At 39.2% G+C, this 107,863-nt stretch overlaps 4 protein-coding genes across 11 annotated transcripts; 2 read left to right on the top strand and 2 right to left on the bottom strand.

Annotated features, from left to right (window-relative positions):
• Positions 1 to 14,797: 14,797 nt before the first annotated feature.
• HSPA13 (heat shock protein family A (Hsp70) member 13) lies at positions 14,798 to 23,550 on the top strand. The gene is made up of 5 exons (XM_087756804.1): positions 14,798 to 14,963; positions 16,145 to 16,485; positions 17,429 to 17,642; positions 18,248 to 18,415; positions 19,983 to 23,550. Exons 1-5 carry the CDS (start codon positions 14,939 to 14,941, stop codon positions 20,651 to 20,653), a joined length of 1,419 nt encoding a protein of 472 aa, XP_087612930.1. The 5' UTR covers positions 14,798 to 14,938; the 3' UTR covers positions 20,654 to 23,550.
• A 1,947-nt stretch (positions 23,551 to 25,497) lies between these two features.
• LOC104023339 (multidrug resistance-associated protein 1) lies at positions 25,498 to 64,317 on the bottom strand. Of its 3 annotated transcripts, XM_087756801.1 has the most exons (29): positions 63,441 to 64,317; positions 61,901 to 61,962; positions 59,029 to 59,170; positions 57,480 to 57,637; positions 56,249 to 56,426; positions 54,408 to 54,662; positions 52,850 to 52,915; positions 52,102 to 52,239; positions 48,963 to 49,109; positions 47,641 to 47,725; positions 47,459 to 47,525; positions 46,534 to 46,611; positions 45,732 to 45,858; positions 44,160 to 44,336; positions 43,467 to 43,634; positions 42,199 to 42,385; positions 40,520 to 40,589; positions 39,511 to 39,571; positions 38,094 to 38,313; positions 37,415 to 37,569; positions 36,160 to 36,315; positions 34,972 to 35,171; positions 34,029 to 34,155; positions 32,498 to 32,599; positions 31,549 to 31,692; positions 30,734 to 30,892; positions 28,151 to 28,317; positions 26,937 to 27,131; positions 25,498 to 26,441 (listed from the first exon to the last, which is right to left on the bottom strand). In XM_087756801.1, the coding sequence occupies exons 1-29, from the start codon at positions 63,501 to 63,503 to the stop codon at positions 26,330 to 26,332; spliced, it is 3,966 nt and encodes a 1,321-aa protein (XP_087612927.1). In that variant the 5' UTR covers positions 63,504 to 64,317; the 3' UTR covers positions 25,498 to 26,329. The 3 variants fall into 3 exon arrangements, with proteins under 3 accessions (XP_087612927.1, XP_087612928.1, XP_087612929.1); XM_087756802.1 differs by lacking the exon at positions 46,534 to 46,611 and having other exon boundaries at positions 25,502 to 26,441; XM_087756803.1 differs by lacking the exons at positions 57,480 to 57,637; positions 61,901 to 61,962; positions 63,441 to 64,317 and having other exon boundaries at positions 25,502 to 26,441; positions 59,029 to 59,162.
• Positions 64,318 to 65,553: 1,236 nt separating this feature from the next.
• RBM11 (RNA binding motif protein 11) lies at positions 65,554 to 75,429 on the bottom strand. Of its 6 annotated transcripts, none has more exons than XM_087758892.1 (6): positions 75,266 to 75,403; positions 72,898 to 73,318; positions 71,059 to 71,221; positions 70,054 to 70,132; positions 69,217 to 69,313; positions 65,554 to 67,362 (listed from the first exon to the last, which is right to left on the bottom strand). In XM_087758892.1, exons 2-6 carry the CDS (start codon positions 72,898 to 72,900, stop codon positions 67,030 to 67,032), a joined length of 675 nt encoding a protein of 224 aa, XP_087615018.1. In that variant the 5' UTR covers positions 72,901 to 73,318; positions 75,266 to 75,403; the 3' UTR covers positions 65,554 to 67,029. The 6 variants fall into 6 exon arrangements, with proteins under 6 accessions (XP_087615018.1, XP_087615017.1, XP_087615019.1 ...); XM_087758891.1 differs by having other exon boundaries at positions 72,898 to 74,506; positions 75,266 to 75,400; XM_087758893.1 differs by having other exon boundaries at positions 72,898 to 74,222; positions 75,266 to 75,372.
• Positions 75,430 to 79,037: 3,608 nt separating this feature from the next.
• LIPI (lipase I) lies at positions 79,038 to 99,031 on the top strand. Its single transcript, XM_009477145.2, has 10 exons — positions 79,038 to 79,247; positions 82,385 to 82,761; positions 84,476 to 84,584; positions 87,134 to 87,235; positions 88,691 to 88,780; positions 89,933 to 90,100; positions 91,675 to 91,767; positions 94,228 to 94,339; positions 94,716 to 94,889; positions 98,725 to 99,031. Exons 1-10 carry the CDS (start codon positions 79,199 to 79,201, stop codon positions 98,810 to 98,812), a joined length of 1,362 nt encoding a protein of 453 aa, XP_009475420.1. The 5' UTR covers positions 79,038 to 79,198; the 3' UTR covers positions 98,813 to 99,031.
• Positions 99,032 to 107,863: the final 8,832 nt, after the last annotated feature.

The following is a 107,863-nucleotide window of genomic DNA, read 5'->3' as shown; positions in this document are numbered from 1 at the left end:
CTGTCTACAAATATGCAAAGGGCTGTTACGGAGAGGACGTAGACCAATTATTCTCATTAGAGAACAAGGACAGAACAAGAAGTAATGGGTTTAAGATGCAGCAAGGGGGAATTTAGATTTAATATTAAGCAAATGTTATAACTATTGGAAAAGTTAGGCAATGGAACAAGCTTACAGGGAAGATTGCGTACTTGCCATTACCAGAGAAATATGTGGCTGAGATTAGAGACTTGCCTGTCAGGGGTAGGCTAAGGCTAATGAAACTCAGAACCCTTCTCTGGTGCATGGGGGGATGTTCCTGAGCCCCTCACGGGCTTACGACGAGGACTCGCAATAAACAGAAAGCTATCAATTCAGATAAAACTCAAAATGAGAGGTTTGTGTATACGCACATGCACAATGAAAGAAATGGTCTTGGTATTCACAGCCCTTATTGTTACTCCATGTTTTGTCCCAAGGTGCCATGCCTCCACATCAGTCTTCCTCCAGCACTATGGTAGCCATGACTGGGACATCAGTAAAACTGTATATACATTTTTGGGTCCCAATCCTGCAGTCAGTTTCCCACAGGATGATGATGATGGTAGGAAACTCACAGAAATTGATTTACAAACAACAGAACACACAACATAGAAGTTACCAGGCTACTGCCATGGATGCTACTGCAACAGCTCCATCATTCTCACCCCTATGCCTAGTTCAGATACAACTGCACAACTAAAACCAGGTTCTTCCTACTCAGTGATTACATTAACTGCAAGCCAGAAATCATCAAAGGTGCAAGCGAGGAACCACAGAAGTTAATGGAAGCACTGAGTCACTCCTACTACCACCGGCAGTGTTTGAACACTGTAGAGTCGGCACTGATAAATACCACTTTCCTGCTATGAAAACAGAGTGCAGACAAATAGCAGTATCTGAAACGCAAACTTTCTCTTATATTTAGATGATCACTACCACTTCTGTGAAGTTCTAAATGCTTTGAAAATCAACATAAGCAACCGTTGTGCTTTAGAAGTTTAATAGCTATCAATACGTTCGGTGAATTTTTTCTAAAACATGGATTTCACCTTTTGTCATTAAAAGAACATCCAGCCCAAACCAAAAAGGCTCATACACTTGGCCCGCTCTCAATCTTTAAAGGCTATTCTGATAATTTGAAATTTTGGACTAAATAATACAATTAATTGCAGGCAGGCAGTTTACATACCACTTAGCCTAGAGTGAGGTTTTATGCTGAAGTTATAAATTCATTTGAAACAGAAAAAAAAATACAGGATGGAGCTATCATAAACAAAGTGTCAGCCCGACTGTGAAACACTGAAAAGGGTGACAGTGTATTCAAGTGCCAGCATGAACTACTTATTTGCTAATATACTGTAGTCATGTGGAAACGCTCCTCTCCTTCTTGTAGGTCAGTGCTCTGCAGAGGTTATCACCACTGACCAAGCTCTTTGTAACATTTTTGAGGCTATCGTAAAGGCAAGCAAGAAGCATGTGTTGATAAAGAACTGATTTGAAATGTCAGCCTTATGGGAGAAGGTGCCAGCAGAGCTAGCTGGCTTTTTTTTTTTTTTTTTTTTTTTTTTAACAAGTACAAGAGAATTAAAACCTTCCTGGTCAGGAAGCAAACCCTGAGGAAAAGAAGCCAAAAGTCTGACAGGGCTGTGAACCTCATAGCCATAGCAATAATTTCACAAATGACTAATAATAAGGAGTCGATAATCCAAAGGATGATCTCTGAAGTGAAGAGCACCAAATTACTTCAGGGAGAAAATCAATTATCTTCAATGCAGTTTTGTGGCTGCACAACCTATAATATGCAAATGCAGAGAAGTTACCATAGCCACAGAAACCTGAATATCAAACTTAAAAGAAAAAAAAAAACCAAGGAATTTTACAAGAATCCCTAAAAAAATATCCTCCTCATGAATGGATGCATATCTGCTTTATTGACGCAGCTACAATGTTATTCTAATATTCTTCATCACAAAGGCTGACAGCCGTCTAGAGATGTCAGCATCTATGAAAGAGATGCTGCACTGTGGTGAAAGCAGAAGGGGGTGACTGGGTCTGGGAGGCAGTACAGAAATCAAATTATCATCAAATACTGTGGGCAGATTTTTAACATCTTTTCTCTTGCTGAGTGGCGTCTCACTCCATAACTGGGTCACTGAAATTAATGGAACTACTTACAAGTAAAACAGTACTCAACGTGCCTTAGAGCGTCAGAGTCTGACCCACAGTACATATTCAAATGTCACCTTGTATTTTAATGTATCCCAGACTTAAGGGGTTTTTAAAATTATTATTAATATAGAAGTAGATTCCTTATTGGGATCAGGCTCTTTTTTTCACTAGAAGCAAAAATGTCTTTAGAGGAGATGTCTGAACCATTTGGCCACTTGTTACTAAAAATCCCATTTCCATGCGTGTATAATCCACATTCCCTGAAGATTTTGAGAGCAAGGAGCTTATTGCTGATGAAAAGGGAGAAGCGCAGCCTAAGGGCTGCTTGGGAACTCCAGATGGATGGAGGCCTCCAAGGGGAGGGTGCATTCCTCGAGCATCTGCTGGTGAGCCAGGAGAAGGACTGTATGGGACAGACCTCATTTACATTGCAGTTAAGCATTGGGTTTGGGCACTTTGGTTAAAACGCATTTAACCTTTGGATTTAAGGATAATAAAATACTATTATCCCTGTCAGGGGATAATTGGCAAAAGGACTGTATCAATTGTGCTTGGAATGAAGAGTTTCCCTGATTACAAGCACCGCCTTTACGACCACACAAGGGAAACCTCTGAAAAGGCTGGGAAAGAAATGAGACAAGAAAAGTTCCTTTCAGAACAGCTTATTTAGGAGCAAGGATTTTTCTCAGCCTCGGTGTATCACTGGTATTTTCTAAAAATGGGAACAGAACGGTGTCACTTCTGAGATGCTGAAAAGAGCTAGAAGTACTTGGACTCAAGCCATGGAGAGAGAGCAACCTGAGGGACATGGATAAGGACCTCCTGGCCTTATTACATGATCTGAGACAAGGGACAGACACTTCTCTCGGGGTTTTTAAAAAAAAAAAAAAAAGCCATGAGAGATCTTTGGGCCCCACAGGTGAATTTCCCCAATTCTGGACAATACATTTTTAGACATAATAGAGAAGATGGAAAAAGTACTTGCGAATTGCCTCAGTACTTATGGCTGTGAGAGACGGACTGGGGTTAAGACTTCACTTGGAGAAGGAAGTCTCACCTAATACCATTTCACTGTTTCTCAAGCTTATTCAGTGACCCCTTTTATACCTGCCGATAATGGGCTCTTCAGAGACACTCACTGCCAGTGAATATGTGGGGCTGAATAACACCTTCAGAGATAACTTCATTTAGTGTCCCAAGCTGCTGGGATAGGGCACTAAGCTGAAGTTATTTAAATATTCTTTTTTTAAAAAAAAGTAACTACTGAAAATTTGAATATGGACCTTAATATTACCTGCAGTACTTTGCTGAAAGCATGGTGAGTTATAACAAGCTGCAAACTTGCCCAGTCCAAGATCCACTCAAGAATATGTACTCCCCAGGCCAAAGATTGCCTCCAAGGATGGTTTAGGTCAGCCCATAAAGTTCTGGGCTTTCAGACACCCTCCCCGCTGGGGTGTTGTTGCTGAGTTAATTTTCAGTCCTGAATTAAACAGACACTGCACCAGCATAAGCATGAGCACTAAACCCCCACTGAAGGAACTCTTCTTTTTTCATTGGGTATAAAGTACAGCTGAGTGATCCTCAAAATAAACATTTATAGCAAAAAAAACAGTCAGTCGTGCCCAAGACAGCTGGACCAGAACTACTGTGTAAATGGTGGCTCAACTACACTCTTCACTCTTTTGGAGTGCACATTTGCTTGCTATAGTATATGACGTGTTCTAATATTGAAAATATGGATACAGAAATAAATATTAACAGCAAGATGTAGAGACTACATACCATACTCCATGCCTCTGGGCATTCCCTTGCTTAGGCTCATTAGTAACAAGAATTACCATACTAGAGAAATACATTGGTCTGCCTAACACAGCAAGCAAAAAGAGCTGTCTCAGAAGGAGGCACTATGAAATACTTGCATATATGAATTCTGTGAAGGCGCTTATGGCATTCACAGGCCTTGGAGAAGTTTTGTCCTAACACCTATTTCGTGCAAGTTGGCCAATACTCTGCAGCTTAAAAATCACTATCCTTTCTATCAGCTTCTGTTCTTACTCTAATTGTCAACTCGAAAGTCCAGTCTGAGGCACCCACAACATTTAGCCTTTTATAAGACAGATCTCATCAAGAATTCAGTTCACCAAATCTTGACAAGAACTTTTTTTTTTCCCGAGTAGCATAGGGAGTATGTGTATATATATATATCTGTCTATCTCTCTAAAGATAACATGGGAGCTGGTTGCCTTAGTAACAGGATATTTCAGCCATTGTGTTTAGTATTTACTCAGCACTGGAAACGTACACTGTACTGAGAAGAAATGTGGTATTTTTCTTAGTCTACCCCTATGTATATGCCCATCAGCAGCAAATGCATGCTGTGTAGTTTGACTTTCCATTTCTGAGCTATGTGAAACCTCTGAGAAGAGAGCATGCAGAAATGAAACCAGGGCACCTGGTGCAATGTATTTTTGTTACAAGTATTTTAGGAGAAAAAATTGTTGCGAGAGTTTAAAGCACTGCACTAAAGATATTCCTTGTCTCACAACTGTATCTCCAGCAGCAGAAGAGAGTAAAAGCATTTCTATTCCATGCTTTCATATTCTGATGAAAAAATCTACAGAAAAGAGTTATGAAAGAAGGTATTTCTGCAGTGCCAGTTTCCACAACTGTATTAATGTGCAGTACCAATTTAACAAGCACCGTTAAATACTGTTTTACCTGACGTTTGTGGGGAGGAGTGAGGGAACAGACATTTAAAGGGCCGTTTCAAAGCCTGCTTCAGTCTGGGAGAAGCAAGGCATCAATTACAGCTGCATCAATTAAAATGCAGGAGAAATTAGATAGAACAGACCCGTTTCATTTTGGGTCCAGCCAGCATACCAAAAGGTTTATATCCCTTCTTCTGCAAACATGCCGCGGGATTTTTCATCCTCTCAGCAAGACACCAGAGTTGCCTTTGGATGCTAAGGAAAAATCTACCACCTCCAGCCACCCAGGCCCTGCGGGGGTGCGGGGCCGAGCGGGGACAGAGTGCCACCTACCGCGACACCGAGCCTTGTCCTTCCCTCCAGGGCTGTGCAGAGCCTGCGATCAGCCTGCTCCGAAACCACAGCTAAAACTCCCCTTGGCTTTGACAGATTTTGGCTCAAGCCCCAAGGACTCCATCAGCCCCTACCCGCTTGGCTACCGAGAGCGGACGGGATCACAGCATGCTGCCGGTGGTGCGGGAGCCTGTCGCTCGGGACCTCACACTCCCAAACGCACAGGGCTGATGTCGGAGAAGACTCAACTGCACGAACTAACCCAGCGGCCTGTTTCTTGTAGTAGTCTGGGCATTACCTCTTGCTCCTGGGGTAGCCCGGCGATTGCACCAACAAGAAATCCACTCCTGGGCTGCTCTCTCTCATTATAATTTCAGATAGCGTAAAACAGTTCTGTATTACATCAACTTAATATCTGATATGGCCTCTGTCACGGTATTATATCACACCCTTACAGGATGATGGACTCCAGTCTAATACGGCTTTTCCTTCTCTAACTACTGCAATCCTCTACCCCTTTTGCCATTCAGATGGAACAGAGCCTGCTCAGATAGAAAAGCAGAATGTTATAGTCACATAGAATAAGTTAAATGTAATTGCAGACAGAACATTTATTCTATGTTAAAAAAAAAAGAGCTGGAAAATAGATGTGGAAAGGCGCAATGGTGGTGAGAGCAGGTTGAACCAGACAGTTCGGGTGGTTAAAGCACTATCCAACAAATGCAGCCTTTTTCTTTCATCATGAACAGTTTTCTCCCCGATCCTCACTTTCTCAATTTCATTTAGCTCTAAATATTGTTGCATAGATGGGTTCGCAACGGACTTTTTGGTTAACTACTGAAAATGAGCGAAGGAGACTACATTACCAGGCGGCATTATCGGACTGCGCGCTCCCCCCAGAGGGGCAGGCACGTGATTTCACCACGTTCGGTGCGCAGGGCCCTCCCGATGCTCCGTGAGCTGGAAAAGCCGGCGGTGCCACACAGCGCGGGTGCAAGGGAGGTTGCAAAGCACCCAGCTGGATGGAGATCAGCAGCAGGAGAAGCAGGGATGTGGATCAGTTTCCAGCACCTATCACTTCCTCCAAGTCGTTTAAAATGTTTGTGTTTAAAAATAAAACTGTTTTTTTTTCTCCGTTTCTTTTGCCATTCTTTAGTACTGGATAAAGAAAGCGTCATGTTTCTATCAAAAGAGGAGGAAAAGAAGATGGATAATATACGTTGTTTAAAAATGGCATAGATGTGGTAAGCTGATGTTCCTGACAGGCCCTCCGTGAATTATCTCATTATCGTAGGCTGCAAACTAAACCGCATTTTTCTTAGGACCGCCTTTTACAGCAAGAGCTCTGCTCCTAACTGTTTATCACACATTTGAGCTAAAATCTATCAATCTGCACTAAAAAAATTAGAGTTCTTCTGAGATCCAGGGAAAGGTTTAAGCTAGTAAGGCCTTTTGTCTAATGAACTTTACAGAAAAAATAAATAGGCTTTGCTTGTCCTCATCAGATTTCAGGGCCACACAATTCAAACCTAAAATATATAAACCAGTCACACAGAAACAGGCTTATCCATAGCATTCTTACCCACACACAGAAATCAGAATGAAGAAACAGAATGGCAACGAATTACTAGCCCTCAGTGATTGCAGGTAACCGTCAAATCAGTGCTATTTTATGGGAGATCTGCTGTACGAAATCAAATTACCAAAGAGGTTTAACTATTTGGCTCCCAATCACATACCCTTTGGAACAATCCGGACATGCCATATTTTCCCTATATTGAGCCAGAATGTGTAACCCAGCTTCAAAAAGCTGCATGTTACTGTGTCCCTACACAGCACGATATACAACTATTGTTTTGCGTTAAATGAATGTAATAGCAACAAGGATGCAGACACCGATCTTTCAGTTCAGATTACTTATTTCCACTGAAATTGCATTTCTTTACCATTTATTTTTGTTTTATTTTGCCGATAGACAAATATTGCAGGTATTGTAGATACGTAGCAGTTGCCTAACTGTATTCTTTTTGAGTAGCACATCATTATACATCTGTATCTATCCTACAGTTCTGTCATCCCTAACTGCTGCTGAAATTACAGCATGGAAGATGGTTACCGTAGCATACGACAGACAGAGAAGGATAGGTAGCACATGGTATTGTTCCTTGGATCCTTTTCAGCAAAGTGAGGGTAAGGTATTGATGCTGCATGATGTGAACTGAATCTACGTCTCCTTGTGAGAGAGAGGACAGCTACGGTGGGAGTAAACAGGTATGGAAAAAAAAAAAGGAGTAAGTCTGTTGTTCTGCAGCTGAAGCTGTCAAGGTCCTTAGGAAAGGGAAAATCTGAAAGAATCGACATCTGTCAGCTCTGCTCACTTTAGGACTGACTGACAGCAAGAAAAGAGCTATTATACCGAGATGGGAAACATTTGGGGCTTCTCCAGAACATATGAAGAGATGCATTCTCTGTCCCAACAATTCAGCAGAAATTAATGTACTTCTATTACATCTTTCTGAGATTGCAAAATCCCTCCCTCACACCGCTCTTTAACTGTAATTATTGCTACTGTGGGAGCACCTCAGCATGCCGACAGCCCCAGCCCCCTTGGTGCTATGTGCTAAGAGCAGCAAAAAAAAAAAAAAGCAGTCCTACCCAATGAGACTGTTTGCACAGAGTCAGAAATGTTTCTTAGAACCACAACATAAACATACTGTTGCATTTTTATCAGTATTTTGTATTCGGTAAAAATACGCTGAAGCTTAAGGGCTCAGTGCCCACAAATATGCTGGCACGCAGATTTCACATATCTTGTAAAGTCTACTACTGTACTGGTGTGTGCATATGCAATAGCTGATTTTTCAAATAGGCAAAAGCATGCACTTGCATATCTGAGTAGCAGGACTAAGCCAAAAGCATGGCAATGAATTATTGGCTGCAAGAAGGTATTGATGCAGTCCAGCAGACCTATACACAGCACAATCATTCAAGAAGGAGAGAGAAAGCTGGCATGGGACTTTTATTTTATTGTGATTGCAGAGAAAGACTCATTTCTGCTTCTGTGGATGGATCATTTTCTGTAGCAGTGCACACTTCTTCTAGAATGGCTCTAACTTCACAGTATCTGCTTCCAACAAACTTCTCTCCAGGCTAAACAGACACTTGCTACGCACATGACAGTGCATGGGGGAGTGATGCTGAGAAAAGAAGACACGCTGTGGCTAACATCTTTGCTTGTCTTGTAAGAGTAATCTGACTAATGTCGGAATGATTCCATCAAGATTGTCAGAAATAGGTTTAAGAGCCCTCCAGGTACGTTGCAAGCCTTGGCACAGGCAACAACTAATGCGAAGTGGATGCCAACTGACCAGAGGTTCTGGGAAGGTACGAAGCAACACTAAGGACCTTGACTTAGGCTGATGACACTGAGTTTTCTTCTTCTGTGTTATCAACATTTCTTTCCCTGTTTCAGATGGACTAGTGTATGGCAGAGGCACTGTGGGATATGCTGTCAAGTGCTATTGGTTTCACGTATCGTACTCGGAAATAAAACCAAACTGACTTTGTATAACGCTGGATGAGCTTGCTCACATCTTAGCTGTATTTGAACTACGCATCCATTAAACTGAAGTATGCTGGATATTTATACAATAACAACTTTGGTTCCTGCAGGAGAGACACGTACTATGAAGATCATTAGGAAATGCCACTACCGCTTTGCCCAAACACCAATTATAAATGAGGACTCTTCTCTCCCATCAGATCTTAGCTGACCCTCCTTAATACAGATTCCTTTCCTTAAAAGAATGGAAGAAGGCTGATGTTGTCGTGAGCTGTCTGGAATGGCGTTTGAGACATCTTGCTTCAAACTGTATCTGCCCTACAGGCTTCTTCTCTGTTCTTGAGTCGCTGAGTCACTGAATTTCTGTATTCCTCCACTTCACACTGTGTAAAGAGGAATACATGCTCTTACCTATTATTTTGCCTGTATACTTGGATTAGAAATAATTTGGGCCAGGCACTAGCTCTTCTATGAAAATAAGCGTAGCATAGTTGCTCCTGGAGTACCATAACACTACTTATAAGTGATAACTGAAACAGATCTTCTGTGCCAGTGGAAAGATTCACCATAAAGGCCCCAAAGTTCGTATCCAGTTTACAAACCCACTGAGGTACTGTAGGTGATACCTTCAGGAAAAGAACAAGTGTAAAACAGATATTCTGATACTAACGCCTCAGTACCCAACAAAAAGAAAAGCAGGACTTTTCTCTATCCACACACATTGCAAAACCTCTTCTCCTTTGCCTGGGGAGCTCACTGTTAAGGTAGCTATATTTGAGTGCATTCCTCTGTTTATCCTTTTGTTGTCATTTATAATACACAAAATTGACAAGCCTGACCGACATCTGTATGGATTTCATATACACAGCAACAACATGAATGAGAAAATGGCCTCCTGGGAGACTGCTGGGACTCTTGTTCATTATCATTATCACTATCATGATTCATGCAGATGATGAGACTCCCAGCCATATCCTTCTCCTTGTGCTCTACGCTGCACTTTGCAGCACCTTGCTGTCACCAAACGGTTGTACAAGCAATCAGTTTTCCTGTCACCCCCGGAGTTACCGTGGTGTCATTCTCCCTGCTTCCACACAGGACACCCGAGCTGAGCAGAAGGTGGATGATGTGCTCCAGACATCAGCACGAATCTAAGCCAAGACACGATTCGGCCCCACTAACCCAGGCTGCCGGTGGCTGGGGAGAACTCAGCCAATCTCACAGCTGCCATTCAGCTGTTGGCCTTGCAACACCTACCCAAAATGGCACTTTGGTGAAGCAGGAAGGGAAACTCTCAGTTACCAGACCACTAAGTGCCAAACCTGCTTTGTCTCTTCAATAAAAGGTCTCTGGTTTGTTTGTTTTTTTTTTCCACACCACAGCAAGCTGTATCAGCATGCAGACCAACTGAAATTCAAGTAGAGAAGTGGGAGAGACACCTGTGAAAATCTCATTTCTCTTCCAGACTATTTTTCCTGGACATCTACTGGGTTATGTTATACTGGTATCACTGCAACTGTATTCGTAAAAGGGGAAATAATAATTTCATTGTTAACCTTAAAATGATTTCACGAGGGTTCAGTGAAATGGGTACGTTAAGGCGATTCAATAAACTGTAATGAAAAATGAGGCCTCGTTTTCATGACTTACGCCTTTACAAGAATTTGGATGGCAACTGCAAAAGGTTAATACGCTTTATATGAATCTGCAGGTATCTGTCAAACACTGAAAGCGGTCTGGGGAAGCAACGCTGCATGGCAGAGACATCTGCTGGGAGCTTCTCGCACTTGTCTCACGCCTCGTGGTTCAGCTCTCTGGGGCTGTGAATCCTCCGAGCAGCCCCAAGCTGCTCCTGATGCCTCCAGCTGGGGAGCGGGTTTCTGGCAAATGAAGAATTCAGTGCACTCCTGCCTGGCAATGGCCAGTCAGCCACTCAATGGGAGCCAGATATCTTTAAGCTATACACTGGAATTTAAATGAAAACTTTTGCATCTAAATTGAAGGTGATACTTCTCTTCCAGCTGCCTGACATTGAACTGTCTGTCAGAGGAAGACTGGGCACTGGTGAAATTCTTCCCTTTCCCAACTGTATACAGCAGGAGAAGATCAATGTTTTCATTAGGGAAAGGAACTATCGGTGAAGTTCTCTGTAATTTTGACGATGTGATTGCACTAAGGCTAAGAACCTACTTTTACCTACATTAAAAACTGAAAATGAGGGTTCAGATTTTAGCATCTAAATAAATTGCCTCCCCTCTCACAGAGACATCGACTACACTTTCCACCTAAGAAATGGATCCAAATCCCTCTCCCCCTTCCTCCTTCACAGTGGGAAAACACAGTTTGATCATACTGGGTTGCTGAGATCAAACCATGTTTTGACTACACCCTGGCCCCCTGTGTTTTGCTTTCGGACACTGGCTTGAAAATTATTAAGACAGTGTGGAAACCCTAGAAAGAGGAAGCTCTGTTTTGTACGACAGCAGAAAAGAATATGCTTTGCAAACTCAATTCCCTTTTCTCCAACTGCGGGGATACAGCTGATGCAAAGTACCCTACAAATGAAAACAAGCTGCATTTGATTCCACACACACTGAATGCTTGAACTGTGTTTAGCACATCACAGGTCTACAGTTTAAGCGATACTCCCCAGTGTAGCAGGTTTTTTTCCTGCAGACACCAGTTCACATCTGATGGGAGACCATTTTAAAACCAGCCTCTGCTCTTACATTGTAAGCACAACTCTCTCCCTCAAGCTACTTGCAGACAAAAACATGTTTACCTCCACCTATCAAAGCACCAGGGGAAAACAACAGCCCCTTGAAGGAAATTAATTCCCGAAAACCTTTTGAAATGTTCTAAACAGCTTACTACCAGAGTGAACAGATGCACTAATAAGGATAAACAAGCACTTGGCCCAGACCCTTGGAGGGAGTTAGCTGCCTGCCCACCTTCCACTCAAGCCAGCCGCAGGCGAGTGTTGAGGGCCCGGTGGGTGGTCGCCAAGGGCCGGCTGAAGCTGCACAGCCAGCACAGCCTGGGTATCCAAACCAGCAGATACCAGAAGCTGTTCAGTCCTAGTAGCCCATGTCACCGCAGCACCTCGCTTACCCTAATTCAGCTACATCCAGTGAAGCTTTATCACAGTGATGGGCTTTTTAAAAGGAATTGTACGAGTCTGAACTTGCATTCCCCACCCTCAGGTGGCAGTACGCGCTTTGCCTGCCATTACAGGGAAGTGGCTAAAGCACGTTGTTTCAGGAAAAAAAAGGCCTGCCTTCCAGTGTCAGCCCCTAATCACGTTTCTGTATTCCCCACAAAGCAGTCGATGGGGCAGGGGCTACCCACAGCTTTCCCCTCCTAGCCAAACGAGCCTCTCCTTCTATTGACCAACGAATATTTAATTATTCTGTGCAAAATCAAGCAATTTTCTCCAGAAACACTGAATGTTCACTTCTGCTCCCGAACAACCTGCTCCTGGGTATAGCACCCCCTCAGATAAAGGAAGAAAATGGAAACAGGTCTCACCCTCCTGGACGAGAGCTCTGCAAGGGCAGGTAAAAGAAGCTGATCCAGAAGACACTCTGGTAATGCCGGAAAAAAAAAAAAAAGGCAAGCTCACTAGGATTAGTTCTGCCAGTTTTGCAGATGCAAAAGAAGTCAGGCATCTCTGTGCAGAGCCCAGGAGTATCCATGAGCAGGTCCGGATAGGTCATGGAGAAGATGTAGGAAAAAAAATTAGGCACTTCTGGACTTCATCTGAGCATGGGTGCTAAAGATCAAGCGTTGCCTTCAAGGGACTACAGAGTACGTAGGGTGGATCCAGCCTTCAAACTACACAAAAGCCAAAAACAGCTACAGGGAGGAAGGTGGCTTCTGAAGGAGTTTCTGACATGACAGACCTTTGCTGCGGGGCAGAATGCCTGCCTAGATGCTCTCCTCGATTTGACTCCCAGGCAGGTGTCCCATGCTGTGTAATTCTGCAGGGAACAGCCAGGCCTCCAGGGAGTCAGAATCAGGTGGGGAGGCCTTGACTGATACGCTGAATTCATTAAGCAGCTTTGTTTTGAAGAAACAGAATGGAAGCTGTATAGGAAAGGGCATTTGAATTCTGTCCTTCAGCAGGTACATTATCAAGTGATCCCAGTGTCTTTCACAGTTTTAACCTCCAGGATGAAGAGCAGAGCCTGGCCGATGCTTTAGAAAAGGATGAAATCTCTGAAATGAGGTTTTGTATCGCTATTTTTAAGAAACATCTGTACGTACCTGCATTCCGCAGCATGACATTTCAGATGGTCCCTATGTATTAAAGCACCTGGTTGCTATCAAATATCAAAATTACAAACAAAACCCAGTTTAAACATATGCCCTGTTTTCACTAGATCTTTTTTCTCCTGCTCACCATCCACTGACAGTTGCATAAAATACCAAGTGCCTGTGCTTGAGTTACACAAGTGAAGAAATACTGTAAACAATAATTAGAAGTTTTCCCCCACTTAAATAACTGAAGAATAACCGCAATTACAATGGTGCCACTTCAAGAAACACGGTTAAGTACTGAACTCTGATGTATGGAAAAGAAATTAGTTAGATATGTAATTAGAAAACAGTCAGATCATGAGTCATTAAGAAGGCTGAATGGCTTAACCTTCTCTTCCCTTACCAAGGAGTTTCCACCTTCTCATGCAGAGAACAAACCACATCGCTATGTTAACAGTAAGTGGAGGATGCATACATTTTTTACAATTAAGTTAAAGTGGTGCTGCTTTTTGCATAGAGAAGCAGCTTATAAGAAGTAAGCTCCTGCGAACTGCTTTTGGGTTATGTGTCCTTCCATCATGATGGAAAAATAGAGGTGCTAGAGATGGTAACTGCAATAGAACTTAGCCAAACTTTTCTTCCACTATGCTATTTGTCACTAGCTCTTCATTTATGAATATTTTCTATTAAAAAACATCCAACTTAAACTGCATTAAGGAAACATCAGATTCTCACAATTAATTTCTGCCTGAAATGGAAACCTGATCTGCAAGAACCTGAAAATCCATTACTCCTTAGGAGAGCAGAGCTTAGCGGAGGGACAGCTGACAAAAAGCAAACACACACTGGACTTCACGTTGCATTTCTTGGATTAATTACTACTTCTGCTCCTCCAGGATGCACCCGAGGGGCAGGTTTCATCTGCAGAATTCTCCTTACTTGCCCAAATGCCAGATGGGCAAGAAGGAAACCTCCCCCCACCATTGATATGAAGAGGTAAAAGCTGCCATGGCTGTCTCACTGTTGAACCATTACATTCAAAGAACACGGTAAAGTTACAAAAATGCGTCAGAGCACTTAAACATATTTTAAACCTCAGCGCAGGAGACCCCGGTACCCTCTCCAGAGAGAGCATGAGAGCGCGTATGAAAGGCCAGTGCCCTGCCTCGGCTTGACGCCTGGGACCAACACCCCTCCCCAGCCCCCGGGCGGCCTCGCTCTGCCGCCGGGACAGGCTCCGGCACTAAACGCCAGGCCCCTGAGCCCGGGGCTGACACTTCACCACCGGACCCGCGGTCTCTAACGCCTCACGCCGGCCGGAGGGGGCTCGAAGGACGGCGACGGCAGCGGCGGCTGACCGGGCCGGGCCCCCGCGCCGCTTCCCTGCCCGGCACAGCGGCCTGCCGCCTGCCCGCGCCCCCGGGGAGGAGGACGGGCGAGAAGCCGGGCGTCGTTACCGCCCAGACACCAGGCCGCTGCCCCGGCGCCCAGCGCACCCTCACCCCGATGGCGGCCATGGCGCGGCCGCCGCGCCACCACCCACCGAACTACCGCTCCCAGCAGGCACCGCGGCCCGCCCGCCGGCCCTGCTGTGCGCATGCGCCGGGCGGGTGACGCGTGTCTTTGCTCTCTACCTGTTCCTCCCCTCTCCTGCCTCCCAGTGACTCCTCTCTCAGCCCATTGGCTGGTGTCCGCCGGAAATAGTCGCGCCCCTGTGCCTCCTGGGAGTTGTGGTTTTCTCGCCCCCCGTAGCAGACGAGCGTCGCTGGGGCGGGCGGGACGCGCGTACCACCAGTCCCGGCGTCCCGCGTGGCGAGGCCCGGCCCGGAAGGAGCAGTCAGCAGTCGGCGTTGGCGGGCGCTGCCGGAGCCGGCGGGCAGCGATGGCCGGGCAGATGGCGGTGCTGGGTGAGCGCGGGCGGGTGCCCCGGGGCCCGAGCCGCCCCTCGGGTCGCTGAGGGGACGGTGTCTGGGGGGCGGGCGGCGGTGGGGCCGGCGGAGCGCTGGGGAGCCCCCGCCCCGCCTGTGGCGGCCTCTGCCTGGCAGGGCCCAGGCGCGCCTCGTCACCCCGCCTCAGGCGGTGGGCCGCGACCGCGGCTGTGTGGCTTCGCTGGGGCTCTCGCAGGCTTTCTGCCAGCGGTATCGCCCCGGACCGGGTTTTCAGGATGGTGGGGTTGCTGTGGCGTGCTCGGCGTGTTCCTCTGTCTGCAAACCGCAGTGCTCAGCGGCGCATTGCTAAGAAATGCCGTGGGAGATTGGCGGCGAAAAGTAAACCTGCGCCTTCTCACTGGTTTGTTTGAGGCACAGCTGTGACCGCCCTGCCCTTCTGGGGAGAAGAGCTTATCTTATCCACTCTCTGTAATTTAAGCTATTTAGATTTTTTTCTTGAGACTTTGTTTGGTGGTGCTTTTTTTTCCTCCTCTGAGGCATTGCTTTATATTACATTTTTTGGGTTTTTTACTTTGTCTGTTGATTATATGTAAAATTAAAAAAACCTCAAACTACTCTGACCTTAAACTAGTCTACCCCTTGATTTCAAGGCATAGAAAAGGTTCAGAGGTGTGGGGAGATGCTCTTTGAGAGCTATGACTGAAATAAGAGTTAGCACGGTTTTGCATCTTCTTATTTTTAGATTTCTGGTGAAGTTGGAGGAGATGTTTGAATCGGGATGTTTTCATTTTGCTGTGATTTTGTGCGGCCTCATTAACTAGATGTCCCTTAGGGGTCATTCATAGGCAATTCCCCCCAAAATACTAATTAACCTATATTTTTGAAGTACCTTGCGGAGAGAAGAAGAATTATTACAGTGTGATGATATTTTTTGCTTTGCTCTCTTGTGCTTTTTTAACCAGCTTAGTATTTAATGCCTAAGATTTTTTGACTCTTCTAACCATTTTTTGTTGAATTAAGAGATGTGAACTTGCTGGCGACCTTTGAAGAAATTGAAGTCTAATTAGGTAGCTGAACAGGCTTCAGAGCGTGAATAAAACTGTATGAGGTGTAGTGTATAATGCTGTGTAATTTGCGTTGACTTCTAAGTTTTCAGCAGTAGATGCTCTAACCCTGGTTTTTAAAAATCTGTGTTTCAGGTTCGGCTATTCTGGCTCTCTTGTTAGCTGGCTATCTAGCACAGCAATACTTACCGATGCCTACACCGAAAGTAATTGGGATTGACCTTGGCACGACTTATTGCTCTGTTGGTGTCTTTCTCCCTGGAACAGGGCAGGTGAAGGTTATTGCAGATGAAAATGGGCACAACAGCATACCAAGTATAGTCTCTTTCACAGACCGAGATGTGTATGTAGGATACGATGGCCTAGAACTGGCAGATTCAAATCCTCAGAACACCATATATGATGCAAAAAGATTCATTGGGAAAATCTTCACTTCAGAAGAACTGAAAAGTGAAAGTAGCAGGTATCCTTTTAAGGTAAGTAGCCATCTCCTTCACTTGTCTCCAAGCAGTAAGCTAGAGGAAGCTTGAAACATGCAGCAGGTGACCAGCTTGTCTAACCTGGAGTCATTTGGCTAAATCTGATATGCCTGAAAACCTTAAGAGGTATCCAGAGAGGGGAGGAGGAAATGGTTGTGGAAGTTGCGTACCTCTGCGTGAGAGCTGATAGTAATTTTCCAGAGAACCCTGTCCTCTACTGTGAAATGTGTTTCTGGGCAACCTTCCAGGCCCTTCTCTTAAAGAATAAATTTCAACTTGAAATTGTAACTGTGCTTTGCTTTGTCACTTTTTCCCTGAGATTAAAAAGAAGTGTGAAAGTCACGTTTTCTCTGTCCCACTGCATTTTTTTCCCTATCACTTTTCTAGTGCTTACTTGACCAGCAGCAGATCTTAAAAGCTGCTTTTTTTTTAAAAAAAAAAAGTATTGCATTAGTTTAGCATGGTGCAGTATTTGCTGAAAATAGATAAATTTTCAGGTACTGCAAACAGTCTTTGAATTCTTTACTTGTTAAGAGAAGCTGTTCCAGTACCAACCTGTTTGCTTCCTTTCAGAAGGAAGAACGAACCTGTGGGAAGCTTTATCAGTAGGGCAAACCTAATGATTGAAAAGCATTGCTTTTATCTTTGAATGTGGTGTTGAAGTTGATTACGCAGTTGCTAGGTCTTAATTTCTTTTTAATTTGTCTTACCTGGGCACAGTGGGTGTCACTACTGTGAATATACTCCAACCCCTTAAGTTTCATGTTTTGCATAATACTCGTAGTCAAGGAATAAAAGTGATTCAGGAACTGACAAAAGCACGTTCATATTTTTCCAGAATAAACAGACTATATGAGAATAAAACACTTGGCAGGAGCAGGGTGGGAGAGCGTAAGAAAAAGACTTCTCACCTGAGGGTTGTGTTGCTTTTTCCTCCAAGATTTTCAACAACAACGGATCAGCTGAATTTTCTGTGACAACTAATGAAACTTTTCGCATCACTCCAGAGCATATTGGCTCTCAGCTGCTACTGAAATTGAAGAGAATGGCAGAAGACTATCTTGGCATGCCCATTTCGAAGGCAGTCATCTCTGTGCCAGCAGAGTTTGATGAAAGGCAACGGAATTTTACCGTTAAGGCAGCTAACCTTGCAGGTGATGTCTCTATGCCAGTGTTTTTCTATGAAGCCTTAAAATTATCTTTAGGTCTATTTCACTAACAGTAAAGTCTTTGGGGAGGGGAGGATATAGAAACAGTGAATCAGTGATAGAGAACCTCAGAATGGATTTTTTTTTTTTTACAGACCATTACCAATTGTGAGGAACAGCAGAGAACTTGGGTACCAACAGGTGCAGCTGGCTAATGCCGACATAGATAGCTAGAAGTCGTAAGTTTTACTTTAGGGAAAATAGTCTTTTTGGTAATCTCCAAATAGAGAGACTCTTCAGAGCACCTTTGGACAATGATTTAAACAGAGAGAGAACATGTGAAATAAATCTCCTTAGCAAGGTTTCTCTGGAAGGAATGTGTTTGGGCAAATCATGGTTCATGACTTCACCCTGACACTGAAGTAGTATTACATTAGGTTTAAATAAGGAAAAGAGTTCATTGAGTATTATTTCCTTTAGATCTGACATTTTACTTAAGGTAAGTTTGGTTCAAAAAAAAAAAAACACCCTAATGGTAAATGTCATTATGATGTGAGAACTGCAGTCTTCCGAAGTGTAGCTGACTGTTGCTTGGTATCTTCTCTTTGTAGGGCTAGAAATTTTGCGAGTAATCAATGAACCCACAGCTGCAGCTATGGCTTATGGACTCCACAAAGCTGATGTGTTTAATGTTTTGGTGGTGGATTTGGGTGGAGGAACTTTGGATGTGTCTCTGTTGAACAAGCAGGGAGGGATGTTCCTCACGCGAGCCATGGCAGGTAAGAAAAATCCTTTACTTTCTCAAGGAGTGAAGGGAAAGGAAAGGTGCACCTAAAGTCACCATTAGAGGGGGTTTTTGAGACATACCAGCCTTGTCATGGATTGTTCTCCGAAAGTGTTCTCGGCTGCCTTTCATGCAAAATGAAGTTTGTGACTGGTTTCAACAATTAAGATAAATTCGTAGGTTTTGGCTGACTCAAAGGAATAAGTTGTGGTTTCATTTTATCCATGGCTGTTAACTTTTGTGCCAGCTAGTAAAAGTGCTGGTGTGTATTACGATTACTTTGACTGGACTTCTGGGGGCTGGAGGTTTTACAAATCTTTCGATTACTTTTGCCCAGGCTGAAAATATTTGCCAAATCATAGACTAATGCTTTAGAGCATCCTTGCCTTGTGTTTGGCTCCAGCTCAGTTGGGCAAGGTTTGGGGACACACATGCTGTTAACCCAGAAGTAAGTTTTGTAATATATATACACCAAAGTGATTCATCACTCGGCAAAGAGTTCTGGGAGCAACGTTTGGTAAAACTGTAGTGAATACATAACTGCTTTTCAGATGACCTGGCTTCAGACAGGTCGGAGATGCAGTGCTGACCATCTGCGTTGCCTTGAATGAACAAGTTTTGATGTGAGCTGCTGCTCAGTCCAGTAAGAGTGGCACAGCAAGAAATATTCAGCAGCTTCATTCTGATTTATTTAGATGGAGGTCTACTAAGTGAATTCCTGTTTTCAGTCAAAATAAAATGGTGGAAACTTGGAGAGTATTGATCAACATAGAGGAAAATCTGCAGGCCATTTGTTAACTGTTGAACAGAAAGCATGAACAATTGTTTGAAAGGTTTTGGGAACATGGTGCAAGAATAATCTTTCAGAAGAAATTGGTTATATGTAATAATTTTTTTCCTCTCTCTCTCTCTCTGAAGGCTAATATAACGCATACCTGTTAACACAGCTTGAAGTTTACTGCTTGCATTTTATTACTTTCTTCTGCTTTTGGCAGGGTATATACATATACTTCAGTAGCATGTAATTTTTCATGTGGGTGTATAAAGACAATGAATAACTTGAAACTGTTAAAACAATAATCCCTATAAAGCTGTACTGTGGAATTGCTAAGAGAAGAATCCATTCTGGGCAGAGAAATTTGAAACTGGGAATTTTAGCTGGAAAAAAATTTTCTGTGAGAGATTTCACTTCAGTTACAGGGTTCCAGCTAGAAATTAATTGTTATGTATTTTCTTCTATAGAGAAGAGAATACCTGAGTTAACAACTGCTGCTTTTTTCTGTTACGGTGTAGAAGAGTAGTTCCAGGGGAAAAACATTGAGGGGGATAAATTCTAAAATAGTTGCTAAATAAAAACCTGGAAATTACTATTCATCATGCGTTCTTCAGTGGACGACAGTTATGTCTATTTTCCCAGCTCTGTGATCTCTTGCTCTGTGCTTATGGTCCTAGTATCACTGTTCTGGCCCTGGAGAACCATCTCCCGGTAAAAGAGAAGATGCGTGCTGCTTTTTGAAGCTTTGAAGGTGATGTGTCTGATGCCTTCTTTTCTGATGTTTCAGGTAACAACAAACTTGGAGGACAGGATTTTAATCAGAGGTTGATGCTGTATTTATATGATCAGCTCCATCAAATATATGGTGCTCTGCCAACAAGAAAAGAAGAAATACATCGCCTCAGACAGGCTGTGGAAGCAGTTAAATTAAATTTGACTGTTCACGAGGCAGCTACGCTAAGGGTGTCATTGACTATGCCAGAAAGGAAGCTTACAAAAGAACTTCCAGAAAGTGAGGTAAAAACAGACACTGTGCTAAAAGGCAAGCCTTCACAAAAAGCAAACGATCTGAAAAATCTTGGAGACGCTTCAGAAGCAGAGAACAACTTTGTCAAAGTTGTGTTTGAAACAGAAATCTCTAGGAAACTATTTGAGATGTTAAATGAGGACCTCTTTGAGAAGATTCTTGTGCCCATTGAACAGGTGTTGAAGGAAGGCCACCTACACAAAGCCGAAGTGGATGAAATTGTGTTAGTTGGAGGCTCCACCCGGATTCCTCAAATACGCAAAGTTATTCAGGATTTCTTTGGAAAGGAACCTAACACCTCTGTAGATCCCGATCTAGCAGTTGTAATGGGCGTAGCTATCCAAGCAGGAATTGTTGGTGGGTCCTGGCCTCTCCAAGTCAGCGCTATAGAAATTCCTAATAAGCATTTACGGAAGACTAATTTTAACTGAGTATAAACTCTTCCCTGTTGCATTCCATCTCTCCAAAAGCGTACTCTGATGGTGCATACTTATCTGACTGGCAGTGGAGCCTAATCTTAGCCATATTATATTCATTTTTTTAGTCTGTTCCAGTTAGGTGCTGCTGGATGCCTAACTGTGTTAAAGCTAGGTGTTACTTAAAGGTATGAGTGGTTTTTGAAGTTCTTAAGTGTCTGTTTCCTTGTAGATTGGATATTGGATGAAAATGCTAGTGATGACACACTCACATTTTCTTGCTAAATTTTATTAGCAAATCCTGAAGAGGTGTACGTTTAAAATATAAAGGGAGTGTGACCAAAGGTTAGAGGTAATGTGGTATGGTACTGTAGGTATTCCCAGGTCCAATATATTTACTTTGAAAGAATGTGAAGCAGTGTTAACGCACATAGCACTAGCAATGTTGAGCTTAAATTTATTTATTAAATGGAGTCATTTGAGCGTTTAAGCACCTTTCTAAAAGGCACGTTGCAGCTTGAATGAGACTTGGGCATTGACTTGATTCTTCTGATGTTCATAACAGCATAATGGTGTTGCGGAGGCTATATGGCAAATTGTCTCATGTTTCAGCCGAACTGTATTGAGAAACTTAGCCCTTGCAAAGGTAGAGTTACTTCGTGTGTCTGCAGGGGCTTACTTCCTGATCTGGTTTTGATGGTTAACATAGAGGTGCTGCTGTCATACCACGGACGTTCGCCACAGAGAACAAGGGTGGATCGCCAAATATTTATACCTCCCCCCACCTTATTTGAAAACTGCAATAATTTCATGTATCTTAAAGCTACACCTGTATATCTTCCCTTGAATTTGGCCAACATGAATTTAATTGTTGCGCAACTACAAGCGTGTGACTTCTTTCCCCTTGAGCACCCCAAGCCGTACTGTTTTCAGGGAGAAAGTGTGGGACAGAAGGGACTGCCTGGATGAAGCCTAGTTCCTGTAGTCCTAGTAAATGAAAATTCACCCAACCATTTTGTACTTTTTAGCTCGTATTTCTGGTTTATGTTTTGTTATATCCCCACTCTAAACTGAACATGTGTCAGAGGTTGTAGCTGTCCTTTTGGGAAGGAAGGAGTGTGTAACTCAGGATTTGAGGTAGCTCTTCTTAGGACTTTATTTTAGGCAAATAGATTGCTACCCAGCTATCTAGCAAATGCGTGAGGAGAAAAAAAAAATAATGATCTGGAAAAAGAAAATGGGTGACAGTTCTGCTCTCTTTGGAGGGTTAAATCAATACTTAAAGGACGGTTGAATTCTTTCATCTGTGTAGAACTTTCTGTATAATGAGAACACTTCATTCAGCTAAGACTGGCTTCAACAGCCATCAGCCCAGTCTTAGTCGGGTAAGCACTAGTAACAGCTGCTTCTAAGCATTTTCTTGTATGCTCCAGAATAATTTTGTTTGTATTAAGCTTGCCAAGATAAAGTGTGGGGCTTAGATTTATTGTTTAACCTATGACTGTACTAAAATAGGCTTATTATTCTCCTGGCAGTAGGCCTGATTTATGGCACTGCCATAAATCAATTGTGCTGATTCAGCTGTTTGCATAGCTATTGTCTAAACATATCTCTGAAGTAATCCAATTAAAATCCTCTTAAATTGAACCGTAGTTGCACACAACCATTCCATCAGCATTGTTTAACTTCACAGAATATTCCCAAAATATTGCTAACATCTGTTTAATGTCCCTGAGTTGAAAACCAAAGTGATTTCTTTTTTTATTTGAAGTTTTTTTTTTTTTTTTTCCCTTTGCACCTCTTTGAAAGAGACCCTGTCTCTAAGTCTGTATGGAACTTCCAGGAACATGTGATAATGTGTTCAAAAGAAAATGTTGCACAGTTTTAAAGAGTGAGCGTCAAGCCCTGCGGTAACTCCTGCGTTGAAAGAAGTGCCTCTTCAGTGAAATCATGGATGAATGCCAATATACAGTACAGTTCTCGTACGCAGTTGCTATTTGGGGCCTTTGCTTTGCTGATATAAATGTATGTATTTAATTCAACATATCTTCCAATGTCTTTGGAGTCATTGTGGCCTTTTCTTCCACCCTGCTGTAAATTCATCTCAAAGTCTGCTGGAGTTACAGCAGGTTTTAGTCTTCATTTTTTTTTAATGCACTGTGTAAAATGAGCAGACCTGTGTAAAAACAACATTGCAGTGAAGTTAAACTATTAAAAGCTTCTTGCAATTTTGGGACAAGTTAGGTAGGAGCGTGGGAGTAACATTAAACTGTTAAACTCTCAATGCAAATAAATGAAGTACGTTTTTCTTTTGCATACTCCTTCACTCTGGAGGAGTTAAATCTTCAGTGTTAATCTGGGAATTGTAAAGGAAGGGTGAGTTGTTTACTTGTTTTTTTTTTAAAAAAAAATTCACAAAAGGGTATTTATTCAGATTTCTATACAGATTTTTTTTTTTAGTAGAGAAGTTACTGTACATTGGATATCTCACAATGCATCCTTATTTATTAAATAACTGTTTTGTGAATTCTGCAATCAAGTTATTTATTTTATGTCTTCTGATTTTAGTACTGTATTTTGGCACAAACCATTGAATTTTAAAGATGAGTCCACTGTACTAAGTGGATATTTCCAGGTGTGCACATGTACTGCTTACCAAAAGTCTCTCTTTAAGCAAATTGATATTTTAAGGCTGAAATCTTTCTACAAACAATCCTTGAAATCAGAGTATGGTTGCCTGTGGTGTTAGCTGTGTAACAAAGTTATAGAGCTAAAGCTTGTTTTGTGAGTTGAAATTCTGAAGGTATAAGATGCCTCACCAACTGTACGTTCGTAAATTGTTTCTAAGTGCAGATGTTGAAATGCATTTTATAAATAACCTTTTCAAATGTTTTTAATAAAAGCAGTTTCTGTCCCTTGGACATGCCTTATTCCAGTTTCACAGTGAAATACCGTAACAGCGCTATTTCCCTGCCTTCCTTGAATCCCGCTGATGGTTAGAGGACGAGGTTGTAGTTCCTCAACTTGCCGAGGGGTTGCTGTACCCTGGCGTGGCAGGTCTTCTCGGGGAAGTGGCAGAGAGGAGTGTTAGGAACTGGGGTGGGAGGGGGAAAAACCCCTTTCTCCTCAAGCTGCTGTTTGGGGTGGAAGAATGGAACTGAAGACAAGTGCAGGTTGGCAGAAGGAAAAGCAAGGAATGACTGGGAGGAAGGAGGAAGCACTAACAGGGTGGGAAGCCCTGGTCCAAGGGTTTCTCTTGGACTCTTCTCAGGAGTCCCAGCAGATAGTGGCCCATATGAGGCAGAGCCTTTCACAGGCAGTGGGTGCCTATGAGTAGCCCCACAGGATGAGGCTGGGACCTGATCCCCAAATGCCCTGGAGGCACAGGAGAAGCACCGTTTGGCGGAAAAAGTGCAGGAGAGGCAAGGCGTGTGTGGAGCAGGTCTGCAGGGCTTTGCCTGCGCTGTCAAGGGAGCGAGCTGGTGACATTGTGTTTGGTGGGTTGGGTACTGCAAAGTCTGAGTTAATATTGAACTTCAGCCAGCCAAGTAGTTCCTCTTTGTTTCTTAGAGTGAGTCTCTCACTTCAGGCGTGTGAGGAGAGCAGAGGTTGCAGACTCTGGGTGATATTCCTACTGCAACATGGCCTTTTCCTGCCTACCCGAAGCCTATTAGATGGTTTACTCGGGTAAGCTGTGGCTGCATGAAAACACGCAGGAGCCTATCATGCTGCTTCTGTCCCCACTGCACCTCCTTTTTCAAAGTACAGCTATATGTGAGGGCTACAGCTTGCTGAAAGAGAAGGAATGGCTATTTGGCTTTTGCTGACACTAGTCCAACATTTTCTTTTCTCTCAGACTTTACAATTATTCAGGCTGCAGCTTTTTCTAACTGTGGTCTGAAGGTAGTCTGAAGCTGTAAGGCTATGTCAGCCCACCAGTAAGCACAGAAAACTCTCCTCTCCCCAAATAAAAAATAATAATAATAAAAAAAGTAAAAATTACCATGCACTGATGCCAGTCCTCAGATTATTTTCTCTGGACCTTGCAAAAGGGGTTGGTCTCTGAGGTACTGACGTCTACCTCCCCTAGCCTTACGCCTAAAACTTACTAATCAGTTTAGGAATGGCACTCACGTCAGTCCTTTTCAGTTCCTCCTGTGATACTTGCAGGTAAGGGTGGGTTTGGAGGGGAGCATGAAGGTGGGTAGGGGACGGGGACAAGGTTGGGGGAGCAGAGCCCCAGAAGAGCCTGCCTCTGGCACTCTGAATGTTGCGGGGAAGTTAAATGTTGGTATGAGACGGTTCTGCTCTGTTGGGAAGGTACCGCTGGCCTCGCTTGGGGGAAAGAAAAGATGAAAATCAGGAAGCTGTTCTCTCTCCTGAGAAACGTTCTGTCACACCCGTGTCTCCAGGACTTTCTAGAAGATAACAGTTACTTGGGCAGGGCTGTTCCTAGCCTAAAATCATTACATGCTTCTAATAGTTTTGTGCAAGTGATAGTATATTTAGTTGTGTTTTGTAGCCAGTTAAACTAGATAGTACTCTGCAATGCAGGAAGACAGGCTTGCTTTTTCACCTTCAAGAAAGGATAGAGAAGTCATTCGCTGTAGTAGAATCACATCTTTGAGGAGCTCCCTGCAGAGAGCCTCCATCACTTCTCACCACCTTTCTAAAACAGCAAATACGGTTTGCTTGCTATCAGGCAAGAAATTAAGATCCTACTTGGTATTAACCAGGTGTCAATGTTAAAGTAATATAACAAGGCTGTAGACTGAAACTTTGTTCATGTACTTCGATTTTTTTTTTTTTAAAGCAGTTGATGGGGATCTTCTCTTAGTTTTTGAAGACTCAGTTGGTATTGAATTTGAAGAGTTTTATGAACGGTAATAAAAATAAAAATTAATATTTATGTGGCCTACAGAAGCACAGGCATGGTTAACTGACACTTTCAGTAACTGTACATAACCTGTCCTGCTGCTGTAATTAGTACTGAGGTTTGCATTACAATCTACTAGCAAAGAGACAGACGCACCTGACTCCATTTTTCTGGGATTCTTTCACAATGTGATTTTGTAATGCTCAATTAGATACATAAGAAGTGGTTTTCAGTTATTTGAAATCATTTTTCAGTTATTCAGAAATCACAAGGTCAAAAGGAAAATTAACTTAATGTGGCAAGTTTATTGCCTCAAGAATTACCTAAGTATACACACAAATATGCATGTCCTAAAAATCAGCACCAAGTGACATCTGCCTGTATGTCCACACAATAAGCAGTTTGTGTTTCTAATGAATTCACAATCATAAGAATGTATTAACTAAAAGGGCATAATGTGAGAGCAACTTAATAAAGTACTATTTTTTTAATTAAAACCAGCATGTGAACAGCAAGATTTATTTTTTCAATCCGTCTTTACTAGTGCAACAGTTAAAATATGCCATGAAAATTATGGCTTCATTATGTTGTTCCAGTGTCAATATGATCAAAACAAGTGATTTGTATAAAATCAAAAACTTATTTTAAGAAACCTGATCAATATATACAGATTGTGATTGTAGCAAACAGCAGTGTTGCAAGGAGCTTTCGAGTAAGCTCGTCATTCTATAACATCAGGAATGCCACATATCCCTCAAGTGTTTACTGGAGTAATGAATTTTCATCTTCATTAAAAATTCATTCATTAGTTTTCTTTAACTTCTTATCCCAGCCTCTGCAACCATTTCGGAAAAGGCACCTTTTCGTTGTAACAAATTATGTGGTGTATCATATTCTAGAATCCTTCCTGCATCCAGAACAAGCACTCTACAATGCAAAAGCAGAAAGGTTACAGGAGAAGCAAAATCATCTCTTCAACCATATTTTCCAGTCCTAATACAGATATCTCTGGGTAACAGGAACTCTTATTTAGAAGAAATATCATTGCACTAGGTAATTCATTGGTTTCTAAGCTAGGAACTCCTATAATAAAAAAAAAAGCCTTTTGAAAATGGCATTTTTGCTTAATTGGTAACAATGCTACAGTATAGTCTATTTACTCTAGAGAATTAAGTGGTCTTAATAGTAGCTTATACCTGTACCTTAGCAGGAAAAATATTAAATTAATTCTGTAACTAGAAGGGGGAAACAGAACACAGGCTATCACTATTTAATTAATATTGATGCTCAAGTCTTTTGTGATACCTTGGATTGTACAAAGATACTAAGGTAAAAAGTGTTGGAGTGTAAATTTTAGTAAGTCTGAAAACTGATGCATTTAAAGGAAGCCATTTATTTTTAAAATGGCTTACTAAAACTTACCTCTCTGAATCCATGACTGTATGTAACCTGTGGGCTATAGTTAATACTGTGCAGTTGTGAAACTCTTTTTTGATGGTGGACTGTACCAAGTTATCTGTTTCCATGTCAACAGAAGCTGTCGCCTCATCTAGGACCAGGATTTTTGTCTTTCGTAGCAAAACACGGGCCAGACAGACCAGTTGTCTCTGCCCAACACTGTTAAAAATACATTTGAGAAGGTCAGGTCAGGCACACTGAGGAAGGGGAGAACAATATAAAGCTGAGATTACTGCAGAGCCTATCTATCTGTTCTGTCTTTCTTAACAGCACTTTATACTTCTAAAAAGACTAGTGAAATATGTTCACCTCATTTTGGAAGTTTTGATTTCTTCTTGCTCAGCGTACCAATAATAGTTAAGGTGTGACTTTTAAACACCTGTGGCTGAACTTTGTAGCGTAAACCTAGTCTTGCCTTCAGCTCTACGTTCACATTATAATGGCAACTCTGAATAAGCCAGACTGAATGCTAAACCACTTTTTAATAACGTTCAGTGTAAAAGTTTGGATACTCCTATACGTTAGTTGTGGTGTATGCCTTCTAGGAACTTCCTTGTGAAAATGATCTGTCAAAAAACCTCAAGTTGATATTCAGTACACTCCATTTAAGACCTGCCCTTTTGCTGCTGAAAGCTTCAGTGTTTGTCTCCTAGAGTCCTTTTATTTCAAGCATCACCTTCCTTACATAACTATGGGTTAATGTTTTACAAGGAAAAAAATGTGTTGCTTTGCGTAAGCAAATAAAGCAACGGCACAAGCTCTCTGCAGTTTTGCCTGCCTTCCAGGTTTGGTCGTTTTGTTTTGGTTCGTTGGTTGGTTTGTTTGTTTTGTTTTGTTTCATTTTTTAGATTTAAATAAATGAGCACTTTTCTATCCAAATCTAATTAGGGGTGTGTGAATTGCCCCTCCCCACACACACACTCCTTTACACCTACTCATATACTTGAGCTGAAAATAGTCTACTTCCTTGGCTTCCCATACAGCACAGGCCATAGGACTTCATACAGTTGTGACCAGCTGGCCACCTCACAGAAACTCATACTACCCGAATAATGCTACTTAGAATGATAGGAAAAGTGTCATTTTTATACTGATACTTTCTGAATTAGACTCTCTGGAAGGCACACAGTTTTACAGTACCAGAAAACAACCTCAATAGCACTTTTTTGTTTATATACCTGAGATTTTCACCACCTTCTGAAATCTCATGAAGGAGCTTCTTTGGGAGTGACTGGACAAAATCCTTTAAGTCACACAGTTCCAGTACCTCCCACAGTTCAAGATCAGAGTGTTTTCCAAGTGGATCCAAATTTGACTGCAGTGTCCCAGAAAACAAGACAGGCTCCTAAATAACAGCAGAACGTGAGTGCACAATTCCAACACAAACTTTAAAAAGCCTGCCATAAATCCTTACATTAACATAGGGAACTAGGACACATAATTTTGGAAATGAAGCTTTGCAAGGAAAATAGTAACATTTTGAAAATGGTGGATGAAAAGACAAGATCATATGGGGTCTCAGTGTGCTCAGTTCTTCATTAATGTCAAATGTAAGGAGCAAAAGGTTTCTTATGCATTCTCTGTGCTACCGGTTCTACGGCTGACTAAGACCTGCCCAGCATATGGCAACCGCAGCAACATATGAATTATTACTATTGTCAAGTTTGTGAAGCACTGGATACTACATTCATGAGCACTGTTAAGAAAAATTAGAAGGTTATGATTATAAGTCAAATTTTAATTTCCTACAGGAAAGGTGACATATTCAGCAATAAGAACAAAAGCACGTGTTGCATAAATGTTTGATTTATAAACAGAACTGATGTTTTTAAAGGCAGTGAAGAGACACCTTGACTAAGTGCAGTCACAGTGGTTGTGACCCAATAGGTAGACTGTAAAAGACCAACAACATTCACTAGCAAGTTACAGGCAAGTGGAAGAGTAATAATTTTGAGGGAGCTGGGTGACCAAAAAAGACTGTTAAAATGGTATGAGATCTTGTGCATATTCTTCATTTAAACTTCATGTTACTTGCATTAGAACATCATTAAAGTAATTTGCAAATCTGTACTTTATTATGATTGTTAAAAATTATTTGTATGAGATATATTTGACCAATCTGAAAAAGTGTGTGTGCACTGAAGGCTTTGCTATCTTGCCATGCCCTTTTTTTCTGTCCCATACTTTTATTTTCATCCAGTCCCATTCTCCCGACCTATGCAATTCAACACTCCAGAATCCACCTACTCTCCACAAGCTCCAGTCTCCATTTTTCCACCCTTCCAATTCTCATTTCCTTGTCTGACCTCAGCTTGTTAGTTCACTGAACTTTCCTGTACCTCTCTCAATTTAGTTGTGGATCCAATATACCCCATCCACAGTAAATCAGACCTGCAACTGCAGCTGAGAAAATACTGTGTAATTTAAAACTGTCAGACGTTGTGCAGATTCATAGAATCATAGAATTGCTAAGGTTGGAAAAGACCCTTAAGATCATCGAGTCTAACCGTTAACAAGTCCCCACTAAACCATGTCCTCAAGAACCACGTCTACCCGTCTTTTAAATACCTCCAGGGATGGGGACTCAACCACTTCCCTGCGCAGCCTGTTCCAGTGCCTGACTACCCTTTTGGTGAAGAGTATTAGTATTATATTAGAGTATTAGTATTATATTAGAATATTCATAGAGTATTAGCTGCTCAAACCAAGAAAAATGTTACAACTGAGCATGTATGAATTGTTGTGTTTTGAAGTCCTGCAGCATAATCAAATTTGGTTTAGTATTGTCATTTCTGACCCTGAAGTTATATCAAAACCTGGAAATTTATCATTCCCCTGAGAAAATACATTTCTCAAAGGAAAACCAGCCAAGGATTTGAAGGAATATATACATATTTTTTTCTATTCAACTCATTCTTGGAAAGACCCAAGCTATTTTGGTTTAAATATTAGCCTCGTCTCCATGCACTGGCTATGGTAGAGACATACAGGAACTATTACCAGGGTCAAAGCTCCAGAAAAGGTAGAAAAAAAAATACACTTTCCTTTAGAAAATGTCAGATAAATTTATTCTAAGTGATGTTAAGATCATCCATGTACAAAAATGGTTATATGAACGGCATTCAGAGAACATGCAAAAAGTCTTCGGGTGACCATTACATTTGTGTTCTAGGTTTTACTCTATACTCATTTCAACGTAAATCAGTTTACCAGCATGAACACAATCCTAATGGTATGTAAACTAATCTTGAGTTTCCTGCCCTGTTCTGAAGTAAGCAGGGATAGATTCTTCAGACATAACTAGAGTTATTTTAAAATATTTTTGCCTTCAGGTGGGACTTGAAAACACCATATGTAGCTATACACATACAGATTCTGGAGAACACGAGTTATTCCAGCTAAGACTGGTAAACTAAACCTGGCATAATAAAACCTAATGTCATACTTGTGGCCTCCCTGTTTTGAGGGTTCTTCCATACAGTTGCCAACATGCAGTTATGACATTTTTCAGGATAGCATTATGCCAGCAGTACTGAAGATTACTGTCTAATCAAATAGCTACGATTCTCAAAAATTCTATTGTAAAACCTGATAGGCTGTAACAGCACCTGTTTTCAAAGAATAGTAAAATTCTGTTAGAGTTTTATGCCTCTGTCTCTTGGCAGCCTGTGGACTTTGGGCTTATAATTTCTCCAAAATAAATGAAGTGTCTTGTGTTAGTCAAAAAAAAAAAAAAAAGTTATCCCTAAAACACAGCTCACCTGTGGAATAATGTTAAGATTTCCACGTAGGTCATGGAGTCCAATAGTTGATATATCAATTCCATCAATAATTATTTTGCCTTCAGATCCCTCTAGAACTCTAAACAAGCAATTTGTGAGTGTTGATTTACCAGCTCCTGTTCTTCCAACAATTCCAACCTGAAACAGAAAGTTTTCTGATAAAGACTATAACTTTCCATGCTGCACATTCTATATCAAAAATGATTAGCGAATTCAGTTTCAGCTTTCAGTTCAAAACTTCAGTTTCTTACACCAACATGCAATCCTATAGGTAGATAAAACTGTTTAAAATTCACTTTTGGAACACATGACTCAGAATCACAGTTCTCCCTCAGAAGCCTATGCCTGGTTCAGTGGGAATCCTTTCCTTTTCCCCTCCCTGTTGTCTAGCACTCCTCAGCTCAAACCAATGACTGTTAACTAGGTCTTGCTTGGTGTTCCTTGATCCCAAACCCAAAGTTGATTAGCACTAATCTGGCAGCATATTTCTCTGCATAAATATTCAGCACAGTGGACAAGAGGTTTAATTTTAAATTTGGATTGTCCCTAAAACTGCCAAATTCATAAAACATTATCTCAGTTTCTTACAGGGATTAGAATTTCTACATAGTAGGAGAAAATACTTTTCCTTTCCTCATTTTTTTTTTCTTTAATGTCTTATCCACATAACACCTTCTCTGTTCAACATCACCTTGCTGTATCTGGTATTGGAGTCTTCTCATGAAATCTTTTTGAAGTAGAAAGTTGGAAACAGAATTTTATACCTCTGATTTATTTCTTGTTATATACAGTACCTTCTCTTTACTCTGTGTCTGAAAAGAGACATCATTCAGGGCTAAACCAAGATCCTTCCTGTATTGAGCCTTGTAGTTAACAAACTCTATTATTCCTCTACTGGGCCACCCCACTGGTGGTCTTTTTGACATTATCCACAGTTCCTGGAATTAAAACCATTGGTATTTCAGTATATGACAGTAAAAATGTTACAAGTTAATAAAAACATTAGGAAAACTACATAAAAATCCCAGCAGGTTTAGGATAATTCCAATGCAATATAAGGGAAGGAGAACCTACTTTCATGAATACTGGGCAGAAACATTCCAACTGGGTTTTTTAGGGGGTTTGGTTTTGGGTTGTGGTTTTTTTTAACAACATGTTATACGCTCATTTAAAAAAGTAAATCAGTTTCACTGGGTAGTTGCTAGTAGTCTGGTATCTGTTCCATCAATTGACAGGAACTGAATTTAATCTGATGCCTAATCTCCCAGATATTTAAAACGCATATTTTATAAGAAACATTTTGTTTTAAGAAGTAGCGTAGGAGAGATCAGAGAGATGTGAACAAAGGTTAAGAAACGTAAACATGGAGGAAGGGTAAAAGAGAATGAAGATGTAGAAGAGAGTCTTGTTTCTGAGACAGACCAAGGCTCTCATGCTTCGGTACTTGACATGGGCACTATTTTCAGAAAAGCACAATAACCAAGGCAAATCGGTTTCAAACAAATGTCTCTCCAGATATGAGGTGAGTAACAGTTAGGGGTCTGACAGGCCTCTCTTCCCCTCTTAAAATGCTCCTCTTGGTTGCATATAACATAGAGAGTTCACCTCAGCTGTAGCTGTACTAGTTTTACTGCAAAATCTATTGCTAAGAAGGATGCCAAGAAATTTACTGGTCAAAATAGGAAAAAAACTGTTATGACTATAAATGTAATGAATGTTCACCGTTTCAAGAAGAATGCTCACCTCTTTATCCATTTTTGCATATTCACAAACTCTTTCAATTGAAACTGCATTGGTCTCGATTTCACATGCTTTACGCACCCAAAAATTTAGACTCTGAATTATCTGGGGAAATAGTTACATCATAGAACGTAAAAATTTGACTCTACTAGAATACAGCATACTGATTTCAAAACTCACGCTGAATTTAATCATCTCCTAAGCTGGATGCTTAATCACAGAAGCCAAAAAGCGTACAGAAAATGAGGGCACATCAAATGAACTATCACTTAGAAAATCACTGATCTCAGTGTTCCTCTGAGCACTTCTTGTCTGTTTTCAGACTGCTCAATGGCTATTGTAATTTTCACTAACATAACAGCTCCAGAAATCTGAAACTACTTCAGGATCAACAGAAAGTGCACAGTAATTGTATGACATGTTGAAAGGAAAAACATATATGGCTCATAGTGTGTGTACATTATTGCACTGTTCCCTAGGTAAAGTAAGCTAGCAATACAGAAAGAATTTGCAATGGAGATATGTATTTGGTCTACCAAGTTTGCCAAATTTGTCGTCTTCAAGCATTGGGAATGCTTCTGTAGACAGAATTGGTACCACTTCCATGGTACCACTTCCATGGTACCAATTCTGTGGTGGGAATATTCCCACTTCTATAGGAAAAAAGTGAGCCAAAAGAATTCTGAGAGTCAACTGTTTTGAGATGCTGTATGTAACTAAATAAAGAATGATGTCAATTTGACATCAGATGAAGGTGAAAAACTGTGTGGTACCTGTGACTGTCATCACCAAGTATACGATGATATAAAGGAGATTGTTCTATCTCTGAATAATAGAAAATGGAACTCTTCTGAGTTGGGGGTGATGTGGATATGCCACGACAGGTAATTGTCTATATATTTTTTTGTATTTCTATTCATTAGTATCTGTCAGCTGTGTTTCTGAAGCACTTACCACAGTGAGAATCTGGACACCACTAGACTCCTAAGCATCACAAGATTATAGAGACTTGGATGCTTAGTTTGTGTATACATAATACTAAAGATTTATTTTAACTAGAGACTTATCAATACAGTTTACCTTACTTCAAGACACATTTCAAACGTGGCTCTCGCATACTACTTTTACAAGTACAATGCCAAAGTCAATCATTTTAGTAAACTTTTAACTAAGCATTCCCACATAACATTCAGTAAGTGAGCAAAAACAAGAAATCAAATATGAATCATAGTTGTACATGACCAGGCTTCTTATTTGGTTTAACAAAACACTTAAAAATAAACCATACCTAGTTTGATTAACTTGATTTTTAAATATGTTTTAATAATTATTATTTAATCTAAATTCAGAAGTGGAAAATAATTAATGTGATGCTTCCCGGAATTAATGGAATTCAAAGGAAAACCCTGTTCTGCCCATGGGGTTTAGGTTCATTGATGCCACCGTGTATATTCACGTACACAACTTCATTGTATGTATTCTTCCCTTTTCATATGCAATGTGGTAGCACCAAAAAATTTATACCGTTACTTACATTTAGAGCATAGGATATCGATAAACCCACTGTAGAAGAACTCACTGTATTTCCAGCCAGCACTACAAACAGTGCAGCAAAGAACACCATTAAATTTCCCAGAAATTCAAGCCTGACAGATAGCCACCTGTAGTTAATCAAAGCAAAGAAAAAAGTTAATTACCTACGAAATTTTTTATAGTATAGTGAACATATTGCTAATATGATACTCTTTGAGATCATTATATTAGCAATTTAGCCACTTTACAAAAGAGATAAGTACTACCATTCCCAGTTTACAGATGGACTGGGGAGGGAATACGACATATCTAGAACTGGTAGCACCACTAAAAACAAAATGAAGGTCTCTCAACTCCTGGCTAGTGCTCTCTTCACTGACTGCTTTCCTATTCTTCCTATCTGGAAAAGATTCAGGTATATGACTGAAAACCAAAACTGAAAATCTTCTCCTTGCTAATCTCTGCCTGTAACTGAACTGAATCACAAAGGAAGGAGAGTAAATGGACTTAAACCCAAGATTCCACTCTCAAGACCTACCTGGTGCCTGTAGGTACAGACACCAGGTTACTTCCACATGAACTAGTGAAATATAGATTCAATTTGTTCATAAACTTGTAAGAGGAAATGTTAGCTGAAATGTAGTACAGTCTGTCCATGCTCATGATGTATTGGTAAACTTTTTTTTTTCTTTTTTCTTTTTTTTTTTTTAATATTCTCATCCCAGACAGCATATGTGTATTTTCTATAAACCTGCTAGTTTCTGGTACATAAAGAAGAAATCATCCTAGTGCTTAGACAGAATCTATGTATTCATTACAAAGAGTAGTGGATAAATTGCTCATCCTTCTGTTTCTCAGTGGGTTTACTCTGACTAAAGTTAAACACTTAGTTGTGGAATTCTACAGAAGGTCTCAGTCGCAGATGCAGAACTGCTGTAAAGTACCTGTTTGAGATGACATTGTTGTAGAAGTAAACTAAGTTCTCATACACAACATCATTATTTTTTCTAATGAATCTGTTTTGGTGGCCAAATGCTCGAACTGTTGATCGACCTGCAAGAGTCTCACTGAAGTGGGAGATCACAGGAGAATGCGATGCTCCTGCTAGCCGTCGAATTTGTCGTGAACTCGCTATGTAGTATCGCTAATAAAGCAGTACAGACAAAACAGACATTTTAAGTTGCTACAGTTTCTTTTACATTGTTTAAAATATTTGCCATATTTATTTCCAGTTAAGTAATCTGTTAAGTAAATCTTGTAAATTTTGAATATGAAAAAGCTGGAAGTGTCTACACAAAAAAAAAAGCTATTCACAAACAGTATAGAAAAATCCGTTTCTTGGGACACACTAACATTGTAATGCTGACATAACTGCAATATATAAATTACTGGCAAGGTTAAAATAAGAGAACATTATTTCCAAATTCTGTAGAAAATGGGCTATACCACAAGAGGTGTGTAACAACCAACTAAAACTTCTATATAAACTTTCAAATTAGAATGTCTCACTTCTTTCTCAGATGAAAGTCAGCCTTTATTTCTTCAATGTAATGATGTCTGTATTTAAATTCCTTAGCAGAGACTGAATCCAGGTACTCTTTTCCTTCCTCTATATTCTTATTTTAAGAATTTTTTTAAGGTCTTTAATCACAGACTATACTTTGAGCATCAAAGCAGGAATACAGCCATTAGTCTTTCTGCAACATTACTTTTTGGTTTCTCAGTAGCATAACTGACATTCTAGACAAAAAATAGCACAGGTAGTTTAGGCATCATTCTAATTTACATCTGCTGTTTCAGGGTTACCCTTCAACTTTTAACTTTCACTATAATATACACCCCATTTTTTCAGGTAACTTCATCAAATTTCTTGGTGGGATTCATGTCAATATTGTATCTTCCTAAGAAAAAGGAAAATATAAAGAGAAAAACATAAGTCGTTAAAAGTTCCCAAGCATTACAGGATATATTAAAGAAGTGTTCTAATTTCCTTTCAAGAAGCCTGAAGATTTTTTATGAAAGCAATTTCAGATATTTCACAATAAGGAATAATTTAAGCCTGTATCCTTGATTGTTTTGGACATTTCATCTACATACATCTAGAAAACCTTATAAAAGCTTAATGAACTTACTTGGATAGTAAAATAAAAGTATCCCAGGGGAATAATGACCACTATGAATAGTGGTGAGGCAGATGTGATAACCAGTATGGTTCCAATAACATCTAGTGTACAATTTAGCCAAGTTCGTAAGTAGTAATGGAAACGTAAGTCCACTATAAATAAGTCCTGCAACAATGCACAGAAGAATCAAGATTTTGTGAGTAAATTTCACTAAAAACTTGGAGAGAGCATGCCTTAAAAATGGAATCAAACTAAAATATCTTCAATAAAAATTAGTAGGATCCTCCCTGAGTATATCCTAGTGAAATATATTCATATATCATTATTATTTGTCTAAAAGTGAAGTAGACATAATAGCTTTTAGACTACTCACGGTGTGTCAGAGAACAGGCTCAGAGCGTGTGTAGTCAAAGAGACAGCTCTTGCTATTTTGCTACTCAATACTATTTAGCCTATGCAAAGCATGTCAGACTGAAAAGGAGGCCAAGAATTCAAATCCTAACTCTTGTATACTCCTGTTAGTAATTCTAGAAATGTACTGAAATATTACTAATCTCTTACTGTACACGGTAAAGATTTTTCAAACCCAATTTATAATATATTGCTACCAAAGACTAGGGGCTTGAGTGAAACCTAAATCCAATGATCTTTTAGTGTATTACACAACCATTCTTGGGCCTCTTTTAGAGAACACAGCAATCAACAGTCACTGTATTTGAAATAACCAGTAATGCGTTGCAACAATCTAGTTATGATGTGTGTGGGAAGTATTAAAGTCATAGTAAATAACAGTTGTTTGTGTATTAGAGGTTCCAATTAAAGCCAAAACACTACAAAAAATAGAAAATAACATTCACTTTAAGTCTATATACCTCTTTAATGTATTTATTGGTTTTGACAGTAACATTTGATTCTGATATGCAATATACTATCAAAGAAAAATATATTTTTTTTAAAAGCAGATCAGGTTTAGGTCTGATAAACTTGTTGCACTGCAGGAATGGTCTTTGAGGAATGGCCTCCTAATGATCTTGGATAGGTTCTATACAACTTCTACTAATAACATATTTTGATGATTTTGTAAGAAAATAGCTTGAGACAGTTCTTTCAGTTTTTATGCACTGAAACAGTTTTCTATTGCTAGATATTGCATTCACCTGCTTTGATATCTTTAATTTTTCAACAATACTAAGTGGAATTAAATCTGTAGTCACTCAGGCTTCATTTCCATAAAATGGAAAATAGTCACGAGTTTTCCCTTTACCTTTGTGAATCTATTGATGATCTGACCAACTGGATTAGTTTCAAAATGCTGAAGAGGAAGGTGCAATACATTGTCTAACAGCTGATGATGCAATGCCCGAGAAGCTGACAGGGATCCCCTGGTGAGCACATAAGCACCGCAGCAAACAAAAAGACCTTGTGAATGGATAAATTAAAAGACAGTATGAATGGCTGAGGAGGGAAAGGAGATGGAGCTTGTTTCTGTCACTGTTTTCTACCACAGTGAGCAATCCAACAGTTGCACTTCATATCTTAGTTTTACAAATGTACATATTTGTATTCTGTTGGTACATCTTACTACTTCGTAAGTATGTTTTTCCTGTAATTAAGTCTCTCATGCTAGCATGCCACTACACATCAAAACTGATTTCCTTCCTCACTGAAATGCCAACATAACTTCATTAGGTTACTCTTGGATTCTCCAAGAATTCACAGAAGTATCATAAAATTAATTTTTTAATTTTTAATTTTAATTTTTCAGTTTTCTTCTGCATGCCTGTATATCTCTTCTCCTTCTCTTCTGCCCAGGTTAAACTATTATACTGTGTTGCATACAATTCTGTTTATGAAACACCCAGCATTATTTCTTTACTAATACACATTCAGGCAGATCAGACTTGGGAAACGGTGAAAAAACAGTCATAAATGCTCATCCTTGCCTTGTATGAATCCCAGAAGCCCATAGATACGAAGTTTATAGTTTTGTGATTGCTTCCATTCTGTGAAATCATTAACTTTTTCTGTTTCTTCAGTCCAGGTGCTAAGCCATAGATTTTGTCCAACGGCTAGTGCATTTTGTCCTACATAAGCAGCTATGGTTAGCCACATCCATCGCCAGTTGAAGGCTTGGAGGTATTTCAAAACAACTGACATTTTCATCTGAATACATTTAAAAAAAAGAATATATATATAAAAAGGAGTTACTCCTAAAGTAATTAGCGTTGTTGAAGGCAAATATACATTATATAATGGGAATTGGATACATTAAATTCAGAATAAATCTAAAGAATTTCTTAATTAAATCTAATAACTTAGGTATATAAAATCATACTGTGAAAAGGTTTCCTCTCCCACTCCACTCTGCTCCTTAGGCAACCTTGCTTGTGACACTTTCCAGTATCAGACTTAAAAAAATCTTACGTATGTAGATTATACAAAACAAAAAACCAAACCAAACCAAACCAAAACAAAACACCAACCAAGCAACCAACCAAGAGTGCAATTCCTGGGCAGTTTGTATGAAGCAAATCTTACTCTATTCATCAATGGAACTAGAAACTTTAGAACTGCCACTCTGGACTACTGGAGCCAAGGAAATTAGTGTCAGAAGGAGAAAGTTTTCATCCTTGGTGTAGATGAGGACTAATGGGACCAAACTCAGCTAGGCCACTTGAAAGGTAAACTGGTAGGAGCAGAATAATGACAGATTCTTGGATTTCATTACAGGGTTTGGAGTGAAATGAGCTCTAGTTGGCACAAACTCTTCTGTCTCTTCTGCAAACTCATTTTTTTCAAGCATCTATTTCTACCATCTTGCTAGAAACTCATACCTTCTTCCCCTCTCCACCCCCATCCCCCCATTCTTATTTTAATTCAACTATAGCTTACCAGGAAGTTTTGACCATCTCCACACTCTGTTTCACTTGTTCTTTTCCTTCTCCCTAGCAACTGCCACATTTTTTTAATGGAGACTGCAGAAAGTGTGCTTCTAACATAAAACACTACTGCAGCAGTATTATGCAAAATTTCTCCAGCACACAGGTATCTAAACTTCCTAAAGGTAAGACAGACAGAATGTTTCTCTAATGGAGTTAAAAGCTTTTTTAATCTTCTTCTTTCTGAAATATGCAAAACAGACTGGACCTAGATGTAATATGAAAATGCAGCCAGTAGGAGATCATCACAATAGAAAATCTCAGACTATATACTTAAAATTTGGTAAAAATCTGTCAGATTTATTTTAAATTCAGTAATGCAATGTCAGGCAACCTTAACAAGAAACAGAAAACTGCAACTGCAAAATAATACATTTTTATAAAAACAAATGTCAAAGACTTCTCTATTAGTAATACTTACACCACCAGTGGCAACTTTTTCTTTATTGTTAGTGAGTATTTTCCATTGATCAAAGGAAGAACTGCAAAGAAGAAACACTTTAAAATCTTCTTGTGAATCATCATATGAAGAATATATCCATTTATTCCCAAGCAAAAATGGATACTATAAAATCTTGTAAATTTTTCCTATGGAGAGATGAACTGTCCTCAGCTGCTCTATTGTTGTTAGAATAACGTCATGGTCAGAAGACAACACTAGGTATGGCCTTTTCATTTTCTGTATAATTGTGTGCAGATAAAACTGAGCTTGCCCTGCATAGATGTCAGCTAGATGTACGACCACCCTTTTCTGAAGCATATAACTGCGGTGCAACTTGGGTCTTAGCCCTTGTCTGGGCCCAGGATTAGGGCTTACTATTTGACACATCCAATTCTACTACTTCTGGACCAGAGTGGTTAATCTTAGGTGTCCTGCATTGTCTGAACTTGCTAGGTTGAGTCTCTTCTATTTCATCTTTGCACTATCTTCCACCATTGCAAATATACCACTACAGTGCTTTACAAATTGATCTAGGAGGTCATTCAACTATTTGAAAGCCCAGAAGTTTTCTTTAAGGTGGAAAAAGACAAATCAATGTTACACGGGAAAAATGAAGAGCATAAACAACTTGTTAATACACCAAGAAGACAAATTGCTGCCAGGGAATTGTGGGTGCATCCGCATCAGCGACTTCAGTTGGTCTTCTGAAAGTCCCTTTCATTCCTGCTTAATGTACTTTGGTTCACACAGTGAAACAGCCCATGAACTGGACCTTTTGAACTCATGCAGAACATATTAACTGGATTTCTTTTGTATAAACCGAAACCAGAAGATGATCTCCAGATACAAGCTCTCTAGCCAACTGCTAATGGGCATTCAGGCTTAACCCATGTTTACACAGAGAAGGATAGTGGCACAGCCTTCAGCACTTAGGGTTGTTCTAGCATTGCATCAGTTAAGCAATGGGCAATTTTTTTGAAATACTTACTCTTTACGTTTCAGCAGTTCTCTTTGTTGCAGGCTCCTGCCCCATTGGCCCTCTTCTTTTGAAGAACTCACTGTAACAGAAAAAAAAATAGAAAAATCTTTTCAGTATTATACCATGAGTAGACTTATACAGTACAAGAAGCTAGAAATAAAAAATGGGGACAAAATGATGAATGGGGATACTTTAAACTATGAACTCCTTAAGTCGACCTAGTCTTGGGAGAGCTACTACACAAGATGGACACATTTATGACCAAATGCTAGAACTGTGACAGCAAGTAAATAACCCCCATGAGCCTGGAGTCTCTTGGGAATTCCATTCTTGCTTAGTGAAAGTACTAGTATCCCTGCAAATATTAACATTAGTGTTTATCTCAAAGTATTCTTGCATCATGGCTGGAAAACCGAGCTTGCTGTTCTTTGTGTGTAAATGAAAGGAGTCGACACTTTTTTCTTCCAGGAATGGATTTTTTTCTTCTTTTTCATATTTGATATTATTTTTGTCAACAGATCTGTTAAGACAAAGATTTTGTTTTCTACAGCCATCCATCCTGCTGAATGTACCTCTGCTGTATAATTTTGTATCACAACACATTTCATGCTGTTTCTTCTCATTGCTTTGGTTCCCCTTCCCTCTCTGTATTACCCTTCATGACTAATACAGGTCTCCTTACATGGCTACCTTACACTTTCATCCCAACACAGCTAACTCAAGACTGCCCACTGCTGTCTTTCCACTGCTCCCTGTCAAAACCAGCAAATATTTGAGAGTGCTGGCTCCAGTATAGGGCCTGAATTAATAAGCCCACCAGACCATGCATTGTACTTACTACAGGCTCAATTTAGAGTTGCTAAGCTAACTGGAAACCAGCATTATAAACATCTGCAGTCACTTATCTGTTACAGGACACTTCTGTGTCATGTGGAAAGATTCCTTTCTCAAAATTAAATAACCACAATTAATCTCCTCCTGAAGTACATGATGAAAACAGGTCAAACAGACTGCACTGTCAATGTACCTGTTTCTTTCCCACAACTCTATAAAGAGCACACATTGAACAACTCAAGTACAGAAGTAAGTTGAGTCCCAACCCATGTGAATGATTTGTTAGCATGCTTTTTTAAGGTACTATGCCGCATTTGTTTGTTTATGCTGTCTACTTGTTGGCTGGAAGTATTTCATAAGAATACTAAAAGTTTCATTTATTTTTTTCTCCTACAAATGGACAATATTCTCCGACTCCTTCTGCTGTGCTCCATGATTACAACAGTCTAAGGTGATGGAAATGGGAAGTATCCAATATAAAACAGGACATAACCGTTGACACTGCAAGATTAATTTGAAATGTCCGTAAGTTATTTATTGGGGGATAAATCCTTAGCAGAATCAGGTAACTTTACCAGGTAATTAATACAGTATGTAAAAGTAGAAAACAGCTGCACAAGGCAGCTTTATCATACATTCATTAGTTGAAAGAGTAAACCATTTGATCTCAAGACATTAAAGTCTGATTTTTTTTTTGTTTATAACCTATAATTCTATACCAAAACGTAGACAGGAATGCTCTACATTTTCCAGCAATGATTCTATTCATTTCCAGGAAGGGGAGGAGGAATATTTTTAGAAGCTTGAATGAAAAGAAAAAGTACTAAGCACACACAGTATACAAATTTTCTCACCTTCCATTGGGGTTGTCTCTTCACTTGTATGCTCTGCACTGAAGACTTGAATAAGCTCAGCAAAATTAGCTTTCTTTGAAATGAGTTCTTGGTAGGTCCCCATTTGACTTATTCTGCCCTCTTCCATTACTATTATAAGATCAGTGTGAGGCAGGAGCGTTAGGTTATGGGTTACCAATATACGAGTCTGAAACACAATGTTTTCCATTTTACCGTATAAATACAAAGCATATATTAAAAGTAAACATTACATTATGATAGCCGGAATGATATAATGGAATTTTTCTGGGATTTTGCTCATTTATTTGTCTACTTTATTATTACTATAGTTATTTATTGCCTACTTTACTACATTACTCTTTTAATTGCTGATTGTAATGTCAAACTTTATGCTTATAGCTACTTGCTATTACTTGTACTTACCCATTTCTTAATGTGTATCTTCTGCTCAAGAATGGTTTAGATTAGGTTGTAAAGAAAAGAGGTAGATACTGCAGCTTTTAATATACTACATGTAGTTTTATAGCCTCAATAACAAAATCTGCTTACAAGTCTACCATTACTAGAGTTCTTGCTTCTGCCAGATACTTATAATCCATGGAGCAGGTAAATTAAGAAAAGGGAGAAGGGAGAGAGGGAAAGTGAAAGACATTTACTTCATAGTAACATATTCATAATAGTAAGTATTTCATAGTAAAACATGTGTTTTGCAGGCATCAGCCAGCGGGAACAGTCTGTACTAATTCATAACACTGAGGAGAGATTTTTTTACCAGCTATCTTACCTTCCCACATGAACAGTTTTTAAATGGGAGAATCTATTCCTTCTCATTCCACTTTCCCCTAGGAATTTCTTTGTTCAACAAGAAGCCTTTCTTTCTATAACCTATTCTGGCTATAACCTGTTCACTGCAGTGAGGCATCAAGAGTGACCAAAAAGGGCTCCACCCTGCCTTCTGTATGCAGATCACAGCACTCCTCAAAAACTGCCAGTAAAGAAGAAATGAGCAAATATTATATGAATCTTTCAGGCTCCCAGGTCAAGCCAGCTCTCAATCTTTTCTTTGGTCTGTGCTATGTCTACCCGACAGGTTTCAAATTGGCACAATATCAGTGGTGCTTTTTATCTAGACTCTTTATTCAGAATAATTTTTATCAACACACTAGGTAAGAGATGCGCTTTTGCAGAATGACTGAGACTTTTACTGTGTGTGTTGTATCGTACAAAGCAGTTCATCCCCAAATTGAAAGGAAGCCATCCTACTTTACCTTGCTTTTTAGGAGACCTGAAGGCCCAATTAGCTTCTCAAAAAGATGTTTCCCAACATGTACATCTACAGCAGACAGGGGATCATCCAGAAGATACAAGTCAGCATTGCTGTAAACGGCTCTAGCAAGACTCACTCTCTGCTTCTGCCCTCCACTTATATTGACACCCTAAGAAAAGAAAGCCAAAGTAATACACATTTAAATATGAAATACTAAAGAAGACCAATTTATCACACTCAGTCTCGTCATTATTTTTTTCAGGTAATCAAAGTAAATTACATAGTAGATATGAAAATAGAAATTTGGATTTTCAAGTAATTAGAGCAAAGTTTGGGCTCTCTTGATTAAATTCCCCCTCCAAAATGGGCAAATGCAAGGTACTTCGGAAAAATAAAAAATAGCTATTCTTTACAGTCATACAGGCATTTTTACAGTATAGAGGAAACCCTTGGAGAACAGGACAGGGCTGACTCAAACTTCTGTATAGAAAAGAGCCATTTTAAAAATTAATAAGAATTCAGAGCTTGAACAGAAGTTAAGTTGAAAGTAAGTAAGCTAAGTACAGAGATGGGCTAGATGTACTTGGCTGAGCACTGATTAGTCATCAGTGTAAATTATCAAATAGATAATATATAAAAACATAAAAGTCATAACTTAACTTATTGCATCATTTCTGACACCTCAAATTCTCACCCTTTCTCCAATCTCTGTTTGGTCTCCATTGGGTAACTGTTCCAAATCTGGCAGTAAAGCACAAGACTCTAAAACAAGTTCGTAGTATGGCCTATTTAGATTTGCACCAAAGAGAATATTTTCCTGTAAACTGTCATTTTGAATCCAAGCCTGCTGAGAAACATATGCCACTGAACCCTAAAAAGAATTGGAAACAATGTTTTTACTTGGGCTTTCTGAACATAAAAATAGCATTTAAAAATACATTTGAAATTCCAGTTTTACCTCAAAGTAACCAGTAATTACTTCCAAAACTTGAGCATTATTAAACTGTTAAAATTTTGACTGTCAGGTAATAAAACCAATCTGTTGAATATTCCTGTATAACAGCTTGCCTATAATTATTATAGGAGCACATACTTTGAATAAAACTGACAGAGCTGGGACATATATTGAGCAAGTCTTTCAGAGAAATATCTCAGTGACAAATGGGCATCCATTATAAGATTTATATGCAGCAAAATGGGTCTGTATTAGGTGTATATCAAAATACAGTTTGATTGTTTGTATTTTTACATAACATACTGTGGAATATGTTAGCTGTTAGAAATTAAGATTACAGGATAGGAATGATAACTGGAAATGCTCCTAGATCTTTTCTTACATTAAGCTACATGCCCTGTGAAAATCTATTAATTTTACAACAAATTGATAGTATAGATAGACTAGTTGGGTATATGCCTTCCTTATTAGATTCTACATAGCTGATCTTTTTCTCATTACTCTCAGATTCGGAACACCTCATCTTCATATTCTTCCCCCAACAGTGACAGGATACTGTCGTAGATATCCACAGGAGTGGATTCTTGTTCAACACTTATTTTCAAGGACGAGACACTTTTTTTAATGTTGCTACATCCACGTGCAACCAGATTAACTGATATTGTGCTTATCCATTGATATTTATTGGCTCAAGCACTGTAGTCTGTCATCAGAGGTTAACCTCCTCCATATCTGTAACCTATAAAAAGCTTCCCTAAACTCTGTTCTGTGATGGAGACTTTCATTGCTCTATGTAACTGTAAGAGAAGTTAAGCTACAGGGTTTCCTATCCCTAGAAGAGCCAGCACCTTAATTCCATCTCTGCCTAAAGTTCAACTTTTCCCTCTATTTCCACACCTTGTATCTTCTCTACATATAAGCCATTGCAAGAAAGATGATCATCTTCTACAACAGTTTATAACTGCTCCGAGTGGGTCACGTTGGTACTGCTGTTCAAAACCAGCAACCATTAGATGTTTAGGCTCAACATATGACTTAAACACGATTTTAGCACTGAATTATATAGATTATAAAAAAATGAAAATAGCTTTGCAATCACTTACGTTGAAAACAAAGAAAATTGTTACACTGTTAACAAAGTATCACTGTGTTACTTTTCTTTGAAGATTTAAGAAGCTGGAGTTACCCTTGCCAGTATTTCTACAACCATAAATAGCTGAGGAAGACAAACTGCACTTTCAAAAGCAGTTCTGCTTAATTTAGGTATTGAGGAGTGGAGCAGGGCAGAGGGACACAGACAGACAATCTTACTCTTCTCTGAACTGTTCCTTCAAGTTTCTCCATTTCTCCAAGAATAGCAGAAAGAAAAGATGACTTTCCAGATCCAACCTGTCCCACAACAGCAACTAAAGAACCTTCAGGAATGCTGACACTCAAGCTGGAAATATTGAGGAAGACAAATTAGTTATCCTCTTTGTAAATACTCCATCATGTATGGGTTGTGGTCACTGTAAGAAAGACATACTCTATTTTACCCTCAGAATGATGAGAAATTAGTGCTTAAGTTTGCACGTCTTTTGACTATTTACTATTCAGAAACTTGCAATAATGACTTTAAGTATAAATTTATTTGTCTGCAAGTTAAGAGGTTGTACTTTCATCTGGTCACAATAAAATCAAATGTGAGACAGTCTAACCAATAGTCAACCAGTGGTCTTATATTCTTCTCAGGCCTGTGGTTCATGTTCCATCTTACTCTGACAATCAACTGCTTGACTTCTCATGTAGCATCTGCTGTGTAGGATGTGTGATCCCTCTTAAGGAAAAAAAATAGCCATTTGTGTAAATAAAAGCTGCCCTTCATCATCTGCATATTTTGATGTCAAAATAAGTACAATATGTACTCATAAACTTTAGCATACAAGGAGAGGCACTTGCTGTATCTGTACTCTATGCTACCTGGATCTAAGTGTGTTCTGATTTGAAGGCCCTATGCTAAGCATAGTCCCTTCAGACTGGAGCTTGGAGCACAAATGAGGCAGAGAAAGACTGTACCCAGAGACTATACCAGACTTTAGTGAAGTCTGTACACGATGCTGAAGGCAGCTCATACCTGGATACTATATTGCAGGCTATGCTGGCTGAGATGTGGACGCTCAACACCATCTTATGGGAAGTGATCCCCCCAGCCCTGAGAGGAATAGGGTAGACAGTGTGGTGAGAGGGTTAGACTGGGTGGGTTGTAACCTCTTCAGTTGCCTTAGTAAAACATAACAGCTGTATAGAGCTTTTCAAATAGGTTTGTCATTCCACTCCAGAGCTTGGTTACTCCATTTCCTCATAACCCTCCAATGTGCTCATTGCATAGCAGTTTAAGAATAGCTGAATTTACACCTAACAAATACCTTATTAAGAAACAACAAACAAAAAGAGGGGTGTTTTCAGGCAAGAGAGTCTACTGTGAGGAAAGCAAACTTTTTGTTTGTTTGCTCTTTCCAAAGGAAGCCACAGCCCAGTTTTAAGATCAGCATTCAATGCAAGGCTGCGTAAACTACCTTAGCTTACATGAAGGCAATATAAAATGCTACACTGACAAAAGGGCATCTTGCCAGTTAACGCTCTCCAAAATGCAATTCAGGGAAAATTGATATTGCAGTTAAATCTCCCTTGTGCAAACTGAGGGGAGAGGTGGTAGGAAAGAAGGAATGAAGAAGAAGGAATGAAGAAGAAGGAATGAAGAAGAAGGAATGAAGAAGAAGGAATGAAGAACACGGGCTTCCCATAGCACTTATACAGCACTCTGTTGGGGAACATGCACTTTTATGCGGTTCCTCTTGGAGCATCAGGGAGACCAGGTCAGATTTGACTTTCCAGAGCACACTGATCACATGCGATACTCTGGAAACAACAACTGATGTTCTTTTTGGTATGTAACATCATGAACTAATCTGAATCAGAATACATAAACCTGAACAAAATCTCTATAGACATCAAATTCTGCCAAAGGAACTCATAAAGATAAGTAAGAAATATCTTACTTTTTTAAGACTGGCAGGCCATTTTTTTCCCAGCGGAAAGAAGCACCAATAAACCCAACAGCATGATCTGTTGCAGTAAAGAAAAAAGAGCAAACAGTTGCTAATCCATCCCCTCAGTTGAGTTTCTTAATGTTCATCCGTGTGAACTCATGACCAATTAAAAATTAATAACTACTGCTTACTTCCACTGTAGTTTGTATTGACATCCTCAGGATTAAGATCCTCAGCACACAGAAAATCCTCTAAACGGCTCAGAGAAACTTTGGTCTGCAAGATGAACATACATCTGTAATATTTATAACATGCCTGTGCTCCCTAATTTTTTAAATAATATTTTAAAAGTTCTAGATAATATGGAAAGACATATTCTTCATCTTATTTGAAGACAGACAAAAAAGTTGTTTAGGTATTTCAAAATTATTTTCCTTAAAATCCTAAACAGTCTAAAGTCATAAATAAGTGTATTTTTTTTGTAAGGATCTACTGCTTGGTAGTTATAAAGTATCAGAGCATGCCTGATATATCCAGCATTAGAAGACAGAGTTAACTCTTGAATGTCTGGTTTCTCTGACTCAATTAGTTTGTTTTCATAAACCTGTAGTGAAAACACTTTAGCTTTTTTTTTTTTTTAAGAACTAGCACACAGTAACTCTCTCTTCATGCAATGAAGACAGACAACATTTTACTGTGAGTGCATCACAAGATGTCCATCATTGCGCTGTGACAAAGTGAGACAAACTTACGCTTGTACTAATTTTTAAGCTATTGAAAGTAAACCTTAGGAAAAGACAAGGTTTTGATCTTACAGTATGCTAACCATAAATGAAATCAAATCAGGATGAATATCTGCTCATGGTGGTCTGCTTCCTTACAAAAAGCTGAGTTGTGTACAAGCTGTGACAGAATACCTTCAGGAGCAGCTCATATAATATACCCATAAGAGAGTCTTAAAAGTTAAAAATTCTCAACTCATATGGTAACCCTACTGGTGTACCATTAGGACTGAAGGTTGCTGATACGGTATCATCAGCAGTTCTACTCCTTTTTTCTCTACTTCCTTCAGTGGTGACTTGAGAAAAACAGTATTGTAGAGTCCACAATGGGTCTCCCCTACTTGTGACCAAGGGCTCAAATATATAACAATGGCTGAGTGATTTAAACATGTGCAGCCCAAATTGTTCATGCTTTATCTTCGATGGACTATGAAGAAGTGAAGTTGAGAGAGTAGGAGCAGAAGTCGAGTCTAGTCCACCAAAGGAAGAAAAACGAGAAATAGAAAGCTCAGTCACAATTAGGTGTGCTATCCAATCTTCATTCAACTTAAAAGACTGAGAGACATCCTTTAAACAGCCTTCATGCTTCTCATTCCATAAAAATACTGTGCAGTTTCATCTGAATAAAATGTAACTTAAAATAATTGAATGACTTAATCACTCCTAGAAATAGATGAAACATGACAATACAAACATCAGCCTTTTACAGCACTTGTTTACAATATGTTTACCTGGGCTACAGCAGAGATCACAGATGGTAAATCAAACAAAGGCAGTCGTAAAATGTTAAATAAAGAAATAGATGTAAAAACTTTAGTTGCTGTTAAAACATTCTCTTTGTCCAGATGAAAGAAGACTCCAAATGTAGCCAATGAGACCTTTTAAATAAAAAAAAATTAAAAAGATAAATCCAGAAGCAAAATCACACTATAACTAAAATTTATACACAGATACTATTTTTATTTGCATTTGAAAGGTGTAGGATCCCATTTCTGCTCATGTATAAACAGGGACTCTGTAACTGCTGCACATGGAAATTATTGCATAGCTGCAATATTGAGTGCAGGAATACTATAATTTTAGTGAGCAAAAAACATAGCTACTGTGTTTGACCCAAGCAGATACATATGAAACTATACAAAATAACTTTCCTATCTCAGGAATTGATTTCTTCATTTTGAAAACACTCAAACATGATGTTTCACGAAATTAACTTTTTTTTCTTTCTTCTTGCTATTGCTATGATATTGGACATAAAACAGAATAATTTACTGCAGGCATTTTTATTTTGATCACTTGGAATTTTTTTCAAAAATCCAGTCAGCAGTCATCAGAGAATAAGCTGGGCTCTTACACAACAGATACTCAAGCCTTCAGAATTACCCAGAAAAGCCTAAATTTAACAACCTGTCCTGTGGGGTCTCTTCTGCCTCTTGTTGAGTTTAGGAGCCCTAAACAAAACTAGCCATAAAGCAGAAGGACTCCTAACCAAGTCCTAAATAATAAGTTGATTATTTCACTGCATTTAATTCAAACTTTGAATTTTTCTTGCTCACTGCTTTGAATATTTCAATTATTATCAAGTTTACAGACTGAAGGATGGCCTTATTCCTCCCTTTCACCATTCCTAAGAAATATGCTTCTTCACCTCTTACATATTGTGAGTTAAGCACTAGAAGATGTCAGTTTGTGTAACTCAAGTTAATGGTGGTCATTTATCCCTAAGGAAGGTTCCAGTGATTCTATTGATCCATAGAATCATTTAGGTTGGAAAAGACCTTTCAGATCATCGAGTCCAACCGCAAACCTAGCACTGCCAAGTCCACCACTAAACCATGTCCCTAAGTGCCACATCAACACATCTTCTAAATACCTCCAGGGATGGAGACTCAACCACTTCACTGGGCAGCCTGGTCCAGTGGCAGACAACCCTTTTGCTGAAGAAATTTTTCCTGATATCCAATCTAAATCTCCCCTGGTGCAATTTGAGGTCATTTCCTCTCATTCTATCACTTGTTACTTGGGAAAAAGACTGACACCTGCCTCACTACAACCTCCTTTCAGGTAGTTGTAGAGAGGGATAAGGTCTCCCCTCAGCCTCCTCTTCTCCAGACTAAACAACCCCAGCTCCCTCAGCTGCTCCGCGTAAGACTTGTGCTCCAGACCCTTCACCAGTTTTGTTGCCCTTCTTTGGACATGCTCCAGCACCTCAATGTCCTTCTTGTAGTGAGGGGCCCAAAACTGAACACAGTGCTCAAGGTGCGGCCTCACCAGTGCCCAGTACAGGGGGACGATCACTTCCCTGGTCCTGCTGGCCACAGTATTTCTGATACAAGCCAGGATGCTATTGACCTTCTTGGCCACCTGGGCACACTGCCACCAACACCCCCAGGTCCTTTTCCACCAGGCAGCTCTCCAGCCACTCTTTCCCAAGCCTGTAGCGTTGCACAGGGTTGTTGTGACCCAAGTGCAGGACCCGGCACTGAGCCTTATTGAACCTCATACAACTGGGCTCAGCCCATCGGTCCAGCCGCTCCAGATCCCTCTGTAGACCCTTCCTACCCTCCAGCAGATCAACTCTCCCGCCCAACTTGGTGTTGTCTGCAAACTTATTGAGGGTGCACTCAATCCCCTCATCCAGATCATCAATGAAGATATTGAACAGGACTGGCCACAGTACTGAGCCCTGGGGAACACCACTTGTGACCAGCCACCGACTGGATTTAACTCCATTCACCACAACTCTTTGGGCCCAGCCATCCAGCCAGTTTTTTAGCCAGCAAAGAGTACACCCGTCCAAGCCATGAGCAGCCAGTTTCTCCAGGAGAATTCTGTGGGAAATGGTGTCAAAGGCTTTACTAAAGTCCAGGTAGACAACATTCACAGCCTTCCCCCCATCCACCAAGCGGGTCATCTTGTCATAGAAGATCAGTAACCTGATCCTTGAACCTGAACCCTGACTAACGTCAAGCAGGACCTGCCTTTCATAAACCCATGCTGAGTGGACCTGGTCCCTTGGTTGTCCTGTATGTGCTGCATGATGGCACTCAAGATGATCTGCTCCATGACCTTCCCCGGCACCGAGGTCAGGCTGACAGGTCTGTAGTTCCCCGGATCCTATTTTTAGCCCTTCTTGTAGATGGGCACCGCATTTGCTCACCTCCCATCAACTGGGACCTTCCTGGTTAGCGAGGACTGCCGATAGATGATGGGAAGTGGCTTGGTGAGCACTTCCACCAGCTCCCTGAGTACCCTTGGGTGGATCTCATCCGGCCCCATAGACTTGTGTGTGTCTAAGCGGTGTAGCAGGTCGCTAAGCATTTCCCCTTGGGTTATGGGGGCTTCATTCTGCTCCCAGGGGGCTGGGTATCCCGAGAACAGCTGGCCTGACTATTAAAGACCGAGGCAAAGAAAGCATTAAGAACCTCAGCCTTTTCCTCAGCCTTTGTCACTATGCTTCTCCCTGCATCCAATAAGGGATGGAGATTTAGTGTTTGAGAAGGGATAGCTAAAAATTACAGATCAAAAGCGCATTCCCTTAAAACTGAGAAAAGGAGGAGTATAAAGAAGGTAGTTGATTTCTTTGCAATAGAAACAGTATGATTAAAATCGTGAAATGAGATTCAGGAGCTTTGGATTTGGTTTCTGACTTTCTAACAGACGTCTTTAAAAGCTTGGTCAATTTATAATCTCTCTCATTCTTTTCCAGTCATATACATAGTATTAGAACCTGAGAATTCAAATATATTGTGTTGATAAATTTCACATTTTGAGATACTGTGAGGCAACATTTGTGAGCCATTCAGCTACTAAAGCAATAGGGAACATGAGAAACAGTCCTGCACGAATTACGATTTTTATAAAACAAACCATAAAAGGAATACACGTCAATGTTAGCATGGAGTAAGTCGTCAGATACCCAGATGACTTCAAAACATCCACTTCACATTCTCTAATGCTCATGACCTTCCTTTGATATGCAGGTTCCCATGCATAAAGTTTGAGGATCTAGACAATCAAACAAACATATTTTAATAAAATAAAAAAGCAGTGACCATGCTTCAGAAAATAAGCTTCAGCTCCAAATGTCATTTTCAAATATTCAGCAATGCCAAACTACAAAAATTTGAATGTTTTACAAATGAAAGCATGACCTGAGATGACTCAAAATGAGGTTGTTCTTATGGAAGATATACTCTAGTCACTCTTAATACTTCAGAGTTCAACTTGTTCCTTATGTATCATAAATGATGAGCTGGTTTATTTCAAAAGAGGATAAATAACAAAAATGAGACAACTTTTGAAAGTGCCTTTCTTCTATGCTAAAATTTCACCCTGCTAAAGGTTTTCAGACATCTATTAACATAATTTACATTCTCATTAAAAATGTGGTAGTAAAATTAATGCATCTTGGATAGTAAGTTTTTCAAATCAAATTAAACCAGTAAATATTTTCCAAAAACACTTTAAGCACATTATGTTAAAACATTTTCTCTTTAAACTTTTATCATTATCAGCTGAAATATTACTCATAAAACCTTAGTTTTTTTAAATAACTTACTTTCTATCTTTATAACCTAACAGAAAAAAACAAAACCCGTTTTAGTTGTGGCATTACCTTTATTCCATGTAACATTTCACTTAGTAGCTTGACTCGTTGATCTGAATACCTCATTTGGCTTTTCTGGTTAAAAAAACAGCAATGTTTTCATTTTTCAATGAGCAAAAAAAATTGGAAAGTAAAATATGCAGCGTACTGTAGGCAATAAACACCTTTTATGCTATTTTTACCTTGCTGAAAAACACACTAGCACTGCAGTTATACCGTTTTCAGATATATATGTAGTAAAAAAATTCATTAGATAGGATAAAGGAGTAAATACATTAAAATATAATTTTTCCCGTAAAATATCCTAAAGAGTGCATTTCAATTTTTGTCCATTTTATTTTTATTCACATTGAATTAAAATCTTAACACGCTTCCAGTTCCCAGGATGTTCAGGAATGATAATACAGTTTTAATCTTCAAAATCACTAAGTAGGTAAATACAGACTCAATAACAATATACTATAACACTATACACACATACGTGAATCTATACGTAACACCATATGGATATAAAACACTGTATACATATATACATATATATATATACAGGAGTTAGGAAGAAAGTTTCCTTTACTACCGATTAATACATTGTTATTGAAAGAACGAGTCAAAGAAACAGAAATTCTTCCAACTCCTCTGCTATACTCAGGCTCTTCTGCATCTCACATTTCTAAAATACTAATTAACAGCCTCTTTAATGTTTTGAGTCTTATTCAAATACAACAACAAGTTGCAAACTTTTAGACAGAATTATTTTATTGTCTTTTTTTATTTCTTCTCTATCTCTCATATCACAATAGGGATCTAAGTGTATATGTAGTTGCTGCACCTCACCTGCAAACAAGGTGGGAGGGTTTTTTGTTTTTTTGTTTTTTTTTTCAATGTCTCTCAACTGTCACAGCCTTACAAAAGAATCAGTGGAGACCCAGGGTCTTCACTGCATGTTGCACCATCAAAGGCAGAGTAAGACAGAGACAAATAATTGCCTTGTTAGCAATGCAAAACTTAAGGTTGTAGTATTTTTTTCAGTGGAGCTCACAGAAATTGTCATAGTAACAGGCAATACAGTGCCAAGAGAACTGTAGCATCAGAGAAGCAGAAAAGAAGTCAGAATGCATGCAGTACCTCTATGGGAATTCCCATAATCTCAGGAGAATGTGCTAAATTTGAGTGAGCAGCTTAGCCTGAATAATAAAAGGGGAAGAGGGCCATAATCCTACAAAATCCCTTATTTAATGGAATTAACTCATGTAATATGCAAAAACACAGCTATTTCCTAAATTGAATCATCCAGTAATTTTTACTAATAGAAAAGTATTGTTTCAGTATAATGAAAATGCAGGTATACAATCTAAATACTAGTTTAGCTATCAAACATATGGCTTTCTTACTGCAGTTATGCTTCCCCCCTCAACAAAAAACAGCTGTGGCTTGGCATTGTTTATTTGTTTTGGGTTTAATTTAGATGTACCAATAGTATTCTTACACACGCATAATTTACCCCCTACTTCATTCCTATGTTATGACAACTTAACCTCTCCTTACTATGTTTATCTAAATATCTCACCTTCAGTCTTTTTACTCTGGCTGCAATGAGTGCATTTATAGGTATAACCAAAAGAAGCACTGCAACACCTGCTAGAACTGAGGGGCCAAGTTCTTTCCAGAGAAAGACGACAGCCATGATGATCTGAAAAGGTGCTGACCACAACAGGTTGATGTTTACAGTTAGCTCCATGAGTTGCTGAGCATCTGCTGACATCAGGTTAACAATTTCCCCAGTTGTATAGTTTCGTCGTGAGGAATTTGCTAAAGTTAAGGCCTGCAACCAGAAAATACAGAGGTCACAAAAATCAACGATTTTGATGGGTTTAGCTGCCCAGGAGAAGCTAAAAGGACAATAATTAGAGCAAAGCGGAACTCCGTGAAATAGACTTGCAACTCTTTATAGTAAACAGACAGGACAACATGCCACAAAGAGGGCTCAGAAAGCCTCAGCTTTGGTGTAGCTTAGAACCTCCCAGTGCAGGAATTAGCAACAGCAGGCTTCACAGCAAGCACATGTATAATCTCAGTGTGGCAGGCAGATACCCCAAGTCCCAGGTGTCTTGGGACTGCCACCCAGACAAACACGTACACACACACACTCTCTCTCTCCACCTGTCCGCCTCTCTGTTAGTGCCTCACATTTTTCCACTGTGTCACCTGCAACTCCTGCATGTAACAAGACAGTGCTGCAGCAACTCACTCCAAATCCATCCCATGTGCAACGCACAACCTGACCTGGCATTCACCAATCAACTCTACTCAGAGAGAGGAATAAGCTGCATCTCGACCCTGTAGCTGTGGAAACTTGCCAGGAGACATGCCCACTCCAGCTGGAGCCTCTGTTCCCCTGTTCACGATCTGATGTACTGATACACCTTGATATGCAACTTGAGAGAATGAATTCCTTTATTTAACTGATTTGCAACTTACAAGTAAAATTTTGTCTACTGGTTCAGAAAACACCTGACAAGCCTATGTCAAAAGATCGTTTTGACTCTCTTGAGAAAAGCGACTGTATTTTAAGTTAACAAAGACAGTAATTTATTTCAGATTTGGGTTATTTTTTGTCTTCCTTAACTTGTGCTTAACAGTTAAATACCGCAGTAAAAATACCCATGTGCCATGTTCATAACAAAGTAAACTAAAGGTGCAGCTCTGAGAAACTAGCTTCATCTCATAAGCCACATATAAAGTCTATTAAACATTTCTATGTTTTGCAGGTCAGACAGCTACTTTTACTTTTACAGTATTAGCACCTGCATCTCTTGTAGCTAGTAATACTGTCACCTGAGCATATCTTATTAAAGGTGGGATAAGTCCACAGCAGTTAGCCATCTTTTAAACATCCAACGAACAATGAACCTTCTGGGTATTCAACTCAACAGAAGATCAATTTCACTAAAATCAGGGGGGGAAATTTCAACCTCCAAAGAAGACAATATGGCAAACCTCAGCTTCTCATATTCACTACTGCTACATAATAAAAACAGTGATCACTATACCCTTACTTTTTCCCAGACATCCAACCTAAAAAGTTTTTCCAGTTCATTCAGTAAATTTGGGAAATTAACCCATAATCAAAATAGGAAGAGTTCAGTTTCTACATACCTCTCCGATATTATGTCTGTACAGGTGGATGACAAAAATATGTAATTTCAGGATTAGAGCCTTATAACAGAAATGCTGCTGAAATTCCAAATTATTATAAATAAATAACCATCAAAATGTAAAGTCAACCTGTTAGCCTGTCACCGGTGTATAATATCCTGGGTTTTGATAATGCTGGTAAGCATATTATCTTTTAACACTGAGTGTTTATTTTAGCTTTTGTTTTGAAAGAAAAGTAGAATACATGATTACCTTTTTGTATATCAGGCCAACAACTGCAGTCTTGATTTTGACTGCAGTAAGCATATTGTTACGCTGGTATAACTGATGGAGAAGAGTTTGTGAGAGAACTACGAAAAACAGGGCAATAGCATAGCCATATCCACTCCCATATGAACTGGGACGATTTTCACTGACAATTATCATTGCTCTGAAAATGAAGGAAAATAAATTTTAAATTCTGTGCATTAAGTCAAAAATAAACAATAAAAAGTTCAATAAATTGACATACTGGCAACTTGTTTAACTATGTCCATTTTGGATCCAGATAGGGCAGAAGGTCACAAAGAAATACCATGTTAAAAAAGGCAGGTCTTATCTGTGTTTTCCAATTCGTTAGCTTAGAAACAACTCTCAAATACTATTCTAGACATGAATGTGCTATTGCTGACTTCACTGACAATGAAGTACAAAATAAGAATGGCATAAAAGAAAAAAATAAAAAAATTAGATATTTGTACTTAGAAAGGTTGCAACTACCAACCATGAAAGTAAGAGAGAAAAAAAAACAGAGGAAAATTCTTATTTTTGTGTTAGTAAAAGATATCTTAAATAACCAGCAACTGTGATGTCTTCAAACAGATTTTATGGTTAACAATTTTGTTCAGGATTACACTGATTCAGGGTATAGTTTGGAGGCTAACAATAATTCTGTTCAATAACTCTTTTCCTTATAAACACATGGGCATTTGATAAATTCTTAACACCTCTGTGGTAAGGAAAATTTCTAAAAACCACTTCCATCAGCCTCATGGTACCAACAACATGATAACAACAGAGTCATTGCAGTTTTCTATTAAATGCTGAAGCTGTAGATATTATTATATATTTAAGTGGTTTGTTTAAAAATAGAGATGGAAAAATACTGACAAAACAGCAGGGAAGTTAAATATCTTGGTACTCCATTTTTCTTAACATTTGATTTTATATTTAAGTATATTAAATATTTAAATACAATATTGTGGAACTGAACCTCTACTGCTTTTGTATTAGTCCTTTGGCTAAGAAATTCCTGATCTCTTTGAGCTTTCCCTCATTAGATCATTTTCAGATAATCACTAGGTTTGGGGAGGGGTGGCACAGCAGAGAATAAAATCTTTACACATCTAAGCTGTTGCTTAGTTTGGTTTCGATATTAGTAACCCTTTAGCTTTATTATTACTGTTACTCTCTGAACGTAAAATGAAATACATTAAAAACTTACTTCATTATTTGTGGACTCATGAAAGCCAGAATGTCAGCTGTGACTTTCAGAAATGCAACTTTAATCAATAAAAATTTAAATGTTTGCCATAATGGCAAAATCAAAGATGGTTTATGGACACTTGTGTTCTTAAATAGCACTCTTCTGATGTAAGAAGCCTGCAAAATTACAAAAATATGTACAGAATTAAGAGAAAAAAATATTTTCTAACTTCACCCACATTTACAAATGTAAAATATTTAATATTTGGGTGTCCATCTAAAGCCATCACTGTACTTATGATCTGAAAAAGTGCATTTCCTACAGTTAGCAGAAAAGCTTTGAGGTAATAAATGAAGTTTGGTTTTATTTAGTCTGGCTAGTAGTCTTTCAGGAAAGGATAAATATCATTTCTAGGGTTGCCCCAATCATGCACAAATATGATTAGAAAATAATTTAATCCTCAAATGATTATCACAGGTCAAAAAACCTGTATCAGAAAAATAGAGGTAAGCTTCAACATAAATGTATTATCATTTATAGCAGGCTTACAGCAACTTTATATTTAAGGTTGAATAACCCTTCTATTTTTTCAGAATATTTTCAGTTGTCAAGTAACTATTTTTTTCAGTTTGAATTTAGTTCAAACAATTGCAAATATTCTTACAAGGGCTCAAAAAAAAGAGTGAGCCTTTCTTAATTATCACAATGATGAAGGACAGGATATTTTTTACAGATTACTTGAATAATAAAAACAGTATCTGAATTAAAAATTATCCTTATTGAAAAATATGTTTGAATGCTTTGGTAGAAAGGGATTTGGGGTGTATATCATCAGTGGAAGAAAGGGCAAATCTACAAATAGATAAGAAAAATACTGAAGAGATGCAGTAAGGCCAGACTCTGAAGGAGCTCTCTTCTCAGTAAGTCATTAAAAACCAAAAGCTACACTTTTACTGGACTTACAGGTTAGGTCCTCCTGTGAACTTCCTAACATTACAGAGCTCCTAGTGCACTTTAACTACCACAACAAAATAGTAACTGTGACTGAAACTGTCAAGGATTTACATGAAAATCACACAGGATAACTCAAGCAAAAAAACAAAAATATCTGTAAACCTGTTAAAATTAAAGAAAACTGAAGCCTGTTCCATGTGTTCTGTAAGCCAGAGCATCTACTGATAAGCAAGCTGATAATAGATTTCTCTACCTACCTGAAATACAGATGCAAAGATAAGACACCAGGAAACAGACAAGTTCAGAGAGAAATTAGTCGAACAGTTTTGACAAAGATGGTAATTAATCACCGAAGTAAAAGTCACAGTACATTCCGTATCGCCTCAAGTGTTAAAATGTAACTCAATATCTTTCTAAAAGATAAGTTTGAACTTAAACGATTTAGAAAAATCTTATAGCCACACTAGAGATCACTGATCACAACACTGAGTGGCCTTTGCGATCAATGAAATGTAGGCTGTTCAATAAACAACAAGATTTTAGAAATCATCTCCAGCTTCTAGACTCCTTAAATTTAGAAAAGGATATTGCCTATTGTCAGAATTATAACTACCGTTAATCCTGTGGTAGACTTCTGGATTTCTTTTCTCCATTGCTTTTCAAAGTTAGGACACACACTGTATGGTGAATCACTTTCATTCAGTTCAAACAGGTCATCCCTCTCCAATGGCTTCTTATAGCCTATAGATATTAGCCTGAAAGAAAGCAACTAATTTAGACAGCATGAAATACAGCACACAAAACAAGCAGAACTACTAACTCAAAAAGTTAATGATATCATTTAGTGTATATAAATAAACTCTATAATCAAAATAATTAATGTAATCCTATAAAGGCTACGGACTAAACAGTGGAACATACTTACAGTCACCTTAAATACACTGAAATTCAAGCAAAGTAAGAAGAGCCCAAGCAGACTGTCACATCTGAACAGCAAATTCTGAGCAACCTTTGTACCTCAGAATCTGTCTACGTTTCTGATCCCATATTTCCTTAGAGGAAAATATACTATTTCATAAACAGATGTGTGTAACATCATTACCCACTTACTCTTGTGATCTGGAATAAAATACCTTTTCTGTCACAGGACTGCCAAGATGTTGTGACTCATCTTTAACCAATGTAACAATCTTAAACTACTGGGCTTCAGCACAAGTATAACAGAAGTTTCCTTACAGCAGATCTTCAGCTGTTAAAATTTTGTTTTAGCAAAGTGCTTTTACCCACTTAAGTGTCAACAAAAACTAAAACTGGTCTTAAAATGGCAAAATAGGGCTGATGAATACACTGAACCTACAAGAACTCTGTCTGAAAGAACAATAGATGATTTGGAATTTTTGATGAGCATGTCAGACTTATGACAACTCAACACAAACCGTGCCATACCGTTTCTAAGGTGGGGAAAATGCAAAAGGATTAATGTCGGCAATGTCCTCTAACTTAAAGGAAGCCCCAAACACCTAAGAGTCAACCAGAAACACATGCATAGACACGGGAGTGTGTGTCCTGTCAGTGGCAGCTCTAATGCTTTCAAGCTGCTGGGGGCTTCCCTCCCTGAGGGCTGCAGCACAAGTGCAGTGTCTATCTTCTCTAATGAGCACTTCCAGTGTATCATTTCTGTGCCGGTCAGTGTCAGCGCTGGGCTTGGGCCTAACGTGTGTGCCATTGTGCTTATCACAGGACAGAAAATAAGACTCAGAAACACTTTTTCGGAGGTCATAAAATTCTGGTGGGGGTGGACCTCACTATCCCCAAGGGTCACCCAAACATCTACTGAAGCTGTAACGTTAATACAAAGTGAATTTGCCTTACGCTTTATAAGTTAAGGCAAAAATAACACAGCTTCTCACTAAGAGCGCCAGCTTTTGAGACAGATGAGGAAAGCAGACCAATTGGTACTTGAGTGGGAACTATTGTTTAAGAATTCTTCATAACTCATCTCAGTGCTAAAACTCACTGCTGCCAGAAGATAAACAGATTTACCAAATGCCCTTCACACTGTAATCTCCAGATTGCCTGAATTCTAAAGAAAAATGGTATAGCATTATGGGTTTATCGTATAACAATTAATTCAAGACTTCCTCATTTAGATTGCAAGCACTTAAGGCAAGTATATATTAGCCATAATTTATTGTGTTTGCTTGTGACTGGGAAAAGGGAGCATATGTAATGTTCAAAATGTTAGTTTAATCGCATCCAGTTAGTTATTTCATGGCTAAACAAGCTCTCACTGAGTAGAACTGAAATCCTTTTTTTTTCCCCTCTCCTTTTGTTAAACATTGTGGAATTGGTTAAAAAATACAAACGATAGCCTAGCTTGAAAATTTTGGTGAACATTGTGACATAATGAACAAATAAATGTCATATAGAAGCGCTGCAGTCAGTATACTGCATCACTTTCTAGAAAAACTGAAAATTTTTATTTATGGTGTAGCATGGAAGGAGTGGTAAAAACCACAGCTGCTCTGACACTGATGGTGAACTCCTAACTTCAACAGGGCCAGAGTTTAACCAAATCCTCTGAATCCTTGAAAAAAATCTGATTGTTTTGTCTCAGCTTATTAATAGCAAACACCATTTTCAGTTTTTCCTTAAAATTAATAATATTGAATAAAGCAAGAAACAGTTATAATGTTCTTAAAATGTTTTTTCTCACTTTTAGATTTTTGAGGTGTATATGTCTGATTCAAATTATTTTTAAAGAAGAAAAAAGAAAAATGTTAAAAATGAGTAATGGTCACAAGACACAACACATGGAATTATTTGAAATAACATCCAAAATACTAAGTGACAGGAAGCTGCATGACTTGATATAGTTGAGCTTTCAGTTCCTGTTTTTGAGTGGAAAGTTTCCCAAAAAGCAGAGGGACTTTATTAGTGTTTATGAGCAGGTGATCTACAATAATAACATGCAGCCTGCCATAAAAGAGGGAAGAAAACAAGCATGAAATTGGCTACTTGGAAAATATCTTAAATGTACTATTGAGATCTAGCAAATTGTTGTATCACTATATGGAGTATAAAGGGAACCTTATTTTAATTTTTGTCTATTGCCAAACTTTACACAGACAGATAATAAATAAAAAAGGATAGCCTAATTTGGCTTTTTATATCCCATTGTCTAAAAATATTGTCTGTTGTGCTTAGTTATCAAAATATTAATGTTTTAAATAATGCCATTAGATAACACATAAAGTGACTGTTACTATGTATACTATGACTGTTACTATGTATAAACAATACTGCACAAAATATTTGAATGTAACTTCTAAAAGTTGTAAACTTTGATTTTTGTACAAAAAGCTAACAGTAATCTCAGGCTCAGGTTCTGGGTCAAGCTAGAATGATTGTGTGGAATGTAAGTGCGTGCTCTGTAATTCTGTGAGCATCAATGAACATCAACAAGCTGTTTATTAAATTCTCACCTGCTAAACCAGGAATATGTTAATTTACTGAAGAAAAAAACATTTTCTTCAGGGCTGCGTTTCTGTTTAAAAAAAAGAAAAAAGGAAAAGTAGCAATGTTACTTGGAAGACTGAAGAAAAAGTTGGGTTTTTTTCTTTTACCAAACATGTAGCTCTGGGGAGCTATTTAATTCTGAGCTATAATAAGGTCTATTCTTACACTTCTTTGTCACCTTCTCCCACCAATACACTCTAACACAAGGTATGAAGAATGAAAGAGATCTACAGTCTCGTGACTTACTAGAACAACTTAACTTGCTGTAAGAGGATATTCACCACCACCTTAGCTTGATTTTACACTGTTTACACATACCCTAGAGTATGATCACACCAACAGTAAAGCATACGAGTTGGACTCAATGATCCTAATGGGTCCCTTCCAACTTGAGATATTCTATGATTCTATGTCCAATACAAGCAAACCTTCCTTAAATCTTTTGACAGTTAAAATCCTGTGGGGGTTTTTCCCCCATTTGAAAACCTAGCTATTGGAAGTTATCAACTGCTAATACCTAAAGAACAGCAAACTCCTTTCAGACCTTAAGAGATGAAGTACTACTAGCATGTACTGTACACATAAAGGAGGAGAATATGAGGCTTGTGCACTGCTGCCAATTTCATAAGTCATTGGAGATAAGTGTAATAGAGGCAAACAAATATGAACTCTCCCATACTTCTTGAAGAATGTGCATCCACACCCAAGAATGACTTCAGCACACCTAGGTAGTAAATTCTGTCCCTCAGTAATTACCATCATAAAATGATTTCTAACAAAAGATGCAGTTACAGTTCTTTTCGGTAGGTGGTGTAGAAACCCACCTGTCAAAAATGTATGCTGCGGGTGCTCTGAGATCCTGTATATTTTCCACAATTTTTCTTGTACTTTCAGTGAAAAGCCAAATGATTCAATGATAACCCAAGAAACAAATACACAACAAATATGCACGTAACAAACTTCTGTAACAAACGCATCTTCTTGTGCGTCCACTTGCCCTTCACTATCAGATGTAAACGTTTGCCACAGTCCATTATGATTTCTGAATTTTACATCCAAACAGCACCGTTTGTTTGAACTATTTACTATCGAAGAACACGCTAGAAGTCTTGGGTGCGAACATTCCCTGCTCAAATCCTGCTCCTATTCCTACCCGTGGCACAGCTCCTATATCCTTAAGAAAAGAAGGATAAGAAATATTGAATGAAACCCCAGCCTAAAGATTACTCCCTCCTTAGAAATTCAAAGGATACATCCCAGGACGTATCCGCTGTCATCAGATGGATGTTTTTTGACACAGGCCTAACACAAAACCTACGTGAAATCCCATCAGGTTTAAAGCAGCCACCCGCGGCCGCCCCGGGAGGGAGCCGGCGGCTGCCGGGGGGCCCCGGGGGCCCCCCGGCAGCCGCCGGCTCCCTCCCGGGGCAGCAGGCAGACCCTGGCGGGGAGGTTCCCCGCCCTCAGCCCCGTCAATAACGCCTCGGCCCCCCCGCCCGGTGTCACCTTCTTGCCGGTGGGACTCGGGCGCTCGTCGAAGCCGCCCTGCTTCCCGCGGGAGGCGGCCATGGCTCCCTCCCGAGGCGGACGCTCCGAAGGGACTCGCCGGGCAGCCGGTGGAGACCGTTAACGGCCGCCCCGCGCGCGAGGGGAGAGGCGTTGGAGGCGGCCGTCCGAGGAGGAGGAGGAGGCGCGGGGAGGGAGGCGCTGCCTCAGCTTCAGCCTCAGGCTTCCCCGCAGCTGGGATCCAGGGAGGCCCGTCCCCTTCCCCAGCCCCGCCGGGCCCGAGAGGAGGCCCCGGGTCGCTCTGTCAGCCCGGCCGGGCCGTAGGGCGCGATACGGCCCCGGCCGCAGAGCTTGTGATGAAATGCACTTTGTGGCCTAAAACGCGACCTGCGCGGTCTGCCTGTGATTTGCGTCTCGGTGGTGGCGTTTAATGACAGGCCCGATGTGTGTTGTACTAGTGGGCAGCATTCAAGTAAAACCGAGAGGGCAGGAGAGGGAACGGCGCGTAGTGGTGTGTGTGCGTCCTATCCTGTGACTAAACGTATAAAATACCTTTTTTGTTTGTTGTTTTTTACTAGCTCTTAGCTGGATGTGTGCTACCAGAAGTCTATTAGTGCATCAGAAAATGGCAAACGACAACAGGACTTTCGTCTCATTAGAGTTGGGCCCACAGAGCGAGCTGCTTTGTGACACCAGCTGTGTCTCCCGCTGAAATCAGAGCACAGCAGTGCTGTTGCTGCTGAGCAGAGCCGACTTAAAAATCTTTTGGATAAAACTGAGAAAGCACATGCTCATTGTCGACAGACCTACTCCACCTGGGACTGGCAGCAGAAATCCCAGCCTGTCTCTGGAACCGGGCTGCTGCAACACTGGGAGCTCCTGCAGATTGCATACCAGATAAGCAAGTTTTGACCTTTGTTACTTCTCAATACTTTTTAGTTTTGCTTTTTGGAGGCTTCATACAGCTTGCTCACTAGTATTTAAATGTAAAGGTAGGTAGGAAGGAAGCTATAATAGCAATTTCCATTGCTGTGTTTTTTTCCTGAACATAAAGTTTTTCCAAAAGTTAATAAAAATCAGTATCTTGATTTTACTTTATAGTTAATATAGCACCTCCCCTTTGACTCTTGTTGACCTGGCACATTGCCACCTTAAATGAGAATGCATCACTGACTGTAGCAATACTGATTTGTCCGAAGTTTGGGAGACTGTAAGGGAAATAACTATGCACTGCATTCCATATAACAAAATACAGAGAACAAGTCTAAATGCAAGACCTATGTGACAGCAGGGAAAACAAGGTCTTGTGGCCAGCCAGTAGCATGGGAAGTGAAAGACCAGGACAAAATAACAATAATTTAGAATCAGAACTAACATAGAAAACATTCATTTCATATTCATAAAGAATTTTAAAAAGTGACTGAAACAGATAGGAGTTGAAGAAATATTTGGTCAAGGCCAAACTCAAGTGTTCTTTTTGTTTCCAGTGTTTTATTTCCTAAATATGGTAACAACGTAATTAAAATATCAGTGGGGCCCTGACCAAAGTGATGTCTTAAGTTAACAGATGTACAGAAGAAATTTAGTTAATGGCTCAAGTAATTTCAGCACATTCCCAAGTGCCCAGCTTTTCTTCTTTTAACACACTGACAATTTTTAGGTAAGCAGATATTGAGAGGTGTTAAAATCTGTACCTCCCTCCAGAAAAAAAAGACTGGGAAGAAAGAGGGTAAGAAAAATTATTTCTTTAGAAGAACTGTATTGATATTTTATCAGCCATATGCAATATGACCCTCCTTGACATTCCTTTTGTATAGTATAATTGCATAGAACAGATTATCTTATCTGTCCATTGGGGAAGTCTGATAAGAACACATTAGCATAGGCCTGACTGTGGCAACTTTTGTGATCAGTGACTTACTGGTATAACATCAGCAGTATCTTCCAACAGAAGTTAGATTACATCTACATAGTTTAGTCCTAAAGTTACTGGTGGGGGAAAAAACAAACAAACCAAAAAGATAAAGGGGAAAATGTTTGTGTGAAAGGGTAGAGGGAAAAAGGGAAAGGGACTGGACAGACTTAGCAAGCTTCTTAAAACATAAGGCATAAATCTTATTTAAGGCACAAACCTTTATTACGTAAGTTCTTTCTAGAGACAATTGAATTCAGTTGCTAATGACATTTCAAGGGTGCCATACTGTGGCGTTGTAAGACTGTCTCTTAGGCTAACGAAGTAATCCCTTTGGGAAGTTAAAAGCAGTGTCTTGAGAAAGTGATTTTATTAGCTGTGATTTATCTTATCAGCCAAAAGAGAAATCGTTGCAATCGTTCTTCCATTTTTGAAACTCATTTGGGCTTGTAAAACACATCACCTTTAAACCAGTAAACCTGAGATATTCTTTCTCAATACTAAGGATGAAAAGTATTCCTTTCAAGCAACCCAACATTATAATCAAGAAAACTGAGTGTAATAAAACCAAAATCCTTTTTTACTGTGCGATTTGAAGCCTACATCTAGTCTGAACAGATGACTTTAAGCAATATTAAATAGCTGAAAATTAAGTGTTTTGCTTTCTCATATAATAGGATCTTAAAAGTGTTTCACCTGTACTTGGTATTGTATAAGACAGTAAGTCTGTATCTGTCTATAGGTTGTTGTTGGCAGTTGTGAAAGATAGAAAATAGGTCATTTGACTACTTTGATTCATCATGATATGAGATAGTTTATTCTTTCTCTGCTAAACAAGGGAAAACTTTTCTTCTGAAGAGGTAGTACTAACTCCACTGACTCATCCTTTTGTGCTATCGCTTAGATGAGATACTCATTAAATTTTTCATCCATTTGTTACAACGAACATTTAGATTCTCAAATAAGCAAATAAAACATGAGAGTAACATATATATGCATATAGTTCTAGTCAATACATAACTGCAGCCATAAAGTACATATATTCATTTGAGCATTGATACATGTGTAAGTCTTGTAGTTAGTGCAAATGCCCATATTTTACCTCAAGTTTACTACTGGAAAAAAACAGTTCCAATAACCATACAAGGTGATCCTAACTGAAAGTAACAACAGAGCTAAATTAGAAAAGAGAAAAAGTTTTAGGTGTTGATACTTCAGTGACGAGCACACCCCTGATGTGACGCTTAGAATTTCTAGCCCGCTCACTTCTTCAATGGCTCCAGAAAATTCTTAACGCCATTCACAAAAGTACATTCCATGAGTGATGAAAGTGATACATATGCTTCATGAATGGCTGAAATGATGTATTTTCATAAAATTTCTTTATCAGTGAAATAGTAGCCTCCCATGATTCTTGGGGGGGGGGGGGGGATGAACTAGTTTTATTCCTTTATTAGGAAAACTTTATCTTCTTAAATGTTTCCTATAACTTAAATAGTACTTTCCTCTTTAAATAGGTTGAGATGAAATAAAATATCAGTATACTTTATGCATAACACATTTCAAAAATAATATGAATCTTGAACATTCCTTTCTTAATCAAGTGCAAAGATTAAATTTCTCTCAAATAAAAATAGCAACTATAATAAAAAAAAAGATGGCTCCAGTTACACAGCATTAATGCATCTTTTTCTTGGCTTTGCACTTCTTGTATTTTTGGTCACGCTTTCTTTGTCTCATTTTGTCATCCTCAATACTAGTGTCACTGTCACAACTTTGCTGTTCTCTCTTTCTTTTAGAGGTGCTGTCATCCACCTGGTGCACTTCACAGTCACCTGAACGTGGCAGGGCCAATTCAAAAGAACTCTGTGCAGACTTAAAGTTTGCAGCTTGATTCTGATAGGGAGAAAAGGATAAATTTGAAGGCAGTAGCGGAGTCATCTGATAGTAAGAAAATTGTTGACCCGTTGGACTCTGTACTGTGTACTGCTGTGCTAAAAAATGGTTCATCTAGAGAAACAGAAACTTGAGTTGTTAACACTGTAAAGAGGAAGTTCTGAAGAGTTTAGTTTTGCATGTGTTACGGCTTATACAAGGAAAATGCTGATAAATTATAAAATAACAGAACATTTGAGAAAAAAGCTTATATATTTTATTATATCAACTAGTATAGTTGGAAAAAGTAGATAATTTTTTCATGGCAAAGTTAGAACAGAGAAATAATCTGATTTAAGATTAAACTGCCTTGTGTAAGTCCTTGTGTAAGGTAATCAAACATGGCATTCCTTTCATTTCTTCATTTATGTATTTCATAAACATTTGTAACTGCAGTGCCTATTGTTAATGTAAAAAGACATGCACATCTGCATTTTTTTTTAACCTGGTTTAACTAATTTTAAATGTAATGTGGAACAAGGCGTTCCAACAAGGTACAGTGAATCCATAGATCAAAGCACTTGGAACAATGCAGTAAGCGCCCAGCTTATTGCTACAGTCCCTAAAGTATCCCAAGAGTCCCTCTCATACAAAATGCACAGCCCTAATACAGAAATAGAATGACAAAGCTTAGAAAAGAGCAGCTTTCTACTGACTGGCAATAACCAGAAAAATGATGGGGAGCACGTCTGAGTACGTTATATGTGCAGGCAACTTCAAGTGAGTAACCTGCCTGGCTCACCCAAATAAAGGTGAGGGGGATGTGTGAAGGCCTACATGTGACGAGATCGCTTCCTGCTGAAGCTGCAACAAGCTATCACTGGAGACTTACTGCAATATCATCCCTTCTAGCAAGCAGAAAATGGTATGAAGTTGGTTGCATGTGCTGGTCTGCCGACTTTGGTCTCCCGGTGTTTACGTACTGCATTGTTACTAAGGAGTGGGTTTATGAGCAAGCACAGCGGGGGAGATGGTACACTCCCAAGCCTTCCAACCACAGTGGAGGGGATGGAAAAGTTTGTACAAGCACCAGCTCTTCCGAGGGCACAGCCTGGGAAGAGGGGAGGCAGGCCACCAGTGCAACAGGGAACAGACCCTCTCCATTTTCCTGCCCAGACTGCCACTAGCTACAGAGATCTATCCAGACTTCACCCCTTCGACAGTGACAAAGGGCTGGCCAATCCCCAGTCAGACTGGGTGGCAGCAGTGCTGTCCACAGTTGGTACCTCACATTAAATGCTGGGCTTCTCCAGTCCTACCGATCCATACTCATCAGATTCGGAAGCTCCGTGATGTGTTTGGTGAGTAGAGTTTGGCCCACAGGTTGCCATCTGAAGAGATGAGTTCCCTTGCCTTGTGGAATATCTCAGACAAAAGAGATTAGGACAAGAATGGCCCGGTGCGCCAGAGTCTGTTAGAGGAGAGGTGGAATATGGGTTCACACTGTCTACTGCTATGAAAGTAAATCATGAATGTGAGTTTCAGGTTTGGTTTTAGGACATTTCAAACTTCTGCTGGGCATTTCTGAATTGAGTAGAAGAGCCAAGAGGTTCCCGGACTGAATTAGCTGTATATGAAGAAGCTATTGCTTGCATGGTTGTGATATTACTAGGTTAGCTTGTCTCACCGAGGGGATTTGATTTGAAACACAGTACAGGAGAGAGCTCTGTCTGTAGACTTTGACATTTTTAGCCTCCCTAAGCTATATACCTTTAATTCATTCCGGCAGTAAGAAAATAGTTTGGTTTGGTAGATCCCCTGTTATTATCGTACCCTTAAATGCTAAAATAAATAGACCTAATACTGTCAAAGTCAGCAGTCTAGACCACATTTTGAGGCATTAAATAAGCACCGCTGTTTGCAGAAATGCAGAATACATCCAACTTCATAAAAAAACTCACAAATTTTTAACTTTTAACAGAAACTCACCATCTTTTGAAAGCCTGAGTATTCATGAGGTAAACTGTTAGTCATTGGAAAAGGAGTAACAGGAAATGGAGGATTTCCATAAGGCTCTTGATGATACCTAGGAAAAACAAGCAAACATACAAAGCCTAGATGTCCACCGCATACTGCTTACCAGAGTGAGACTTAACTCTTGGGCTATAACGAGAATTAACAACTGGACTTCCATGAAAAAAGAAAATGATAGAACAAGGAAAATACATCCAAAGGTTCAATTAATGAGTAATCCTCACATGTACTTAAGTGCAGATGCAAAAGAGTTCTGGATTTCACCATGGGAGTTTAGCTTCCACAGAGAGTTCTGTCACATTTGTAAATAACAATGTTGAAACATTGAAAAATATTGAATCTGGGGTGGTCAGACTTCCATTAGAACAGGTTTATACCTGTGCATTCATATATGCATGACAACTGCTTGTACATATACACATAAAAAATATAGATATAAACTCAGTGGTGCTTAAAAAGCTTATCTCTATCGTCAGATTTTTTTCCCCCTAACAACTGCAAACATTGTTAGTACAAACACCATATTTCAGTATTTTCTCATGGTCCTGTATCTTGCAGAAACAAATAAAGAATGGGAAATTCAAGCTAACTGAACCTCTGGCAAGCTAAACAACCAAACATTAAAATTAACTACAGCCCATTGCAAGTCATCAGTAAGGATGCAATTAAAGCATACAACAGCTGTTTTAATGAAAAGCCTAAAGATTACTCTACCACATCAACTAATTTTCTTAGTAAGATTTTTTTTTTAAATGATAATCATACAGTTCATTCATAGATGATCTTTGTTACCTATATGAAGATGAATATAAGTCAATATAGTTCTCGAAACCATGTGTAGGGCTGTTTAGTTCTGATGAGTGAGAACTTCCTGTAAATAAGACAAGAGCATAATGACTGTTCAGTTATGACTATTAAATTAACAAGTTAAAAAACACAGAAAGTGTTCTGTGTCATCTGTAGTGTGCTAGTATAGCTAAGGTAGTATATAAAGGTAAGGTGCCATTTTATGGCAGATAACCTACAGCATCATTTTACTGCTTGAAAACATCCATTTGTCATTTATTCACTTACAGAAGCATAAATCAGGGCTGTTGAAGTAATCAAGAACAGAATAACTCCCATTCAATTACAGTCATGCAAGATGCTTCCGATTTTAGGAACCTCAGCCATTCTACTTAAACCCAGCAGCTGTACAGAGGTACAGCCTTTGAAGTAAGGAGTGGCACAGTGCATTGTGGGAATACGAGTCCTTAATGTTTGGGTTGCAAATGCTGCCTGATCATTAGCTTTCTAGAAGGTTTATTTTCATAAACATAAAACGAAGAATGTGACTGATGTGACTATATTCTTTGAACTACAATCCCTTCCGCTTAAAACAACAGCTCTGATAACTCTGTGGCTTTAGTATAAAAACTATCAAACAGCTTGATAGCTGCTGCACTTACTAAATCAACTTTTCCTTCCAGACTGCAAGTTAAAGTCACACCCTGATTCCTAAATGTAATCTGGAGTGAAAACCTGTGTTGCTATGTTTTCCATACAGTGTGGTCAGAGCTGGCTTGCAAGTTATGCTGTTCTGAACCAACCTATTTTATTCTCTTAGTAAATAAAAAATACAAAGACTAAATCCTTCCCTATGCAAAAGCCACAGGAAGTTTTTGTTTCATAAAAAAAAGGACTGTAATTTGTTCCAACTATAAATCATCACTTTTGTAAAAGACTGTAGGACTCAAAAAGAGTCATTAAAAAAAAATTACAAAGACTTAAGCTAAGCATTGAGACTACTGAACGTACCAAACCGATACTGCACTTTAATTGGTCTTCCATACAAACGGATTCCATTCAGCAAAGCTATTGCATAAGGCACTGATTCTTTGTGCTTAAAGCAGACAAATCCAAAAGACTTAGGTTTTCCTTCTTTGTCCTTACAAATCGTCACTTTGGTCAATGGTCCAGCCTGAAAGAAATTTGTATTATTTTCTCACAGAAATAACAGAGATTGACCCTTCATTCTGTTTTGAATACGTCGTCATGAGGTATATTTTGCCATAGTCAGAAACACTGTATGTTTCTCAGTATAAGATAATTTTGAAAATGTCTCTCCACATTCCCCAAGCTCAAATTCTGAGCCTTCTACAAACAAAAATCAGCTCCGCATATGCTAAAAGGGAAGCAAGCATCAGTCCATGGGTGATGTCCAGTCTTTAATAATCAGATTTTTTTGATTATTTTAAAAATATAATGATGATAGCTGCTGCAAGAGGGAAGACTAATTTACTGAATATAGAAAAAGTTATCTTATGCATGTACAGCTGCTAGTACAATTATTACAGGGTTTTTTTGCACAGCTAACATCACTGAGCAAATTGATAATACCAGCTATGTGAGAGTGACCTACTCCATTAATATGCTTCTATTTTACTCTTGCTGAAATTCCTAAAATGGGCAGCATCAACACTGTGGGAAAGCAAACTTTGAATAGAGAGTAGCGCTTCCGGAACCACCAAAAAACAGAGTTTTCTGTACTGCCTGACCCCCATGGCAAGGAATCAAGACACACTATCACCTCATCAGAGATAACATACTGTTTCTGCCCCTCCCCAAACAAAACCCCCAAATGCCACCAACAAAAAAAAAACCCAGACCACACCCTTTGCCTGAAATATCTTCATTGAAAAGTTCCATCTCTGCCTACACGTACCATTTTAATCCTTGCATAGTACTTCTAGAACCAAATTAAAGCAGTGATATTCCATAAATACTGGCTCCATTTTCAAAGAAACTGTCATTTTCATAATAGATAGCAAAGATGATGAATTTTCTCTACACAAGATGGAATCAGTGCATTAGTCACCGAATCAACAGTTTCTCATCAAAAGAAACTATGTGTCTGTATGGCTGATTTAGCAGAGTGAAAAGAAGTGGCCAACAGCACTCTCCTGCCACAGCTCAGGAGTGTTAAGGATGCAACGACTTAACTTTAGGACAGAATATCCAGATGAACAATGAAGTGAACATAAGTTACAAAAAAATCCATCAGTAAAAAAAATTACCGAATGTCTACATTACTGTAGTAGATGGAGAATTCACTGTTCTGAATCAAAAAATAGCACTCATCGGTAGGACTGGCTTCTACTACTCCTACTACTGCTACAATACGTACTTTTCAGTAAAAGTCACTCAGAAGTCATCTATGGCTTCAGGCAAACACAAGTTAACTCACAACAGCTTTATAGCAATTAAACTGCATAAACAGTTAAACATTCAAAATAAACACAGAGCATATGCTCAAACGAAGAAAATAAGCCATAGAAAGTAATCTACTTTATTATTCTGCATTTTCAATGATTACCGTCAAACAACAAATCTGCAATTTATTTGCTGTGAGCATTCAGAGTGATGATGTGGAGCCATCTCCCTTATTATACCCTCCATGTTGTCAGACTGAAGATATTAAGGATTGTCATCTGTGATAATAACGTCTGATTGCTGTATGCTTTTGACAGCTGTGTATAAACTAATCCTCAATTAAATAAGATGCTTTTGCTGAAAAATGAAAACACTCCCACCCCCCAACCCTAGTGAAAGTAGCAAAGTCATATAGACAAACACAAAGAATCAAAAATAATGTACCATTTTTTATTATTGGTGGAGAGGGTGATCAGGCTATACAGCAAAGGATACTACCTAGGTTGTCCTGTGCAGGGAATCTTCAAAATGTTGATCTCGTCTTTCCAAATATCTTGACGTTTGCTGGGGTTTTTTATTTGTGGTTTTTTTTGTTTGTTTGTTTTGTTTTGTTTGGGGGTTTTGTTTGTTTGTTTGTTTTTAAAGAAGGGATTTCAGTAAGATTCTGAACATGTTTATTTTTGCTTGAGTTGGCTCCTTAAGGCATGTTTGTTGTTGTTGTGCACTATGCTGCAGTTTTTAAAAAAATTACATATATCCAGTCTTCTGATTATTATTTGCCTAACGAGGAGGATCTGGTTCTTCAAGAACTAGAAGCAACAAACTCAAGTCCTTTGCAGATCAGTCTTTTAAATATGTGGTCTTCCTGTTCATAAATAAAAATATTAATAGTTTAGAAGTAGTAATAGATACTTGCTTATAATTTGATGGGGGAAAAACAACAGGTCAGGAGTGCATCTTTAGGACTATGCCATAGCAGGAATATCAAACTGTATACTTTCCAATAAAGGGCAATACTGCAATGAGAAGCATATGCTGTTGCAGCAAAAGACACAGAAACCTGAGTGAGAACAAGTTGAAGAGAAGGAAAAAGATAAGTAGGTGTTATTGGGATGACCTAGAGACCCAGATAAAAGTCAGCAGTTGGACGACTGCTGCAGGCTCTGCAGAAGAGTCATGCAAAATGGCATTCTGAGAGCATCCGCTTATTTTTATCACTGTCGTACCAGAATGTGTATGGCATTACTCATGTCCCCTGGTAAGATAAGCTTTCTTAACCTAACATTTAAAGTTAAACAGCAGACTACTGTTTAGTATTGGAAACAGGTAGGAATACTGCATAGAAAATGAGGGGGAGAAGAAATAACTGTTTCTTAGCTGATTTTAGGCAAAAGTTAAAAACCGAAAGTTAGGAAGAGATGGGAACAGCTAAAAACCCAAAGGGCTAGAATATACCAAACAAAAATGCCTTTCAATGCAAATGGGGTAGCATGCTGAGGTCTTGCCTAGTTAACAAGACAAACAGCAGATTAATCAGTGGAATAAAACTGATGAGTAGAAATAGTTCTGATTAGCACATGAAATAGCAAGAGAACAGATGATTCTGCCCATCTCTTTTTTTGCACTCTATTCTGCAAACTCACCAAAAGGAAGCAAGGTTCATTCTGAGACTGGGGCAAATTGGTGGATTGGTAGAAGCAAGTCGTCGCCATGCTGTCAGCTAAACTGTCCAGTCAGAGCCTGGGACCTTTTAGCTTGACAGAGGCTGACTGGATCCCGCCAGGAGGAAAAAACACCCACAAAACAAAGGCACCATAAACAAATTCAGGAAAAGCCCATAATCAGCCACTATTGTCAGTCCATCTTGAAATTTGATGCCTGCATTAGTGATACAATGCTCCCTGCTCTCTATATCCTCCCCGCTTTTCCTTACTACTTTCAGGTTACTAAGCCTGGCTTAGCCAGAGAAGCTGTCAACGTGAGATCAAAACTGAAGCCAAGGCAGCGTCTTAACATTGTCTGTCTTTGTCGTTTTCTTTCCTCCTCGGCATACCTTATTTCCAAGGAAAGAGAATTAAGCTCAGGTTGGAAACAGGTCCAGCTACTTTGTGTTTTCCCACCACCTCCCTGAAAATCCCACCGATGCAATTTTTAATACCTTCTCGAGCATTAAAACAGAAAACATTTTGATATAAAGGTCATTTATATAGGCAGAAGTCCAGAGCCCCGCCTGCAGATCATTCCCACTGCCTCTTGCACTCTGTTAATAGCTTCAACCTTGCTCAACACGTTTTCAGGTTTTACACTAATTTTCCTTAATCAAATTAATGATAAAATTTCTTGCTCAGAATATATTTTAAAAAGCGTAAAAAAGATTTTTCCATGGGGATTTTAAAAACATCTGTAAATTCCTTCCTCACTAACTGGAGGCCCCTCCGCGGCACCAGAACTCGCACGGGCGGGAGGAGACCAGACCGCGGGCGGGGAGGCGGCGCGGGCAGGGGCCGCTCCCGTCCGCGGCGGCGGTCCCGAACAGGCGAAGCACGGGAAGGCGCCTGCCCCCGCCGGCCGCCCGCCCGCCCCGGCCGCCGCACCCGCGGCGCGCTGCCGGCAGGCCCCGGCCCCGGCCGGCGGCTTGCCGCTTTCCGGCCGCTCGCAGCGCTCCGCTCCTGCGGCGGAGGCTGCCGTGGGCGCTCCCCGGCGCGGCGCGGCGAGCCGCAGCCCGGGGCCTCGCCTCGGCCCGGCCCCGGGGACAACGCGGCGGCCGCGCCCGGCTGGGGGCCCCGTCCCGCCCCGGGGGCCCGCCCGCCACCTGCAGGAAGAGCTCGTAGAGGATCTCCTCCCGCACGCGGCTCTCCAGGTTCCCCACGAAGAGCGTCCGGCCCGCCTCCTCGGGCCGCCCCGCCGAGGACATGGCGGCCCCGCCGCCGCCGCCGCCGCCGCCGGGTCCCAGCGCGGCAGGGGACGGGGCGGGTGCCCCCGCTGCCGTAAAGCGCCGCGCCGCGGGGCGCGTTGCTAGGACACCGAGCCCGCTCCCTAGCAACGCGGGAGCGCGGCGGGGCGGGCGGAGCGCGCGGCGTGAGGGGAGGAGCGTGGCGCGGGGGCGTCGGGCGGGGCCGGGACCGGGGCCGCGCAAGGCGCGGGCGTCTCTCAAGCTCGCTATTATATTTAACGTCGGCCTTGCCGCAGCTGTGACGGGAGCTGGGGAGGCGGCCTGGGTGCCCCCGGGGCAGTTCCTTCTCGTCCGTGTGAAACTGCAAGCGAGCAGTTTCACACAAGCAAGGGAAGAAACGCGCGTCGCCGGGGCGGGGCGGGGCGGGCGAGCTTTGCCTCCTGCCCTCGCCGCCTGGTGGAGCGGGCGGGTACTGCAGCGCCGCACCTCCAAACCCCCCCCCGCGCCCTCGGCCCCGCTGCCGTAAAGCGCTGGGATAGCTACGCGCGAAACGCGCGCGTGGAGCGGCGGGTGGCGTGCGTTCTTCCAGGTTTGAAAAGAAGTGGAATAGGATTGCCGTCTTTCAAGCTGAAGTTACACCCACGTTATAACCCACCGTGGCCTGGTTGCGACAAACAGGTTTCGAGCACGTACACACATTTAGCATTCAGTGTATATTTTTGAAGCGTTATTTTACAAAGGAGCACATCTTCAGAAGTCATCCTGTTGACAGCAATGTGAAAAATATTATTAATTTTTTCTTTTCCCCGAGCGTAGGTGGTGTGCTTTACCTCAATGCCCGTTATTTTCAAATGGAGGCTTAGTTACTGACTTGTCAAGTCTATTTAGAAAGGGACCATCAACTTGCAGGAATTACAAGCCTCAGTGTAGAATACCTAATGAGTCTTAAATTTCTTCCAGCCGGTCGGGGTTTTCCCCTTTGTAGTCTTCAGACAGCTTTTTTTCATAGTTAAACATTCTGCATTGCGAAAGCCAGGTGTGATTTCATCTCGCCTGAAAGGGAGCAGTGCTCTTAAGCTAGCGGTTAGAAAGGAATTTTTCTGGAGAAGTGGCTTGATTCGTAAGCGAAATGAGAATTGTTATGAGAATCGTTATGAGGATGGGGTTTCCCAAGATTACAAAATCCTCGGGGGTAGCGAGAAGATTAGAAGGGGAAATACATTTACATGTGACCACAGATCAGGATATCAAGTCTTGCATAAGGATTCGATCTTAATCTTGAAAACCATGCTGTAATGTTTTTAGCTGTTATTTTATCAGAAACTTTTGGGGGTAAAATTAATTGTAAAAGTGCCACCCTGTTACCTGTAAATCGTAGTAATCTTGTACTGTAATAAAATGAAGTTTTTATGTATTTTTTTCAACTTGAATACTTGGCCAGTCTTGAGGGGTTTTTAATAGCTGGTGGGCTGTGGGCTCCCCCAAAAGCATCAGGTTTCGTTCAGGAGGTGCTACCGGTACGGTCCTGAGCACTGGGGGGACTGTCAAAGTCCTGAAGAGGCAGTGCCGGGATCCTCCACTGGTTTGCATAAGGCACTTTCGGAGCAGGTAACTCTGAATTTCGGTGTGAGAAGAAGTGTATCCTTGTGAGAAAAGCAGTAGACAAAACAATATGCAGTGAAGCGGGATGGGCAGTGCCTGAACTTCGAGGGTCTCGCATCTGTTTGTGACGGTGTACCTGAAACTCAGTGTCGTCTTGAAGGATTTAGCTGGCAGTGGGATGTCAGTAGAAACAGCAGTGTAAACAGTAACTATAGTTAAGACTTACGAATTTCTGAGAGACATAAGTGCCACCGTTGGTGAACAAAGTCCCCTTGTCATGAGATAGAGAGGTGAGTCCAACAAGCACTAGTTCAACATTCTGATCAATACCGCAAAATTTTCTGGGCGTTGATCTAGTAAAGGAGTCCTTTCCTGAGACTGATTTCAGAGGGTGGTTATATCGACATGGGTAGCACTGCACTTTACTTACATGTGAGCTGGGCTTATTTGTTTTCAGTTCAAGAGGGAACTTAAAATTTCCTTTCTTTTCCCGATTCGTGTGTAAAAGAAAAAATGTTTATTCACAACTAGTGGCATTAGATATATGTAAAGGTACATATGTAAGATTTTCTTCTAAGGGCAGGTGATTGGCTCTTGGATAAGTGCGGTAGATATTTTACTAGGGCTATTACCAGTTCATTTTTAGTGGTGTTGAGCTCTCCATGCTTGAACTGGTATATGGATGCGTACTGCATACTGAGTGCATGCTGAGGCTGCCTAACTGGTGATTGCTCGGGTGCACTAAGTTTTTGTTGTCACAACAATCTATATTAAAAAGTAGAGAGGAGAAAGAGCCAAATTGACACTATACCATTACTTTTCTAAGTAACACGTAATATCAGTAGGGATGTGCTTTTATAACAATTGTTGAACAAAGGGTCAAAGATTTGAGATGAAGAGGGAATGCAAAGTGATAACAAGAGCTGCCTTAGGGAACTTTACTGAGAATAGGGTGATAAATTTGAGAAATGGAAGCAGAAAAGTAATAAGAGGTCACTGGTTAAGCTCAGTCAATTGTCATATGATTGGACATACTGCATCTTCTTCTCCCTGTGGCTGCATTCAAAGGGGAAAAAACTTTGAAGAGATTTCCTTTAGGCTATCTGCTGCAGGAGCTTGTCTAGCTCAGCTTTGTTGAGTTGCTCAGAATCATAATGCCAGCTGTAGAGGCTGATCACTTAAAAGTAAATAATGAAACACAGACACTCCCCCTCTTAACTGTTGTGGGTGGAAAAGAAGGAGACCTAGACCTTATGTTTAGAAGCACTGTGAAGCATACGCTATGCAAAAAACATTCCTGGGATGTGTCTCTCTCGTATTTGAGTGGTTATGGTTTTTCTGTCTCCTGCAGTGGAAATAATTGGGGGCCAGATAGAGGCAAACTGAGCATCCAGACGGCTCACTTGAATAATGCAGAGTTTATCTGCCTCCTTTGCCTCACTGTGAATGCCAAGAAATGGAAGTTTGCCCGCTTGTATCTACCCAGTGAATTGGTTTGTAAATAAATGAGCTTCACAAAAATAAATGTTTCCTCATCTGTTTTGTAGTTGGGGACACAGAGGAATGAAGTTAAGTTACATACCCCAAACACCCAGCAAGTCAGTGTCTGGGTGAGATCTGTGGGGCTCTAAGCTCCATCTCTCTCCCACATAAGCACTTTCACAGACCTCCTCTGGATTTAGATTAGAGAATGGCTCCTTGGAAAAAGCTCAGAAGGTAATGTTGTGCAAAAATAATCCATAGAGATACAGTTCTCAGAATTCTCTTCAAGTTCTTACAGAAAAATCCTTCTGTCACCAGAATGACTTTTGGTTCTAAGTTTCTTTTGCCCATCTCAGTGCCTCTAATTGCAGTCGAGTGACACAGTTAAAAAAAGACACACGGTGGGTCTCTAACGTGATGTACCTCTAGTTACTCTGCTTCCTAAATTTCAAGCGCGTAACAGAGTCGTCAGTGATATATAACATCAATTGCTTACGTGTTAATCTGCTGATAGCCAGAGAGGGAAATAGATTAAAAACCAGTCCCAACCCTTAAAGACCAGTAACCACCCTACCTACTGAAGTCATTCAATAGGAGGAGTCATGAATTGCAGAAGCTTGAATACAGCTTTGCTTTCTGCTTCCTACTCCACATGTCACTTACTTCATTAGTGGCATTCAGTTAAGTTAGAAGTCTAGCATACTATAAGGAAACACTAGATTTGCCACGTGTCTGTGGATATTACATATTGCTTTTCTCCGTTTCCACATGCTGAAATTGTGTTTCTTCATCTGTTTGATATACTGGGTGAAATCAGGTAAGAACCATTAGCTTATTCTTTGTGATGTAGTCTCTTGCCTTTATTCAAGCATAAAAAATTAATATTCCTTCATTTAGATTGGCCAAAAGATTAAACCTTGTGAATTATGCCTAATGGAGCAGACGATTAGTAAAGAGAATTCTGTCACTCTGAAACCGAGACGTAGGTTTTCATTTTAAAGTAAATAGAACAAAGCCTGATACTTTATCTCTGGCTGTACTTTGCACGGAGACACACTTAGGTATGTGCACTTTGTAAGAAGTAAAAAGGTAATTGTGAAATAGTTTTAACACATTAACATAAGTTTATTGTTTACTGCTGATTTGATAGGTTGACAGATTTTCAAGTTATGTGTTAGGCTTTAAATAGTAAAATTTAGTTAGAAAAAACTCAGTGTGAACTTAAGGTTTTCTCCTTTTCAACCACAGAAGGTACTTACAACGCTTACAAACGCACACAGGAAAGTTAAAATCGTATATTAACTGAGTTAAACTGCATACGTAACTGCCCAACGCCTATCTGTATGTTCTGACCGTACAGAAGAGCGTACGTGAGTACTCCCACAAGCGTGCACAAAGGGCAGCTGGGTATTCCTTCCAGTAATCAACCAGAAACAGGAGTTTGAAAAACCTCCCCTCAATGACTACGCGCTAAACGATTCAAAGTATTCAATCTATAAATCTATTCATAGTACTTCTCTAATTCCACAGTAAAGACATCATATTTTCTTTTTTTCTTTATTTACTTTTCAAAGAATAACTGCTGTCATTTCACACCCATAAGCAAACGAGTTTTTTCCCTTTGACGTTTCCCAGCTAGATTTCGTTAGTTAAAATAATTTCCTTGTGATAGATTTCTTACTTCCATGGACCAGACTGTGTCTCTGGTTTATGTCACTGTCATTCCACTGGCTTTAGAAGAATTAATTCTTATTTCCAACAATCAAATTATAAGAAATCAAAACATTTAAATGGATATGGAGGAACACTTCAACAATATCTTAGCATGAATCTTTTGTATGTTAGATATGTAGGAGTGAATTATAAGGATCAGTGATTAAACTTGGATTTAAGAACAATATTAGGCAAAAATGAGAGAGTTTCATGTTGTAGCTTTGAATCTGAATAGCAAAAATTTAATCAAGTAGCTGTTTTTTATCATTTGGCTTTGCATATGACATTTGTGTAATAGAATTTCTATTCTAGTTTTATTGTTGTGTATCATTATATGAAAACTAGAGATTAAATGTGACACATTCTATTAACATCTGAGTATCATGTCACGTGTATGACATTTTACCAGGTTGTTGAATATTGTTTTCATTAAATTCAAGGCAACTGCAGCTGAACAGCTCTTAATTTCTGAAATTCTTCTTAGATAAGTCTCAGCAATGAAACTGAGTTGCCTTCCTGTACCACTAGTTAGTTAATAACCTATCCAGTAATCAGTTACTTAAATTATTCAATGTCAAAATGAGGAGAACGGTGATATTTATTTTGAAATATAGGTAATTCTAACTTTTCCTAGACGTAATAATGGTAGCTATTGTCATAAGGTGATGATAGGCACAAACCTTTTGTCTGGACAATTTGAGACAGGAAGTTTCAGGCCATTCTAACACTCTGTAACTTCAACCCTGATCCTGTTTGCAAATATCCATTATTTTTTTGTGATGTCCAGTCCAGAAGTGTCTGGTCTAGTGGTTTGGCCATGGTTTGGCCTAGAGGTGATTCATCTAGTTCCCTAAATGAATTAGTGTCTTTATCGCATCTTTACTGCATCTTAAGTGCTATAATTCATATTGTTTAGCTTTGTTTAGATCTGCACTATAGTATCAAATACATTTTTCAGATACCTTGTAACCGCCTCCCCACTTGCCCTTCACAGCTTTATAAACCAGTGAGGGCTCGCTGTCTGTCTCAGATGTGCAAATGTGGTGGATTCGGTTCTGCCAGCTAGCCGCTTGCTGGGAAAAGGAGAAGAGCTAGAACTGCCTCTCCTATAACTCGAAAATTCTGAGAAATTCAGGTTACTTTTTTTATTATTTTTAAGGAACTGAGTAGGTACTATTTCTCTTCCTACTTTTGCTTTCTAGAAGTTGACTGAGTCTTGTTTTACAAAGTTGTTAATAACAGGAAAATTGAGAAAGGTACCATCAAATGTCAGACAAAAGCCTTGTGTAAAGTTGCGTAGCCCACTAGAAGTCAAGAGATTGGCCCAAATTTCTTTGGCCATACATCAGCTAGCACCATAGCAAAGGTGAAGAGGCCATACAGAAGAACTGTGACAGGCCTCGGCATTGTGCCCAGAATCCTGAAATGGCTTATCCACACAATGTGACCTCAGCAGCCAAGGGATACTTTCTAAAGTGTTAACTTTTGATGTTGATAAACACACTGGGGAAAAATTAAATCTTTCTAGACTCTTTTGAAAATCTCCATCCTCTTGCTGATCCTGACTGGTCTACAGCTTAACCTTGTATACCATAACTGCCCGAGTACAGAAATGCTAAATAATACAGTTTTTCTTGTGCCATTATGTACATTGACCTTACAGATTCTTATTTTTTCAAACTCAGAACAGGATCCTTTGTTTCTTCTTTCTTTGTTTCTTGGTAATGGTGATCCAAAACCAGGGAAGGGTTCTGGATCATCCCCGTACTGTCAGGCAACTGTTTCTTATTGCTAGATCCAACCATAAGGTCTAAGGCTTGGCAACTTTGACATGCTGGCCGAAACAGGAAGATACAACCACAGCGGTCTTCCTGTTTATACAGCTCGCACGAGTTGTGAAAAAGTTCTGAGAACTAAATTTGATGGTTAAGCAAAGGATCTTCTCCACACTGACTACTAATTTGTATTTGTTATGGAGAAAATATATGTTTCAGGAACAATTAGAAAGGTTAATTTTGTATTTGAAGTGTTCAGAGGAGCATAGTGGTATCTGCAGAGTCATTAGTTAAACTGTGTGTCCTCGTTCAACGCACATTCTGGCACATCATTCCAAAGGTCTGGAGTGAAGAAAATGGAAGTTCTTCACTTTTAGTGGAAAAATGTGGGGAAAAAAAGTGAAGAGGTGGTATTTCAGGTGGTCTAATTCATCAAATGATTGTCTAACATTTTCATCTTTTTCAGATGAGGAGAAAAAATGTCCTGAATTCACAGATCTCAATATAGGCAATGCTTTGACTGGGACAGAACTCCGAGTCCAGCTACTGCTATACACAAGGGAAAATGAAAATTGTTCTGAGAGACTCATTGAACATAATGTTACTGCGTCTGAGTACCTTGATACCTCCAAGAAAATTGTCTTTGTTATTCACGGCTTCAGACCAACAGGATCTCCACCGGCATGGCTAGGTGACATGAAGGAGCTTTTACTGTCTTCAGAGGATATTAATCTCATTATAGTTGATTGGAATCGTGGTGCTACAACTGTGAATTACATAACTGCTGTTGAAAACTGCAGAAAAGTTGCAGAAATACTGAAGAACTATCTTGACCAGATGCTGGTAAGGCAGAGAGTTGCACCTGTTCTGAATAAGTTTAAATAGCATAGTTTGAGTGGGAATGGATATTTAAAATATGTCTAAAGAGAAGCCCAGTGAACAATATCAAATGACATTTCTTTACCAAAGTATTTACTAACTTTCCATGCAGTTATCACTGCATATCTTTAACTCCATCTGAGTTCTTATTTCCCTTTCACTGAAATATGCCTGAGAATGCATCTGATTTCTTTAGCCAGCTGGAAGTTTTAGGTCTTCTGGAAAGAGTGAATGCACCAGTGAGGAGGTGAAGTGAGAGATGTTCAAAGAGTATGCAGCAATACAATTTTAGAAAAAATTACGCTACTCTTTTTACAATTAACCTACTATAATTAAATATTTTAAATGAAAAAGAAATCACTGACAGAGATATAAATATTTGTTTCAAAATTATATAAACCTCTTGATTCTAGAGGGAGTTGCTGAAACAATTGTTGATGTCAGTGATCTTAACTGGGCTTTAGATTTATTGCTTAATCAAATATGTTTATAATAACAAAATGTGTTATTATATGTCATTAAAATATTATATGTTATTAAAATGTTTAAAATAACAAAATGTGTTATCATCTCGTTTATGGCATTGTTAGATTTATCACTTGAATTTTCTTCTGTTCTCACCACTTCTTTTCCCAGCTATTCTCAGAAATTTTGAATGCTGTGCAGTAAGAAAATATTCATATGGAATTTGAGTAAAAAATCCAGCATTTTTGAGAAAGGATGAGGTGAAAGAAGAGAGACCCTATCAGCATCTGCCCTCTGGGACTAAATATATTCATAAAAATTCATAATTACGACAGAAAATTTATTGTTATGGAATAGAAAAGTAAAATAGGACTATAAGAACAGTCTCCAATGCAGAGTGGGTTAAAAAGGTGTATTTTGCAAATTTCTTGATGCAGATTTTTGGTTAATTGCTGATTACAGATCTGCCTGGCAAAGCAATGACTACAGGGCATGTTTGGGCCGATCTTTTTGTGCGGGTCATCAAAGTGATGGTGGTGGGATATGTTGTGTCCCACAGCTATCAGTTTCATACTTGCAAGCTGTCATGAGGCCTTTGTTAATTCATTTTGAGATGCATTAACATTTCAGATCCCCCATGTCATTCCATCACTTTGTAGAGATTCTAACAGGTCTGCTGATACTATTTCAGAGTTTTTCGGTAGTTTTTTTTTTTTTAAATACTGCCTGCTTTGTAGAATGAGCATCTTAAGGCTTTCCTGCAGATGTGCATTTGACATCATTATTCAGCAGATCTGAGGCATAAGTGTTAATGGTATTATGTTTTAAATTTATTTTATTGGAAGGATAAGGCAGGGGGAGATAAGAGATTTTTTTTTTTCCTAGTTCATAGTTTTGGTTCATCTTTCTTGTATCTGATAAATGTCTTCCTCTTCCCTCCCCATGCTCCCCTTCTAACTAGTGTCACAGTTTGGAAGAAATGTGACTCAAGCTTCCTTTTTACATTTTTCTAGTGAAAGAATTTCATAATTACTACACTGTTTAAGTAGCACAGAATGTCAAACTGAAAATAACTTTGTAATTTCCATTTGTTTTTAAAGTTAGAGAGTTAGAAATATAACTTGAAGTACTGACAAAAAGTGAGAACTAAATCAGTCTACTGATGTCTGTTCAGTTAACTATGTGTGTGGCTTTGTTTTTTTTTTCCCAACAGGTAGATGGAGCTTCTCTTGATGCTGTGTATATGATTGGTGTTAGTCTTGGGGCTCATATAGCTGGTTTTGTCGGCCAGAAGTATAATGGCAAAATTGGCAGAATTACAGGTAAGGCTTTTAATCCTGATACGCGTATTCTAATGTACCTTGTATTGTTGTCATAGCTGTGAATCACATAGATGCTAGCACTGAAATATCAGCAAATGAGAACTGATTATTTAGTAACATACATGAGGCAAAATGTATCCCTGACAGAAGTTCAGAAAATCGTGAAAGTCTGCCTTCAGGACATAAGTTACAGCTGAAATTTTCCAAGCTGTTTACCTCTAGTGTCTCAAATGAAAATTGAGTGCTACAATCAAATGCCACTGAAGTTAAATTACATACCACCTGAATTTCTGTCGAGCTGATGGACCAAGTCAGGTCCCTTTGAAGGGAAGTTTGAAAGCTCTGGGTCAGACCACAGGAATCAGGCACAAGGATTTAGTTTCAGTTTGAGGTATCTGAACATGGTGCAGGCTTTAGTATGTTGAGCTATCTGCTACAGGGAGCTTAAATCAGGTGTCCAGCCAGTGTATGGATACTGCAAAGCTTACCTCACACTTGTTACATGGTCAGCATTGTCATCTGTGGGAAGTGGTGCATACAGTGAAAACTGGAGTACCGTCATTTGGGTATATCTTTCAGGACCAGGGTTGCACGAAGTTTAGGATTAACTTCTAGATGATGGTTCCTAGGGCAGAATCCACAGTGCTAATCTGGGTGCACAGGCTTCAGATACTTCTTGTGGTGAAAGAGCAAAACTCAGCTAGCGTGTCGAGAAGGAAGCTCACTGAACTGACTATCAGAAAAGGTGCTAAGTGGAGAAGGGACTGTTGGATCCTCATAGTGTTTTGGATTTAAGAGAGCAGCTGTTTTCAGGCTGAAAGGAGGCAGTTACCTCTCCCTGAGATTCATAGCTCCAAACACTCTCTTCAGAGTACTTAAGTAATTTTTTACCAAAATGTAAGAGCAGCCAGTAGCCAGCCTTAAGAAAGGGAATTAGAGACTCCTCCCCTTTTAATACAGTAATCTGAAAGTTGGGGCATTTTCTAAGAGTGTGATAGGCTCCAGCTATATTCCTTTGGTTAAGAATACTCATTTCCCCTTTACACAGTTCCCTAGAGTTTTGTGGTGTCACTGGTTGGGGACAGTCTTGATTACAATGCTAGGCTAGCAGGTCTGTGTCCTCTCTGTACAATAACTGGGAGCTAGAAGATCCATGTCGTTTCTGAGCTCAGATGCTCGCAGGTAAACGGAATTATATGAAATGTTTTGATCACCTTCTTGTAATTACAGATATGGATGAATAAAGGCAAAGGCTGAGTAGTCCAAACACACAAGGCTCATAACATCTCAAGTGACTGTTTTGATACTCTTTCTTTCAAAGAAGTTGAGCTGGTGGCCCAAACTGGTGTTGGAAAAATGAAATTAAAAAAAAAAAAAAAAAAAGAAAAAGATATCTTCTTCTTCACCGTTTGGAGGTTTCTGAAATATAAAACTAATTAGTGGACTAAAATGATGACCTTTGTCACCTGGGGTACTATGAATGTGAATTCCTGGCATTCCATGATTCCCTGTGGTAGTTTGTGTCTTGGTTATCTTGATCCTGAGAGAGAACCTTCCTAGACTAGTTCTTAAAGAACATCTGCCAGTTAAATCATAATACAAATTTGGATAAGCTAAAGTCATACTATGTCCCTGTCTCTCAATGCAATTAGAAGTCAGTTAAGTGTAAGAATATCTTTTGCCTTGACAGTTGTATTTTCCATCTTTTCTGCTTTTTCATCTCATCTCTTTCTCTGTGCTTTTGTTGTCAAGAAAATAGGAGCAGAGCAAACCTCAGCTAACGATTTCCCTTTCCTGTAAAGGACAAAAATTACCATCAAGAAAATTATCAGGCTTCAGGGCTGCACAACATAATTCTCTGTCCCTAAAATGTATGAGAATATGCAGTATTTATGCTTCAGATACTTTGCCACCTAAATCCCCTCCTCCTTGATATAAAGTGCTTTTTATGGATCTCAGTTGGAATCTCTTTTGTCATAGTTGGGTTTTGATTTGAGTATAAGATTCCCAAACCTCCTTCAGGTGACAATGTTGTCAAAACCTAGTATTTCACTTAGCTGTATAGAACAATTTTTTTTCTATAAGTAATTTCAACACCAACTGATAAAATGATTGAGGCATGTTTGAAATTGTCTCCATCCAAGATGTCCTCATCTTGTGTTCTGGTGGTGAGACTAGTTATATTGTGCATTTTGTTTTTATGAACTACATAATAAGTATGGTATTTTCTGGGGAAAAGGACAAAATTAATTCTCCTGATTTGATCCCTAATGCTGTTGGCTTGTAATTCATCTGGAGAACTGGGAGATGAGCACAACTCATTAGGGAGAGAAATTCAAAGATATGGGTTGATCAATCTTCTGTAGGAACTCTTGCTTTGCTTAACAAGTTGAAGAATGGAAACTTGAGAAGAATTGTGCTGGTTTTTATTTTTATTATTATCCCAGGAAAATGAAGAGTCATTGATGAATAATGCTCAAATGTCAATCTTGTATATATCTGTAGAAACAGACCCCAGGATTTGTAATGCTAGTGTTATTTTCATTTAGGTCTTGATCCAGCAGGCCCTTCGTTCACTCGAGAACCACCAGAGAGGAGACTGGATCATACCGATGCACAATTTGTTGATGTAATCCATTCAGATACTGATGGTAATGACATAGCCTTAACTTTCCTATTTCATCTTGAGGAAAGGCAGGAAAGCAAAAGAGAAGGGATAAGCTGTTTCAATAACATCCAAATAGTGCTGCAGAAGTATATTTTGTGTTAACAGGTGGATTCCTGTGCTGTTGCTTTCTAACAATGTCTATACTTTTGAAATCATACTGTATGTTATTATGCCTATTCATCAAGAAATTGAAACTCAACTTTGCTAATGACTTAAGCAATGATGGGCTGTTTTGTTCAGTTCTGACATGAGTAGCCATGTTATTGAGTTCATTCATGACTGAATCTGAAAATACTGAAATAACTTTTGTGTCCAACAGCTAACTGAAGGCGTATGTAGATAACCATATAGTCATGAGTTCATTTAACGTCATGTAAAAGTAGCGATTACACCACTGTCATTTCTGTCTTGTTTGTTATAGTATATTCCTTCTGAATATAAAAAAAAAAGTCAGCACATTGAATAAAGCATGCATATTGCATTAATTTATGGTACTGCTATTTCCAAAATAGTTTAGCATTAACATCCTTTTGCTGTGCTACTGTGTGTGAACATAGAGGTTGTAAGCATGTGATTGTCACTGAATTAGGCCCTCCTGAGACAGCCAGTCTCAGCTATATCACGTTAGTACACTACCGATCCACTGCTTAAAATTCTAAATCACATTGCTGTAAGGTTAAAATGAAGAACGTTGTAAAGTCTGCTTCATCCATACTATAATCTGGTTTAATTTTTTTCTCAAAACTGTAAGTAAATCTTTCAAACCTACCACACTTGTCCCAATATTTGTGTAGTTTCATATCCGTTTCTTTAATAATATTAAAAATTAAGCATTTTACTATACAAATTTATATGTGAAGCTGTAAAATACCAATTTTTGTAATGTTCTAATTTTGTGAATAAAGATACTGTGTGGTAAAAAGGAAGGTAGGTCAGATTGAGCTGAATCTTACTCATGGTCTTTTATAGGACAGATACAGATTTTTCTGCTTTGATACACTGCTTATGTTAGTGTAGCTCAGAATCCAATGTCATGTGCTAAAAATGGAAAATCTTGCTCTGATGAAAATTACATTGGGAAAAAATTTTAGTTGCTGGAGAGAACATGAATTTCATGAATTTCTTCGTGCAAATAATGTTTCAGCTACAGCACTGGATAGATTCTTCTGTTCTATCCTTTTTCTTTTGTGGCAGGAGGAATCTTACACGAATTTGTATACATTTGTGTACAGCATTTTACATATGTAAAATTTTCTGAAAAAGAAAAAAAACATGGATTTTAACTCGTAACATGACTTCCATTTGCAGAACAAAAGAATAGTATAATTGCAAACATTTTCTTTAAGACCTCAATGTTATTTTGTAATGAATGTGATGATAAATAATTGACTGCATAATTCTGTTTATGTTTTTTTGATTCATGATGTTTTTACTTTAGCACTAGGTTTCAAGAAACCTTTAGGAACCATTGATTTCTATCCAAATGGAGGAATGGATCAGCCTGGTTGTCCACAAACAGTATTCAGTGGTAAATAAAAATATGTTCAATTAATGAGAACAGAGTTTGAGATCAAATCAAAAGAGTTTAAACTGAATTCAATGGACACTGCACATATTCGGCGATACGGGAGCCGATGGCATTGTATTTTTTCTTTTCCATCCCCACTCAGCAAATGAGAAATAACAAAGACATTTGACCTCTTTTTTTTTTTTAAATAAAGATCTTCCTGTAAGCATGCATATTCCACCGTACCACTATTATTGGTATGATGGAATTATATTATTATATTATACATACAATCTGCATATATTGATCATTATTTTTCTGTGTTTATATATGGCTAGGCATGGGGGAAGATGTTTGTGTCCAAGTGGTTTGGACAGGATCGCTTGCATATGACACGGAAGGCAAGGCTTTCAAGTCTTCACTGTGGCTTATGTTCCTCCTGGTTGGCAACGATGAACTAGGTTTTGGACAGGTCTTTTAGGCTCTAGGATGAAAACAGTTTTATGACATGATCTTTTGCTGCAGAATTTTGATTATTTCAACCTCTATAAATCTTAGGCAAGGCTGCTGCCTGTTGTTTTTGTTTACTCTTTTTGGATATGTTTATGTCTGCCTATGTTTCTATTACTAATCTGCACAGTGTTGCTACGATTAGAGGTGCTGCAAAAGCATAGGGCTTCCACTTGTGTGTTGGTGAGTATGGGAGAATCCCTTAAGGCTCAGGATCTTCATCTGTACAATTCTCCTAGTTTGTTTTGCTAGTAGAGGAAGTAATTTCTTACCCCCAAAAAACACAGAGAAGAATCTCTGAAGTATTCCCCACAGTAACTTTTTTGCTGAAATGTTTTGCACTGGATGCAACAAGCCAAATTTTAACTCAGACTCATGCTATATAACAAAAAATTCTGTAAATTTGATAGGACTTAGTAGACTATTTCTTACATATAAAACCCTGTAGACTTTTCTCTGTACCTGTAATATTCAAAATAGTCTTCAATTTCTTCTTGTATGTGTGCATCCATTTTTTACACTTGGTGCTCAACTAACCAAAGCATAAAAACATGGCTAACTAAGAATGACTCAGGTAAATGGGATTACTTTGATAACACCTTTTCTTTTATGCAGAAAAGGGATTACATATTATTCATGTATTTTGTTTTTTCTTTCCTGAAGGACTTCGGTATTTTAAGTGTGACCATCAAAGATCTGTCTTCCTCTTCTTATCATCTTTGAAAAGAAGATGCGACATAATAACGTATCCTTGTGACTCTTACTTGGATTACAAGAGAGGAAAATGTGTTGATTGTGAAGCTTTCCAGCCAATGTCCTGTCCAGTACTGGGTAAGCGTTATGATATCTGCTCTGGGCTGGGTGAGATTTTCCAGGAAATCCAGACTAGCTCATTCTGAGGCTACTCCAGAGATCTGTTGTATCGTGTTAGGGGATCTGTAGAGATTGATCACGTGCAGAGCTGCATGCTGTTTAAGGTAGTTTAAAGTTTATAGCTTTGTCTGCTTTATAGTTATCTCTGTTAGACACAGGTGCTGAATGTTCCTAATCTCTGATCATTATGCTTTCCAGTCCGAAATGGATTCACAGTGTATTTCCTTTCTACAGAGAAACTGCTTCTGCTTTGTTCATCACTTTAGGCTTTACACACTTTAGGTGTGTTATCATCCCTAGAGTACCTGTGGGTTTTATTTAAGAGTAATAATGTTTATAGCAACTTCATGGTTTCTCTGGCTCTTCTTGTGGAATCAAGCTTTTATTTGGAGGAGTTTTTAGTTGTTTGAGGTTTTATTGCTTTTAGAGAGGATCTGGGGACAGTCTGAAAAGAGCTACAATAGTGTGAGCATTTTCCAGTTGGCAGGGTTTTTTAAGAATGAAATTTAAAAAATATTTAATTAGAAGTTAACTTTCAATTTGTACCTTGTCTTTTTTACATCCTTTTGTACACCCTATATTAGTTAGATCAGGTTTGAAGAAAAAGCGTAGACAGATCTGTATGCTATTTTATAAAAAAACCCAACCATAATGGGACCTTATAGTAGGGCAGGAAGACTCCAGGATTTCCCCAGCATGGTTATTAGCTATGCTTGATGCACTACGCAGAATACTCGAGCTAGAGGTGGAGAAATATTTGACCAGTCAGTTGCCACCTTTTTTTTTTAATAACCATGAAACCTATGGCAGGCAGCTGAATCTGGGAACTGAGAGGAGAAGCTGCATCCTTCTGCTGCAAGCTTTCCTGCTTGCTGCCTTGCAGTGGCAGCTCTGCAGCCTGGAACTAGCCCTCATTGTCCAGTCTAGGTAAAGAAATCAAGAGGGACATAATAGGATCAGCCTTTTTAGAAACAAGAACTGTTATCAAGCCCCAGAGACAATAAACATAGAATTGTATAAACCAAAAGTTCTTTCTACTTTACATCCATAAGCTTAGGAAGCTTACAGAGTATCTAACATTTTATTAAATAATATCCACAATTATAGACCAGAGGGTTTACAAATATTTGCTTTAATAATTCAAAAAAGAGAGGAAGAAATTTTACCTCGTGAAGATGTTCTGTAACTGTTCTCTGCAAATATGTGGGCTACTTTTTTGGGGTTTGGTTTTATAATCTGTGCAGGACTTTATAAGCACTATTTTTTGGAGTTAGTACTCTAGAGTAAATAGATTCCAACTATTACATTATGACAATTTTAGTGATACTAATATATTAGAAGAATGAAATACTTGCATACTACATTCTATTATACTTAGGGTATTCCTGCATTTTCAAAGTCAATTTACTTTCTCAGAGAATATTTGAGAAAATTAAAGACAAGTCTGTCACTTTGGGTGAGTTTCTTCTGTGTAATTATATGTGTATCATGATTTTGCTAAATGTCTGAAATATTTAAACTTTGGATTTCAGGTTATTCTGCTGATAGATGGAAAAAACTGTTAATCCCAATGAGTTCACCAACAAAAGCTTATTTTGATACCTCGGATCAAGACCCATTCTGCAGTGAGTGACTGAATACATATATAACAAACTCTTTATGAAATGTTATGGCTGTTGTTTGTTAGCTGACCTGGAGTGAAGGCATGGTAAAAGCAGAAAGTTATTGTTAACTGCTGTGTAAAATGGTGTAAGAAAGCATGAGCTAAGCTTCAGTTCACAGACTGGAGGAAGAAGAAGAATGATTCTGGCAGAAGAGTAAGCAATATGTGAAGTGAGAAAGACGTGACTTTAAAAGTAATGGGATGGACTGCCAAGGAAGCCAGAAAATGAGAATCAAATGACAGGGAAAAAGCTGGACTGAGAGAACCTGCCTAGATGGATCATTGCTGCCATTTTCAGAGAGCAAAAATGGGAAGTGAGACTGCCCTGGGTGGGGGACAAAAAAGAGACACCTCTATGTTCCACCCTAGGAGGAGAGCACCCCACAGTCAACTAAAACTACTCCAGCTTTTAAAAGTCCATGTCTCCTTAGGAGTAAAACAGTGGAGGGAAAACATAGCTGACTGTTTCAGGGTTATACTGTATGGGAATGAATTCTCATGGCATGGGCTTTAGCTGCAACAGTTTAGATATCTGCCTATCCATGTAGAGGTCCAGTTTAGATTCTCATCCAGTTTCTGGTTTTATTAACAGACTTTACCACCATAAGCAAGTGTTAGCACAGTCTTCTAATTGGTTATGTTTAAGGTTCTTTGATTTAGGGTATGGGGATAGGCTTCCGCAAAATTCCAGTGAAATCAAATTTTCCCATTAGCTTTTTCGATCATCTTGGCAATGTTTTGTGGCCAGGGACTGAATATCTCTTTTTATAGTGGTAATCATGCTTACTTACATCACTGTTTCTTCCAAAGGGCCAAGGAAGGGTTAACAAAGATGTGATGGATTTTACATAAAATAACTCCTATTCACAGTAATCTTCCAGCTCAACCCAAACCTGCTACTGCTGTTCTTCCCTGCTCCTGTTTGCTTGGGCTTTGCTCTTCCATGCTCTCAAGGCTGCACAGACTGCTAGGTCTGTCTCCTCATTCATTCTTCTGGCAGAAAAATACAGCTTTACTTTCACTCTCACACATATTAAAATCTGGACATTCATCAAAAATCCAGCCAGGCAGAATCCTGATGATGGAAAGAGTACATTGCAGAAGGAAAAGATTATGTATAGTATTCTGGGAGAGGGGTGGTAGAAGAGAGAAAAGAGGGGGAGAGATATTACCAAACATAGGAGGAGGCACATGGAGAGGAATAAGAAACATTGTAACGACAGCATAAATTTAAGGAAAAATATGCAAAGTCAAGAAGAGAAATGACTGTACTAAACCAGTCTGGAAAACAGGGTATTTGTGAACTAAAACCTTATTTTAATTACTAGATATTTGAAAACATGGGAAAAAGAAGTAAACAAGAGGCCTTAAAACTAAGTGAAACTGTAAACCTGAGCAGGACAAGTTTTTCATATGATGTGAAGCTTAACCTTTCAGGAGAGAGTGTTAAAAAGCAACAAGCAAAAAAAAGAATAGTTTGAATTGGCTTCCTTGCTTTGGGAGTAGTAACGTTGTGTTTCCTCTGGATAGCCGTAGCACGGTTGCAATACTGGTGGTGATTACAGAAGTGCGGTAGAAGGCCAGGTCAGGGTTTCCAAAGGCACAGGGGAGCAGGTCAGCTCCGTGCCAGTGCGCGGAGGGTGCCAGCCCCAGGTACTCAGCCTGTTTTCCTGAGGCCGTGGGCCCTCCAGGGGAGGGGGAGAAGGGGCTGGAGCGTGGGAAAGCAATCAGATCCCTCTCCTCTTCCTCAGCCTTCCCGATGCAGTTTTTCTAGTACCCATACAGAGGTTTTGGCAGGTCAACTTCTCTGCGGGAAGGGTGCTTGGAGGACCTGTACTGCTGCACCTGCTCAGGCTGGGCAAGCAAAGCATAGGAATAATGTCTCTCTTTAGCTTTTACCACCTGGTTCATCTGCTCACCTAGCTAAATACCCACTTTGCCTATACACAAGGCTTGTGCCTTGTGCCAATGCTGTTCCTCTCCTCTCCCTGCCAATGTACCTCAGCTGTTTTCTGGACATGCCACTTCTGTGGGTAACGTGATAGTGTTGCTACACCAATAGCTCAAATATCCCCTCTTTGCAGAGCTTGCCAAAACCTGAAGGTGCTAGTCAGGTCATGATTTTGCACTTTTTCCTTAGGCAGGTCAAACTCTTCATGCTAATTCTGATGGTAGCTTTCTGATGCAAATCCTTTCCATGTAAAAACTAGAGGAAATGATACACTAATTGCACAGAACTCCAAGTAGCCATTTGGTAGAAGCTAGTTTTTGCCAATAGCCGCCCTATTCTGCTTTGAGCTGGTAACTTAAAGAGTCACTATTCCCATCATCAACAGTGAGTACTTTTAACAGGGTGATAATAACAACTGTATCCTGTTGAGGTCATTCTTTGAATCTTATTATTTCATATTTCTTTTTGCAGTGTATAACTACTTACTGGATATTACTACCTGGAATAAAAGCATTAGGAGAGGTTTCATTAAAGTTAAAATAACAGATTATGCTGGAAACACAGTAGAATCAGAGACGAATAGGTATGTTGTGCTTTGTCTTTAAATCTTTTTTATCACTTTATAGGACTAATTTTCTGAGTTTCCTAAACCTTTTAACTTGTTAACATGTAAGTCAAAAAAGTATCATGAGGTCGTTAAGACTTGGCCGTGGCTCCTTTTCCTGGACATGGCTCAGTGTCAGAGGCAATGCTTCTCACACTGAAGTGATCGTCTCTCCATTTATGAACTAGCCCAGGTCCTTGCATGGTACTGGTTTGAATCCAGTTCTAGGTGTCCTTGTTCTGAATGCTCGAAGTCGGTATGTCTTACAAGATTTCTGATCTTAATAATAATGTTTAGTAATACTGAATATTACTCAGCTAACAAAACCCTGACTAGAAATAATATTTTTCTTTAGTGAAGCTTCAACATTTCAGCAATATAAAAGAGTCAAAATACTAACTGGATTTTACCAAGACCTTGACAAGATATCAAAAATTTCCTTGACCTTTTCTACGAAGACATTAATAGGCCCAAAACACAAGCTTAGGATTCTCCAGATGAGGCTGAAATCTCTTAATAATCCAGAAAGGTAAGTGTTTGTCATGTATCAAATTTGCGTATCAATAAACTGCTCAGGATGTGTATTTCCCTCTATTGATATTTTTAATCACACATTCCTAAATGCAGGAATATCCTTCTCATCCTACCTAGGATCAAATTTATGATGTGGAAGACATGATAAATTAACATCTGGACATTAACATTTAGGGCACAGCACCCTCGGTTTGCATCTCTTGTACACGTAGATGTCAGCAAGCGTGCTGCTTGTTACAGTAGGCTGCCGCTGCTGTCTGGTCACAACGGGTTTTCAAGGACCACTTATGTGGGCCAGCCAGACTTAGAACTGCATGGTGAAGTTCTTTTCCAGAAGAGAAATTTTAGTAAGCACTTTTCTGATTTTAATCACGTGTCTATACACAGCTTTTCACACTCAGATATGAAATGGAGCACTTCAGCTACTTGTGTGACCGGAATAGGTTTTTGGTCTTGGTGATGGTAAAGACCTTCCAAGACAAAAACGCAGTCTATGCTTCCTACACTTAAAATGAAATCATCTGCATTTGTTGATATTTAAGTGTCATTACTAAGCTTTTATTAATTATTTCTGGTTTTAAATACTTGGGCAGTATTGCCATATGTTCATTTTTTAGATCTCCAGAGTTACTTGTACAATAGTATTAGTAATGAAATTTTACATTTGCATCTTGTGAAAATAACATATTACATGGAATAGGTAAGAAATATCCAAGAGTAGCAAGAGTACTTTATTTTAGAGTTATTATGTTAATGTGCTTCTTATGAACAGCAGAGTCAACAAAATCAGAATCTAAAATAAAATCTAATAATGGCTATCAAATAAGTAATGAGTGGGAATAATATTACAATATGAGTACGTCTTAAGTCAGTATATTTTGTTAACTTGAGAAATGACATTTAAGGCTTTCTGATTTGGTATATGGTAATTGTCTAGTAGCAATTGGGTATGATACTTTGTAAAAATTATGAAACCTTGTTAAATTAATCTGCTATTTCATATTTATGGAGAAGGAGGAGACAGGTGGGAGAGAGTTAGAAACAGAACAGTAATCAAAATATTGCCCTAAAATATGTATACATTAGACTTTATTAACTTGTTGAAGGCCATAAGTCTCAAGCTCTCAGGTGAACTGGTATGATTTTATCTAAAAGCATTTGGTGATGAGAGATAGTCAAAGCTCTAAATCGTATTGCAATTTGTTTTCTCAAGCCAACGGTGATAAATCAGAAGATATATTTCATGCAAGCCTATCAGCATTCAGGACTTTTTCAGATAATGATCTAGCAAATATGGAAGACTTTCAGTGAACATCCCTTACTGGTTTTGAGTTTTCATTCCTGTTACTCTGACTCTTGTTAGTTTTGAAGTAAGATGCACTTGATTTGCTTTAATATAGGATCCACTAAAGTCCTCCACACGGAGCCTCATCAGATGGCAGTCATATAGGCACATTAGATACTTTTAGATAGCAATGGAAAATAGTGTATTGAATCAGCATGTAAAGGTAATTTAAATGCAGATGTTACAACACTATTGGTTGGTATAGTTACATAATTGCTCATTGTAATTATAACTACCTATATTTACCTTATTTAGTTACATATAATTATGACAATTACTTGAATACAGGATAATCAACTAGAAACTACATTAAAATATTTAAATTGTTCATAGAACAAAGTAATAGGTAAAAACCAGGGGACAGGTGCAGGGATAAAAGGAAATAGGAATCTCAGTCTCCCCAGATCTGGGCTAATAGCAGACAGTGGGAGTTTGGGGAATATCACTGACTGTTGTGTACTGGGCTGGTCCATTATTCACACAGATGGTGTGTGAATGTGGGAGTGCTAAAAGGTACATATAATTTTCAGACTCTTCTGGTCTCTGAGATAAATCATTCCAGCTCACCCATAAAAACAGAAAGCTTTCCTAACTTGTGTGTGTCCAGGTGTCAGTTCTCCCAAAAAGCTTTTGAACCCGTCAGTCAATTCAAACTCAATTGATGGGGAAAGTGAATGTCTCAAAGATACTTAGCCCAGCCACCTTTGGGACTTTTTAACCAAAACAAGAACAGGAGTAATAAAAAATAAGACCTTATTAATACCTCTACTGAAGAAGAGAGTGTGGCATTCCCTTGCTTTTTAGTAGACAGCAGAGAAGCCACATGGGGTGAGGGATTACAAAAGCCTAACCTAACAAAAACATTGTGTTTTACTCCTTGTTGGAGTGAAACTGGAGAACCTGCTCCTCGCTCAGGGCTACTCTCCCATAAGGCATTCCTGGTACTCAATAATCACAAGCTTAGATGGATTGCACTTCAAATGAGATACAATATGTTGGACAACATATATTTTTGTTTCTAGTATTCATCATTATGGTTCGTCTAAGTGTTGTGTCCCCTGTGGTCAGATAGAGCCCTTCCCAGGTGATGACTGCTGTTGGAGAACTGGCTGTGCTAACACATTGTGCTGCTGTGTTGCAAACACTGTTGCAAATGTGCTAAAATACAGCATCGTATTGTTATGCAAGATATCGAAAGTCAACTCAGAAAATGGATGCATATAATAATCTTACATTGTATTGGTTGGAAATTTGTCCTGTGAAGTCTTTCGCAGTCTTTTATAAGGACTTTTAAAATGCTGGAAATTTCTTTTTTTCTCCCTCTACAAAAATAATATAGTAGTAAACCATTAAATTCAAATCAAAACAAATTGTGGATGAAGGACTGGATGAAATTCTATGCTTTGTGTTATACAGAATACCAGAATTTGTCTTGATCATCTTAGTCTTAAAATCTACTATCTTAGCTTTGCGGGGTCCTTGAAGGGCCTCAAATTCTTAATAGAAATCTGACAGTCCTTTCACATACAGACGGGTGGAGCCTTGACTGGTTGGAAATCTCACACTAAAGGGCAACAACAGAAGTGCCTGGTGGGATGTTCTTTCTCAGGCTTTGTCCTTTAGCTGGTTCACTCTACGCTACATCCCAGTCCGAGGTGGATTGTGTTGTATAGCCACATCTGTGAGTGAGATATAGAAGATAATTTTAAATAAAATAAGTATCATAGCTTGTATGCCCTTAGAAGTGCCATCAGAGGGTATGCTAGTCATTTGCCTGTTCAAACCAGGTCTCACCGCCTATCTATGGTAGCGCATGAAGGGCAGAGCTATGACCTGCCTCTGCCCTAAAAGGCAGAGCATCTATGTTGACCTCAAAAAGTAAAATTTTGTGTGTGTGTGACTCCCTTTGTGACCTCTGTATGCGCTCGCGTAGTATTATGTAGTTCTGAGTTTTCTAGGTGTTTAGATGACAAATTACTCTTTTACTTGAAACATCCTTATGCACGCTGCCATTGCAACTGAAAGAGTTACAAGATACTATGATGTGGTTTTCTACTTTCCTCTGTGGAATGAAAGCAGAGAAACTTTCACACCTAGAGAACTCAAAAGAAATTATTCAGGCCCAGCGTTAAGAGGAATTGGGCTGTTCTTGGGCCATTGTTCTAAAGAATTAATTTGAAGGCAGATTAATAGCTTTAATGGATGAAGTATTGCATCTTCATATTTCAGACTAATGTGATACACTTCTTACTCATGCCATTTTGCACCATCCAGCTGATGTCCTGGTTGTTGTTCTGGCAAAACCACTCTAGTGATGCGTAAAATAAGGTGTAAACTTAGACAAGAAGACATTTCTTCTTGTTCTGAGTACCATCTCTGAGGGGTGGTAAATACTGGAGGTTTAATAATTCAAATACTGAAATATTTTTCTGTTAATGTTAACTTTTTCTGTTGTGCACATTTTTTTCTTTTTCTACTTTTGTAGGCTGCAGCTGTGCAGATATGATTTTGTACTGATGGAGAACACTGAACTGACCTTCAAACCTATCCCTTGCCCAGAGAGGGGTACATGAAGAGAGAGCTTCTACTAACTTAATTTCTCTTACAGCAGTGACATTTTGATTCTTCCTCAGGATAAAGACTGCAATGAGAAAGGAAATGAGATAAGCTAGATTTATTTTCAAGAGTCTACCTGTTAATATGCATTACTTGCTTTGAGTGCCTTAGGGTGACATTAATTGAAAAGTTCAGATATCTATGTATTTGGGAAATTTGAATAAAGTAAATGTATCATCGTGGAGAACATGCAATGGTCTATTCGTCATTATTTGTTAGCAGTGAAGCAACTACTGAATTAAATATTAATTATCTGCATAATCCTGGCACATTATTTGTCAAGTCATACATATATTTAATTATTTATTATTTATAATGGCTTTTTCATGGAAACATAATTATCTGTCTCCTAAGTGAATTTAATATACTGTACATGTGATCTACAGATCTAATACACAGCAGTTTTGCTGTGCTGTGTTCATTGGATAAATCAATTCACATTTTCTCATTATATAGTATCTCAGTCTCTGAGATCTGGAACAATAAGATTTGTGGGCAGATATGTAAATTTGCTATTTAAATCAATTATCTTTATGCTCATTGTAGATGAATATTATTGCAACCGTTCAGATTTTTTTCTATTAACCCTATGGACAGGGCAGCAATGTTTCAGATATGAAGCAATTCTAAAGTCTATTCTGAAGATAATAACTTAAAGATGAAATAAATGCATTTTCATTCTGTTTCTGTTTGGGCATCCTGGAATTAGAGCTGCTGCTCAGGTTGAGATTGATGACAGCTTTTCACCTATTGGAATGTGGACAGGAATAAGCCCTACATAAAGATTTCCTCCTCCAGTTCAGAAAAAGGTTTTCCAATGCCAGATTGCCTTTCCTGATGGTACTGATTGAGGAACAGATATGTATATTTTTCTTCTGTAAGGTTGTTTTATGTATTTAACCCTGGTTTCTCGTGTAAATGAGTCCTATGCATATATCCTTTTCCTTTCTTTCCTATGCCCCCACTGTCCCTGCTCTTCACAGCAATACTTGGTTGAACCTATTGACAAATTTCATCTGAATGCCAGAATGGGCTGTCCAAAACCTATGAATTTTAAGTTTTATTGAAAGTCAACAGCTGAGTTAGAAGGAAGATGGAAGATAGTGTCTGAAGGAAGGGAAAGCAAGTTAATAGCTTTGTCCTTGTCATTGCAAGAGGCAGCTCCAGCATGCTGGTCAGTATGTGCAAAGCTCTGAACCAGCCATTGCACATGCTTTTACTTGTCTAGACACACCAAAAAAATACAGAACTGTGGACAGACTTGCTCATGGACTGATGTTTTAAAAAAATATTTATTCTATAGAAATGGTAATTTCATTACCATGGGTTTTCTCAGGTGGTGTTTTTCTAAGCTTTATCATTTTATTGTATACTTCTTTATTCCTTTCCTCTGAGGGAGTCATTAGGAGACACACAGGAAAAGGCATTTTTATCTGCTTATAGGCATGTGTATGGAGGGGTAGGGGTTTTTGTATTTCTCCTTCCATTTTTTTTTAAACTGCCGTTATTCTGCTCGTTTTCATTCTGCAGGTTTTGTCCAGGCTTGCTCTCATCACCCCTAGCTTTCCCTTTACAGGTCTCTGAGCCTCCTTTCTTTCATCACCTTGCATCCAAATACCTGTTTCTTATGTCACTTTAAAAAAGCATAGAGACTCAAGAATAAATTTCAAATGTCTTGAACTAGAATCTTTCAATGGGTGACACAGATGCTCAGGCACAGAAATGTTTCAGATGGCTCCTTAAGTTTTCTTTTAATGTTGCTTTCTACAACTTCTATGAAGTTTTATATTTGTATATATTTTTAAATTTTTAAAATATTTTTTAATGTTTTATATTCTCGCTTTTTTTTCATTGATTTTATGTCCTGCTGAGAAGAACTGAAGTACAGAGGTATAAATACAATTTTTGACTATAAACTTTTATTTTGCTTGAGATATTCAATTGCAAGTTAATATCTGGAAAAATTAATGAAATTGTATTAGCTCTAAATTGCCAGCGTAAAGGGTAGATACACCGCTCTTTCCAGTAATGGAACTGAGTGCTTGTTTATTACCACAGCTATTATTGATGTAGTTGTCCAACGAGTGTTTTTTTCCCCTGTTTTGTGGATTGTTTATCCATTTGAGCTTGATTTTCAACAGCTTACTCTACTAAAAGAGAGACACATAAAAGACTACCTTTTCAGCATTTGCTGGGGTTGGCATTTTCACTATGAACTATATCCTTTGTGATTTACTTGCTCCCCAAATTAGGATAGAACTCTGGTATTGCAGCCCTTGGAAAGGAGAACTTGCTCTAATATATGCTTTTAGGCAGTAATCGTAACTCATATACAACGGACTACTAGCCTCACGCATCCTTTATCTATCATGTAAACATACTGGCAAAATGGTGGCTACACAGGCAGTCATGATATATTGAGTTGTGGGTTAGAGCATAAGACATGAGCAAGAAAATGCAAAGAATCGAGAACTGAGATACCTTCCTAGAATTTTTGCATTATAAATGCATGGAAAAAATGTGAGGTAAGGTGCTGTTGAAAAGATACAAGGAGACATACAGACATGACTAACAGTGTTGCACAGTGGTGCGGTATAAGGGCAATAATAATATTTTCACACATTTTAAACATACCTATAAAAAGTGTAGGACAGGAATAGTGATTTGTTGTCTTGATTTGGGTAAAGTTTGGGTAAAAAGGAAAGAAACAGTGGGGTTGATAAGGAGGTTCCAATAAAAAACATGAGACAGAAAGAAACTTTTTTTTTTTTCTAATTTCCCAATTTAGTTGGTAATTTCCATTTCTTAAGAGGGACTGTTCCAGGCAGTGCATTTCCAGTGCATAATTGCACTTCTCAAGTGGCTAAGCACTTGGACTGTAGCCTTGTGTCTCCCAGCACCAAGAAAAATGTGCTGTAATTGTTTGGAAATGCATTGCTTTTTATGGCTCATTGCCACATGCTACTTTGTGCTAATTCTGTCAGCTCCCTTGAGCTCAGCAGAGGATGCCACAGTCAAGCAGAAAATGAAAATCTTCCAAGAAGTTCCCTGTTCTGATGCAAGTGGTGATGGTAGTTCAGTGGAGCACACTTCTGCATCAGAGCTGAAGAGCGGTTGGAGACAGTGCAGTACGGTTTTGCATTCTTTGCCAGAATACAGAATATCCACTAACATTTTTTATTTTACTGCAAAAAGGTGTACATATGTTTTCACTGGGAAAATTCAGAATGAGCTGAAAACCCCAAATCAGTTTCCATCAAGAAAATCTAAAATGGAGAAATAGCTCATTTCAGACTAGTTTGATTTGGAATGAAATATTTGCTCTATAGAACTACCTTAAATGCTCCGATTTTCTCCTGGTTCAGTATTTGGCAATAAGCACTGACCTGTCGGGTGGCCTAGTGATACTGTTGGGCTTTGGTTTTCTTACCTGTAAAATGGAAAATTGTCCAGCCAAAAAACACTTCTCAATTTGTAATGATAAATTTTGTTAACTTTATTTTAGAAGTTTGCTTGTATCTAGTGTTCTTAACCATAAGGAACAATCTCTATACATGTGAAGAAAGATAGATCCCATGAGTAAATGTAGGCTTTGTAATTAACCAGTCTACTGTAGTAATACCAAAGGGATCCTGTTAGTATATACTTGTAGTAATGAACTCTAAATTATTTCTACCAAACGCAACAAGCTTTGGAGATTTAGTGCAGTATTTATATTTAGTTTTTAGTCACAGGGAGATGAAATTGGTAAGTGACAGGTTTATAAAACGAATATAAGCTTGTTTTTCCTTGTTAGCTTGTGCTAGACCTGATTTGTATTTGATAACATCATCTTTTCTTTTAACCATACTATTTCAAATGACATGACAGTGAGGATATGTCAAGAAACTCATTAAGCGCAAGTAATCACTGGAGTAAGCAACAGGTAACTTAGGCAAAAAATAATGTATAATGTAGGAGATGTTCACTACATCACTCTCAATTCACAATAGGTTGAAGCTGTCTAGATTAAAGGTATGTAAAACAAGATCATTTGACAGTTTATTTTGGGATGGCTTTATTGATTTCAGTGATGCTATATACAGTTAGAGCTGTGGTTTATGATCTCTGCCTCAGATAAGGATTGATTTCACATCGGGATTACTAATTTGTATAAGGTGAAGTGCAGATATATGTTGGTGGAATTAATGGCTAAGTTTATATACACCTAAGTGGAAAGCAATTTAGTGAGATGCTGAAAAGAGGTCAGGTACCTTTTTAGGAAGAAGAAAGCCCTGTAAAAACATGTGTTCTTTTTATGTGAATTTTGTAAACAAAGTTATGGCTTACCTCTAAAGGAGCATTTCAGGGTAATTAATAATCACATGAGACATTAACATCTGGATGGCAATTGATGGACCAGTACAATGCAGCTGATATGAATGAGGAAGGAAGGATTAAGAGAGACTTAAAGAGGTACTAAATCAGGATTTATGCTAAGTCCAGAGTCACCTACCGCATTTGACAGCTGCCACTGACAGCACTCAGTGGGTACCTCAACTTACTTTTTCACTTTGAAGTTTCCAAGATTTCTTTTGAGCATATCAACATGTGTGCATCAGTCTTAGTGCCGAACAGTTTGACGCTGCCTCCTAGCTAATCAATATCCCAAGTCTAAGCATGCTTACACCTCCCCCTTCAGTCTGGTGGGCATGCCTGGTGCACATCTAATGCTTTGAACTAAAGTCCACACAAAAAGTTGAGACAGTCTCTACCTTCTGTTAAAAAAATGTAAGGAAAATTATATGCTGCTGCTCCCTAGCAGGCACAGTTTATGGTTAAGAGACCATGTCTGGAGTACAAGTTAGTCGTCTGTGGCATAGGGGAGGTTTAGGTCTACATCTATGGATTCCCAAGGGAGTGCTTCTGCCCTCATGCTCCAAGCCCTCCTGGGCTGGGCACACTTTTCCCCCTCCTCTTCAAGGTGTGCCAGTGTGCAGAAAGGGACTAAGATTGACTGGGACAGAAAAAGCACAGGCATGCCCAGCAACGGGAGTACTCAATGGGAGAGGGACTCTTGGGTGACAGGCCTTACTTCAGGAGCTGTTAAATGGTCAACGTGTAAAATGGGCTGACTCTTAAACGTCTGTGTTCAGTTGGTCTCAATTCCAGCTGAACTATCTGTGTTTTCTCAGAAGGTGAAGAACCAGCCTGTATGCCTACTGCCACAGAGCCCTGGTTTCACTGCAGCTGCCAAAGAGGGTCTGCACTGTGGCATCAAAATCCAGTTTTAGTTTCAGCCTTTGCGTCCTTCTGTGTACTGTAGGAGTGAATCATAGAATCAGAATGGTTTGGGTTGGAGGGGATCTTAAAGATCATGTAGTTCCAATCCCCCTGCCATGGGCAGAGACACCTTCCACAAGACCAGGCTGCTCAAAGCCCCATCCAGCCTGGCCTTGAACACTTCCAGGGATGGGGCATCCACAGCTTCTCTGGGCAACCTGTTCCAGTGCCTCACCACCCTCATAGTGAAGAATTTCTTTATAATATCTAATCTAAATCTACCCTCTTTCAGTTTAAAGCCATTACCCCTTGTCCTATCACTACATGCTCTTGTAAAAAGTCCCTCTCCAGCTTTTTTGTAGGCCCCCTTCAGGTATTGGAAGGCTGCTATAAGGTCTCTCCAAAGCCTTCTCTTCTCCAGGCTGAACAACCCCAACTCTCTCAGCTTGTCCTCATAGGAGAGGTGCTCCAACCCGCTGATCATCTTCGTGGCCCTCCTCTAGACTCGCTCCAACAGGTTCATGAAATACCAATTAAGAGCTTTATGACCTAAAAAAGTAATGTGGTAGATTTTAGATAAGCTCAGGTCTTAGGTCCCTGACCTGCTGTGACTTCAGTGCAGCTGGATACAGTGGTTGTGGCCATCAAATAGCATGGCCCAGGAGGAGAGGATTGGTAGCCTTTGCCATTGATGTGAGACTTGATTATTCACCATATGCTGTAGCTCTAGCGAGCCCTCAGACAAGCTCTGTTCTGGTCCCACTGCTGACTCCCCAGTACTGATCGGAGTGCATTAGGTGTGCTCCTGGAAGGCATCTTTCAATTTAATTTTATTTGAAAGCAACCCACTCTGCATGCTCGGAGACTGCTCTGCAATGCAAACTAGGATGTGGTAAGTTGAGATGGTTGTTTAAGAAGCACAGTCCTGATTCAAACTAAAAGGCTTATGCAGCTACTGCCAAAATGCTGCGGATAAGGTATCCATACCGTGAGTGTATCTGAAGATGGGAAGATGACACCTGTTTAAAAAGTGGAAGTGTGACACCTGTGGTGGTTAATATTTCTACCACACCTCAGAATACCAGACATCCACTTGCTTCCTGCTTGACTGTTTGAGTAATGGAGGGGTGGTGATTTTTATCATGTTTATCAACTGCATGCAGTTTACACATTAATTGGATAGTGTATTTAATCATCTTATATCTATGTTTCTTACATTGTTCTGAATATGAATGTAAGGAAAAGGGATAATGGTCCTACCAATACAACGTACAGAGAAACGAAGGGTAAAGTGTAACTGGAGATGAGAAAAATGTGTGATTTTAGAAGAAATGAAAAAATAGTCAGAAGAGGGCAGCCTTTTCACATGAACTGTAAACCAACAAATATACAGAAAACATCTTAAATTAGTCTTTTCACTATAGTTAAGCACGCCAGTGTGGGGTTAACCTTGTTAAGGGAACTGCAACATGCACAAAACTTGATCACAAAAAGAATGCTTCTCTTTTGTGCTACCTTCAAAGGACAGAGGCCTGGCTTTGTAGTTCAGACAATAGATTTAGAAATTATTTTAAGATGAGTCAACAAAGGGAAATGTGATAATCCTTTTTTTTTTGTAGCTGAAGGCAAATGAACTTTGAATACTTTGGGTATTAAGGGCAAAATACACTTGCTTAAATATTTTTGCAGAGAGGTAAGCCAATATTTAGATTAAGAACTAACAAAGCACTAGTAAATTAAGCAAATGATACTTTATTAATGTATTCTTAATCATATCAATCTGTCTCAGTATTTATTCAAATACAATATGTAGTCATGAAGACTGTTTCAAATAGTGAAATTTATATCATAAGCAATTGGCAGACTACGCTGGTTTTATACAGAACTTGTTGCAGCCAGTAGACTCCAGCTACAACTAGTCTGTAACTATTCCAGTGAATATACCACTGCAGTGGAAAAAGAGAAATCCTAAAATTTGAATGAACATCATTTGTGAACTGATACAAGAGATTATGAAGACGTGTTTGTTTTAACTTCTGATTCCTGACTGGAACGAGTAGCCTTGTGGCTGTGTCTCTGCAGGCAATTTAGCCCAGAGTAGGTCAGGGCAACGGAACAGGAACTCCCAAACTGTCTAGGGAAGGCTTTCTGAAGAGCACCACCAGTGTAAGTGAGCATACTTCCTAAACATTTAACACAAACATGACAGTTACATGCATTATGTGTCAGTATCTAGTGGAACTTTTCCACATTAAGACCTTTCCTCAAATCTCAAATTAAAATGTCCAGCATCTCAGCAAAGCTTATTAACTCAGCCATTGTTGCCAAGTGACTTCAAGACCAGAGGCGTCTCATGGCCAGCAGCTCAGAGCAGGAGCAGAGGGAGCTCTTATCTCATCTACCTGTAGATAGTCAATCTACTGTCTGTGGAAAGGGTAAAATGTAAAAGATACAGGCCAAAGAGGAAGACTATAGTCAACTCTATATCTATACCTTAAATCAGCAGAGTTCCTTGAACATACAGGGATTTACACGAGTAAAAAGTAACCCAAGTGCTTTTGGACCCCCTGTTCCAAAGTGTATACAGAGTATATATCTACTGTGGTCTAAGAATGGGAACCCCAGTTGCTAGCTATGCAAGACCATGCAATTTGAACACATTTTGTCTGTTCAAAAATAGAAAGGAAAGGAAAAAGCAAGTCAATTAGAGGATTAAGGGTCTTGACTTTCCAGAGACTTAATATACTTGTATATATTTAAGATGGGAACTTTGCCCATTTTGAAGTGCTTCTAACTCAAGTTGTTATTTCCTTTTAGCTGATATGTCAATGAATCCCTGAAAGATGTAAGATAACACAGCCACTTCTTTCAGAAGTCTTTAGTGAATTAGATTCTGTAGCATTTTAACAAAATGGTCTGAAATTAAAATTAGGCTACAGTGATTTTTTTTTTTTAAAGAACTGACTAGCAATAGCTCCTGCACATAGTGCTATTAGTTTTTTCCTGTGTTAAAGAGGAATTTGTTGCACTCAACACAGAAATAATCTCTTCAAATATATTTTTAAGTTGCACAAACTAGGAGTCTAATTGAACTAGCTTGATGTTCAAACTTTCTTGCTACCTCAGAATGTTTTCTTTGTCAATTAGGAGGAAAGTTTCATGAATCAAAGTAAAGTCTTGTGGCCTTCTGATCGGCGAGAAGCAGTGGCAAGTGATTTTTAAGAATGAAGTAAAAAACCCTGGGTAGTTGAAATAAAGAAATGTATGATGTCAACGCAAGGCTAGTTTGGATTTCTCAGTGTTTCAAAACAAAGTCAGAAGTTGGCCAAGCCAATGAAAGGGACCCCAAACCTCTCACTTTTAAAAAAATCAGAAATATCTCCAGTGAGGGAAATTAGAACCCTAGAATTATGATGCTGGAAAGGCAGTGGGAATGAAGGAGGTGAAATCAGAAGAATCATCAACCTTGTATTTGAATATATATTGATGTAATTCTGTAACTCCAAATCTATTTTAACATGTGTCGAATGTTAAAAAAGTTCCCAAATTTCCTTAAGGTTTGGAAATCTATCTTGAGTAGAAATTTGTGTCTAGGCACTTGGCAGAGTGAGGACTCAACTTCAGTTAATGAAGTTTTTAGGGCTTGATTCAGTAAAGCATTTAAACTCCATGTGGTTTAAGTGATTGGTTAAGATGAGAATTAAGTAAGCACTTAAACAGGAGCCTACCTAATTGCAGTCTCAAGC

This window comes from Nipponia nippon, unplaced genomic scaffold, assembly GCF_047370975.1.
Source record: "Nipponia nippon isolate SJK-2023a ecotype South Korea unplaced genomic scaffold, ASM4737097v1 scaffold_2, whole genome shotgun sequence".
In the NCBI taxonomy this organism is placed as follows: Eukaryota; Metazoa; Chordata; class Aves; order Pelecaniformes; family Threskiornithidae; genus Nipponia; species Nipponia nippon.
This window is presented reverse-complemented; position numbering and strand designations above follow the sequence as displayed.

Excerpts from the sequence above, each read along its gene's own strand:
- HSPA13 (XM_087756804.1), top strand. The coding sequence starts at position 14,939 with ATGGCCGGGCAGATGGCGGTGCTGG. Across the intron at positions 14,964-16,144 it reads CGGGCAGATGGCGGTGCTGG|GTTCGGCTATTCTGGCTCTC; the intron begins GTGAGCGCGGGC and ends TCTGTGTTTCAG. Across the intron at positions 17,643-18,247 it reads TAAGGCAGCTAACCTTGCAG|GGCTAGAAATTTTGCGAGTA; the intron begins GTGATGTCTCTA and ends TTCTCTTTGTAG.
- LOC104023339 (XM_087756801.1), bottom strand. The coding sequence starts at position 63,503 with ATGGCCGCCTCCCGCGGGAAGCAGGGCGGCTTCGACGAGCGCCCGAGT. Across the intron at positions 38,314-39,510 it reads AAAAAGTTGCCACTGGTGGT|ATGAAAATGTCAGTTGTTTT; the intron begins GTAAGTATTACT and ends AAATGTATTCAG. Across the intron at positions 30,893-31,548 it reads AGACACAGAGTAAAGAGAAG|GTTGGAATTGTTGGAAGAAC; the intron begins GTACTGTATATA and ends TTTCTGTTTCAG.
- RBM11 (XM_087758889.1), bottom strand. The coding sequence starts at position 75,367 with ATGTCCTCGGCGGGGCGGCCCGAGGAGGCGGGCCGGACGCTCTTCGTG. Across the intron at positions 70,133-71,058 it reads TAAAGTGCAGTATCGGTTTG|GAAGTTCTCACTCATCAGAA; the intron begins GTACGTTCAGTA and ends TCTTATTTACAG. Across the intron at positions 67,363-69,216 it reads ACTCAGGCTTTCAAAAGATG|ATGAACCATTTTTTAGCACA; the intron begins GTGAGTTTCTGT and ends CTGTTTCTCTAG.
- LIPI (XM_009477145.2), top strand. The coding sequence starts at position 79,199 with ATGCTGAAATTGTGTTTCTTCATCTGTTTGATATACTGGGTGAAATCA. Across the intron at positions 84,585-87,133 it reads CAAAATTGGCAGAATTACAG|GTCTTGATCCAGCAGGCCCT; the intron begins GTAAGGCTTTTA and ends ATTTTCATTTAG. Across the intron at positions 94,340-94,715 it reads GTAGAATCAGAGACGAATAG|TGAAGCTTCAACATTTCAGC; the intron begins GTATGTTGTGCT and ends ATTTTTCTTTAG.